The following is a 144,179-nucleotide window of genomic DNA, read 5'->3' as shown; positions in this document are numbered from 1 at the left end:
CAGACCAGCATTTTTTTGCCCTGCATGGGTGAAATGCGTGCTGTACCTTTGATGGACATTTAGTTTAAGCGAGGAACAAAGATTCTGCCAAGAGTATGGGCAATCCCACTTCATTAAATGTTGTGGTATGTATACACTTGGAATTATACACTTGAAAAAAAGGCTATCTTAATAGAAAAGCTTGACCAAATACAGCTGTTGAATCAAAATGCACATTTTTAATTATTGGTACTTGACCATAAAATGCCAGGTCTTTTAAACTTCAAAGGACCCTTGACTCATTCTTTAACAGTGTAATTAACTGTTCTCCCTTCCCATCAAGGAATTCAATTCATGTGAAGGACATCAACGTTTTGTCAGCCTTTGTCTTGTTTCCAATTAATTTAAGTCATATTCCACTACAATTTACAACAAGTTGGCATTGTGTTCCTGCTTTTCCCTTGTCACATGTAAAAACTGTAATCTTTTTTCAGGAATGAGTAATAGCATGTCAAAATGCACTTTCTCCCTCTGCTTTCTTATCTCTGCAACTAACACTGTACTAGCCACATAATCAGTTGACCTTTGACTTCTGGGTTCAAGTACCATACAGAGGATGATAACTAACTGCTTTATTTAAGACAGGTAGATATCACCCTCTCACTTGGTTATAAAAGCCAGAGATTTTCAGTGCAGCAGGACTTCCAACAGACCAAAAGAAAATGAGAAGCTGGAGGCTGGGCAATACCCATGTGTCACAAAGTAGGTCTATTTAGCCTATCTTGTTGCTTATTTAGTCAAACAAAACAAAATAATACATGACCAATTTGCTGTCTTATTTCCATGGTGTGATCTTGGGGTGGGGGTAGGGACTGTGGGAATTACAAAAATGGGGCCTCGTGCAACTTATTACTGATGTGGTGCTTGCTCCTGACTTAAGAAAGCAGCACTCATTTACTGTGCTGAAACTCAGTACAGTGGGGATAATATTTCTAGATTGCTACATGTAAGCCATCATGCCTTTAGAACTCTACAACACCTAATGAGAAGCATTAGGGAGAAGAAAAACACAGGCAATTTAGAACATTATAAGATTAAAACACCCTGGAATTCTCTTTTAATGCTACTTTGGAAATACAACTTAAAAGTCTATTTTCAAACAAACATGCAAATAACAGTCAGCACGATTACCGTTGTTATCACTGAAATCAAAACAGTGGAGAATTGAATAGTCAGGCATATTCACGTTTATGCATCTAGGGCAGTGTTTCTCAACCTTAGCAGTGGTAAGCTGTGTGGGCTTCAACCCCCCAGAATCCCCCCCCCCCCCATGCTGGCTGGGAAATTCTGGGCGTTGAAGTTCACACAGCTTAAAGTTGCCCAGGTTGAGAAACACTGATCTAGGCTACCATATGTGAACTGCAAAAATCTGGATAAGCCCTAGGTGGTAGCAAAGGTATATAGAACACTCTAATCAATCTATGTGGTGGAAATCAGGGATCTTTGCACAATATTTAACTGCCAATTTCAGAGTACAAATTTAATTTTCTCTTTTCCTCCCTTTTTAAATTTTTCTTTATTTTTCTCACTTTGGGGGACAGGACTATATTTTAAATGTTGCCACTTGAATATAGTTGGATACAGCATGCACATTTTTCTCTTGCTCACTCTGTCTAATAAATATTGCAGTCAATGGCACTTTACTCTGTAATGTGGAACGTTAGAGGGGTTTTTTAAAGTGCTTTTTTTCATTTCATATTCCAAAAGATAAATATATTTTGGTGGGAGGCGTCTATTTAAATGGCAATTCTAAACATGTAAGAGATGTTGTAATTTTGATTATTAGATTTTCTAAGCTGACTACTGCAGAAATATTAAAAGACTACTTTTTAATACTTAATATTAAATTGGTTGAATATCAACGAGTCCCAAATCCATATAGCCTGGCTATAGATTGTCCAGAACAAATGAATAGTTATTTTAAATATAAATCATATAATAGTTGGAGGCATTCTGAATCAACTTTGGCTTCCTTTTTAGACCCCATCACCCAAATTAGATTCTTGGATATGTATTTTCAAAATTGCATTTCTGAATTTAGTAGATATATGGCATTTCATTACTCCCTTCCAACATTAATATACTTTCTTTTTTCTGTACACAGAAATTGTTTTCATCTAGATTATTTCTTGATATCTCATTTCTTGGTCCTAAGTTAACAGAAGCTATTACAATTTCACATCATGCTTCAGTGAAGTTTATAGTTTTATTTCACAAAAATTTAAATACCTTTTAAGTGGACCTTGAACGTACCTTTCCTGAAAAATAAAGATTTTATTAACCAGATGGTTAATAGAGGAGAGGGAAGAGTTTTTTCATGCTAAGAGGAACTTGGTGGCAACACTCTCTTTAGTATGAGACACAGCCAAAGCATTTATTCAAGGTCAATTTATAGCACATGCATCTGACGCAAAGAAAAAGCAATTAGTTACTGTAAATCTCTAAAGGAGACATTTAATTTTGTAAACTCTTTATGCATTCTAACCATATCCTAATCAATAGAGATCCTGTTTCTGTTAATTATGAACTAAACAAGCTTCATGTTTCCAAAATCTTTTTTTTTTTTATTTCAACCTACAAGACAACAATACTGGAAATGGAGAGAAGTATCTATTGTATTAAGCTACTGCTGTCACACTTAACAAACTACGCAGTATAATACTGTACTATCAATTTTGATGGATACATCATCCCCATCCACAAAATTGTTTCTTTTATGGTGCAGAATAGAGGAGGGATCACCTGGTGTTCTACTTTCCATCACTATTCTGCTACCGTTATGTACACAAAAGGGTTAAAACTAGGATAACCAAAGTCTACTTCCTATGGGAATCAATTAGCCTTCATGGCAGTGTGATTGCCTCCAAAGGCCATCTACTGGATGACGAGTGGGCTGCCTTGTGCAGTTGGTTGGCCACTGTGAGAACAGCCTGTTGGATTAGATGGGTCAAGGCTCTGCTTATGTTATGTTTTTATGATAGACAATCCAGCAGCTATTATGTCTTTAGACTATAAGAAAACTTTTGATATAGTTTCTTGGAAGCTTTCAAGGTAGGTTTTGACTTATTTCAGGTTTCTTGAAGTTTTATATTCTTTGGATTGATATGAGCTAGCTAAATCACAAGTGATTAATCAAGTTGAGTTCTCTCCTTGGTTAACAATATCAGTGCACACTTAAAAAATGCCCTTTTCCCCTTTGTTTTCAGCTAATAGTGCCTTTATAAAAATGTTTCTTGCCTGCCTTATTCTGCTGAAAATATTAGATTATAAGATGGACAGCATTAAATCTACTATCTGCATTTTCTGTGTTTTATAGATAAACTAGACTTTTCCATTCCTAATCATTTTGTTAATATATAAATCTGGCATCCTGCCTGGTTGACCTATAAATTAGAGTAATCAAACCTGATGATACATGCTCATAGCAATAATGCTGACAAACATAAGGGTTAGGATATAGGGCTGCCTGACTGGAATCACTTATGGCCTGCCTCTCACACAGCTGGCACGACTGGCTTGTCCTGCATGTATACCAAGCCTGGTGCAAGGCAGAACTTGCCAGCTTTAAAAGAAGCTGGTTGGCTGGACATAGTTGCTGGTTAGCAAGAGAATGTTGCAGAAAATAGATCCAGCTATAGTGCCAATGTGTTGCATGGTCTCAGGAGAAAAGACAGCTGGCAGAACAAGTTCATGGAGAGCAGCTGCAGGATGAATCTCATCTGGCAGGTCAGCTAGTAGAAGGGAGTCTAGGAAAGACTTCAAAAGTGATCTTTAGGCCAGAAGAGTCAACTGTGAGGAACAGTCTGGAAAAAGTAGTGAGAAACTGGTTTAGCAAGTTGGCTAGTGGAGTTGAAGGGGCAGTGGTAATGAAACATGCAGGGAAAGCAAGCAACTTCTGGAGGCAGTGCAAGCACCCCTAAATTCCAAGTCAGGGATGAAGAAAACACCCCAAGTGGAACACCCAAAACCTCCCAGCTGGAGCAGCCAAACCACCCCAGTCATGGAGATCCAGGCAGCAAAAGTCCCAGTGAGGAGCTAGCTGGGAGTCCAGACTCAATCCAGCCAGCCAGCAGCAGAGCTAGCCTAATCCCAGCTCCAGCTAACAGGGGAGTGTCTGTGACTGCAGGTGTGGGCTTGGAGGGAGGTGGGGGAAGCAATCCAGTGCCAGCTGCCCAGTGGCAAGAAAGGCCACCAGCAAGGAAAAGTGTTTGGGAGAGAGAAGAGAGTGAGGGGAGACAAAAGGCTTCCTTTCCTATACTCAGTCATCTTGAAAGACAGCCAAAGAAAACCAACTCTGTGGCAGATTAGCAGGGGTGGGTCTGAGAGTTCATTAGGAATTAGATTTACAGTAGCTATAGGAAGAGTGAAACAGTAGGCAGTTGACAAACAGAAGGGTGAAAGGGGAAACTCCAATTTCAATTCATTCCTGTTATAAATAATGGTTCATGATTAAATATCCAGAAACAGAATTTTACTTTTTGTAATAATGGGGGGAGGGGGAGAGAAATCCCAGAAGAAGTCCATGTGTTGCCTAAGTTTGTGCCATCCCCCAAAAGTTCCTCACAGATCCTTGAGCTAGGAGTTAAGCAGAGTGATAGCTCTGCTTAACGAAGGCCACTTGCAAATAGTCCCCACTTAAATGGGAGTAGAAAGACTTTCTCTAGAATATGGCATGAGCAGGCAGAAGTGGTGTCCATGAAATTAGCTGAAGCCCCAGAATCCAAGAACGCTAAGACAAAGATCTAAGGCAAAGATCGAAGATACAGATCGAAGATCTGCATCATGCAATCAATGCATACTGGAACAATAAAAAGCTGTGAAGACACTTGGGGACTTTTCCCTCAGACTAACAACCCCTAATGAGCTGGGCAGGTCTAAACATCTTGGGCATTTGCTGGGCATTTGTTTGCAAAATGTCCCACATGCCCACAGTATAAGTATAGCCCTTCCTTGCATCTAGGGGATGTTTCCTCCTGAGAGAGATGGCCCGGGCCCTCCCTATTGCATGGTATTCAAGGATTGTTTTAATGGCTTGGTAAATATAGGGGCAAATTTCATTCCACCCTTTATTGCCAGAGCTTCAAGGTGCTCTCAGTGATATTGAGCACATCTGGATTCAAGTAAGCCTATTCTAAGGCTCAGCTGAAGCAACCCTTGTAAGATAAGGTCTCTCCACTCTTTCATGCTTGTCCAAATTCTCCTCCCTTGATGCATTATGCAAACACTCAGGGTCTTTTCTTTAGAAAATACTAAATTGTCTTCCAAAGTCATCAGCCAGAGATGCTCTGCACCAGGGATTAATATGATTTTTTGTTGTTCAGATTCTCTTTTATGACCTTTGTGGTAAAAGGCTATGCTTCATTGCAAAGGTTTCGGTTCCAGCACACTTAATAAGGAAATTTTAAAAAAAAAGTAATAGTAACAGAACTTTCCTCTTAAAAGCAGCAAGTGGTAGCAATGCCATTCTTCTCCAGCCATGATTCATAATCACCCCAAAAAGAAGAAATGATTAAATCCACACATTATAATTTGAACACTCCATGACTATCTGGGCAGTGAACTGTTTCATTCCGGGCAGGCTGATGATAAAGTTGTTGCCTCTGGCAATTGTTTTCTAATGGATGCTATTTCTCAATATCCCTTCCCCTTCTTTTTAGTATATATTCTGGAGTCACTTTGCATACTAGATCTCAAGCACCATGTTGAGAAACAAATTTCCTTCTAAGTCTCTGATTCAAAACATCTAGATAAATGTGAAATGACTAGAGACCATAGTATTAAATATTATTAAATATTTTAAATAGTATTCCTATTAACTCTCTATCAGATGTGGTCTTGGCCCAAACCCTAGCTTATGAAATAGGTGCAATGCTGATATTCTTAACAAGATACATACACAAGCATAAATGAAGAATGCATCTTTCTTTCTTTCTTTCTTTCTTTCTTTCTTTCTTTCTTTCTTTCTTTCTTTCTTCCTTCCTTCCTTCCTTCCTTCCTTCCTTCCTTCCTTCCTCCCTCCCTCCCTCCCTCCCTCCCTCCCTCCCTCCCTCCCTCTTTCTTTCTTTCTTTCTTTCTTTCTTTCTTTCTTTCTTTCTTTCTTTCTTTCTTTCTTTCTTTCTTTCTTTCTTTCTTTCTTGATTTTTAGCCCATCTTTATTTTTGGTCGACTCAAAGTGACATACATCCCTAATACTGCCATCTCCTATATTTCCCACAAGAACAACCCTGTGATGTAGGTTGGGCAGAAAGTGACTGACCCAAAGTTACCCAGCCAGCTTTCTAAGGGAGGGCAGTAACTTATGGTCTTCTGGTTTCTAGCCCATCACCTTAGTCATTAGACCTAACTGGCTCTCACTTATTAAACTTATTCTCTCTTATTAAAACTATACTGATTAATAATATTGAAAAACTGATTCCAAGATCAATGTCCTTTTTAGGATGATTCTTACCTTCTGTTGTCACAATTACATAGAGAAAACATGTAGACAATATGCATTATGACAATTCCTCAAGCCACAACCAGACAAGTTATTATGATTTGAGCCCCAAAGGGGTGCTTATGTACCTACAATAATCAGCAATCACTTCTCCAAAATATTTCCTTCCAACAGTGTATGTCCATTGAACATGTATTGATAGGGACATATCTGAGTTATAGCTTCCCACTCCTCTGTTATATCTGATTAGGATGTGGTGGTGTTCCCACATTACACACAATTTAAAAGTAATAATGGATATGATTAACCTGGAACAAACACAGGAAAAATTATTTCTCTTCTGGACAAACCAAATGTGTTGACCTTAAGGTCTACCTGGATGAGTGCCAGTATGTTACAGGAAAGAAGAAACACAGAAGCATGGGAATATTCTAAAGGTGAAAGTCAGTAGAATGATTTAGTAAAGAATGAAAAGAGATACAGAATAAAATCCCAACTTTCCCTTTAGCTGGACAGAATGTAGAACAAGCAAACAGAGCTAGAAACCAAAGCTTAACATGCAACTGTAGACAGGAAGGAGCCTGGGAAGAATCGCATGGCTTCCAAGCATAACTGCACCAGGCTCAGCAGAAGAACCTTCAGCACAAGAAATTATGGACAGTGACCACAAAACCTGTGTCCTGTATTTGTTTAGTCAGTGGGCTACCTGCCAGAATCAGTAAAGGGAAACAAAATATGCACAGATTCCTAATTCAAAATCAAAATAGCCCAAAAGGAATCAGAAAGTGGGCAGAAAAAACAAAATCACAAAGACCTAAAGATTGTAACCTTCTACAGGTAGTCCTCGCTTAACAACCATTCATTTAACAATGGTTCAAAGTTACATCAGCCTTGGAAAAAGTGCTTTATGATCTGCACTCGCACTTACAACTGTCATCCCCCTGCAGTCACATGATTGCAATTTGTGACCTTTTTTAGAACAGTCATTAAGCAAATCATGTGGTCATTAAGCAAATCACATGGTCATTAAGTGAATTCCAGCAAAAAAATCCATTAATGACCACATGATTCACTTAACAACCATGTGATTCACTTAATGATATCATGATTCACTTAATGACCATCATGCTTTGCTTAACAACCATTGTAAAAAAGTTGTAAAACCAGATCTGGTCATGTGGTGACTCACTTAACAACCACCCCACTTAACGACCAATTTTCTGGTCTCTATTGTGGTCATTAAGCAAGGACTACCTGTATAGAGGCAAACCAACACCACTGAACAAAAGTGGAACTAAGGCACTTTGTAAAGATGGAAAGCTTTAAGCTAAGCTAAGGAATAAAACAATGCAAGATACCAAGCTGACTAGCAACAGGGTCACTGAGAGATTAAGTATTGTCTTATAAGGCATGCCAACAAAGACCGTTGTATTCATCAAAAAGTGGATGAACCTAAGGCCAGGAGTTTCCAAGAAGAGGATGGCCTGCCCTGTGCTCTAAGTGCCTCTTTTTCTTTCTCTGCCCTCCCCATCTTGCCCCAATCTGAAAGTCTAATAGATGTTCATTCCTGAAATTTCAGGGCAAGGGAAAGCAGGAGGGCCAGAAAAAGATGATCATTTCCCGACAATGTTTTTATCGGCTCCATTGAACATCCCACCAGGTCACTGCCAGGAAAAGGCTTGGTGAGGTTCATCAGGCAATACATCTCCTCCAGTTAATTCAGACCTGACAACGTGGACAAGTTTAGGAGAAAAAGGAGAGGAGGAAAACACCTGTGCATGCACACACAGACGCACCAAGACTCAGACGGATAACAAGGGGATCATGAAAGTGGTTCTGTGTTTTTTATTTGCACTGGATTTCAAGCTGGAGCCCTCATCCACAGAGCCAGAACAGCTAACAAAAGGGGCTTGTAAAACTGACGGAAAGAGGATTTTGTGCCACGGCAGTGACAAGAAGCTGTTTATGAAGAGAATAAAAACATTCCACGGAATCACTTTGGGAATGATCTCATTACTATGTTTGTTTTGTGGAGCTGCATTAATTTATTTCAGGTTTGTGGCTTATTTGAAACCAAGCAAAGCTGTTATGTTCATTTGAACAGCTGTGGCTCTAGAGATCTTGCGTGAATCCATTTTCCTGTTCGTAGGAAGTCTTGCCTTGTTTGGTGTCCTGGAGTTTTGTTCCTGGAGATGGTCTGTTTCTGTATGTACTGGTTGGAACTTATTTTCCGTCCTGCAATCAGCCTGCCACAGCAAAATACCACCATGCTTGCAGTTACTGGAAAAAGTGACTCAACTCAGAATGGTTGCCCTTCTATCATTTCATCATCACGCCTCACAGGGGTTTTTAAAAGCAAGAGAGGAATGATGGCAGAAAAGCTGGGATGCTCTGGAGGCTTTCAAAGATTGTGTGTGTGTGTGTGTGTGTATTACAATCAACCTTCCCTCTCAGAGTTTCTCATCAGAGCAATTTTTTTTCCCATCAGATTTTTTTTTTCAGACCACAAGCCCAAGGCAAATAAAATATCTATAAATTTGGGGTGTAGGGGGAAGGGGACACTGAAGTTTGTTGGATTTCATGTAGGAGTGGGGCTCTATGACTTGTGGTTCATCATGGGATGGTACACTGATTAGATGATGTACGTTGCATTCTCCTATCAGCCAGCTTGAAAGAATGAAGATGAATCCTGATAGGTTCATGGTGTTTTCTGCATTTTGAAGTTGGCCATGGTAAAGACGATTGCTGGAAGCTTTGCTTTGAGGGATTGGGAGAAGGAAATGCTGGTATTGTGGCAATACCTCAAGATGCTCTTTTGTTTTCAGCCTGGATTAGTTGTTTTGGTCCTTGCTTAATGCCCCTGGATCTACCCAGCCTGTTCCATTTCCAGTTAATTCTGCATCAATTACCTAAGTGATGCTCTATGGCTTTCACCCATCACTCACAGCAAGCAATATTGTAGAAAGCTGGATGATACACTTGTATAACCAGACAGAGGTTCCCATTCCAAAGATACGATATTTTTAATTTTTATTTGCACAAATTCCGTTCATGCGGCGGGGGGAGGAAAATAGTGCTGGGCAGACAAATTCCCTGCATGTTTTCCTACCTGTTCTAATCAAGTAGAATGGAAGAAAATGTGCTAACTGGACTTTGGAAGAATCCTGCCCTTGACAAATTGCTGGAGAAATTGTCCATACAATTTTTTCTGCCAAAGATGTGATAGAAATTTTAAAATGTCATTTATGCCCGGGTGTAGAGGAAAAGCCTTTTTCCTTGGATACAAATGGCCTTTCAGTTCTATTCCACCATCCGCTCTCCCAGCATCCATACATTCAGTGCTCAGCAGAAAGAGCCTTATGAGTATACAGCTGTTAAATGTCTTTGGAAATCTGGGTTGTTCTGGTTGGTCCATAGGTAACCATCCACAGGAAGAGTGCTTTATCATTAACTAAAAAGGAAACTTTCCTTCAGGTCAGTCTTTACTTCTGGTGACTTCATGGACACAGCCATGTAGTTTTCTTAGTAGTAATTCGGAAATGATTTCCCATAATATCTAGAAGTATATCACCAGGGGGTTGATTAGTTAGATAAACAATTATTTTAGCATTTAGGGGATTTTAATAGTTTCAGATGTGGTTACGCTCTTCTTTTGGCAGAAAGACACTGAAATAATAACTAAATTATATAAAGTCACAGGTTGTATGCAAGGATATGTGTCTGATTTGAGAATGCTCCCCATTCTTGCTTCCAGTGCATGTATGTAAGGGGTTATAACTTCAACCCCACTGAGAGCTTAAACAGGTTTGTACCTTGGCTTGGAGTCAGCCAAGTTGAATGTAAGAAAAAAAAAAATAGCCTTGAAGTTCAGGATTTCTCATGATGTGAATTAAATAGAAGAAGAGAATGATACAAGAGGTTCAAATGCAAAAAAAATGTAGCTATAGTTAATTCTTTTAGTGTGCAATATCAAAGGAAATAACTTTGCAGAAACGTAACAAGAGCATAGACACAAGAAGATGAAATAGTCAGCCTGTATGTATGCTAGTCACAAAATGAAAAGGAAAAAGGATAAAATGTAAAAGGATATTTTCCCCATTTATTTTAAGGAATGGTATTACATATTTTAATGTCAGGGCGTCCCCTAAGATTTTATATTTTGGTCACATAGTTAGCCAGTTAAAATGAAACTCAGTGTGCTATCCTTAGGCGAGGGGACAGCTGCCAGCTGCAAAGTTTTATAAAGTCTTTAATCTTGTCCATAAATATTTAACAAGAACTGGTTGGTACACAAGCCAACAAGAAGTAAGAAATCAAAACCAGTTGTTCACTGCTAATCTTGTTCCTTTGTTTTGGATAAAATATACATTCCTTGCAATAATATTCTTTCTAAAAAGTAAAATTATTATTTCCCAGACTCTTGCCCTGAGCAATTTTTGAGCAGCACTGATTAGGTGACTTAAAGTAATATCTACTTTCTTAAATCAAAAAGATCACAAAGTTAGGTCTTCACAGTAAGCGCTAAAGTTATCACATCATAGAGTGAATACTATCTCTCTGCCTTTTTCTCTCTGTGCAAGTAATTGTGATTGGGGTGACCAATGGTGGACTGAGCATAAAGCTCATGCTGCTTTGAAGTTATACCTGTCAGTCACTGAATGCAGGATTCTCCCTTCCCAGCATACTATATCATTGTAATTGAGCTCACATGTCGCTATTTGGCAAAAACCTTGCAGGATTTTTTTGTCTTAGGACACAGAGGGAAGAATGTTGAGGCTGTATTACATTTAAGGGGACAGGGTAAAATAAGTAACTGTTTTTAAATATATCAGAAAACAGCCTTAATGTAAATATTTACCTAGATTATATTTTGCTTAAACTCCTTTGAACTATTAATCAATGATTTTTTTTTTATCATAGTGTCCTGCTATATACCTGCCCTTTGCCCAGAATAAAGGTAATGAACTGATTAACATCCATACGTGCAATGAAAAAGAATGTCCTCTGGAAATTTAACTGTATCGAGGATGGAATTCTTAGAAAACTGCAAGAGAGATTGCCCATCATTTTTCAGGACACTGTTCCAATTCCAATAGTCTGAGCCTATCTGTCCAGAAAGTCATTATTATTGTAAAAATAGAAAAGTCATATTGCTGCGCTACAGTGTCCAATCTCACAATACATCAAAAAACATATGTTCCAGTGATGTGTACTTAGAAGGCAAGACATTATGAAATGTAATTTTAGAGTTTAATTTAAAAGCTAACAGACAAGCTTTTATTATAGTGGCCTGCTTCAGACTTATCAGTAGAGATTAAAAGTTCACATTGGTTCATTATGGAAAATAGCAAAGTCGGATTCTATCAAATAAAGCCCAGAAAATGATCAGATTACCGGAGCTGATTTGCTGAACTTTTGCACAAACTTTTATGTCTCACTGAAGGGACTAGCAGGACAGACTTCAGCTTTCCCTCTTTGCGCAATCTTAGGAAAGTCACTGTATTTTTTTGTTTTCATTCTTTTAAACTTTTGCAGAAAAGTTTGGATATTTCCCCAAAGCCTATTAAGCCCCAGGAGGTTCCCCAGTTCAAGTTGCCAAGATTGCAGTGCATTCTGCCAATATCAAGGAGCTGATATAAGCTGTCCAATGCTCATTGGGGTGATGCTACAAGAGGAATTTGGATTGTCTTCAGTTGGAAAATGGCAATATTATTTATTTAAAATATCTCTTGTTTTCAGCATTCAGTCAGAATGCTTTAGCAATGTCTGAAACTCCCAAACCACTATCAGTACTGGAATATGGTTTGGGTTATGTCTATAGTTTTTTTTTTTTTAAAATTAAACAAAGTGTAATGCTAACATGGATATTAGTTATTTGCAAGAACTTTGCAATAAAAGGATATATGTATGTATGTATGTGTGTATATATATATATATATATATATATATATATATATATATATATATAAATATTCCATATTAATAAATCAATGGCTAAGGTTCTTAAACAATATTAAGTATGCTTCTTACAATCATAAAATGAGATTAATTCAGTATCTTTTAAAAGGTTTGGCTGTTAACTTTGTTATTTTGGAGTTATAAAATGGGTGAGCAGACACTAACTCATATAAAATGGGTTTGTCCTATTATTGATCTTTTTCCTTTAATATTAATAAGTTTGTTAATATGGTATTATGAAGATAAGTACAGTTTCAAAGTCAATGTATTTCTGTATTACAGTAAAAAGAAATTGGAGTCTTATCACCATATGGAGAATTATGGTGATTATCAGATTATAATCTTTGATTTCTCTTTGCTTTCTATTTATAAAAGGGATAGCTATATATATAATGGGAATACTGATCAATATTATTTTTCATGATCAAGATTTAATTATTAGTTTAAATTAGGCTGAATGGTTTCTTATATGTGGCATAATTTGTGTTGGGTTTTTTTCTGTTTTTGTAAATTTTCTCTTTTTCTTCTTCTTTTCTATATAATAAAGCAACACAAATATTTTTTTAAAAAACAAATCTGGTCTGAAAACCACCAGAAAATCACCAGAAGTATATTGTCTGTACAGTATCTCTTCACTACCATCTCATGGTCATATTGATTTTTGCCGCCTAGATATAGTATCTTAGGACATCATTAACTTTAAGGGGCTTAATCATTTGTTTCATATGTAATCAAAGTACACTGCATTGCCACTCTCTTTTAAGACAGCTCTGCATTACTGCCAAATGGAAGGATTTGGATTGAAGATACAAGAGGCTAACAATAAGCAGATCTGAGTGTAAGATGGGAGACTCTCTGGACACCACTGAATTGTATTTTGAATACCATAAAAGAAACCCAAGATGTAAATATACCAAATTGATGTTACAATCAGAGACAGGAAGCTTTTTTGAGAGATTGGCCACGCTGGTCTTTAGGTGGTCCTTGCAGTAAATGAACGGGGCCAGGACAAAAATTACATCAAATTAAGTATTAATTTAATCACATTCAATTAACTGGTTTTCTCCCTTGCCCAACCATTTAATCAAATTGAATAAATTCATTTAAATTAAGTATAAATGCATGTTGCCTCACTCGGTCACAGACACGCTGACATTCTCTCACATTCTTGCTCTCACTCTTGCTCGCTCTCTCTCTTTCTCACACACACACACACACACACACATACACTTTCATGCTAAACTATGAAAATAGGCTTCCTATTCCTTCAGCAAACTGAAGTTCTCTGCTTTCCATGAATTGAAAATGAGAGATTTACAGTGGAGAGTTGCTGAGAAGAGGACTGAACTAATAATAGATGGAATTGTTCAGTACACAACTGATTGTGTTGGAGGAGACTTCAACAAGATAGCCAAGAAAACAAACAAATGGATCACAGATGAATCCTGAACTCTCACTCAAAGCTCAAATTATATGACACATTTTGCAAAGACCTTGAGAAATCTGTAATGATGGGAAAGATGGAAGCAAGGTGGATGGACTCAGTTACAGCAGTGATGGGCTCACCATTGGAAGACCTGAAAGGTCACGTTGGGGACAGATCATCCTGGATAAAGCCTATCTATGTGGTCACTAAGAGCTGATAACAATTTGATGGCACATAATCAAATTAAACCTGATATTATGTCAGAAACTATTAGACACCAGACATTTATATTGCCAAAGGGCTTCTTTTTTTTCCAAAAAGACATGTGCTTTTTATATTCTTTTCCTCTTTTTGGTGCAACAAATAAAATGTGTGGTGTATAGGAAAGCATCTGGCTGATGTTTTATAAACAGCTGGAAGGGAATAGCTAATTTAATTAACAATATTAAGCAAGGAGAAATGGAAAGAGCAGAAAAATTAGTCATGATTTGCCATCAAGGCTTCCTTTAGATTTTCAGAAATGAGATTACATTTAGAATAAACAGCTGTGAAGCTGATCATTATTCCCAATGTTCAAAATTAGAAGCCTTTTAGATTCTCCTTTCTTAAGTCTGACAATAGAATTCAATAAGGGCTATATATCAAGCAGGCACATTCAGAACTGCAGTTGTGAATAAATTTCAGCTGCTTGAAAGATTGGAAGGCAAGAAAAAACAACTTGTAATCACTGCTCAGAACCAAAATATTGCAGATCAGAAGCCACCAGTAACTTGAGATGCCAGGAAATATAGTTGGCTAACTGAGTTTATATCTGGTCCTTTTCTTGGAACGCTCAGGGCAGGTAATAGATTATTGTAAATTAAAATAACGTAATCAAAACTGAATAAACCATATATACAAGTGCCAGGCAAGTAAACAGACAAAATGTTTTCTATCATATTTAAAGTAGGATTACACCCAGAGCTATAGCAAATCATAAGGGAAGGCTATTCATTTAATGGGAAGCCTTTTTGGAAACTCTAACTTCCTTTAACCTTGGAAAGAGTTTGAAGGACCAAAGAAAAGGAGTGATTGACAGTTGCTCTCCAGCAAAGGTCTTTTCATATCACGGGCTACCTGATCCCTTTCCTCTGGAGATGTCAGAAAAATCTCTTGCATTCCAATCATGTGCTCTACCACTGGTCCATTTGCTGAACTATCATCCATCAAGGTAATGCAAAGAGAAGGTAAGTCAAAGGGGAAAGGCTTCTGCACTCATTGCTTCCTCTTTTCATAGCGAAGGAAGACATTTCCATATTTAAATACCACTATGTTCAGCTAGAGCATCTCTAGCATCCAGCTGGGTCAGGAGGAGAAATTGTATAATCCCTAATCTTACCTTTAGAAATGCACATTGCGTTTTGCAGAGCTGGGTAGTTCAGAACAGACGTTCCTTTTTCACTTCTATTCAACAACTACATTTGTAAATATAGGCCAATACTACAAAAGAAACTTTCAAAGCATTCTTCAAAAGGGAATGAAAGCTAGGTTAATGATGGTCCGTTTTACTGTCTGCATTAGCAGAGCAGTATTCCAGTCTGGCAGATATATTTATAGATTTAAGGAGGGAGGTGGGGAATTGAAAAATTCAGGCATTTACTTTTGTTATGTCACATAATATGAAGAGTCTTTGTATGCCTCTTGTCCTAATTTATCTAGTTGTTAAAGTAAATTACACAGAAACTATTTTCAATGCAAATTATTCTGCTTTTGTTCTTTGACGCGCAGGCCCCAATGCAGTCTTCTTTAAAAACTTTTTTTTCCAATATAAACTTTTTTTAGTTCAATGATCATACTCTGAATGCAACTTTCAGTAGAATACCTTCCTTTCTGCATTTTTTTAAAAAATAAGGATTCCATTCGATGTTAGCACCTTATTTGATGCAAGCATTTTTTGCCTCTATGAAGTCTGGTTGGAACAGAATGGAAGAACAGTGGTGCAGGTGGCGAGAAATACTACATTAATTTCTTTTCTTATTTCATACACACACAAACACACACACATACATATACATATACATATAGACATACATACACACGGATGATCTGATGAATATTGTTCTCATGTGGCTGTTCCAGAAATCTAGAATTTGGCAATTTTAATATTAGTTTAAGCTAAGCTTGACCTTTAAATATTAGCATTTAAGAATTAATGAAATAGTGGAAGGAAGTCAGATTGACAGGTGTAGTACAAGTTAGACAAAATTGCAGACTAAAATTATACGCTGCTTTGAATTTCTCATTAGATGTAACAAGGTACAGTATGTAGGTAGACTGTAAGAATTCAGTTGTGGAATTGTGTTCATTGGCTCTAAGTAGGGAACAATATTTTGATAAAGATAGGTTAGACTGAGACTGACACAAAATAAATTTGTCAGCAATGCCATTTTCCCCTGAACAACAATATCAAACCTTATTATGATCATTGATCAGAAGCACAACGAACACAAAAAACAAAATATGTAGTATCTGTTTTCTAGAATTGGTTTCAACCCTCTGAGAAAGTTGGTTCCTCTGCTTGCCTATGTGCCTTGAATAACTGCTTCAGAGTACCCCTGTACTAAACCTTCAGTTCAACCTCTTTATGATAACTTGGAAAGGCTATACTTCAAAATCCAACATCCAAGTACGAAGAGAAGGTCACTTCAAGCTTTATATTTATGAACTGAAATGTTCTGGCTGAATCAACTATTACTTGTAGTTGTGTATCTTCACATATGAGGGCAGAACACACAATCAAAATGTTCAAAGCTTCATGTGGCCCTTAAAAATCTTAGATGAGACTTCTCAGAGTCCCTCCAAAAGTTGTCACCAAATTGTAAATTTTAATATAGAAGAACATGGGGTTTATTAAATAAACTTGGTGTCCTGATCTGCATTTCTCAATTAACACCTGGAAGAGAGGCTTAGACAAGCTAGCTCTTCCTATTTACTCTTTTAAGTTGTGAGATAACAAACATTTTGCTGTAACAGCAATCAGATAATCATTTCCTTCTTTTGTCGTAGCAGGTGCTTGCTAGACACTTAATCCTCATAAGATCTAACCTTCCTTTTCTGATGCCTAAACTAAACAACTCTGGGGGTGGAGAGGAAAAGAGAGATTGCAGGTCTATAAAACTTGCCCAACAAAAGTAACCTCTTTGTGAGTCAAACTCCAGAGACCATCCTCAGGCTCACCTTGGCACATCAAGGAAGGGCCCCTGATGCTGTAAGTAATTAATGGAGACAATTTAAATAATTAATTAATTAAATGCTGGGAACGGTGGAAGGAAAGAGAAGAAGAGGATGACTAGTAGCAAGGTGGATAAACTCAATTACAGAGGTAATGAGTGCACCGTTGGAAGATTTGAAAGACCAGATTAGGGATAGATCATCATGAAGATCTATCTATGTGGTCTCTAGCAGTTAAAAACAACTTAATGGCACATAATCAGTCAATGAAAATATGTGTTCATATTGTTTGTGCACTGCCAGAACTATTAGATTGAGACTGTATACAAATTTTATTAATAAATAAATGCAAAAATTTGGAAATTTTGCATTATTGGCTCATCGGTTCCTAGCATTTTATTTTATGGGAACCACTACATCATCACTCTGCATTATGAGGACCACCATATAAGTCATGAATTGGCATGCACCTTGCACACATAAACTTACCCTGATTGAAATCACAGACATCATGTGAGACCATTTATTTATGTATTTAATCAAATTTATATGGCCACCCACCTCACACAAACTGACTTGTCAAAGATCTTGGGTAAGAAAATGAAAAACATTCAAGATTTAGTTATCCTGATATTTAGGATATTATACACTTATTTTTATTTTGGTGATTGCACCAAGGATTAACTTCAATATTTTCTTGGATGATCAGTAGTCCTAGATGACTACTTGCAAAGAATTGGATTAGATATCTTCTACAAACTTTCTACAAGTTAATATTTACAGTCCTAGTAAGATCCTTTCAGTACTGTTGACATTTTCTATAAAATTGAGCCTCCACAGGAGTTCTTTCCTGAAGTAATATTTTTCTTTAAGGATGACAGAAAACTCGGTTTTAAAGTCCAATGGAGTTAGTCTTAAAGATCACTAGGTGATCTTAGGCCAGCAATCAGAAATCTGTGTTTCTCCAGATGTTCCTGCATTATAATTCCCCACAATCCCTAAAAGCATGGTCGATGGTTACAGATGCTGAGAGTTGTAATTCAGCAACATTTGGAGGGCTCCAATTTCCCTATCTTCTTCTACACATCTGTAGGTCTAGTTCATCTCGCAGAATTGTGATGAGCACAAAATAGTGTGTGCTGCCCTGAACCCTTGGAATAAAAATGGAGAGCTATGTAAGTAATAACAATTTTTCCATTTAATGGAGAATGGGAAATAATTGGTTTATTATTTTTTACCAATAATGTGTTTTTTACCATAAGGTGTCTTTGCTCCTCTCTCCTTGCACAAAGGAGGGGGGGGGGAACAGTGCTGTTGATGTTAAAGAAATGTAACCCTGTATCTTGATGCTTACTTTTTTTTTTTTCTTCAAACTGGACTTATCATGTTATGTGCTATAGTTCCAGCATCAGGAACAACAATCCTTCAAAGCCTGGGTGGGGAGCAGGAAGGCATTTCAACTCTCTGTGACAATAAGAGCTAATGTAATACTGGGACTGTGGGGAATTACAAATGTCTTCACTCATTGCTGGAACTCCTGGGGTTGCTTTAGGTCAGGCACTCAGCCAGCCTATCTCAAAGAATTGTGATATAGTGTGGTTGAAGTTAGAATTAGGAGATACTTCCCAGTGTGCATTATAGCAATTTTAAAGAAGATATGGGACACCCATGGCCTTCTAGATGTTGTTTGTCAATGGTGAGTGACAATGAAAACTGTGCTATTATGGCCAATGGATGGCTGTAAGTTGTTTATCGGTATCTTACAGCAATACTTCTTAAATTCCTGATTCTTCAGGGAATCTCTGAACATGAACTCACACAATGAGAAATCCAATGGCTAGGTCATCCTTATATTCTGAGTTTTGCTAAGCCATAAACCAGAATCGTTTTTTTTTTTCAGGCCATGAATCATATTTTGCCTAAAGTGGCTAGGCCAAGAATTACCACTGGAATTAATTTATATTTTAAATTCATTTAAATTAAACCAATTTAGTCAAATGCAGTTAATATAATTTCTCTCAGTGCCATGTTCTTCCTCTCCTCTAGAATGATGGAAGGCCCAAACCAAACAAGCCACAGTCTGGCTTAGCTTGATGGGTGAATTTACAGAGAGTGTGGAGCCATGTTCTTGAGCAAATGTTCTCTTCATGCCAATTGGATCCTCATCATAATATAGCATTCACCAGCAATAGATCCCATTATTCTCTAGAGCAGTGTTTCTCAACCTTGGCCCCTTGAAGATGCGTGGACTTCAGCTGGCTGGGGAATTCTGGAAGTTGAAGTCCACGCATCTTCAAGGGGCCAAGGTTGAGAAACACTGCTCTAGAAGCATGGAAAGTAAGGGAATGTTCAAGGGGCTTCCTGTTTGGAATAGCATGTTCTGTTCCTATAGTTTCTGATGGACAGATTGCCCCATTTGCTGTCATTAACTGGCCCACAGTGGTCCATGCAATGTTCATGGCTGACTCTCCATGTTAAAGAAAAGTCTTCAGTTTACCAGGGGCTGTTTCCTGTGCTGCAATAGATATACAATGGTTTCACCACTCAAATTTCTTCCAATTAGAGCAGTCATATACATTCACTTTAAAGCTTTCTGTATACTGAAATCATACTAGTAAAGTAAGTGATCAGTAAGAAGGGTACCCTTTTCGGTAGCATGAACATGAGCTTCCTTCCAAGATAGTATTTGTATTATTTAATTTCTGGCTAGCTGACTGTCTTGTGCATCTTTTGCTATGTCAGTTATTCCTTCAAATTTATTCACCAGAGCAGGAATTACTGAAAAAGTAAAGCTTCAGATCATATTCCCAGACCTGCTGCCTCCTAGTCCCAATTTCTTTACAATTTTATTTTTTAAAAATAAACCCTCTCTTCTGTTAAAAAGCACTGCCATCTTCTGGCTTGCCACAGAACTGGAACCATTGATGTCAGAAAAAAGTGCCACTCCATTTAATGAATGTGCCTGATCATAAAAGCCTACTTTGCTTTGAATTTGTATGGAAAATGCCAGTGATAATAAATGAGATTCCAGCTGAAAATGCTAATATAGACTTACACAACATGGGTTAAATTTTAAAGAACATTATTAAAGTCAGAGCTCGGTGCAGTTTAAGAGAGAGACGCTCTTCTGCAAGAGTCAAGCAAGCTATTATACAGCAGCAATATCCAACATAAGAGACAAAAAATTAATTTAGAGAGCAGGGAACTTAACAGAAAGGACACAGAAACATAAACTAAACAGATTACAAAGGAAACATTACGCATTGCCAACACAGTAAAGGCATCATCGTTATTATACACAGTTATGCATTTGCATTGCCTTTGTTTATTTTAAGTGAATATGACTAATGTATGACTAGACTTTGCCTAGAATGCCTCTTCCTTTGCCAGTTGAGTGAGCCTTGATAGTTCTAGCCTTAGGAAGTCGACATCTGTTTAGCGAAGATGGGCAGTGAAAAAGCATTGGAGCCAATAGACTAAGATAATCAGTGGATAAATGACAACTGATCCAAGACAGCATAATGTACTATTTGTGGTTCTTTTTATGTCTTTCTGGCTCTATCTATCCTGTTTAACTACTTTGAACATTGGGGAGGTACTGCTGGGGATGAAAGTGTTTTAGTTTTTCCTCCCACATCATGAGCTGAGTTGTGTTTATGAAATAATGCTGCTACACACAGATACTCATTATGGGATCATAGGAAGGGAAAAGGTCTCAAGGATCTAGTATAGCTTGACGTGTCTGCAGATAGGGATGATAACCCAAATAGACAAAACATAGTTATGATGTCAGTAAGTTCTGCCCATTACATACTGGTGTGCAATGTTGCTATGCAAGTACAAAAGGGGCAGGTTTTGCATGGTGACATTGTGATGCACATTTTATCACTTATCTCCCCCCACTTAGACACTTTCTGTGGATGCAGCATTCATCACAAGTACCTTCTAGATATGTTGGATTATTTCAAGATGGGCAGCCCATGGCTCATGAGCCGCATGTGGCCTCTCCATTCCATTTACACACATATACATCCCATTCCCCAGAGTGGACAAGGATGAAGGTTTTGAATGTTCTGTTTGGGCAAGAGATTTAAGACACACGGATGCCTTAAGATCTGACAACTTGCAAAGGCTTAATTCTTCTTTAGCTCCTTTTAAAACTCCCAACACTCTGAGCTGATTTTTTTTTTCCATTTTTGTGGAGTTTTAAACCAAGAGCAAAGTCCCCCCTTTTGTCCCTTTGTTGTTGTTCAGTCGTTAAGTCGTGTCCGACTCTTCGTGACCCCATGAACCATATCGCGCCAGGCCTTCCTGTCCTTCACTGCCTCCCTGAGTTTGCTCAGTTTCATGCTCATTGCTTCAGTGATGCTATCTAACCATTTCATCCTCTGCCGTCCTCTTCTCCTTTTGCCTTCAATCTTTCCCAGCATCAGGGTCTTTTCCAAAGAGTCCTCTCTTCGCATTAGGTGACCCTTTTGTCCCTTACACCCCATCCAAAGTGAAGCAAACAATAAAAAAAAGGCCCTGAAAAGTTGAGCCCCACTCTCTCTGATCATGGCAGAAAAGAAAATGTGTTTTGGGTTACACAGTCAACCAAATGTGATGATGGAAAATGCTACTGTAGTCCAACTTCCTGCTATTCCATCCCCCCACCCCACGCCATGAGCACCACCAAATTTTACTTGAACATCCATGATATGCAACGTCTGCTTAAATCCTCTAATACAGTTTAGAAGCTGAGGTCAAACAGAGGGGAGAACAGGCCAGATCACAGCAATATTTCCTTTTATCACACAAATATTAACTAACAATTAAGCAAGAAATGGCATCTCATCAGTTTAATAAGAACCACAAAGTAGTGTGTCCATCACATAGAAGATAACAACAACAGCCCACCCAATCATGTACAAGACTGGTAGAACAGGCAACTATATATTCCAAAACTACCAACAAACTTCACTTTTCCAAGATCATAGCAATGAAGATGCTACCTAGGTAGTAATGAAACATCTGCAGATGGAAAACAAACCTCAGAAAACCCCTACAACCCAACTTCATTATGATTAAGACAAAACATTTTCCCTGTATTCACCCTGTGCATAGCAAGCAATAACTAATGAACTAGAAGACAATAAAACTAAACTAAACTAAACTAAACTAAACTAAACTAAACTAAACTAAACTAAACTAAACTAAACTAAACTAAACTAAACTAAAATCTAATAACAGGTCTAAGGCCCAAATCACTATGGTTAGTAGGGCTGAGCATACTCTGAAAATGATTCCAAAAAAATGATTCAGACATCATGCAAGCTCAGACACAACACCTTTCTGCTATTCATGAATATAGCCCATCTTTTTTCAGTCTTCTGTGCAAACAAGAAAAAAATTGCTGCTGCAAAAGACAATACAGAAATCTTCATCTACCAGACTACAGTGCAACAGACTTTGTATGGAACAGACCAATTTTCTGCACCAGTGTAGTGTTATTTGCATAATGACATTGTTATGCAAATGACATAAATTGCTCCAGGTGAGTACTTTCCAGTTTAACAGACATTTGTCAACAATGAACCTCATCTCTTAAGACAGAGTTTCACTATATTGTCACAATTCAAGCAAGGAGAAAAGCTATGGCATAGATCCAACCTACATTGGGTCTAGCTTTTCGATTAACACTAGATATTTTTTCTTCCACAGATGAATAAATACTTACTATAAACTGGCCAAACCAGTTCTGTTTTGTTGGAATAAAATACAGTAATTCTTTAATTAGGATATTTAAAGATTAGTACAGGCAAGGCACTCTAGGAGAGCTTTTTTATCCCAAATACAATTGTAGTGTTAAGGATGGCATACCTGCCAAGTGTGTGAATTATGTGCTGGCTGCTGATTCTGCAGCTTCTGATTAATACACTCATTATTCACTTGACCCAGCTGCAGCACAGTTTGCAAAATAGGCATTAGACACATTATCCAAATATGAAGTTATTTAGGTTGTTAAATGAAAGAACGCCAAGCTTTCAGGATACTATTTAAACATTCACTGCATGTGAAACCTGGTTTGATTAATCTATACTTTGGATGAGGTCAAGTCACAGCCTTTCCTAATCTAGAGTCCTCCAGATGGCCATGATAGCTGGAAGCTAATGGGAGTCCAATTCATCTGGAAAGTATCAGGTTGAAGAAGGCTAATCTAAAGGATGGAACACTTCCAACTCTCTCTTTTGTGGAGCAAGATGGAGCTGCCTTCAAAAACGTATACAATTAAAAATCAACATTTTTTTTCCAAATGTAGAAATATGGAGTGAGAATAATGTAGGATGTAAGCAAGGCTTTCCTTTGATTTTAGTTTGAAACATTAATGCTTATTAGGAATATGCCAAGTAAATGGGTTTAAACCTTAATACCTGCACTGAATGATAATCCCAAGACCTGTAATAAAACTAGAAAACTATTTACCACTTTCACATCTACAGAACTATATCATTTTCACATTGTCACCATCAAATTTCCTTTAAGCTCATAAAAATAAGATTTGTCTTCCTAATCTTTCTTTACTTTCAGCTAAGAAAGTAGTGTCCTCTGCATTGTTCAAAAGGTTAGTACTTTGACCTTCAATTTTGATTCCTTCTGTCACATCCTCCAGTCTGGCACCCTTAGAATATATTTCCTACATGAGTTAAACCAGTATGGTGATAATAAGCATTCTTGCGTCAATCCCTTCCCTTTTGTGAACCACCCGTTTCTCCCAACTGCTGCAGTACAATGTCAGAGATGTTTATCATTCCAGATAAATGGGTCACTGAGCTAACTGGATGGTGGACCTGCTATGGTTATGCAGGACACCTTCTTTTAATTTATATTCCAGATGAAGGAATGAACTGAGGGGAGAGGGAGACAGGAAATGTGGGTGAAAAGACAGGCCTGAGGAATGTTCAGATCCTAGCCTAGGAAACCTTCATCTGTCAGAGAGACAGGGTTATGAAAATACTGAGTGTCATAGAAGGCAAACATTGACCCTCTATAGTTAATATACAAACTGTATATTAAGTGCATGTGTCTATAGCCCATGTTATGTTATTTAACAAATGGTGTTTGTTTAAATGTTACATAAGTGACTGTGCCATCCTATAACTCCCCCCATGCTCTACCTAGTCACATTATGTCAGAGATGTAAAGAAATAAAAGAGAAAAACAAAGTGATTTCCAAACAAGGGTTGGTGGAAAAGTTATGTGCTATCTTTTGATATGTAGCACTAAGAGTCATTTATCTGAAAGCACCCACCCAAACTCGATCAAATCTTCTTATGTTAGCTGGCCAGATTGAGTGTAAGAGGTCTTTACACCACTCCACATCATCTCCAGCTCTCCAGGATAACACAATACATTGATGCGCAAGAAATAGGCCAATTTATTGTGTCTTTAATGTGATGTCTTTGTAAATGCAGTAATACTATTTTTTAAAAAAACAAGAACAACACTGCAGTGCTGTAGAGTTTGTGTACAAGTCATTTTCTTATTTACATGAACTCCTGCCTCATCACCATTACCCCAGGTTCCTGGAATTCAGCCTTTTAAGGAGAAAAATGACTTAAAGCATACTACAATATTAACAGTGCTTCTTCCCAGGAAGTGCTGTGATTTTTTTTCTTTTTTCCATAAAATTAGAGAAATGCATATAACATGCAACAAGAATGTAGACATGGGGAAGGCAGTGTCCATGCATGCAAGTAATCTATTTCATTTCCCTTTGTGTGGAGTAGGTGTTCGGGGATTTTTGTTACTTCAAGGTTTGCAAAAACATGAGGCAGTGATTCCTACTTCTTGTTCTCAGCCTTTCAAGATGGACAGATTTATAGATGACCACAGCTCATCTGCTTTTGTGTGATTGAAGAATGAAAGAGGGAAGTATGTAAGTGCCTTCATCATAGCAATCCCACTTAGAGTCCTTTCAAACTGGCTTTAGCAACCCAGGATCTACAAAATGAGATGAATTCAAGTGTGTAGATTTGTATGAGGTTTTGCATGTGTTTTGAAGAAACATTTAAGGGTCAGACGCTGCAGAAGATCAATTACTTCAAGCCATCTAGATTGACCGATGGGCTTACAAAACCCTCCAAAAATACAGAGTGAGTCACTGCTAGAAGACAGGCAAGGTTAAATTAGTTGACATCCTCCTGTGCTCCTCAGGGAATGGATGCTTCAGCAAACTGTCAAGATTTAGAATCACAAATTGTGACAAGTGGTGCTCGAAATGTCTCTCTAAGCCAGATAGAATGAAGCCTGCGTGAAGAATTCACAACTCCAATTAGAGGCTTTTTAGCTTCAGTGACAACTTGAAATGCATTCCCAAGGTTCCCTTACAAAATTGTAATCTGGTAAGCCCATACACATCCGTATCATTCCAAACTTTTCTAAAGTTTGTCCAAGAGGAAACGTTGAATGTGGCTGTTTATAAAAGTCATTTCCTAAAGTCAAACTCATTCAAATATAAATCAGATTTCAGATATCTTCCAAGCATCTCATAAGTGCCCTGCCAAACAGTGAAAGGAGAGAAAAACGAAATAAATTTGAACATGAGTATCTCCTCCTCCCTCCCATACACATATTAAATCCACCCACTTGTGACACAGAAAAGTATCTTATACGAAGATCCTAATCTTAAAGGGTAATCAAATATTATTCCAATTTCATTGCTATTGTGGAAAATGAAACTGTTTTGTTTGCACCATCTACCGCCCGAAGGAGGATGTGAACATGTTTGCTAGCAAATCTTAGGGCTGTGGGCTTTGCAGTGGGACTGAAATAAAGCAAGTTCATTTTGCCCACAGCTGAAATAAAAGGGCTGCTGAAAAATTCAGTTGCCTGAATTTGAGAAACTGCTCAACTAACCTTCCAGGAATTCAGCTAAACCTCCTGCCTTTGACAGTGCAAGGAAGTTTTCATTACGCTCACCAGGAGAGCAAACAACAAGACAAATAAATAGTTTATCATGCATTTCCATAAGACACTGTTCTGTCCCATACTGCTATAATTCCTGCCAGGGAATAATGAGACAATGGAAAAATCTAGACCGGTATTGTTTTATCAGGCTTCAGGCCAAAGCTTGATAATCATAAATCCAAAATAAAAGTGCAAAACTGCATCAGTCGAAAACATAAAAGCAAAATAAAAATAATAAATCAAATCACCGGCCAGATTTAAAATGTTTCAGCCAATAAACAGGCATGACCGTGAAAAGCCTATCATTTGTTGCCACTGCATTCGTTACTAGGAGACTTCCAGGCCCAGTTCAAAGTGCTGGTGATGACTAACAAAGCCCTATAGATACAGTGACCATATTTTCTTGGAAAAAATAAAGGACAAACCTGAAAAGGGCAAATCTCAAAGAGGTTCACAAGGATTAAAAAAAAAGTTTATGTTTATAACTTTGGTTTACAAAAGAAAATTCAGGAGCAAAACCAAGAAAATAAATAATTAAATTAAATAAATCTAAAGGATAGCTTTCTGAAATACAGATGGCCCTCTACTTACAAACTTTCAAGTTACGAACTTTAGCCGATACGAATAAACCTGTGTGCAGTTCCAACCTAGAAGGTCCTGGAAGTCGGGAAAAGGCAGGAAAGGGTTCATTTATGGCACACTGCAAACGTACACTTGGCAGCACCATCACACGTTGGGGGGGCATGTTTTTTATACTTGGTTGGACTTACAAACAAAATGGACTTACGAACAGCCTCTTGGAACGTAATCTGTTCGTAAGTACAGGACTGTCTGTAAAGGATTTATCATCACTGTACTACAGAGCATAGCGCTGAGTTAGGCACCGCCTTGCCAGAATTGAATCTGCATATCCAGTGAAAACATCTTGGGGAATCTCCCCTCTTTCTAAAGTATGGGGGATGTGGACAAGGCAATATGTCCCCATACTTTGGAACACTTTACCCCCAGAGCTCCATAAGGCTCCCTCCCTCATGATTTTTAGAAGATCTTTAAAGACAATTTTATTTCACTGAGCCTTCAACCCTAGCTATGTTTTACTGGCAGGGCTGATTTGTTATTGCTGTTTTTTATTCATTCATTCATTCATTCATTCATTCATTCATTCATTCATTCATTCCTAACATTGGTTTTATAATATTAATGTGCAACTTACCTAGAGTTGGGCAGACTATAAAATGGTTAAATAAATGCATGCCTTTGTCCTGGCAAGAGCAGCTGCTGAGAAGTCTGCCTTATATATTCTTCCTACCCTCTTCTTCCAAACCAGGCCACTTCAGATATTAGAGCAGAGTTTAAAGGCTTAGCCTCATGTCCTGCTATTCTCAGCAGAAAGACACTGCGCCAATTGTTTTTAAATGCCATGTCTTCCTGATGTTGCCTTTGTCTTATACCCAGTCCTCTATGAGTGGAAAGACAGTACATCATGCTTTTTGCAATTCCTCCATCACTCCAGTAACCTGTTAAAGTCCTTCTTAACATGGATCAGATGTTTCTTTTTTGTGTATGCGTATGTGTCTTCGAGTCACTGTTGACTCTTGGTAACCGCCTGGACAAGTCCCTGAAGTTTTCTTGGCAAGAATTCAGAAATGTTTTGCCATTGCCTTCTTCCTAGGGCTGAGAGAGAGTGCAGTGGGGTAGAGGACAGGTCTAAGGGGAAGCAGGATGGAGCTCTCTCTGTGCCTTATGTAACCTCTGTCCCACTTTAGCCAGCACCCCGCCACCACTGACCTGTCAGCTGGGCTTTGTTTAACTTGGGTCTTTGGTCCTCCAAAAAAGGGATTGACCCATTTTTGGAAATAACCCAAGTGACAGGTTATAGGTGCAGAGCACCTCTGCAGCAGCAACTGTCACTCAGGCAAGCTGGACATCCAAGGTGCATAAAGTCTCCATTCCAGGTAACCACCTAGAATAGCTCAGCTATGCCCTACCACACACTTTCAGGAGCATGATTATGATTACTGTTAGTTCTTCCTGCTGGGTGGGAGAGGAAATGAAGCCAATTTCTTGCCCTTACATTCTCCCATAATAAAGCTGTAAAGACAGGACCACTTGCAAGCCCCATAACTAAGGCAGATAAAAGCTCTTCTGTAAGGGCAACAAAATTATGCCAGTGTGTTTTTTTGCCAGCTCAAGCACATAAGGAAGTACATTAATATGGCCATGAGGAAGAGGCCTAAGAGCGTCTGAAAAGGGCCCCAGGATAGGAGTACTGGAGAGCTCTGAAGGCTGCAAGGAATGTGATCTATTACTCTGCTGCCCATCCCTTTTCAGTTAAAAAGCAAGCCAACATATTCTTTTCTATATGTCTGAAGCATATATTTGAAATGCCCAGAACTGCTAAATTACTTCTAGACATGCTATTACTTTTAATCCCTCCTCTGGTAAAGGGATTAATCTCTCCTCATCAATTTACCAGGGTGAACTGTGGATTATACAGTCAGTGGGAAGTTAAAAACAGAAAATTATATCTGTGGGACGTAGAAAAGTATATACCAAACAAAAAGAGAAATACTAGAAACAGAATTAGGACAAGCAAAAAGTAGTCTAAAATGTTACAGGATGGTGATCTGATGAAACCCTTTGGTTTCACTTCAATTTTTTAAATATTTATTCTAGAAATTAAACAAGACAGAATATATATTCATCTTTGCTTACAAAATCCAAATGATTTATGGAATTTCACACGCGGTGGTCGCGTCCCATGATCCCTTTTCCTATTTGGGAAGAGCAATCCAGTAGTGATTTAATATTTCCCCTCATCTTCTATGTAGCAATTCAAAAAAGTTCAGAATACTGTATATCCTACACATTAAGTAATCTTTACAATACTCTGCAGCTCAGGCCATCCTTTTTATTATTTTCATAATACCAATAAAGCAGAGACAATGGCATAGAATTTCAAAATTTCATTTAACCTAGGAGAAGTTTTTCTGCCCAACCTCATTTGGGCTCCATGGGTATGTCTGGAAAACAAAAATAGGGAGTGGCTGCAGTCCAAGGTCTTTCTTTCAAAGTGTGCCATCTGAACTGGATATTTTCTGACTGGACGCTTGAATCTATAATGTGCTCTCAAAAATCCCAATGCAGCCACCAGTGCAAAAAGATGGTATATACCCCCAGTGTAGCCATGACTGTAAACAAAACAATCATGTTCTATATACCAGATTTCTCAACCAGGTGCCCTCTAAGTATATTATGCTACAATATCCATCACTTCCAACCACTGTCAATTCTTTTTTTATAGTAATTTTATTAAGAATTGTAATTACAACAGTAAAAACTAATGCAAACTGGAAAAAAAAATAAAAAGTATTAGGTGCAGGAAAAAAAGGAAAAAAGAGGAAGAGAAAAAAAAAATAAGAATATAGTAAAGAAAAAGAAAAGTAATATATAAAGAAGTGACTTTATATCACAGTAAGTACTAAACAATTTTAGTAACTTACTATCTTCTCTTAAAATATAACAAATGATCTCTTCTTCCCATATCCATCTCTTATCTATAAACAAATCCATAAAGCATTGTTATTTCAGTCCTGATGTCAGCAAATCCATTAAGGATTACCAGAGATAACATATCTATTTTAGCCTTGATCAAATAAACCAACTTTATATAACTTCCCTTTACTTCTAAAAATCTGGATCTTTAGACCCTTCAAATAATGTTATAGAACTTGATTTCATTTTTTCTTCGTCCCTTCTCACAAAATTCTTCAAAACTTTAACAAGCCTCTTTTGTAAATCCAATATAGGAAAATTATCCAGGTCACTCTCTTGGTCTGTTGTTTGTATATTCTTTTTAATTATTAAAAGATCAGCCAGTTTCTTTTGTATGTCCAAGTGTAACATCTTTTTCCATGTCATTCTTGTAGCCTGTCATTTTTAAATCACTTTCAACTCAGTCTTGATCTTGTCAGGTAGAATTTGTTCCTCTTCCATAACATATTTTAGACATAGTCAATCTATAGAGACAGACACTTTTAAAATTAACTTCTGAGTCCACTGTTCAAAAATATCCTTCAATATGTCCAATGTTAAAATATTTTGCCTCATTCTGTAGTTGTAAGTCAAGTTTGAGTGTTCTTCTCCTTTAATTGTAATCTTTAGTTCCTCCTAGTTCCCTCTAGTGTCCAATTTTTAAAGTCTTTTAAAGTCTTATCTTATTATGTTCTAAAAAAATTCAAAACAAAAGCATTTTCCCATAGGAAGGATACTTTATAATTAATTCCAAACTCTTATTTCAAATTTATCTGGCCCCTTAGTCCATTGTAGCTTTTTAAAATCAAAGTTTTAATCACCCTTTTGCTGTTTATTCAAAAAAAAAAATCTTTTTAAAGTTCTTAAACTTGTAGCTAAAACTTCTTTCACTAAGGATTGAAGGAAACTCACCTGGTGCTGTAAAACTTGTCAATCCAAAGGTTCCTAATAGCTGAAAAGCAGTTAACAAGCATTTTCCAAAAGTGATTAGAAAAGGAGGTATGCAAACCCAGTACCTTTTCAAAGACGCCAACCATGATTTGAGCAAGATGGCTATTCCCTCATCTCCCAGAGCTCTAAGCCCACTGGAGACTGCTGTCTTGCAGTCTTCTCACAAGAAGCAACTGTCTGGAGCACTTGTGGGTGATCTCAACTCCTCCCCTTGTCCGGAGAGTAATTATTGAAGAGCTGGTCTATTCACTGACTCTTCATTCCACCCGGGTTGTTGGCTCCACCCTGTTCGGTCCACCATTTCTTCCCTGGAAGTCCCACCAACCACTGCTCATTCTGTCTATGGCCCAATGGAAATTGTAGTCCATCATAATTGGAAGGTGCTAGGTTTGGGAAAGGTGCTGTACATACTTACTTGGGAATAAAATTTAATGAATGTAATGGTCTCATTACTGAGTTCAACATGCATGGATGTTGATTACAATGAATGTAATGGTCTCATTACTGAGTTCAACATGCATGGATGGACTCTATAAAACACACTGTAATTATATACATACATACACATACACATTGGAAAAGATTATTATTTGATATTTTGTATCTCATCTTCCCAGTTTTTTCAGAGCAGTTTACAATAATTTAATCTGCAAATACAATATACACATATCTAGGATATGTATCTCATAGAAGGAAATCCCATCACAAGCATGCATAGGATTGTACTGCTAGAATGGTATTAAAACAGAATGCAGCAAAAACATAAAAGCAAGAAGTTGAACAGGTTCTGTTCTCAAAACCACAACAATAAAAAATATAAAAGCATCTGACAATTACAAAACAAATACCATATATGTCATTCCATGATATCAGAAAGACGGGGATACTTTGTTTCAGAGTATATCTACACACACCCATGCAAATTTTCATGTACTGTTTAAGTTAAAATAAAGATTCAAAAGTGTGTTTACCTCATTGTGGAACAAACCACATCAAAGAATAAATCATATGAAATGGTCTTTGGAGAGTTTTAGCACCATAGTGATCGATATAGAGTATGTCACCCAATTCTAATATTGCATGCAAATGAGCCAACTCATGGAAATATAACAGGTCTTACCCAAGTATATTGGGCCTTACACCTGTTCTATACCACACAGTTAGTTTAAAGATCCCACTCTGACCATCACTAAGATTTTGTTCTGTCTCCAATTAATCTTTTTTAAATTAATTGCATTTTTTAAAACAATACCTGAATTTGTGTTTTCCATTATTTTAAACAATACAGGAAGCATTTCTTGGAATAATAGTAGCCCAGGTTCATTGTCCATTCTTTTTGGTGTGGCTCTCTGGACTCAAGGAGAGTCAATACCAAAGCAGAGATCACGTTTTTACAGATGTTTTACCTTGCATTCCTCGTACAGGTAGTCCCCAGTTTAAGAACGAGCTCTATTCCCAAGGTCTATCCTTAAGTCAAATTTGTATGTAAGCCAGAGCAGTATTACTGTATAATATTGTATAAGTAGTATTGTGTAATGAACTCGAACCATTGTATGTTAAACCTGAATCATTGTGTATTTAACTCAAATTTTGCTACAATAGGCTCTGTTCTTAACTATGGGTTGTCATAGTCCTTAAACCAGCCATTCTTAACCTGGGGACTGCCTGTATTGATCTCCCTAAGCCTAAGTAGTCCTTTAATAGTGACCCAAAACAGAAATACTGAAATTCCTTCTTTTGCCTGCTACTAATGAAATACAGTATACCTCCACCAGTGTCATGCGCTAGCTTTGCCCATATAGATCAAAACACTTCCTTGTACCAATAAGGCTGCAACTCTAAAATGGCTACCAAGGACTGCAATGATCTTAATGAGACTAATTTCTGAATTCTAGTTTCTAAGTTCTTCTATAGATGTTAGAGTGCAAGTCCATTTTAGATGCAGTCTTTATCTGCATCACATCTGGGGTAAGTAGGAGAGGATTTGGCACACTGATGCCATCTCATACATGAATTGTGAACATGCAAATGGCAGGAAGGAAACACTGGAATTCTGTAAAGTATTAGCTGGCGAATATATTTTGCCAATCCGAGCAGATTAGACTCTACCTACACTTGAGAGAAAAGTGTCAACTTGCTTGGTTGGTTCTGCAGAAATACGTATTTATTTAGAGAAAATTTAAGGAGGAAAATCCTCGAGTCTGGCAACAGAGCCCTCCAAATCAAGCTGGACTCTTGGTGAGTTTTTTACACATCCATGGGGTGGCTTTTGACAACAATACAGAAGTCTGCCACTACCTTCTTCCGTGGCTTTTTTTTTTCTTTTACTTCCTAATTTCATCCACGACTTTGAGATTTTATGGTGGTTTCCCGTCTGAATACTAACCAGAGATCTGGTATCTCAGTTAGAGTACAAAAATTGAGAGAGAGAAAGAGGCATCATGGATGGAGACATAACTTGTTTGCACAAACGCCCCTAAACAAGACCATTGTACTTTGCATCATACTGATATTTTCCACTTGATTTAACGATAGCCCGTTTCGAAATATTCTTTAGAAATACGTGTAGAATGCAAGACACGCATTTTCCTTTCCCTGAAAGTATTTAATCCGAGCAAGCTTGGGGGAATCAACCACAAGCATCCACCATCTCTTTTCCTTTGTAAAAGCCAAACGAAGGAAGAAGTCGATAAAACCAAATCCTCCCGGGGCGCCCGCCCTACCTGTCCTTATTAAGACTAACGTTACTTCCTCCCAGCCTCTAGAGGTCGCTGAAGGGCGCCGTTGGCCGCGGGGATCAACATCTGAGGCGGTGCTGGATCATCTCCTGCTGTCATTTCCGGTTACGTCCTCTCCTTCCTTCCTTCCTTCCTTTGGCGCACGTGTGGTGCGTCGCCGAACCCTCCGGTCATTGCCGTTGCGGAAGGTCTGGATGGCGGCGAATACCGGGAAGCTTCCGATGCGGCTTCTCCGCAAGAAGCTGGAGAAGCGCAACCGCAAGATCCGCCAGCGCAATTTGGCACGGCAAGGAGCCGCCGACCAAGGTCTGGCCGTGGGGGCATCGCTTGCGGGAGAAACGCTGGGTGAGGACATCATCTGTCTATCCGAGTGCCGATTCATCCCAGTGCCCCCAGGGTATGGGGGAGCCGGTGGCATGATTGAAGTGGAATGGTTGCAGGGCAAATTCGATGCCTCTTGCCCACAATGGGAGTCTCAGAATGCGGCTTCGTTATAATGCCAGGATAGCTAGCCTGGGTGCAGTGTGCTTGTGAACGATGTCTGACACAAAACCATATTGGTGTATATGCACCATCCTATCAATCATTTGCAAAGCAGGTGTCGATATAGGGTGAAGGGTAGTAAGTTGCATGAGATAAAGAATCCTCCTGGATAATTTTACTTCAGAGAGGAAGGCCAGCTCATGGATGATGGGGTTTTGAGTTGCATTGAGCCTATCAAGGGGCTGGAGCAGCTCCCCTGTGAGGAGAGGTTGCAACATTTGGGACTTTTTAGTCTACAAAGGAGGCGAATGAGAGGGGACAAAATTATGCATGGTGTGGATAAAGTGGACAAGGAGAAGTTATTTTCTTCTTCCCAAAATGCTAAAACCAGAGGTCACCCAATGAAATGGGAATCCTGGAAGAATCAGGACAGACAAAATGTGTTTTTTTGTTGTTGTTGTTTTTTGCACACAAGTAATTCAAGTTAAGAATTCGCTACCACAAGATGTGGTGCTGACTAGTCAGAGTAGTCATGGAATCAATGGTTATTAGCCTTGATGGCAGTGTGACTGCCTCAGAAGGCCATCTACTGGGAGACTAGTAGGCTTCCTTGAGCAGTTGGTTGGCCACTGTGAGAACAGCCTGCTGGACTAGATGAGCCTGGGGTGTGATCCAACAAGGCACTGGTTATGTTCTTATCTAGTGGCTCAAACAGTTGGTTAAAATAGTAATATTTAGATCCAATAAATGCTTTAGCAAGTATAGTAGAATACAGGGGCTTAATTGATATTCTTACATAAACTGTGTGGTATACTCATTGATGATCCTTGTTGCCTGAATGAGATTTCCAGATAAGCCTTTGGCACTTAACACTGCTTGTAGTAGCAATTGACCTTTTTGTTTGTGTCAGTAGAAAATGCAGCTGAGAATGTCACAGAAGAAGTTTCCAATATTTCAGCAGCAGCAATGAAAGACCACAAAATGACAGATGGGGAACTGCCTAATGTAACAAAAGCTGAGGAATCTGAGTGTGAACAACCTGGGATGAAGAAGAAGAAAAAGAAGAAAAGGAAAATTGGAAATTGTCCAGAAAATGGTATGATAGCTCTTATTTTTACTTGGTTTTAAATTAGTGTTATTATTACTTTATTTCTTTGGTTCTTTTTCTCCCCATGATAGCATTGTAGTATTCTTTTTTATTTATGTATTTTATTTTAAAGTTATACTACATGCACACATGCATACCATACACAAAAGCTACAGTGATTGAGGCACTTTAGCTTAGAAGATAAGGGAAGACATAATAGAAGTATGTACAATCATTCATCATATAAGTAACTTGAAGAGAGAAAAGTTTTTCTTCCTTTTTGACAATATTAGAATGGTGTCCAATGTCATCCACAGGAACTAAATGCAGGGAAATGTAAAGCCATTAGAAGGAAAGACTCTGCTTAGATAATGCAGAGTTAAACTGGAATTTGCAGCCAGAAGTTGTGGCTGGTTTTAAAAGGCAAATAGGTAGATTCATGGAGGATCATACTATTAATGGATCCTAATACTGATGCCTGCTGAATCATGAACAGCATCCCTTAAATATTGGTTACTAGGACGTGACAGTGGAAGGGGACTATTCCTTTCATTCCAGGTTTATCAGCATCCAGTTGCCGCTGTAGGTCACAGAATGCTGGACTAGATGGGCATATCTAGCAAAGCTCTTTTCCTATTATAGACAATGCATGCTGAGATGCTTCAGTAATAATGAAACAAGTGCTGTGTTGAGTATATACTCTTAATTGTCAGTTCTACAATAAAGGAAGTGGCTAATTCATGGAGAAAAGCTATATTAGCTGTCCTAATTAAAATTGAATCTCTGAACTAAGTGGAAGTATCTCTTTCATCTTCTTTCTTTTCCGTGCATTTTTAGCTGGCAAAGTGTTACATAAAATGGACATTTGATCTGATCAGATTCATCAACACACAACGTAGGTCCATTTGAAACTGCTATCACAATTTCCCCAGTTTTCAACTCCATTCTGTTCTGCTTTACGTTGTGCAGTATTTATCTGTTTATTTCATGGCCACTTAGATGGATATATGGCAATGGTGTAAGGAAACAAAAATTTATTTTTATTTATATCGTTAAGTTAAAAGTTTAAAGATCAGCATTTTGAGGGTGTTTAACTTTCAGTGGAGAGATTATTGCTTCATACCGAAATGATTATCGTTGATGGAAATTGGTTTCCTGGACTAGGTGGTAAAAAAGCAAAAATTGAGGAAGAAGATGCTGAAACAGAAGAGGCTTTACCTGAGAATCCCAAAGAAGAAAATTCTGATGGTTTGGCTGAAGAAGAAGAGGCCGATGATGCTGATGGGCCTGTCTTGCCTCTAGGTTTAACAGGTAAGTTTTCTCAATTCTGTTTCTCACATAGTGAGATTTTGTATATTGATGTATCCTCATTCAAATCATAAATGCATGGAATAAGTCTTATCAAACTCAGTGGAATTTATTTCCAAATAGAAATGCATAGAAATTGGTTGCAGGATTCTGAACTTGGACTCTTTATTTTTATTGATCTTGGAGATCAAGCCATCCTTCTTTGGTCTCAGTTAAAGATTTATTTGTTTTAATTATTTCGCTGGCTTGTGGGCAACATAAGACCTGCTGTCAATGTCTGCATTTAAAAAAATCCATTCCTAGTGATTAGAATGTTAAGTGATAGAAAAAAAATGTTAACAGCCTTGAGTACTTCCTTGAGATGGATGATGGGCTGTAAACCAAATGAATAAATATAAATAAAGTTAATGGATTTTAAGGGTGATTTATATCCTTTAGATATAGCTGCATGAGTATCTGTTGAAAAACTGGGATGGTTTTATTGAGGAATGTGATATATGTGGAAATGCATTAGTAAAGAGTCTAAGCATTGCAAATTATTCAAAACAGAGTGGCTAAATTTGGCTCAGCCTTAAATGGCTTGATCACCTAGCATTTCCTTCCATGTTTACTTTCCTGACCTTCCACTCAGTGCTCTTCTGATAAAATGCTTTCTTTGAACAGACTTGCTTGACATTAACATTGTCTTGTACATGCTGGGAGAACGAATACACACGCACACATGCACACACACACATACACAAACACATATTCCCCAGGTATTTTAGAAACGGTATTAATGCTTTGAGATCTTTGTAGTGTTTTTTTTTTCTTTTGCTGCTGTTTTGCTCTAGACTCATTTTTGTTTTTCCTGCATCTCATGGTTTGGATTGTTATGTAACCTCCAAGTTTAAAAATATAAAATTTACTAAATTATATCTTATGCATGTCTATACAAAAGTAAATCTTAGTGGGATTTGCTTTTAGTGAGCATATAGTTTTCAGCCTCATTAAACTAACCATCTGAGTCTTTCCCATTGAATTAGCACACTCAGTCTCATAAAACGTGGGTCCCAATGCTGCATAAATAAACGTTCTTAAAAACTGGCAACAGCCATGTTAGTTTCTCAGATATATGGCTGGCATAGCTGAACATATTAAACAAGCAGCGACTGCTGTTTTTTAGAAAAAAGTCTGTGAGGATATAATGCACAGAATAAAGTATCTGGCTGTTCCAGACTGTAACCTTTAAACAAAAAAAGCATCACATATGTAAAAAATATTTTTATTTTCTGTAGAAATTAAGTTTGATAGATTTGTATGTGTGCATGTGCCTTCAAATCAGTCTTGACTCCTGGTGACAGCTTGGACATGTCCCTGCAATTTTCTTAGTAAGGTTTTTTGGAAGTGGTTTGCCCTTGTCTCTTTTTTCCTAGGGTTGAGAGAGAGTGACCGGCCCAGGGTCACCCAGCTGCCTTTGTGCCTGCGGTGGGACTAGAACTTACCACCTCCCAGTTTCTAGCCTGATGCCTTAACTATTACACCAAACTGCCTCCCTTGATAGTTTTAGACTAGGCATAACTCTATCCAATTTTAATATAATTAAGTGCCTTTTGATATAGAGGTAGTCCCCAGTTTAAGAATGAGCTCTGTTTCCAAGGTCTGTCCTGAAGTCAAATTTGTATGTAAGCTGGAACAATGTTATTGTATAATACTGTGTAAGTAGTATTGTGTATTTAACTCAAATTTTGCTACAATAGGCTCTGTTCTTAACTATAGGTCGTCCTTAAACTGGGCATTCTTAACCTAGGGACTACCTATATAGCAATAGATTTGAAGCTATTAAACAAGACTGACATTCTTTGTCTCTTCAGGTGCTTTTGAGGATACTTCCTTTGTGTCTCTTAATGGCCTTGTCAGTGAGAACACATTGAAAGGGGTAGCTGACATGGGATTTACACACATGACAGAAATTCAGCATAAAAGTATTAAACCACTTTTGGAAGGCAGGTAAGAAATGACATTTTAAAAGAGAAGGGCAAAAGAAATGTGAATTTCTGTCAGAGATGACTGACAGGCAAGAGATAGTGATGACTGATGTTTAAAATGGTTGGCTTGGAGTTAGACTATTCAGTTAATTAGCCTTATCTTAATCATTATTTATTAAATTTATCAATAATAAATTAATTATTGATTTATAAGTAACATGATTTATATTGATGATGCTACTATTATTTTTTTATTAAAATGTTAGCTGTCCTAACTTGCAATATCACTCATAAATTCCTATTTTTTTTTTCTTTTTGTAATTATTCTACCTGCAGAGATATTTTAGCAGCTGCAAAAACTGGCAGTGGCAAAACTCTTGCATTTCTTATTCCAGCAATAGAACTTATCTACAAGTTAAAATTTATGCCTAGAAATGGTAAGATTTTCTTTCCTGAATTATCATTTGAAAGCTTGAAAATAAATTTGATGCGGAAGGGCCAGATAGGCATTTCCAGGGGAAGAGAGGCCTCCAATTTGGTGGCAATCACCTCTTCTAATTTGGCTATCCCATCCTGGGGATGTGGTGGTTAGATTGTCAGGGCACCTGGCCTCAAGTGTTGCTGGTTAGTGTCAGGTCTGTCTGGAATGAGAGCACATCCATCCAAAATGAGCAGGCAGATCTGATGTGTATTACTTTAGCTGAGTGAGGGCAGGGGTGTTGCCCACTTAGAAACCTGCCAAGGGCTGAGAGAGGGGAGATGGTGTTGATCTATTGTCACTGTCCCTGAGGTGGCATGAGTACTTATGTGTTAGGTTGAGCCATGGTTACAAGTTAGGGGTCCCTTTAGTGTATCAGCCCCCTTTGCTGATTGGGACTCATCCCTGGGCTCTCTAGTCACCAGCTTGATGGTGGAGACCCCTTGCCTATTGGTTTTGGGAGGGACCAGATCAAGAGTTTACAGCCTCCATGGCAGCCATAGGCTTGTCCCAGAAAATCTGAGCTCGAGACATGTAAGCAGTCCATGTTAGACCTTGTCTTTACCTCTGGGCAGTTAGCAATCAGGATGTTGAGAATACAGTATTACCATCTTTTCTGTGCATGGTCAGATCACTTCCTGATCCAAATGCAGTTGATTGCCACCTCTTCCCTCTGCAGGACTGGACCCATTCAGTTGGTCCACCTCAGGCACTTTATCGATCCAAATGCTTGGTGATTTCCTGACATGGGGAAGGGGTTAGTTGATTGAGGATCTGATCCATCACTGGCAAGAGCCAGTGTCTCAGGTCCCTGACAAAATTGCCTCTGAGCAGCTTCTCTCTATTGGCCAATCTGGGCGGCTCCTTGGTTTTCAGAGGACCTCCAGGAGATGAAATGGCAGAAGCAATGCCTGGAACACAGGTGGAGGACAGTGAAGACTGAATAGGAGAAAGTAGGCTTTAATTAAACCGTAGCAAGTCAGAGTTACTGTTTGTACATCAGGGCTCCTCTGCAGTCCCAGTGGTAGATTCTGGGTCAGTTGCACTATCCCTAAAGGAGCAGGTCCACAACTGGGTCCCCTGAACTCATGGCTTTTGCTGGATCAGTAGTTGGGAGCTGTGGCCAAGAGGGCCTTTACCCAGTTTTGGCTGGTATACATGTTGTAGCCTTATTGAGACATGAGGACCTTGCCACAATGGTCCAAGCCCTCATTACTACCTACTTAGACTATTGCAACACACACTACATTGTGCTGCTTTTAAAGTCTGCCCAAAAACTTCAATACGTGCCCAGGTGCTGACTGCCAGTTGTCATAGGATTATATTATATCTGTATTATGGGCCCTGCATTGGCTCCCTTTTAGCTTCCCAGTGCAATTCAGACTCCTGGTTTTAATTTGTAAAGCCCTTTATGGCTTGGTTCCAAGTTGCAGGACCACATCTTCCCAGTGGGGTCAGCCCAGCCAATTTGTGCCAGGAGAGGCAGCTGTTTGCTCCCCATTTTCAGGAGGTCAAACAGGCTGAATCCCAGAAGAGCTGTTTTTCTGTAGCAGGTCTAGAGCTCTGGAGTGGCCTCCCATTGGAGGTTCAGTTAGCTCTGACACTGTCCACTTTCCAGGAGAAGTGGACAACAGAACTCTTCTGAAGGACATTTGAAGTATGATGTCACCTATTGTCAGCAGGTTTTTAAAATATTTTGGTTTTATATTTTTCTTTGTGTTTTATTTTTTTGCTGCTGTTGTAAGCTGCCAAGAGTGAGTTTAGATTGCAGTGGGACGATAAGCAGGCAGGCAGATACGTTTGCTGTTATCAGTTAGAAACTCTCTAGACCTCTCACGTTCCCTTCTCCTTTTCAGGAACGGGTGTCCTCATACTTTCACCAACTCGAGAACTTGCCATGCAGACTTATGGTGTTCTCAAAGAACTGATGACTCATCATGTCCACACCTATGGCTTGATAATGGGGGGCAGTAATAGATCAGTTGAGGCACAAAAACTTGGAAATGGCATAAACATCATTGTCGCAACTCCAGGCAGGCTTCTGGACCATTTGCAGGTAAGACGGATAGTATTATATAGTACATGTCCTCTGTTTTGTCCACGTGTGTGGTTGATGACATTGTTGGATGTCTTTTAGAATACTCCAGGATTTATGTATAAGAACCTGCAGTGTCTGGTAATTGATGAAGCTGATAGAATTTTAGAAGTTGGGTTTGAAGAAGAAATGAAACAAATCATAAAGCTGCTACCAAGTAAGTCAGATATTCATACTATCTTTATTTTGTGATATTTAAAAATTAATGTGGTGGTCCTGAGTTTTCTCAGTAAATCCTATTCTTTTGTCCACTGTACTAATGCCTATAATTCACTTTAAGCACTCTACAAGCTACATAGATCTTGAATGTTTGGTTGATTAGTACTTTTACAGTGCTGTACTATGCATATTTACTGAAGGAAATCCTTCTCTGTTCAATGGACATTATTCCCAAGTACAGTTATTTAGGTTGGTTCTCTTGAAAAAACACATGTATAGTGATTTGGAGGAGTATATATGTATGTATAACACTACCACTGTGTTTCTGTTCTAAATCTGATTAGGATTAGTTTGATTTTTTTCTTATTGTAAAAGCTTGTGAGACACTAATTTCAGAAATGTATTCTAAATGGCTTGTATCAGCTGGATATTACTAGTTTGTTACTTTGTCAAAGTTGGAAAAAAACATGTATGCTTAATTTCATCCCTTTCCCTCCCAGGGCGTAGGCAAACCATGCTGTTCTCTGCTACACAAACCCGTAAAGTTGAAGATCTGGCAAAGATTTCTCTAAAAAAGGAGCCATTATATATTGGGGTTGATGACAATAAAGAGACAGCAACTGTAGAAGGACTTGAACAGGTAATTTAAGCACAAATATCTTGGCAAACAATCTATTTTATTTGTCTACCCTTGACACTAATTCTCTTCTTTCTTTGGGATTCTCTTTCTTGGCCATTCCTTTCCCATGTTGAGATTTGTATCCAAGTACAAGGATACTTCTTCCCTGTGTTTCTAATTCTAGCTCTTCACATTCTATTAATTTCTCTTTTAAAATGTTCATGAATTCTCTATCAGGCTTGATTGATAGCTGCTGACTACATAGGCATTTCTGGATTTTCACATTCCTTTGTCAATAAATTGTCTGTTTTACAGGTAGTCCTCAACCTATGACCATTCAGTCAGCAACCATTCCGAGTTACAATGGCCTTGAATGAATGATGGTTACAACTGGTTCTTAGAGTTCTGGCCATCCCAGCACCCCTGCGGTCATGTGATCACAATCTGGATGCTTAGCAACCCATTCGTACCGGTTGCCAAGTACCCAGTGATCACATGATCGCCATTTGCAACCTTCCTTGCTGGCTTCCCCAGACAGTCAGTGGGGAAGCCGGCAGAAGGTCACAAGTTGCTGGGGTAAGTATCCCCACTCACACTCCCTCCCCCAACCCCTCTGCACTTGCACCACACTGGCCACTCGCACACCTTCCCCAACCCATGCAGTGCCTCTCACGGCACAACCTGCATGGTGCCTCTCACATACCCTCCCCAATCCACGTGGCACCTCCCACATACCTTCCCCGACCTGCGCAGCACCTCTTGTGCATCCCCGCACACTCTCCCCAACCCACACAGTGCCTCTCATGCACCCTCACACACTCTCCCTGAGCCTCTCATGCACTCCCTCATTCCCTTCCCACCCAACAACAGCCACTTACCTGTCTGCGGAGCTGGGACTTGCAACCTCCGGGCAGCTTCCCACTGACTTTGGTTGTGGGAAGCCAGCAGGAAACTGCCCCTCCTAATGACCATGGGATTCCGTTAACGACAGCAAGCGGAACTGCAGGGATTGCCATCACTAAGCAATGCAGTTGCACTTTATGACTGCATCTCTTAGCAACGGAAATTCTCGTCCCAGTTGCCATTGTAATTTGAGGACTACCTGTACTAGCTTTATCCAGACTGTTTTCATGAAGAGCTCAAAAATTATGTCTACTAAAATTATATTAATTGGTTTCAACTTTATTTACAGCCCAGTGTGTTTTTTTTATAATTTAGCTTGTAATGCTCCCTGAAATTTTATTCAGAGAAATTAATTTTAATTTAGGGTCTTGCTGACTAGTACATACTATTGAGTCTAATTTTTCAAGAAATATAAGTAGGAAATGTAATGTTTTAGATAGAAATATTTGTGTCTTTCTTTTAGGTGGTCTTTAATTGACAAGATTAATCCATATCCCTTAAGGTCTAGTGGAAATTCTTTTGCCCAATTAAAATGATTACAAAAGGGATTGATTGATTGATTGATTGATTGATTATGTGCCATCAAGTCTGTATTGACTCTTAGTGAACAGATACAGTGGTGCTTAAAAGTTTGTGAAGTCTTTTGAATTTTCAGTATTTTTGCATAATGAATAAGTATAATTTTTTTACTGATTTGTTTCATTGGGTTCTCTTTATCTAGTTTTAGGACTTGTGTGGAGGACAGATCTTTTATGCAGAAATATGGAGAACATATTTTTATGCAGAAATATTGAAAATTCAAAAGGCTTCACAAACTTTTAAGCACCACTGTAGATAGTTTTTCTCCATGACAATCTGACCCTAACCTGATTTTTCAGGTCTTCCAGCAGTGCACCCATTGCCACTGTAACTGAATCCATCCACCTTACTGCTGATCATCCTCTTCTCTTTTCTTCCACCTTTCCCAGCGTTAAAGCCTTCTCTAGATAGCTAGATCTTTGCATAATGTGTCTGAGGTAGGATAATTTGAGCCTGATCATTTCTCAATCCCAATTTTATTTATGGCCAAAAGGTCTAGTTTGTATGTCAAGTGAAAACTCTGGTCAATGCTCTTCCTACCCTACTTCTTCAAAGTCCAGCTTCACTTCCATAGACTGCCACAGGGAATACCATGGTTTGCACTATTCTGATCTTTAGGAAAGGGTTTACAAAAGTCTATACTTTTGGTATATGGAATTAAAATGTAGATTTGCATCCTTCATTTTGAAGTTATTAGAAATAACAGTTGAGGAACTCATGTAAAAAAACTGTTTTTCAAATGATTACAGGGATATGTAATATGCCCTTCAGAAAAGAGGTTCCTCCTGCTGTTCACTTTCCTCAAGAAGAATCGGAAGAAGAAGTTAATGGTGTTTTTCTCTTCATGTATGTCTGTGAAATACCACTATGAACTTCTTAACTACATTGATCTTCCAGTTTTGGCCATTCATGTAAGTATTCATGATTTGGATGAATTGATGTATGTACACCTATATTACAGTAATCCAGCATCTCAGTTGTAATCTATAGTTTCTTAGTTCTAAGTTGCTGCCTTACATCGGGATGGATCCAGAGTTTTTAACACCACCAGAATACCTTTCGTTTGCTAATTTCCTATATGATACTTGGTGCTACTTTACCCCATCCTCCAGAGCAGATTTTCAGGCTGTTACATGGCTGAGGAGGATTACCAAAATAAGTCTCCTCCATTGAATCAAAAGCCCCATCTTCTGATGGAAGGGACCACTTCCTCTCCGGGAAGTCTTTCTGAACTCCAGCCCTCTGCATTGTAGTAACTGTTATAAGCACTTTAACCCTCTTTGGTCAGTTAATCTACCAATTATATTTTTGACCAGCTAAGTGCCAGTTTTAACTGATTTCTGTCCTTAGATTTATGAGAATTCTAGAGCATTATAAATCCAGACGCTTTTCTTCTGCTCTGTGTTGCAGTGAGAGCCACTTTTGTGCCTTAGTTGGGTGTCTCAAACTGTCTTTCAAGCCTGAATAATGCAGGCTGCTTTGAGGTTATTGCAAATAGCAAGTGGCCTTTATGAAGGCTGGGGTGCATAACAACAGTGTCAGAATCTCAGCAAGATTTCAGCAGCGGAGTCATAAATTAACCTTTAAATGCCATCCGGAGCATCTTTCTCTTAAAGCTGTCTTTAAAATGCTTATCTGAAAAACAGGGTTCTGTCAGCAAGGTTGAAGTTGTTTGTTAGAACAGTGTTTGCTGTCAGCAAACTATTTTAAGTAGCTCCAGTTGGTATACTGACATTTGTTTCTACTGTATAGTGTGTAGAAGAACTGAAACATCCGTTGATTCTATAGGTATTAACATGAAAACAAAAATTAGATTTTTGTTTGCACATTGTTAGTTCCGTAAATGGATTATATTCCAAGCCATTTTTATGGAAATCTGAGTATTGCTTCTGTGCAGAGGCTTACAAATACGATGAAAGAGATTCTGCCAATATACATTAGAGGTATGCAAAATGTGGTTTTCTCAGACAAGAACTTAGACTTTGGGCCGACTGCTGCTTTATGACTGGGTTACCTTTTTCATGATTTTTTTTCCCAGCTTTAAAAGAAACTAAAGCACAAAACTACTACAACAGAATGACAGTAAATGGGATATTGTCTTAGGCAACCAGTAAATCTCAAGTAGCAATCTATTCCTATTGCGATTGGTTGGTCATGGCAATCCTAGTCCTTTTTCTCCAGGAGCTGACCAGGGTCCAGAATGGCCTTCAGACCCAGAACCATGTCCTGATTCCTCTTCTACCCTTGTCCCCATAAATCTGTAGCATCCTTGAAAACCCATGCTACACCACCTGCACCATAAGCATGGGTCAGTAATCATAAGGACACTAAGCTTTTGTTATCAGGAATTCTTTTTTGGCACCTGCTTATGTATCATCCAGTGATCTTCACCATTGCAGTGAGCGTAGTAGCAATTGGTGAGCAAATGGTAGGGTGTTCTGTGCATCACATAGGATATTAGGTATCAGCAGATTATGCCTTTAGATAACCAGCCCTTCAGCATGATGGAAGATACAGACTTTGAACACCACTTCCAGTTGCTTTTATTTCCCAAAAATAGATTACTCTCAGGCACCAACAAATAGGTAAAACCTTCCAGGAAGGAAGTGTTAGGTTTGCTACAAGTTAACAGTTCCTCCCACAAGAGTACATTACCTTGGGCAATTTCCTGAGTTGCAATGGAGTCCAAATATCTTCCTCACTGTGCATTGAAGCAGCTATTACATCCAATCCTTTAAGCTTACATAATCATAACACAACATGGTAGATACCTGATTAAGCAGCCAACTCAAGTGCAGCTTTGTGGTCATGAAGAGTTGGGCCAGCATGGGGGGAAAAAAAACCTGTTAGGCACTCTTTGTAGGAATTTGCTTGTTTCCCCTGAACTGCACTTGGCTTGCAGGGCATAGACGAGCACAAAGGTTGCCGTCACTGCTATTATAGATAGTTGGTGATTACTTCTACTGAAATTTAGAGGGGAGGTAGATGACTGTCAAGCATCAAGTTAAATTCATTCATCCACCATAATATTTCGGGATATCCTGATTTGGTGGATGTCTACCTGCTGTTTCAGTGGCTACTTGAGCTTCAGGTAGCTGTCCGTTACATGGCAAAGAAATCAGAAGCTATTCTTCTTTATGACGAACAACGAACAAAGTTTTGTTCTTGAAGGACATTTCAAATTTTGTCCCTTCAGAACAGCCAACAACATTTTGAGGGGCTGTTTTGTTGTGAGCTCGAAACACATTTTCTGTTTCATGTAAGCCCAGACTTGTCATTCTTAGAGCTTTACAGCAGAAGTACATAATACTTTAGAAGTGCATTATGGTTTGCGATGGAGTCAATATCAGCTTATTAGCTTTGCTGACTGATTTAGTAATTTACTGCTAGGCTGCTTTACATTCAAACCACTCTTCACAGAATGCAGTAGTTGTTAATTCTCTTTATCTTGCATGTCTTTTTTTTCCTAGGGCAAGCAGAAACAAACTAAACGCACAACCACATTTTTCCAGTTCTGCAATGCTGATTCTGGAATACTGTTATGCACAGATGTAGCTGCTCGAGGGTTGGACATTCCAGAGGTTGATTGGATAGTTCAGTATGACCCACCCGATGATCCAAAGGTATAACATATTTTTGAAAATTATGTAGTTTAAATATGTGTTAATGTGAAGCTCTGTGAAAATCTGAAATTAGACTAGTCTGGGATAGTTTACTTTTAATTAACTCCAGCAAAGCTGAATTTCACAGTTTTCTATTTACATTTTATTTTTTACTTTTGTATCCCACTTTTCCTCTATGGAACTCAAGGTGTGTACATTTGCAGTGACCATATCCATAGTCTTCTAGTGTCAGCAGGTTTGCTGCATCACTGAGACTGGGCCACTTCAGAACTTATTCTCTAACAAGAGGTCCAAATATTAAGAAGAGATTCGTAATTCTACGCTAGAGAATTAAGAATTGATGACTTAATAATAATAGTTGATGCTGCAGTCTGAAGACTTAGGAGAATTTAATCATGTAGTTGCACACATTTTTAGAAAACAAAATAACACTTCTGTGTAGTTCGTACTGATTCTTATTTGCTTTGCAGAGTTCCTTTTTTCTCAACATCCATTACTCGATTTCTCCTCCTTTCCTCCACTGCCCACAAATTCCCATGCAGTGGCATAATGATGTAACAATTAGTGCCTTAATCATGCAGCATTCTATTTGCCTTGCAAGTTGAAACTCCATAATGTGTAGTTGCTGTTGTATCTTGGACACACTGTTTTAGCATTGTAAGTGGCTTCAGTGTTGGCCCAAAGGTTGAGCCATTGCAGTTGGGTGCCCGGATAGAGAAGACAGGTCTTATGCTCTGCCGATGTGGGCAAGTAGCACTGGCTTTGAGGAAAACCAAGAAAACGAATTCATGTTAGCGGTAGGTTCTCCTGAGATGCTAGAGTGCCTTAGTAACTGACTCCTGAATTTAGCTATTGTTGAATCAGATGCTGCCATTCAAAAATTAATATATTCAAAAAGAGTCTACTATCTTAAAACCTCCATGCTGTTTGCCTTATTAGTGTGCAATTTGTAAAGTAATTCAAGTAAGAATAGGGACTGTGGATATATTTGCATGACCTTCCATGCTATGATTTCATGTTTATCAGTTTCCAAACTTCCATCAGTGTGTTAATTTATCTTTTATTACTTCCCATTAATGAAAGGAATATATTCATCGTGTTGGGAGAACGGCCCGTGGAATAAATGGGAGGGGACATGCTCTGCTCATTTTACGGCCAGAAGAACTGGGATTCCTGCGTTACCTCAAGCAAGCCAGGGTAAGTTAGTATGGAGTGCCATAGCAGTGTAACACCATTGCTGGTGGCAGTAGTGATTAATCAATTTTTTTTCAGTACTATGGCTGTCCTAATGTTTAATATTTAATGGAATAAATTTACTAGAAATGCAGGGCAGCTGTCATAACAAAACTGTAATTAGAATATATTTTCAGTCCCTCAAATGTGAAGTTTAAAGGAATGGAGCAGTTTTAATCCAAATTACCTTAGAAGCAGTAGTTGTACTAATTGGATGCTGTGGTTAGGAATTCAGGTTTCATATGGTTGCTAGTACTCAGAACGAAGAGGATTAATTATCCATAATGCCAGGAATGCCCATCTGCTGGGATTTTTTTTTTTTTTTTTTTATAAATAAAACCTTCTCCCTGTGTTTTCAGTACCGTAAATGGGACAACAGTACCAGGGAGAGGAATTACACTAATGCTTCATGTGTTGAGAATGACCTGTAGACATTCATATATATCCCATTCTAAGGCAGTTTACAGGGTTATTAAAATATGGAAATGACACATTGGTACAGGAAGAAATCATTATTTGTTATATAACTTCTTTATATACCCTAAATTGGCTAGAACGGGAGAGCAAAGCTCAAGGTTGCAGGGAAACTGATCTGGTTCATACCAACACAATATTGATCCAATTTGGGTTCACACATGGCACTAAAGCATGATTTTTTGCAAACATTATAGTATAGTTCATATACGAACCTATAGATCACACTGATTTGGTTCACACATATAATAGCACAGACAACAGATCATATTGTGGCTAAGTGCACTATGTAATTCCAAACATTGTGTAATTTATTTTTAAATTACCTGTTATTATTCAGTATCCTGTCTGAAGCAAGGCTTTAGCTTTTCAGCAGACTAGGAATTAAAAAATTCTAGCTTAGCAAGATGTGTAAACATGACCTAGGCTTAGGTGTGGTGAGATTTATTATATTCTTAATATCTTCTCTCTGTTTCCATTATGTAGAATTTTCTGTTAAGAACTTATCTTTATTATTTTTAGGTGCCATTAAATGAATTTGAATTTTCTTGGTCTAAAATTTCTGACATCCAATCTCAGGTAAAAACAGACTATACTATGAACATTTTAAAAGCTTGCTTAATTTTTTATTTTGCATTTTTAGTACTGCTAATAAAATGATCAAAAATAGCTTTTAATGATGCAAAGAACAGCAAATATAGCGGTCTTATTTTGATATTTATTTATTTACTTATTTGTTTGTTTGTTTGTTATTTATTTATTTATTTAACAAATTTATGCAGCCACCCAACTCACACACAGTGATTCCAGGCAGCTTATATTCTTGTGAGATGTATTAGTACAGATCCAGACAACTGATTAAATCTGATGCAGGACAAAATTTCTTACTGACTGCTCTTCTAATATAGTGTCACCTGTGCAGCTTCTGCACAAGGTACCCAGGTTATGTACTCTGGTGTTATAGAAACTTAGCCTTAGTCTGAACATGTATGGATGAATGTGTGTGTGACCATTTGGATTTGTGATTTTTAGAAAGTTCTTTGGAGCAGATTTCTGGGATGCAGATGGGGTGGGAGAGGTAGACGACAAAGCAAATGAGAGCAAGGTCAAACTGCAATTATATAAAAGGAAGCCCACTTCTAGGATGTTGCATGTAGCCATGGAGAAGAATCAAGTTGTGGCAATAACTATGTTTTAGTAAGTGGGGAAGATTGAGATGATGTTGTTTTAATGCAAGCAACATCTATAGTAGTTGCTTTATACAAAGAACATTGTTTAGAATTTTCTGTAGTGACTTAGAATGGTTCTCCAGAATTTTGGGCAGGAGTTTCTCCAGCCTTACCTGTCTGAAAGTTGCTCACATGCAAGTCAAGTACTTTACTGCTAGCAATGGTCCTTTCCTAACTATGATCTTAGTACAGCAGCTAATCTAATATTTGAACTAATAATAAAAAGCAAATACTTAATACTAATGTTCTATATCCATAAAGCCACAAGATACGTTTTAGTACTGTGAATTTTAGGATGGAGTGCAATACAAACAAATACATATTTCTCTGTTTGGGTAAATGTCAGCTAACTGTAAAATGTTCATGTTTATGAAGTAAAAAAGTAATTTATGCCTCTTTATTTTTAAATTTTCAGCTGGAAAAATTGATTGAGAAGAACTACTTCCTTCACAAGTCAGCCCAAGAAGCATACAAAGCCTATATAAGAGCTTATGATTCCCACTCTTTGAAGCAGATCTACAATGTCAATAACTTGGATTTGCTCAAGGTCGCTTTGTCCTTTGGCTTCAAGGTCCCACCTTTTGTAGATCTCAGTATCCTTTCACTGCAAGTTTATTTATTTTTATTTATTATTAAATTTATATGCCACCCATCTCCCCCAGACGAGTTATTCACTTCTCTTCCCTCTGTGCCTCCCAGCCTTTCTCCTCCTGCAATAATGAGCTTGCTTGAGCAGATTGGTGGCAATTGCTGATGTTAATAAACCATTCTGAAAGTTAGTGAGATACTAGTAAGCTATAAGATTTCTTCCTTCATGGTCAAATGTGAGGAAAAACCAGCTTTAGATGCACACTTGCTCATTCGTGTTGCAACATAATATCATTTGTTGTGATGTTTGTATGCCACCATTATGGTGACCTTACAGCTACTACATTTTAACAATAATTTGTGTACCTATTGTGGGGAAGGAGCTGCTTAGACTTATAACAACTTTTGATTATGCTGGCAGTGAGTGATGGGAACAGAAATCCAGTGCATCTGGAGAGTACTGTAGTTGAGGAAAGCTGGTTTAGGATCAGCTGTGCTTTCTTTGTTCTCTCTTGAGCTAGAAATGTATTGCCAGCAAACTGATTATGTGCTTAAGTGAAATACTTGTGTCAGCCTCTAGAAGTATAAGAACTCATTTCCACATTTAATTATGGTACCAAAAAAGAGGATTAATTGAACTAGCTGTCTGTAGGAAAACCAGTGGAAAAACTAAGACCAATAATAAATAGGCAAGTTTATCTATAGTTAGGAATAAATTGCAAGTTCATTGTGGAAATTAGGGCACATGCCACTTTTGGTGCCATGCTTTTTGAACTCTTAGCTATTATCCGATGCACTTTTTTTTGAGCCTACATTCCTTAACATAATTTTCAGATGTAAATAGCAGCCATGGAAAGAGACTACAAAAAAGAGGTGGTGGAGGTGGCTTTGGCTATCAGAAGTCAAAGAATGTTCAGAAATCCAAAATCTTCAAGCACATTAACAAGAAAAAATCTGACAGTAGACAGTTTTCCCGCTGAATTGCTTATTCTGTGTTGACTGAAATGACTGTATTACTTCCAACCAATGTACAATCAGGTTCATGTAGGGATAGAATTATATGTACAGATTTCAAATGAAAGCTCAATCCAGTCCATTCTGATCATTACCTTATTATGGAAGAATCCTGTATGTTGTCTCCCCAACTGTTCAATGAATAGATGTAGACAATGGGATCTGATCCTGTACTCCAGAAGGTATAAGTTAATTCATAGTTCCTTTGCAGTGCAGGTAACAGCGCAATCAGGGCTTGCTGACTGCCTAGAAATCTTCCAAGAACAGGTACCATGATCACAGTGTACAATATATTATGTAGTGTTGTTTGCTTTTCTTCCACAAACTGTTTGAAATGATTAGGCATATTCTGGAATTTGACCACAAGCTATGTATTGATTTTTTAAAAAGATAATTAACATGTTTTTTCTATTGTAAAAATTTTTATTGAGATGATCTTGTTGTAACACAAAGTTTGACTGGCTATTAGGATTATACTTACATTTGAATCTGTTTTGTCTTCTCAGATATTATAGTGGTGCCTTCAAAATGACTTTTTTTAACTAGCAAAGGTTGTTTGAAGAATAGAGGACCATTATTTTGTGATTATATAAAATGATACTTTGAAAGCTATAAAGAAATTGGGAAAGCTTGTACTTCATATGAGTTAAATGGTTAAACTCAGAAAGATAGGTAAATGCTGAATTAGTATGTTGGGCATGCATTCAGAGCTAATAATGTGCTAGCATTCATTTTGGGTGATTGGTTCTTTTTTTTTTTTTTTAAGAACTTCATTAAATTACAGCAAAAAGTAAAATATAGAAAAATCATGAAAAATCAAGAAAAGAAAAAAAAATCGAAAGAGAGAAAGTCAGAAAAGAAATACAAAAGAAAGAAGTAACTTCCAACTTTTTTTGGTACAGGTACAGTGGTACCTCTACTTACGAACTTAATCCGTTCCGTGACTCTGATCGCAAGTCGAGTTGGTCGCAAGTCGAGGTAAATTTTCCCATAAGGTTCAATGTAAATACGGTTAATCCGTTCCGCCCTCCGAATTTGGTCGCACCCCGAAGCAAATTTTCCCATAAGGTTCAGTGTAATTACCGTTAATCCGTTCTGGGGTCCGCGGACCACGTGGTGGGGCGGCAAAGTGCCCGCGTGCAGTGCGGCAGGGTGGCAAAGCGCCCGCGCGGCGGGGTGGCAAAACACCCGCGTGCCGCGCATCAGGGATGAAAAAGCGCCCACGCACCATGCGGCGGGGCGGCAAAACACCTGCGCGCCGCACATCAGGGACGGAAAAGTGCCCGTGCGCCGCACGTCAGGGGTGGAAAAGCGCCTGTGCGGTGGGGCGGAAAAGCGCCCAGGCACCACGCGGCAGGGCGGCAAAGCACCAGCGCGCCGCACGGCGGGATGGAAAAGCGCCCACGTGCTGCGCGTCAGGGGTGGAAAAGCGCCTGTGCGCCGCGCGGCGGGGCAGAAAAATGCCCACGGACCACGTGTCGGGCGGAAAAATGGCCACAGACCACGTGTCAGGACGGAAAAATGGCTGCAGACCATGTATAAGGGTGGAAAAATGGCTGTACCTCGAGGCGGAGTTCACACATCGAGGTAAATTTTTGGGGCCGGAGCTGGTCGTATCTCGAAAATTTTGTAAGTAGGGGCATTCGTAAGTAAAGGTACCACTGTATAGCTATAAAATACATTCACCTCCTACTCTAATATTTTAAAAACTGCAAAATAAATCTATATTAACAGAAAACATTTAAAAAGTTAATACAAAGTATTTCAGTAGTTATAAAATATATCAGTTATCAAACCCCAAAATTAAAGTTTCATTTTTTTGAGTCTCAAGTAAAAAGTCCAAGAGTGGTTTCCAAGTAGAAACAAAGCCAGACAATGTCTATTCTTTAATCAAAGTAGTCGGTTTTGCCATCTCTACCAATTCCATTAATTTCATTATCCTTTCTTCAGCTGTAGGTATTTGTAAATCTTTCCATTTTTGCACATATAAAAGTCTCTGAGGGATTGGTTCTGGCCAGCAGATGCTTTCTTATATCTTTTTTTTGTTTAGTATAAGCTTCCATCTCTGTTGCAAATGCAAATTATATTTGGTTTACATAGCTTATTTGGAAGAATTTCCCTTTTGACATTGCAGTAATAGCATAACACTGGAAAGCCAATTACAAGAATTGCTGCTTGCATGCCAATATGAGTTGCTGGGAGTTGGACATCAAAACAATTTAATACATTTTTGTTGATCGCACAGTCAGCCAGTTGTTTAGACTGGATCTGACAGTCTTCCTGGGACCTGGGATAGGCCAATACTGCTGTTGGTGTTAAAGGTATCGTCGCAGGATGTAAGCTGTTCCAAGTAAAGCTGCCTTTTCCAATTGTCTGATGGTGATTTTGTCAGTGCTGATGGTCTTCAAATGGTTCTCCAGATGTTTTGGGATCCCACCCAAAGTGCCTATAACTATTGGTACTATCTTTGCTTTCTTTTGCCACAGTCCTCCTTCTGTTTGCAGGTCTTTGTATTATTACTATTATTATTATTTAAGAACTGCATGTAAAACCTTCAGTGTTTTCCATTTTAATAAGGTAAGTTCCCCTAGATGCACTGATCCATGGATTTTTTTCCCCCGCATCTGATTACGTAGATGCAGTATGTATGGGTGGGTGAATATGGATTTGTCTTGTACTTATTGAACATCATTTTTCCCCTTGATGATAATGAGCTGTCTTTAAAATGGAGAGCTGATTTTCTACTATTGCACAAGGCATGGGCATGTGGTAAAATGTTTTCTTTGTTCCAAGAAAAGAAAAAGATCTACTGGATTAACGTGAACCTATGCAGGTCTCCGCATTCTATCTAATGTATACAGTAGTGTACAAATATGAGACTTGCTTGTCTTTTGTGCATTACTTTTAGCTTTATAGGAACCTGTAAACAACGATAAACTTTAACTGGAAATCTAAAGTTTCCTGTGCACTTTTCCTGTTATCAATCTTAGGGTTACTTAATAGACCTTACTATCACACACTCAAGGCTTGTCTCATAAAGATGAAAGATGCTTTGAACACTAACACTGTTTCTTGAGGAATTATCTCCCATTCAGAGAACCTTGACAAGGAAATTGGACTTTGTAAGCCAGTTAAAAACAGGTGATCAAAATATGATCACGTGGAAACTTTTAAAATGAGAACATAGTTGCCTTGCTGTGGCTCCTAATAGTGATAAATAATCTGGTACAGTCCAAGCCCATTCACCAGAAAAGTTACATGCAGGCATTAAAAAGCAATTGCAATCAAGATGGAATGATACAGATGGACCATATACTGACTACACAGTAATGGTTTCATAAATTAGGTACACTAGTTTCAAAATAGCAACTGGATAAAACATAACACCCAGTTAGAGTTGTTCTGATATATAAGCTGCCCTCACTTCCAGATGAGTAAATTGCACAACGAGAGACTTAATTAGGAAGATAATTTGCAATATCTTTTTTTTCACACACACACATATATGGGGACAATTTTGGCACTCTAATTAGTGAGTGAGTCTCGGAAATACATTTCTCTATAGTGTATGTGAGTAAATCAGCCATACGAGTAGTTACTTATAATGTGAAAGGGTGCTGGCTTAAGTGTTTCGTTTTTCAGCTTGTAGATGGAATTAGCCCTCCTCAGTAGGACATCCACTGTACCACATAGATCAGTGTTTCTCAACCGTGGCTGCTTTAAGCTGTGTGAACTTCAGTTCCCAGAATTCCACACAACTTAAAGCAGCCAAGGTTGAGAAACACTGATGTAGATGATCTGAATGTTTTCTTCAGGTGCTGTAAGAATAAGAAAATTTGCCATTGCTTTGCTCCTGTCACAATCTGCCTCTTTTAATATTTAGCAAAGAAGCTGTTGTGCAAAACGTTGACAAAATCTTTGATGGCCATAAATAGCACTGGAAATAGAACAAGACTCCTCTTCAGTCCCAGCCAACCCAGTATTGAAATAGGCTGTTTTCATCCTGTATCCTCCCAAAGATACTGCTATGTTAGCAGTATGTTGTCATGGAGCATACCGTTTTGAGATTCCGTCACACCGCAGTAGATCCATGTAGCTCTCCTCAGTATGGTAGTTGTTAGAGTTAAGTAAGCATCATGTTGCTAAAGCCCTGCAGTGTACTCAGGTTAATTAAAATAGCTTGTTGAATAAAGGATGAGCCATATCTACAGAAGATAAATTGTATGTAGCTTCCAGTAACAAAATAAACTTATTTTTTTAATGGTAATGTAGTAAGTCCAATCAGCACATAAATGAATGGACACAAAGATAACATCTTGGGAGACAAAGCTAATTTTATGGAATGGATATTCCACTGTTTGCACTATAATTAATTTTTTTACATTAGGTAAATTATCACTATTATAGTAAACAAGATTATGGAACAGAAATGGCTATTTGTGCAATGCCCAAAATTAAATAAGGCAATTGGAGGTTTAAGGTGGTGTGTGGGCCCATTCACAAAGTGCTGAAATTCTGCTCTTGTGATTGGTTCTTGAAAAAAAGGGGGGTCTTACTTCCCTTAATTTCAGGCCAGGTGTTGATGTGGGTAAATTTCTTCATGTAGCTGGTAGCTACAGATAATCAGTTTTGTGTTTATAGTATTCTACTAGAGAATACTGCTGTTGGTAAATGGTGATGTGTATCAGTGTAAGGAGATACATTTATATGTGAAGGCATAATATTATGGAACAACAACAGAAGAAAATCTATTGCCCTAGCACCCTACTGGAATCATTGTTGGCTGTGATTGAAAACAGAATGCTAGGCATGGCTCTTTTTATGTTGTTAGTGTTGCCTTTCTTCTCACATCTCTGGATCCTTCTCAGTGCTTTCAATTGGTATTAAAGGACCAAGATGACTTTTCTTTAATATCACTGTCCCCTGTGCAGAGAAGTCTTTGGTGTGGACTATTCAACCATAACCCCCTACTCCCATTGCAAAGGAAACAACCAGATAACAAATGAGTTACTGACTGCATTTAAATTTTGTAGTATTTGATCATCTCAGAGATCTGAGGTCAAAGAAAATTGGGGACCCATTTAAAACTATAAGTAGGCAACAGCTGAATTGGAGAGTATATCTATGTCAGCATCTTTCATTAGTGGCAAGAGATATGCCTCCTTTTATTATTTGGCCCCTCCAACTCATATTCTGCAAAAAAAAAATGTTTCTGCAGAAATTTGGTTAGCTGTCATAGCTACTACCAACTGATAGCTCAGACAAGGAGCAAGTGGCAGCTGTGGTTAGGGGGCCTTTGCAGAGCTTTGTGTTGTGCATCAATTGCACTATTTCCTGGGTCAGGAGGCACTGCACATGGTCACTCATGCTCTACTCACCTCCTGAGTGGATTACAGTCCTTGAAGAGCATCTGGAAGCTTCAATAGGTCCAGAATTTGGTGATGGGCAATTATGTCTCACTTTGCCATGGCTTCCTGTTTGCTTCTGGGTGCAATTCAAGGTGTTGGTTATTATCTATAAAGGCCTACATGGCATGGGGCCAGGGTATTTGACAGACCACTTTGCTCCCATTGTCTCTACCCATTCCATTGTGTCAGGCAAGAGGAACAAGCTCCAGGTCCCATCTATCAGGGATTGTCATCTAGCGGGGTCCAGGAAGCATGCCTTTTTCATAGCTGCACCTGCCCTCTGGAACACCATACCAAGATATGGTTGGCTTCAACTCTATTCACCTTTTTGAAAGCCTTGAGACCTGGCTGTTTTCACAAGCTTGGGGTCTAGGAGAGTAATTGAACCCACACTGTTGGTGAGTGGTGTGTTGGGAGCCACTCAGCTGGGGACACTGTGTTATTTCTTTTTCTAAATATATATTGTATTTATGTCATATTTAAAATCGTGTTAGCCACTCAGAATCCCCTTGGTGAGATAGGCAGCCATGTAACTCAATATAAATAAATAAATAAAATAGTTCATTTTCTGTATTTTTTTAAAGGCATCCTAGCCAGTGGCCTATCACTATATGACATTAAAGCTGCAATCCTACTCACATTTTCCTGGGAATAATCTTCAGTGAAGTCCGTAACACTTGCTTCTGAGCAGATATATATAGGACCACACTGTGATTTAGTTATATATTCATCAATGACTTTTATCAGTTTATTCTGAAGCTTCAACTAAAAAAATGAGATGTCATTTTTCCCTGCTGAGCCTCTTTTTCCATGTCATGCTTTGTTATATGGATCTCCATTGTGTCCCTGTGTACTCAGTTGGCTATATTTTGAAAGACCTACAATTCTTCAGACAAAGTCTCCTTGATCATTTTGCTTTTGCTTTTGAATCTCATCCAGTTCTATAGCACTTTTTCTGAAAGGGAAGCCAGGCATTTAGACCATGGTTCTGATCCACCTGAGCTCCTTTAATGTTCTGCTTTCTTTATTTTTCAGCCCTTAAACCAGTGTTCCTCAGTCTCAACAACTTAAGATGTGTGGACTTCAATTCTCAGAATTCCCCAACATACTGGCTGGGGAATTCTGGGAGTTGAAGTCCATAAATCTTAAAATCGCTGAGATTTGAGAAACACTGCCTTAAGCAATCCTTAAGGGATTTAGCATTCCAATCTGATCCATAATTGGGGGTCAAGGTGTCAAAGACTTCCTGCTTCTATATGAGCTTGCTTGCACTTGATCTACAGCCATGTTGCATGTTCCACCACCAGAGATGAAGTCAGGTTGTGGAAACAGAGGACTTCCCTCAACAGAATGTTTTTACGACTTTCAGAATAAGCTTATTATTGCTTTCCTTTTAAGCTATTGCAGTATATATTTTAATACATAAAATGAGCAAGTTGTAAAATATTACTTCAGTTTAGACTACATTGAACAACACAGAGGTCATAGTCACAGAGTTGCTGCCTGGTTCCCTTTCCATTGAAAATCACAGAACTAAAACACACCAGTTCTGCAGCATACTTTATCCCCAAGCTTTAGCTGTCAATGTTAACTGGTACATTGAATTCCAAACTACCATGCATAAAAGAAAATTAATCTTTTACACTTGCATGTAAGGAGGTGGCAAGTAACACCTCAACACTTAAGTTTCCATAACAAAATGGTTTTGACCAAAACAATGTTTAAACACTTCTCACCATTTCATTAAACAGCTGAATAACTGATTGTGGCATTTACTGCTTTTGGAGGTAAGATGAGTGCAAACCTGCCCCCACATGCTAATTATTTTCCAAACAGTATGTGAACTTATTTTCTACCACTGTAGCCTTCTTTGACATAGGCTTTACTCTCTCTCTCTCTCTCTCTCTCTCACACACACACACACACATATACACTTTTTAGTGATAAATTCACAAAAGCATTTGTAAGAAAATTCCCACTTTTAACATTTCTGTGCACTGATGCTATCTCCTTTATGCTTTCTCCCTTTATCTTAGCAAACACAGTTTCTGCAGAAGCTATGTTTGCGCTGTTCTGCATTCACAGATCATTTTTCCACTTCTAACTCAGAAACAAAAGAAACGATAAAAGGTAATTTAAGAGTTGATCATATCCGTTGCCAAGGCACTCTGTTTCTTGGGACAGACAGGAAATTGAAGTGGCGCCCTTCCACAGATTATAACTTATCATGAAGAAAAAAGGAATTGAAAAAAAATCTATTATGCATAACAATAATTGCAAACTTAAATGTGGATTTCAGTTGGCCTCCCCATGTCTTTTACATAAGATTTGCTAGGTAAGAAAAAAACCCGTGTCTCTGAATGCTTGTTGTACTCCCATTTAATGGGGCAATTACCTTTCCTTTTTATATATATTATGAAAATATAGAGAGAATTTAACTTAATCTAAACCTGTCTTCTTTTTCTCCAAAGTATAGCTTGCCCTTGAGAGACAGCAAGAGGTTATCATAGTAACCCACAGCATGATTATCTGTAAAACAAAAGCAGTCCCCCCCCCTCACAAAAAAAACATTGCAATAGTGGTTGAAAAGAATGGTAACTTATGGTGAAAAGGAACCCCATACTGAAAACCATCAATGGAGGAGGGAGGTGACTTCTTCACAGATGCAATTATTTCTGTCCATTCATGTGCATCCTCTGAAACTAACTATGCAAACATTTCCCCAGTAAGGCCAGCTCCCTGCACCTTACCTGCTCCACTATTGTAATTTTCTCACAGCACCTATTAAAGACAATCCTATCAAACCGTTATTGATTTTCAAATAGCAAATTCAGTGATTAGTTCTACATAAGCTGGAGTCAAAAGGGGAAGAATCAGTATGCTGTGTTGAACCTGGAAAGTCTGCAGATGTATTTTCAAGAGGGTGGAGATAGGCTCTTTGAAAAACAATCCAGTAGGAGCCATGAAGCATTGAGGGTCAACCTCTTATGGACTTTTTGTGTAAAAATCAAAAAAATGAACTTGTGATTTATGGCTTTGATTCTTAGATAGGATAGATAACAGAAAGAAGAGTATCATGATGTAATTTTAGAGAGGTTAAAATATAATTGTACTTATAACTGCTGTGAAGAATATCAGAAGCCACTGCTTAATAGAAAGGAAGAAAAAAGATACAAAGCAGTGGCTTCTGATTAATTTTTTCCTTTTCTTACACTTTTTCCTCTTTCTTTGATTCCTTTCTTTTTCTTTTTTCTTTATTTTATATTAGTTGTATTAGTTTTTATCTTTTTAAAAAAGCTTTTATATATATAAGATATATATATATATATATACACACACACACACACACACACATACACCTGTATGTATGTATGTATGTATGTATGTATGTGTGTGTATATATATATATATATATATATATATATATATATATATAAACTTTATATATGTATGTGTGCACACATGTGTGTGTGTTGAGTGTCAGCTTGAGGAGAACTCATTGACCATGAAGCTATGAAAGGAATTCTGGACTTATAATTGAACATATCTGGCAAGTATCAAGTTATTGGAAACTGGTAAAATTTTTATTGAGAAGAGCATTCCAAAGTGTGTCCAATACTTTTGAATGCTTTGTGTATGTTATGAAAAAGATGATAAGCTCTTGCTAGAGAAGTCTGCAGCTATATTTTCAATAATATTTCCTGCCATCTAAGCCTATTCACCAATATAGTAAGATTTGCCCATTCCATTTTTACCCATTAAAATAGTAACAGAATTGTAAAAGCTTCTTCCTGAAGAATTTGACAATTTCAAGATGTTTTGGGATATCCTAGTCTGGTATTTTGTAGAATCCTCAACTTTGTGTACCAGTGTGAGGATTTTTTCTTAAAATATAATTAGCTAATAAAGCAGCAATTACCTATCCTGATCTTCAGTCTTTCTTTGTTTCAGCTATCCTGAACAGAATGGTATAATTAGTCTACCTTCCCTTAAGCTGTCAGAGCAGAGTATGTAAATTTTAATGTTAATAAAGAGTAAATTTTAACCTTTTGCAGTTTTTAACTTGTATATTTTTCTAAGATTTTATAGGGTTTTTTTTTTACCTGTAACACCACCTAGAGTCATTTGTACAGTGAGATAGGCAGCATATATAAATTTGAAAATAAATACATAAATACATAAATAAATAAAAATAGAAGATACATTATGTCATGTATGGGGTTTTACATGACTTCTACTACCACTCATTTGGGGGGGGGGATTTTTCTATTTTACACAGTATATATCCTCTATCATGTTTTAAGTTACACTGACCGCCAACACCATGTGGTGTCTCCTGGTTGGAGTTAAAGTTTGTGAGAAGGCATGGCAATAACGCCACACTTTTTCAGAGAGAGACACATCTCTTCCTTTAGTGGAGAGGACTGGCCTTTTACAGCTGTCTGTATGGTCGTGGGGCACCTCCACACATCCCCTTAATTTTAGTTCAGGGTTACCTTACTAACTATTCTCATGATGCAGCATTCTTCTCATCCTCAGCCCGTAGCCAAGAACACCAGACTGGAGTTTTCTGATTCCATGTACAAGTAGTGTTTTCCATCCTCTGACAACATAAACATTCCTATATGCACAATGGCTTGGCAGTGGGGAATGTGATGATGGTGTGGCTGGGGCTGGGACTGGGACTTACGCAACTCCTCTTGACTGTTTTCAGCACATTGTACAGGAAGGACAATGCACACAGCCTACATCACACCATGCGACCTTCCCATCAAATGTAGCATTTTTTTTCTACACAGATCAATACACATAGGAAGAAAAAACCATATCAGGTAGCTTGGCAGGGTCCTTTTACTCTAAGATAGTAGTAAAAAAATATTTAAGTAAATAAATATAAAAAGTTGGAGGTAACAGAGTGGATCTGAGATATCAGATACTTAGTAGTAAATAATTCTTATAAATCACTTGTATTTGTGAAGGTGGCTGAAACAACATCCATGTGTTTTTACTATAGTATCTAAAATTATTTCTCATAAATTTCTCCATCTATTCAAAATTCTAAACCTGCAGTGAAGTAAGCAATTGAGGGCATCAGTACAATTATTTTCTTGTAATGTTTTCAATATAAGGGTGATATTATTAACGTTACTTTCCAATCCAATGAAGCAGAGAAATCAGCTGGCCCTTTTCACTTCCTTTGAGTGTGAACTCCAGAAATTTTTCAGCCTTGGCAGGATGAAGATTCATCACAGCTGGAAGGTTGTAGTTGGGGAATGCTGAGTAACAGTTGTGTTCAAATTTCCAGAACAGCAGAAATGTTATTCTTTTGCAGTAAAAATGTTAGTGGTTGTAGTGTGGAATCAAAATGCAGGACACAATGCAAAATAATCAAGGCTTCACTGCAGTGTTTATTAGGCAGTACATACTAGAGGGGCACCCCACCAAAGGCTAGTGGGAGATACTCCCCTATAGGCAAATTGGATCCCCTCATATTTATACAGTTCTACAAGAAAGGGGAAGGGAAAAGAATGCATACGTATACGTATTCATATGATGATGCAGGCATACCTAAATGAGCAATACTTCTCAAGTTACTTTCTGCCCCTGTTCTTCTCTGCTATCTACAAGGACAGAACAACTGCTATCTATAAGGAAAGCAATTGTGTCAGAGAGGAAGAAACAAATTGGTCCAAGGTGCCAACTGCCAGGAAGAAGGCACCATGTTGCTATGGGGATGTTTGTGATAAGGAGTTTACAATCAGTCTAGTTCACACCAGCTTCAAGGAACGTTCTCACCAGTTTCAAGGATGCTGCACATTCCTTTATGTTTCAATTTTATTAAGGTGATCCCATTCATCTGAGGCCTCTAAAAACTTGCTTCTTTCACCCAAAGATTCACCCAAAGATATATTTTCCTCACAATAGCCCATAGAAGGAAACAAGGATTATTGTGTTGCAGGCCTGAATTATTGAAACAGAGAAATTTTGTTCCAATTTACAAAAATGAAATTAACAGTACACAAGATGGGTCTAACTGAAGATGAACTATGTCACCAATCACAGGCGATAAAACCTGATCTGTGTTCATTATGAAAAATTATATTCACAACCAGAGTTTCAGAATTAGTACCAGTTAAATTAACAGTACAGCTGTTGCATTACTATCTCATTTGGGAACCTGCCTGGAGGACAGAGAACCTGAATCTCCCCTTCTTGTCCTCCACATATAGGTAGCAGCATATATATATATATATGTGAATGCAGTACTGTACCATTTATGGCTCATATGTGCCAATATATAAAAGCAGAAGTTTCCTTCAAGTTAAGTTGATGACTTCATAAGCTGCAGTGCAGAGGTAGTGTGCTGTTTCTTTCTGCTGGATATCTATCTATCTATCTATCTATCTATCTATCTATCTATCTATCTATCTATCTATCTATCTATCTATCTATCTATCTATCTCATCTTTCCCAGTCTAGGTTTCACTCTAGGAAATCCCATCACAATGTAACTCTGCCTAGCTTTTTGGAATCAATCAAACAATATATACCGAAGTGTATGTTTACTTCAGTTAGTACCAGTTTCAGTCAACCACGTTCATGGATCAAGAAAGGTAGAAAGTGAGACCAGATCTGAGATACAGAACTTTACAACTGTGCAAACAAAGAAATATTTTGTGTGTGAGATTTTGAAATGGCAGAAGAATTGGATACACTTTGAGAAAATTTATTGGTTCAAAGAGAATGGAGAGAAATGTAATAAGTATATGCAGGTGTTGTGAATTACTTAGATGTTAATATTTATTATGAAGTGCAAAGGGAAGAGCTACAGACCTCAAAAAAGGTGAAAGAGGCAAAGCTGCAGTGAACGAGTATTGTGAGAAAGGATGGTTTAAGGTGATCATGATAGAGGGAAAAGGCTTGTTTGCTCAGTTGCTCATAGCCTGAAAAATTCAGTTAGGGCAGTGGAACACTTCTTAAGTGCAGCTAGCCTTTTGATTAGTAAATATGATGTAGAAGGAACATTTAATACTACAAGAGGAACTACTGCTGGCTGTGCAGTTACACAGAATATGTATATTTACATGTTTTTCATTAATCATATATTGTGAAGTTTGTTGAACTAGAAAGTAAATGACTGTATTGGAGGAATACACACACACAAAATTGGATTTGGTCTTGTTTCCTCAATAGTGATTGACAGTGTCTTTTAGCATCATCCAGCCATCCTTGTGGCCATATAAAACCAGATCTCACTACTCTTATTTTGATGCAGTGAGGGTTAGATTACATTTTAAGTTGCTAAATTTAATAATTGTTGTGTTGTTAATGACGACTTATTCTGGACTATCTCCAGAGGTATCTCTACAGTGTCACAAGCATTTTTTCCTTATGTGAGGCAAGACACTTCTTAAAAAAAATAATTTCTGCCTACTCAATGCAGTTTCTTCTGCCTCTGTAAAGCTGAGAAGGGCCATGGAATATGTGTAAAAGTGTCAACAAGTATCTTTTTGCACACAGTGAGCATTTCCACTGGAGCAAAGGCATCATTGAACACAATATTCTAATTTTGAACCTAGTTCTCCCAGTCTCCTTCTATCTAGCAGCTTCTGAAACCTTTCTTGGTGAAGAAATGAATTATTCAGTACATCTTGGGACACCAATACATCTCTTTTATTTCAACAGAGTATTACAAACGATTTACCTATGGTTGAATTGTTTTATTGTCAGATTTTTTTTTATAAAGCCACTATTCTGAATTGCTAAATCTTGCTCCATTGATATCCTCTCATAGTAATGGGGAAAGAATAATGAATTCTGAGCCACATCGCTCTTAAAGAAATAAAACACTTTTTTACTTAAGATCTCTCCTAAAGCTGGATTATAAAGCTGAATCAAACTTTTGAGTTCCAACACTGGGTGATCAGGTACTTCAAGACAGAACATAAGCAAAAAAGGATTTCTTGTATGTTTCCATTGTTTCAATTTCAAAAGACATCCTCTATCTAAATAGGGAGGTTTCACTTAGCTGTTTGAGCTGTTGGTATGTCTGTCCTTGATTAATTTTCAACAAGCATTTTTCACACCGGCCATCAATCTAGTGTCACAAATCCAGTTGTTAGCAATGTTCTTTTACTCTGCACTGTTTGTTATTTAACATCAAACACAATCTGATTTGTTTTCAGTATAGTTTTCCTTCCTGTGACTAAATGTAAGAGATTAAAGTTTTAAATCATTGTAGAATGTTTTGTGTGGGATGTGTGTGTTTCAAATCAGTTTGTTTCTTCACATATTGAATAGTCTTCTCTGTTTCCTGTTATCACCTCTTAAAGTGTGTTTCTTAAGTGTCTTCTCAACACTCAATCTGTTCCAGAATAGGCTGATAGTATTAAATTCAGGCTACTTGCTTGAAAATCTGCAAGTTTGCTCTGTGAGTCAACTGCTTGGTCTGGTTGACTCATCCTGGAGTTATGAGAAGAACTGCTATTGTAGCACAAATGTTCATGATTCTGATTAGTGGGACCAGACACAGAAACATTTTAGAATAACAAACTTTTATAACTGAAAATGTTTTACAGTGATGCTTCAGAACTATTTCCTGTATGTAAATGCAGGAATACCCCTCAAAACATGGTAAGTGTTTTTAGATGAATTCTTCACAAAATGGAATTAACAGTTTAAAAAAAAAAACTTTCAAAAGCATCCCAATAAATCTTTTACTAGGGAGAATGCACGTTGATAGAGATGGAAAAATCCAAGCTACCTAGGTGCCCAGCAAACTAATATTTGCCTAGTAATTTGAAATACTGTTTTACTCTGCGTAAGTTGTATATGTTGTGCAGCACGAGTCATAATAGGTATTTTGCATGCTAATAGGTACTGGTACAAAAATTGTTTTACACTAATGTGATTTCCTTATGTTAATGAGTGACTTAAAGCAATGTTCAGAACTTTTAAATGAAAATTAAAGCCTCCATCAAAAACTAAAATCTCTATGGAGCTGAGCTCAAATCTTGGACACAACCATGACTTTTTCTCAGCAATAATATGGAAGTGGTTTGTCAGCCTTCTAGATTGTTTTTCAACTTCCTAACCTAGTCTTCAGCCTTGGGATGTCCTGAAGAATCTCTAACCCTAATCCTAACTGAATCCCACTCTGTTTAGTTTCCAAGCTTAGTCCAAAATCAACAAGTTGCTGCGCTGAGATGGAAGTATCCATCCAAGAAATTCATATAAGCTTTGCTGCATCCCTTTCTCTTCCCTTTAAATCAGGAAACCTTCTACACTTTCAGCCAAAAAGGTTTCCCATCCAGTTTCTGGTGCTTGAAGAATCAAGTATTTCTCCTTTTTTACTTTCAAGAAAAATGCAATTAATCTCTGCATGCAAGTTCTTATCCAGTTCAGAGATCTGTTAACACAACCATGTACTATAAACATTTTTCTATTTTCCTAACATTCCCCTCCCTTGGTTTAAGACATTAGATTTGTTTCTGAAAGAAATAAAGTTTACACTGTTTATTTACTTAATTAAAAGCATTTAGTTAGAAGCAAAGAGATTTGTTCCATTTTTCCCAGGATTTTCTGCAAAAACTTTACAGTGATTTAAAAATAATAATAAAAAAATGTTAGGCTACCTTCACAGTGAAATAATTTTATTACTCATCCTGATGATCTTGAATAGATTGTATTTTGTAGTTAGATGATTATTTGGTAGAACAGTGCTAATACATGGCCAGCAGGCTTGTGGCATTTCCTTTATCCATGTTTATTACAGTAGAGGCTGGAAAAAAGGTAATTAGATTTTTAGGCAGTATTCATACAAACTCACCTCCAGGTACAGGCATCTTCAGATTTACTGGGGAATTAAAAACTGAGCTAATAAGCAAGAAGGACTATTGTATGTATCCTAGGCAAAAAGTAATTAAGACTATTACATGTTAGGGGGATTAAATATTTAAAAAGCAACAGTGTGTCAGTGCTTTAATTGTTAGTTTGAAAAAGTTATTGGTTTGGCAAAGTGAAGGGTCTGATACTTCAGTGCATTTCATTTTCATTTACGTTCATTTTGAAAAGAAGCAAATCCATCAAAAGCCTGATGAGACTGCAGAAATAAATGATGAACTGTTGCCTTTGCCACCATTAAGCTTTACTCCTAGAAGGACTGCTGGAGGCTACTTTACATTTCATCTATGATGGGAAATGCAAAGCAAAGCTAACACCTATTCCTTTTGCATCTGAGTGACGTTTCAGGAATAAACGCGTAATGTACTGCTGCTTCAGCTATTGCAAATCAGTAGGGTTAGCCCTTGTGCCTTCTGCTGGAGCTATGGGACAGTTTCAATTGCATCCATGCAAAGGTAGAACAAACAAATGCCCCATTATTTTCCTTGTCAGAAAGTTAGGGTTGCAGGGATAGGAAATGCCTCTATGAGCAATTTCATTCAATCCAGATAATTTTTCCCATTCTAGAGGAACACAGCATTACCCATCCTGATATCGAATAGCTGCCTTTTATAGTCACTTAGCCTGCCCATGACTTCTCTCTCCTGATCATATTAAAGAGGTTTGTGAGGCATTTTGAAATTTTCAAAAGACACATCAATAAAGAAAGCATAGCTGGTTCCTGACAAAGTCATTGTTGAGATAATGTTTATTAAAGTTTCATTTCAGCTAAATTGCGGACAGTTCTGTTCACAAAGTGCTAACATAAAAAGAGGTGAGGAGAATAGTGGCATATGCACATACATGTAAGATGATCTGGCCCTTAAGATGATTTCGACAAAACGATTTTTCTTATTAGAGTCAATAAAGTCATCAGCTAGCTGATCATGACTAGACTGTCAATGATTTTCCAAAATTTTCAGGTTATGTTTTTTCCTATTCTTTTTTTAGATGAGGGGCTGAAATTTGGATCTTCTGCATGCACTTTTATCATTCAACTATTTATCACCCCACTTCACGTATCATCCTAAACTGCAACAGCAAAAGGAAGTAACAGGGAACACAATGATGAAAAGCGTAAGGACCCTCTCCCTTGTCACTTCTCCACTACTCTTCATAATACAGTGAAACCTCATTTTATTGAATCTCAGTGCAACAGACATTGCATTGGAGGGTGTGTGAGGGTGTGAAGGGAGGCGCGGCAAGGCTCAGGGAGGGTGCATGGGGGTGCACGAGTGGCCGGCACAGTGTGAGCGCAGAGGGGCAAGTATAGGGTGCATGGGTGGGGGAGACTTACCTCAGCAATTTGCAACCTTCCTTGCTGGCTTCCCCACTGACTTTCTGGGAAAGCCAGCAGGGAAGGTTGCAAATGGCAACCACATGATCGTGGGGCATTGCAACTAGTTGTAAGTGCGAGCCAGTTGCCAAGCGCCTGAATTTTGATCACATGACCACAAAGATGCTGGGCTGACCAGAACTCCAAGGACTGGTTGTAACCACCACATTCGTTCAGTGCTGTCATAACTTTGAATGGTCACTGAATGAATGGTTGTATGTTGAGGACTATCTGTACAGGTATATTAAATCTTAATTGCAGACTGAATACGTGTATGTATAGGTGTATGTGAAGCTGTGTGAATGATTCCCTTGCAGTTGGACATCGCCATTTCCCCAATATGACACCAGAAGTGCCCTCTACTAGCTTACTGGGCATTTCAGATTCAGGGCCTGAAGCAACTATATATTTGTTGTACATGGCAACTGAGTGAAAGTTGGATGCTACTATTTAGGCTCAGTAAAATTGTTCTTGCCTGAGACTCAGACTCAAAAAGGAATTTGTCACTTTATGAAGTAAACACATTTGCATATGGTAAAATATATTCTCTCTTCCACAGTTGTCTGGAGGGGCTAAACTTCAAATTCCTTTTTGATCATTACTTTATTTGGATTATTTCCAAAGTAAAGCATGATGCACATTTAGATTCTGATGCCAGCTATTCGGTTCTGCATCTTGCAGAAATATCTGAGTTTCTATATCAATTCTTTAAGGAAGTAGGAAAACTCAATTTTGGTGCTTAGTGCTTTTAAGACAGTAAGACTCATTTCTGTTATCTGAAGCATTCCTCTAATAAGTATGGTATGAATGAAATAAAGGGTTAGTTTTTCTCCTTATGCACAGGAGGACAAAACAACATTGTAAAAAATTTTTCAATATGGTTAAGTTGACCAAACAAGTTTGGGGCTTTTGTTTTACATGTTACTTATTTATTCTCTGCTTACAACATGATGCATGTATTGTTACTGAAATCTTAATTAGATTTCTATGCAAAGATAAATCAAATAGGAATATATTTTTGAATGATACTGAAAAGTGTGTGAGGAATAATGAACTTGATCATAGCAGCAAACTTCTGCCTGAAGTTCTTCAGGAACACCTGGCCTTCAGCTTTGACAAAAGCATTTCATTTTTGCGGCACTCCTGTTGATACAAAAGAAATAGGTAGATGCTTCAAAACTTAAACAGACATCCAGGATAAACAACAAGGGTAATCCTGCTAGGCACTGCTAGTAAGATGTAAATTGTACCACATTCAGTGGAAGCTCCTCCCCAAAAGTGATTGTGGGTTAGTACTGCAGCCTAGGATGGCTGTCTGCTTTAATGAAATTCCATAAACATGAGAAGCTAAAGCAAGTGAAATTGGCAGGTCAAAGGTAGAGGTAATGAAAGGTGATCAATTTGGCCTGTGTGAATCATGTTGGAAAATAAAAGACTATCTGAAAAATCACAGTAGCCTTAAACAACAGTGTTGTCTGGATTGGTTTTAAAAAGGTATAGGCAACCCATTAACTGCATGCAGCCCCCCCATCCCATTTGCTTGCATTTTTTCACTTTTCAGGGGGTGGGAATGAAACCATTTGCTTCCTAGAGGTCTCCTGCTCCCATTTCCTAAACATGAAAAACATGAAAAAATGGGCCAAAAAATTCTGGCCTTATCCTTTCCTGTGACATCATTATGGCCTCTACCCCAGTTTATGTGTGTGTGTGTCCCAAATATGCCCCCGAGACCTGCAAAGTTACCCACTTCTCTTCATGTTCTTCTCAAGAAGCCAAAATGAAAGAAGTCAACAACACACTAAACTATGAAGTACGATCTATAAGCCAGAATAGTTTGGGTTTAGACCATATGATAAGCAACAAAACCACCCAAAAATCAAAATTATGGCTTATCATAATGTATAAACCCAACAATCCCACACACTGCTTTCAGCTTTCAGCTACCAATATTAAATTCCATTAATTTCATAGCCTGATTTATTTGATATTAGGTGTTTAAAAAAATACATGGTAATATCAAAAATCCTGCTGAAAAGCAATCCAATTTTAAAGTATGTTATCAAGCCAGCATGTATCATATATACACCAACATCAAAAATAGTTTCTGTCACTACATATAGCATACCCATACTATATTACCCTAACCTTTCTTGGAAGGCCATTAAAACCTGGTTTAAGGGGGATGATTTGAATCTTTGTTCCCTCTGAACAAAAGTTTTGGTTGTGCATTGTCTGTTATGTATACAGCTGTCACATTTTGCTAGTTGTTTTTCCTTTCTAAACCTTGTTACAGTATCTGGAGTGGTAAGCTGTTCAGAACTCCAGTAAAGAAAATATAAATTCTACCAGTTCCATAACCACCACCCTCTTTTACCTCTTTAAATTCTTTGACTGTTTTGAAGTAAAGCCTCTGCTTCTCTAGTAATTCCAAGTATTCATCATTTAACTGGTCCCTTCTCATTTTGTTTTCTTGTTTTTTTCTCTCCAACTGTTGGTAAGGAAAAGAAAAGAGAGGGATGGCACTACGCAACGCTATTCAATACGCAGCAACTACATCACAGCAAGCAATAAGTGAAAACCCAAAATAAAACTTTCAGGGATATTTTTCTACCAAAGCAAAAACCAAAACTTGTTCCACAGCGCCTTTCACCTGCAAATCTTAAACAGGGAAATGGGGAAAACAGGCATACCCTGAAGGATTATATAACAAAGTTCTATAAACTCTTCAATGCTGCAACTCTGTTACCTCTATTGTAACTTTCCTTACTCTTTCTGCTTAAAAAACAGAAGTCAGAAAGACTCTGAGGCTCCACTTTCACGGTCAGTGTTCATATGAAAATCTAGATCAAAGGAGCTTTCATTCTTCTCTCACAGGGAGTTTCTGCCCTACCTGAGCCCACACTGGATCAAGTGTAGTTTAGCCATAACAGAGCAGAGCAGAGCAGAGCAGAGCAGAGCAGATTGTGCTTGGTTCATGCACTGGTTGCTTTGAACTATGGCAGTCACAACTGATTAAGTAAAAATAAATGTTATACAAGATCATCCGGTTTGTTAATCTACAGCAAGGGGTAATATACAGGGTAGGCAGTATATTAAACAGTCCGTATCTAATCCAAAAGAATCTACAGCAGCCTCACCAGAAAGAACACCTAGCAGTATCCTGGCTCAAAAACAGTCCCATTAGGAACCATCTCTCTTGGAATTCTCCAAAATGAACCAATAAAAAGTCCACCTACACAAAGAACCAATCAGAAGTCTGGCTCAAAGACAGATCAATGAGGCCCTGGTACTCTTGGAATTTCTTCAAAATGGACCAAGTGGATGAGGAACCAGTCAGGATCCGGCTTTCCTGAACTCCCATAACATGGACCAGAGATCAATTTGCCAGGTTCAAATACAAAAGCCCAGTCAGCCCATTTCAGATGTCTGTGAGCTGCCAAGAGGTGCACCACAAAGCAGCTTACTTGGCCTCTGAAAATGTCAGGCACAGCTTCTGGCAGAACATTAGAACAAAAGAAAACTAGGCCATGGCCATTCAGTATGAAAACTCATCACTACTTCATTGATCACATTCACGTATCATGTTCACATATTCGGTACTACTAAAATGTCTGTCCAGGAACCAGATAAGAGAGTACTGTCAATGCGAGGGTGTCTAGAAAAAGAGGAATATATCTTAATATCAATCATCTCTGCCCTGGATGATGATGATGATGATGATGATGATGATGATGATGATGATGATGATGATAAAAGGCAGTTTTACTTGGAACAGCTTATATCCTGCAACAGTACCACCATCAAACAACAGCATCTGCCTATCCCAGGCCCTTGGGAAGGACTAACAGGTGGATAAAAATGCCAAATCCAGTCTACACATCTGGCTGACTGTGTGACCAGCCATAACAACAACAACAACAACAACAATACACTTTATGTTCCATTTCAGCTATTCGTTCAAAAACATTTTTTAAACTTTGCGCCAGAAAAGTTTGTGTTTGGATAAAGGTGAAGGAACTGCCAGTATTCCAAATAAGAGTGATGCTCGCAATTCTTTGAGACAAGTTGTAACTTGTCTAGATATAACTAAGTAAAACATCAAGCTTTCTAGCACTGTGTAGCCTTCTATGTGTAGAAAGACAGTGAGTGAGATCAGGGTACAATGGAAGAGATAAAGCACTCTACAAAGTACTTCTTTTCAGGGGCCTGCAAAACAGACCTCAGAAGGAATTGTGTATTTACCCTAAGAATCTGCTTCTGTTTAATTGCAAGAAACTTAGAATCATGGAAGGGACCTGGAAAAAAAACTGGTTCAATTCCTTTGTCAAGGTAAGATGTTCTTACTCAGGGGTAGGGATTTTGACAGGCCCTATCTAGCCTCAGCTACCCCAAACAAAGCAATATTTTCTGCTGCTGAACAGCTCGTAACCCTTCAGCTGAAATTTGCTTCTCTGAAAATGTTGGCTGTAGTTCAATTCTCTGTAGCACACTGGAGTATGCTCATGTTTAGAGGAAATAAAAGGATACCAGCAAACAATTCTACTGATGTTTGAAAAAGAAAACACACACTCAGATCAAGTATCTGCAAAAGATTATTTAACCTTCATTCGGTTCTGTTTAATTCCTTCTACAATCTGTTCCATTTGTCGCAGAAACTGGTCTCGAGCACTAGAAGAAGCCATGGCTCTGAAAAGGAAAGAAAATGCTTTTAGATGGTGGACAGACCCCAAAACATAGAAGGCTGAGACTGGAAAGTGAAAAAAGAGATATTTGGCCAGCTTATTTTTCTACAGCAATGTACAGTTAAAGAAGGATAACACACACATACATACATATATTCATATTCTACTCTTTTTATCGTCTTATTTTATTTTTGTGCCTTTGAGTCAGTTTTGACTCCTGGCAACTGCCTGCACAAGTTCCTGCAGTTTTCTTGAGAAGGATTTTTGGAAGTGGTTGCCATTGCCTTTTTTGTGGAGCTGAGAGAGAGAGACTGGCCCAAGGTCACCCTGCTGGCTTCGTGCCTAAGGAGGGACTAGAACTCCCCGTCTCCTGCTTTCTGGCCTGGTGCCTGAACCACTACACCAAACTGGATCTTGTTTGTATAGTAAGTGGAGACAGTACGTTAAGAATTCTTGGCTGATAATAAATCAATATTCAGAATGAAAGGCAAGATGTAGGTTTTGTTCCATTAAAACATTACTTGGAAATAGTATTCTGCATCTATGAAAAGCAGTACTGAAAGTCAAACCTACAGTCCATGGCCATATGTAGCCCTCCAAATCATTTTCTGCAGCCCTCCAGAACATTTTGTTGGCACTGAGGACACTGCCCAGTAAGCAAAAGCACTGAACACCATGTAGATGTACAGGATGTGCCACAGGAAAAGGAGCGGACTGGTCTTCACAACTTGCTTCAGCCCCACCCAATGGATTTCCCAGCCCAAGAATGTCTTGTTAAGTGGTCTTGCAGTGATAACCTCAAAGCCGCTCATGCCAGTAGCCCTGCCCTCCAGGAACTCCCATTCTCAGGCTCTATGGCAGGCAGTGCCAGACTCTCCAGGCAGGGGCAATGGGGAAGTGAGACTTGGTCAGGGAGGACAGACAGGAAGCTGGGGCTGCCACAAGGAGAAGGTGGTGGAGGAGAAGGGCCCAGTTCAACTGCCCCTCATGCTGCTCCCTGTGCAATGCAAGGAGTGGAAAAGACCAAAAGCCAGCAAGATTCCTCTGCCTGGCAAGGAGAGGGAACAGAAGGGAAACAGAAAGGAGAAAAGTCCAAGGAACAAAGCTATCACTCCAGTCAGCAAGGAGAGACCAGAAAAAGAAAAAGCAGGGCTTGGGCAGTTCTATGGAGGATAGGTTTCCTACAAGATTTTTTTTTTTTTTTGGCCTTCAGGTCAGTGTTGACTCTTGGTGACTGCCTGGACAAATCCCTGCAGTTTTCTTTGCAACATTTTCGGAAGCGGTTTGCCATTGCCTCCTTCCTAGGGCTGAGAGAGAGAGACTGGCCTAAGGTCACCCAGATGGCAAGTTTCTGTTTCACAGAAAAGTTTTTTTTTTTTTTAATGGAATAATTATATGATTAACAGCATGCTGTGATACTTTTCATTTTCTTCATTTCTGACTCATCAAAATCCTTTGTATCAGTTCAGAAACATGACAAAGCTTCAGTGTGGCAGCCCTCCAGCTAATGGAAGAAGTTCTCATGTGGCACTCATGACAATTTAAGTTTCAGACCCCCCGTTTAATGAATGCTCCAAATCATGTTCAATGAGCACAAAGAGCTCTTACTAAAACAAGACAACCTGGCAGGCAAACACTCAGGAACCCCATGAAATCCTCCTGTTTGCAACCGAAGTCTGCGTGCCTTTGCAAACACAACCACTGCCAATTATGGTTTAGCTGCATGCATGCCTAGGGACTCCTTTCTTTAAGTGATGTGGTTGCAAACCAATCTTTCATGGTTTCTTGGATGATGTACAAACCTGACATCATTATTAATTCCAGCCATGCTTCATGAGGACAGGCAATTTTACTTATGTGCCTGAAGGAAATAACTTAGATTCAGAAGAATATTGCTAAAGCACAGCAAATACATGAGAACCAATTTGGTGTAGTGATTAAAGTACCAGGCTAGAAACTGGGAGATTGTGAATTCTAATCCTGCCTTAGGCACAAAGTCAGCTGGGTGACCTTGGGCCAGGCATTCTCTCTCAGCTCTAGGAAGAAGGCAAGGGCAAATCAATTCCAAAAATCTTGCCAAGAAAACTGTGGGGACTTGTCCAGGCAGTTGCCAGGAGTCAAGAATAAACACACACACACACACACACAAATATTTAAAGGACCATTTTCTGTTTTCCCTGGAAAACAACAAACAGCATATGACTTTAAAAATTCAGAGAAAAGTAACTAGGATAAATTTTGCATGGACAACAGTAAGTATTGGATAGAGTTTTATAATTCATAGTATGAGATGCTGACTTGTATATGTAAAGACTTTAACACTGTTTCTTAAATTGAAACTGATCATAAGAACTGATGAAACTATGCTTAGCCTAGAGGAAAAAAATATGGTTAGTCTACTTACTGCTGGAAGTTATCATGAACGGAATTAAGCAAATTAACCTGGAAAAGCCAAAATACAAAATTTCCCATGTAAAAAGTTTTGTAAAGTCATTCAAGCAACAAACTTGTTAAAAAAATATTTATACTGTATATTATACAATGGAGTACTAATAATTACTGGCATGTGAACGTGTGAACTGATCTTATGTTTGAGGCTATCCTGGATTGCAAAAAAAGAGATGTGATGGTTCATAGATTATTCATGCATACTTGCAATCATTATGGTAAGAATATTTATCTATGAACCAGGTTTGTGTTACCTTGGTATATTAAATGCAAATACTATATGCTATCACATTCTCAGCACGACACATCAAAGGTGTGCTGGCAGGAAATTTTGATTACCACCATCCAAAATATCCAAATATTTATTGTATTTACAAAAATAAATATATACTGCTGTGCAATCTAGCACCAATATTTAGATAAACATAACTATGGAACACTACATGCAGTTTCTCACTCATTTCCCCAAATAACCTGGAAGAAATTCAAAAAGCAAGTTAAAAGGTTCATAGATATGGGATTATAAATAGCTATATAGCCAGAGAGGAACAAGCTAAGAAGAAATAGAATGAATTCAGCTAATAAGGCCGCAGTCTTATCATTAGTAATCTTAGAATCAGAAAACACTAGACTCCCTGAGCCTTGCTTCTCAGTCGCATCCTCAGAACAGAATTGCACAGAAAGAGGATTAGGCTCCTAATAGGTTAGTGGAACAGGCTGAAGCAGACTGACTTGAATAAGTTCTTAGTAGAACAAATTATGTTTGGCAATATTCCATCTGTTTCCTCCCAAGACTGAAGTAAGAAAATTAAATTGTATCTATGAGGAAAGGGACTTAGGCAGAACTCTCAACCAGCACTAGAAATTATATAGTGATACTGCATGATCTAGACTGATCCTCTTATCCCTCCCAGTACCAGCTTATGGACATCAGTGATTCAGAATGCCTGCTATGAGAAAGATCCTCCTTCTTCAGGTACCACTAAATCTTTCATAAAACAATTAATTCTGTTGCATCAAAATAAAGTGTGTCCACTCTGCAGTTATAATTTCTCTCAGCAAGCCTTATATAATGAGCATAAGCACATTTTGAAAACAGAACATGTGTACAGTTGATTCTGTTTCTTTGCTAAGTACCATTTAGCTGTTTTAAACGTCAACACAAGGTTAGACCTTTATGCTGTGTGCCGGGGTGCACAACGCAGGATTGGGCAAGTGATCTCAGGTCACTGCAACAGTTGCTGGAAACTACAGGGCCTGTCTGCAAAGCAGAAACATTCAAACTACAGAAAATCTCTTATAATTGTGTAGCCTCTTGGCACTACTGCTGCAGAGTGGACATGTGTAATGCTGTGGAGTGATGAACAGTCAACAGAAATTTTGATGTGGATGGTTTTGAATTGAGGTTAGGTTAGAGATGTTGGTCTTACCTTATGTTTAAAAACCATGTCAGTTTATAGTGGGGGTTCAGGCTTTGCCAGAAGTCTGAACACAGAACAGAACTGACATAATCCCCTCAACCTCAAGCCTGTTAGGTATCCACAAGGGCAGGGAAAAGCAAAAAGCCAAGGTGGCAGGTATGGTCATGTGATCAGAGCCCTGCTCCTTTGAACATGCACAAGGGCTTCTAGTATGTGTTCACGCCCGCCATCTTGGCTTTTTGCCCCCACGCCTGGCTTACCTGGACGTCCATAGTTAGGAAATCTGCTCAGAGTTATCTCCTGAGATGTAACTGTGCTGAACCTTTCTTTATATCCATAACATTAACAGTATTTTTAAGCAAGGTTTTTTTTGATAAATTCCAAGTGCAGCCGAATATAATTTGTTAATAAACAAGTATCAACTCAGTGCAGTTGATCTAAGTTCTAAATAAACAGATATGGGATTTGCAGCCTTAGATGAGTATTTCATGATATTATCAAGCTCAAAAATATACTTTGTGTTTCCCCAAATTACTGCAAATTTGGCTTACCTCTTTTTCCAAATACACCTTTTTATCATCAAGTGTGTTGTAGAGGGTAAAGAACTGCTTTGTTTCTTTGTGTGTTGCCGATACTGCGAAAAATCAAGAATTCAGAAAAACAAAATCAAAATTTAGCAGAACACAATTGCTTATATATTTATTTAGTTTACAGCCCACCTTTCTACTCTAACAAATACTCAGAGTTGCTGAAACAAAAATTAAAACACAAACGAAATACCAAAACGTTAAAATACAGATTAAAATTAATACTAAAATAGGACCCAAATCATTTAAGACTTAAAAGTCTGGGGATGTAGTCTTTCTAACACTGAGGAAGTGAGGCACGAATGCAATTCCACAGGAGCGTGTTCACTATCATATTTTTCACATGAATGTGAAAGACTGGGCATTAAATGGTACCATTTATATGGTAAAAGTTAAATGACCAGAATGAAGGATAAAAGTGAGTTTTTGAAAAATAAATAAATCTAAAGGACAGCTTTCTGAACTAAAGGACTGTCCTTTATAATAAAAGGATATAAGGTCACGGTACCTTGCCCCAGTTAGGAGCCTGTCCCACTTCGGATTAATTGTAACTTCCATACACTTTTTAAGAATACTATTTACCAATTTAAGCAGGACGCCTATGTTTAGAAGTATATCCATTTTTGATGCAGTTGTTCCTGCACTAGTTCTATTTCCAAAACAACATCTTACTAAATGGTATCCTTAGCATACACCATGGTTTTTGCAATATCCCAATCTTAAAAAACTTGTTAAAAATGTTTGCATTTCAACTTTACCTATTTAAAATTCTAGGCAATTTACAATAAGTTCTTCATAAAATTACTAAAGAAACCCACTAGTAAAATCCCAAATACTCAATCATCTAAAAATGTTAAAAACTCCAATTATGATACTCTAATTTGGGATTAAGCATCAGAGTATTGCTGGAACCTTTTTCTGTTATCAAAACTATCCATGGTGGTTATAATGGCTTTGCATTATAGTCCTGATCTATCGCTAAAAAGGTCATTTTAACCATGGAGAGAAAAACGTACAGGGGTATAAGCAAATTTCCTACCTACTCTCATATTGCTCCTACACTCTCCTCCTTTGGGAAAATAATCCCCAAACCTTGGAGGAACCTCTGTATAGGCATTCTATGAGAAGAGAAAACCTGACAAATGCCATTCTGTTTGGGAAGGCATTTCAGAAATAGGGATCAGCCATTTTGGATCACCACCAAAAATTCAGAATTGATTTTTTGGGTCAAGTCTCTTTTGACTTTTCAAGAGGTTATCAAAAGATAAGAAAAGACTACAGGAAGCTCACAAGTACTCAGCCAGTCTAAAAAAGCCAGGCAATATATCTTAACATAAAATCAACATGCTGTGAATTGTAGCTCACATAAATTTATTGGAAGTGACAGAACTTCAGCTTGTAAAGCAAAAAGGGTTATTCTAAATGATTTGCAATGCTCGTTTAGCATCTATCAGGCAGGCAAAAGGTAGAATTCTCCTAAATCATCCATTCACTACATTAAGCACAGGAAAAGAACGCATCTGTTCTGAAGAGAGGTACGGCAGCTTCTGACACAAAACGCGCTTCACGCTATTAATGGTTCTGAAAAGTCTGAAAAGGGATAGTGGTAAAACTCATATATTATTTTGTTTTGCCTGCTGATCAATCATATGCACATGTGCCTATGCACACACAAATGCACCAACCTGATCAGTCTGCTGCATTATATTTTTGCTGCCTTTTACGGTTTGTTATATAAATACAATATAAATACCAAAAATACGCTATGCTATATAAATATGCTTGCCATATAAATACAATCAATCAATCAATCAATAAGATTGTATTTTATCACTTTAGTTCTATGCCTACATGTGTACACACACACACACGCGCACACACAAACACGAATCTTAACTCACTGCCCCAACACCTTTTGAGGAAGGCCGATTTATTTTTTATTTAAAATAGTTTTTAAAGATAAGCAATGAAAAATGCCCAACTACAATTGCAGACAAGCAAAAAATCAGGCTGGGAGTATAGCAGCAGTGATGGAAAGAACCCATTCAGTACAGAGATAATGGTATTTTCTACCAGGATAAACTTAGTATTTGTCACATTACATATACAGAGTAGATATTGCTTTCACAAAGCATACACACAAACACACACACACACACACACACACACACAGAGCCAACAGCTTCCCCAAACCAGATATGCAGGTTCTGTTTAAAAAATTGAACGGCACGGACAATTTTCAATTTTGGAATGCACTGGCCTCCATGGGGGACATTAGCTAATGTGTAACAGAGTTCTTAGAGCTTTTGGTTGTAAGCAAAGATCTCTGAATACCTACATTTCTCGAGGAAAAGAACTCAGAATATGATAGACAGTTGTGCTCCCCACTTAATTTCCCAGTTTTACAATTCATCTACTACCCGCAGCAAGAAATAGTACTGTCAAGAACTTTCTCATGCAAATATTCATGCTAGGAAGCTGATACCATTTGTTGTTGTGCTCCGAAAATTCTGTACTTATCTAAAGGACTTTTCAAATGTGTATAGGCTTTAAACAACTTCAGAACTCTAGCAAACCTACCCCGTCTAGCATTTATTTCCCAGCCTTTGTATATAGGGTTATAAATGCCACTTTCAGAGTTAATAAAGATTATTTATTCCCACTAAAATGAACTTCTGGACTAAGTGCTATAGGCAAATGAGGCTAACAACAGAACAGTTATTAAAGCCAAGAGGAACTTTATTCAAAATAATATATTGAGAGCTTCTAGGACCTAAGGGTTTCCCCACTCTAGTTAACTAGCATATGGATACCAGCATTCTTTTTTTTTAATAATAACTTTATTAAATTTTTAAAAAAACAGAAAGATAAAAACTAACAAGAACTAATAATCAAGAAAGAGAATAGGAAAAAAGAAAGAATAAAGAGAAAGAAAGAAAGCAATAGTGCAGAAAAAGAAAAAAGAAAGAAGCAGAAATACAACTTCAACTTCATTTTTTCTATAATTATTAATTTTACTAATCATCAAATCCATATATCATAATTTCATTTTTTTTCTGTTTCCTGCAAGAAGTCCAAAACGGGCTTCCAATTAGCATTAAAATTATCCAGTGTCTTTTCTCTAATCAAAGCTGTCAATTTCTCCATCTCAGCTAGTTCCATCAACTTTACAATCCATTCTTCCATTGTAGGTAATATCAAGTCTTTCCACCTTTGAGCATATAGAAGTCTTGCTGCAGTTATCATATATAAAAACAAAGGTCCGTGAGCTTTTTCCAATTGTTTATCCATCAGCCCCAAAATAAATGTCTCTGGTTTTGATTTTATACTAATCATCAAAATCTTCTGAATTAATATATGTATTTGAGTCCAAATTTTTTTAGCTTTATTACATGTCCACCAAAGACGATAAAAAGTCCTTTCTTGTTCATATTTCCAACATATATTTGAAGACCCTTTATACATTTTTAATAATCTTCCTGGTGACAGATACCATCGATACATCATTTTATAAGATAACAGCATTCTGTATGGTACTGCTAAGTGAACAGTGCTAAGTGATCTTGACATGGCTGTCTTCCACTTGTGTCCATCCACCCATCTGTATGACTCTGGCCCAGTTCTCTGCAGTTACAGTTCTTGTGCCCTCAAGGTAGAGGAGCTTGACGCAAATGAAAGGTATGAATGCTTCGGATTCCATGACTCTATCAAGGGAGGCAATCCTGCATTTATACAGTTTTCTTGGCAGTGTTACAGACATGGTTTGTTATTGTTTTCTGTTTTTTCAACCTCCTGATCTAGTGTACAGAGAACCAGTTTGGCGTACAGTAGTGGTTTAAGGAACCATGTTAGAGATTGTGAGTTCTAGTGCCACCTTAGGCACAAAGTCAGCTGGGTGATCTTGGGCCAATCACTCTCTCCCAGCCCAAGGAAGCAAGCAATGGTAAACCACTTCCAAAAATGTTGCCAAGAAAACTGCAGGGACTTGTCTCTGAAGATAACTGACTCGAAGGTAATCATCAACACCACCACCATCTAGTCTACAGCTCTGGAATTCCCAGGAAGTCCCCCATCCATGGATTAACAAAGGCCAAACCTGCATAGCTTCTGAGATCAGCCAAGGTCGATTAAATGCTGCCACCTGCTGAAGCACTAACAAAATACATGCTCATTAAAATTTACCACAAAGGATCACAGAAATATCAAATCTTCAACCTTCAGGTAATTTTTAAAGGCATTTTTAAGAGCAGAGTAGAATAGAGAGACATGAGGTGCCTATCAAAATGCAGTTAATAGAGCAAGTATTAGCAAGGTGCATCGTTGTGCTCTATAAGTTCATGCTGCTTAGCCATGAAGAATACACATACCTTGACCATACAGTTCAATAAATCTCTTCTGGTACTGTGTTAACTCAGCTCTGCTGGGCACCTCATCAATCTTACGTTGTAAAATGGCTATTTCCCTGTTTCGACGGGCCTGAAGGGAGTTAAAACAAAATATAAAAACTAGGTAGCTTTTAAAAATAGAGTGATATTCAAAAAGAACTTGATAAAAGAATCAATTGCTACAATGCAGCTGCTTCCCTGAGGCAGCTCTTTGTTGTAAAAGCTATTTTTTAAAATAATTGCTTGAAATGCTGTTTACATTTTGAAACATTCATTTTAAAAAGTTAATATTCATACGTTGAATGTTATGAAATTATGTTGAACATGATGGGAAGACATTTAGCAAATCCATTTTTCCCCAGCCAACTCACCAAAAGCAGCCTGATCTTCTGCAGTTTTTCTTTCTCAGTTTTGTATTGTTGGTCTATAATTTTAGCAGGTTCCTAATATTCAAAACATAAAAATATCCACATTCATGTGAACTGAACAAAGCTCCACTGAAACCAATCTGATGAGCAGAATTGTGTATAGCAATATTCACCATTTAGTCCTACACTAAATGAAAATCCTCAGTCCTGCTCCTTGTCAGAATGAGGTTATTGATTTCAGAAGATACAAATGGTTAATGATGTAGATTAAGGTTTAGGAGTTAACTGAGAGTTGAAGGCAATGAAAGAAAAAAGAAAATCTCATGGATTCTGGAGCTTCAACTCACACACATCCACACACGATACAGAGGTGTGTGTGTATAAATATAAATAAAAATTCCCCTCTCACCCCTATGGGTGGTATGTGTCTTCCTCAATCTCGGATCCTCTACCAGAGTCTGGGAGTTTGGGGGTTCTAAGCAGCATCTTAGCTGTTTCTAGCACTGCACTCTTCTGGGCAGAGAGCTCTGATGTTGTTCCTGGGATCTGTTGGAGCCACGCTCCCAGCTTAGGAGTCACACCCCCAAGTGCTCCTACCACCACTGGGACCACTTTGGAACTAGAGAGGATGTGTAACGTATATATCTCCTCCTCCTCCTCCCTGGCGTTTTTCCTGCAGGTGCAGGATCCACATTTCTGATCGATGAACGCCATTTCATGTGATTGAATGCAGCAACTAAGTCCAACTGGATGATTTTCATGTCCTCATTGTGTCCTGCTACCTTTTCTTTGGTCTTCCACACAGGCATTTGACACTGGTGTTAAAGTGATCAGCAGTGCAGGCAACAGTGTGGGGTGCTGCTCATAGAACATGGCCATACCACTATAGGTGCTTTTCCCACATTTTTTCTGTTATTGGTGCAACACCCATCTGCTGCCTGACTATATCATTGCTGACATGGTGGAGAAGGGAAATGCCTAATGACCAACCGAGTATGAGCATCTCCATGGCATGTAAAGGGTGCTCAGCACTTTTGGTGGTTGATCAGCACTCAGTGCCATACAGTGCTACTGGGTGGGCCATCATTCTATACACTTTTGATTTTAGGCGAATTGGCATGCGCCCATCGCAGAGCACTCCAGTATATATGTTGTGTGTGTGTGTGTGTGTATGTGTAAATATAAGTCCTAATTCATACCTAGCTTCGCCTTTGCCTAGAAGGCTAATACCTTCTGATTCTGCAACCCTTCTTCAGGTTGTGGCATTTTTCTTACTTGACAGGAGCCAGACTAGAAAGCCAGATGTTTCCCCATGATGGAAGGCATAAGAACAAAGGCACAATGAAACCCGTCACTCTTCCCCCTTTTAGAAGCTCACCTGAAAGAGAGGGAAACATCCCTGCTCCTGATTCATTGCTCAGAGTTTGAATTTTCCAGGCTTTGCTGCTCTCTGCCCACTATTTAGACCAGCTAGTATAGATTTGATTAATTCTTAGTATTTCAACTTCTTGAAATGTTTTCTCTCCATTCATTTCATCCTGGGATATCCATGAACGGACTGCAGTATTTCAGACTCAGCTTGCTTTAAAAGAGACTCTCTTTCAGAGTGACAACAGTTCATTCATTCTTTAAACTGTTGTTTTTAATTTGCTGATAATACGTTATTATTTTCTTGTACATTTATATATGCTGTTTGACTTTTAATACTTTTATTGATTTTTTAAAAATACTTTAATGTTAAGTACATTTTAATATTAATGTGATTTTGTAGTTCCAATAAATAATGGGGAGGAGGGAAGCAGACAATATTTATGAAATAATGTGTCCATAACTCCACTAAGTGGCATTCACTGACCAGCAAAGTAAATATAAATATAAATATAAATATAAATATACACACATATAATTTTTTGCACAATTAATTAAATTTTGATTTAATTTTACATACATTTTACATAATTTTAAAATCTTATTTTTGCAGAAATATGTATTTTGGTTCAGCCACATCGCATGAAATCACACAATCACCATCTAAAACATTTTGTGATCCCTTCAATAAAGCAATATTAGATACACAGTATTAAAAAGAAAACAACTATGTGCCATCTAAGCATTATCTACTATGTATTCTACTACCAAGTTTTGAATAAGAAACTGCTTTCAATATGGATGAGACAGGACAGGAATTAAAACAAGAAGTGTATTAATTTGAAAGTGACTATAGGTAAATGGTGTCATATATATCTAGGGCCTGCCAGCTAGAGAGTGGCAAGAAAAATACTGTCAGTTTCTAACCAGAACTAGCAGAAGATTTCAAGTGTTTTCTCATTCAAGCTCCTTAATCAAGGAAGAAAAGTACAGAAAGCCCCAATACTTGCTGTTTACCTTTTCCTCTCCATTTTCAGCTGCATCCACTCTCAAACTTTCAATGTTTTGTTGGAGGCGTGCCATCTCTTCCTTAAAGAATAAGAAAAATAGAAATAGTTCCTTCCCATTAGCAAACACTGCACTCTTTATGAAAAAAAAGCAGCCAAGAACTATATCTGCTACATATTATGTGTTCGAAGAAGGTGAAGACACACATGGACTGACAACAAAATAAAATTAGACCACTGTGATTTAAGATGAAACTTCTTTTTCTGATAAATAGCATGCTCTAGTGTCAACATTTGCAAGGTTTTTTGGGGGGCCAGGGGAGAGAAACGCGCACTCTCTCTCTCGTATTTCTTGTACTAGAAAAGGAAAATAAAAGAAGTATCCTAGTTTGAAAATGTCAGTATACCTACATGGATTAAAAATGCAACCACCATCAAGATTACAGGAAAAAATGGTTGAAAAATCTATCTGCATAATACAAAAAATCAAAGGAGATTTTGAAGACACCACATTTAGGATACCTGATGAGTTCAATAAAAACAATTCTACAGCAGTCTATAACTGTTATCCATACAGGTATGAAGATACTGGAGTTGAAAATTCATAGGAACATTTCATTTCTCTTCTCTTGCTTCCTACATTTATCCTGATACCTTTTCAGAATAAAATGCATGCCATCAGCACAGCAAAAAATACTGCTCAAAATTTCCCTTAGCAAAGTCCTGTTTCAGCCTCCACATAACATTAAAAACTCATGCAAACATCAATCACTCCCTAATTAATGAGTTCCTAGGCTGCCTGGAACTACAGATATGGTAACATAGGAAGCAATGTTATACCACGTTAAATTAATAGTCCATTTAGCCTAGTAATGCAACCAGAAGTTGTAAATCAACATTCCCCAACCTGGGTGGCCTCTCAAGTGTGGACTTCAGGTCCCAGAATTCTTAGCAATGGCCAGGCCAGTTGAGAATTCTGGGAGTTAGAAAATATATATCTGCTTAGGTACTCAAAACAATGTTATGATTTAGCACAAGTCAATCCAACGAAGTCTGTATTTATCAGATGTACCTGAAGATGTACAGAGGAACTGGACAGGGGACCCCTAGAACAGTAACTATGTGACATTCATACTGATATTTAACCAATGTTTATCTTGGCTAATCCAAAATTAGCAAGTGCCGAGGCAAGTTATTTAGCTCAACTTTGCTATTTATTGGAATCCTAAGACCCACAATCTACAATTTGATGGAAATAAGGCTGACCTAAAGAATATGGTACCCAAATAATTTCCAGTCCCAGAGCTGTCTTTTCAAACAAAAGGTCCACAACTTTCTTAATTCCAGTAGCTTAATTTAGGTAAGAAAAATCAGTTTGCTGCTATTACTGTGAAACAATCAGGATTCCAAACCCTTTGTCAATCTAGGCAAATTTACGATCTGCTCATTCCTGCCTATCCTACATATGCAGCATAGTTTGATCACATGTAAGCAATTATTTTGCTATCCACGACTGCAAAGTGAATATATGTGATGTATCTTGAAAGAGCTGCCCATATAGCATTACATAAACAATGACAAGAGAATATCTAGATCCTTGAAAGATGCTCTGTACAGACCCAGCTTGGAATAACTTTCTCACACTTACCCTGCAATGTGTTCTAAATTCTTGTTCTTGACTTTTAAGATTCTCATTCATTGCCACCAGTGCCCGAAGCTTCTGCAAGACACTATGATAGTAATATGTATGAATTATTCCTGAGGATTTAGAACATTTATTCTAAAGAAATATAAGCATTAGGTGAAAGGAAAATCTTTTTTTCCAATTATCTGAAAAAAATCTAGATGATGCCACAGAATGAGAGATGGCAAATGGGCTTAATAAAATGCAACTTCGTGAAAAACAACCATCTAAGTTACTAGTTACATTTCATCCTATATATAGTATTTCTAAAATGTTAATTTTGAAAAAAAAGGACATAGAACAGGAACTTCAATTTGAACATACAGTATTTATATAAGAGGATCTAATAGGTAAGGTTCAGACAGAAGTTCCTAAAATGGACCAGTTTCAAAGGAACATGCTTAACATTTCCATTGAAGTAAATGAAACTTAAATGTACTTGGATCATGTTGATGGTATTCTTTTAAAAAGTACACAGTAAAAATAGGAATCAAAAGTTTCAGCGGGAACATTTGTAAAACGTTTTGGTCCCTAATATGTTTTGACATGATTTGACCATTTTGGGAAAACTGAATTCAAATGACTGTTGGCCAAAGATCAAGATATCTAAGCTATAATTCTGCCCACATGTATCTGGGTGCTTGAACTCCATATGGACATCTCTACAGCAGAGGGAGAGAGAGACAAAGAGAGAGGAACTGCCTTTCCCTGGGTTCCACCAGCAAACTGACAGGTGGAAAAAGCTGCTGCTTTTCTTCTTTCCACTTTGTACCTGTGCACTGTGAATACATAGCTTCTCTTGGCACACTTGTAGCAAGTTTCCTTTTTATCTTCTTAGAGATCAAGAAAATGTGGCTGTGATCTTTCTGAAGCCACAGACTGGTAACATTAGATCACCCTTTTTAAGAGAAGACCTTTCTTTCTGAACACAGGGAGAGAGCTTCAAAAATATCCTGCAACCTTTGGAAGGCACCCTAAAATCATGCTGTAAGTCTTCCCATCAAGAATAAAAACACTAGTGACTATTATCTACCTTAAAAGGTTATTCTGATTAAGAAAGTGCAGCATTCCAAAGTTAAAGAGGAAGAAGGTGATTAGGAACATGCATGGGTGGACACAGTGCACCTGATGGTAATACCTTAAAGGAGCCACATCTTTTCCTAGGCTCACCATGCCAAGGTAGGAAGAGGTCCAACAAGGGCAACATGTAGGTGTGTGTGTATGTGTGTATATGTGTACACATAGATTCTCTAAATCAATTCACCAGTCTTAATATTTATGATTATTAAACCAAAATAATCTTCTGAACACTTACAAAATTACCAAATGTTACTCCCAAGTTCTTAAAAATACATATATAGAGCCCTACTTCAAAAAGATGTTTAAACTCATGTATGCTCTAGCAAAACTAATGCCATAACTCCTGGTAAATTAGAATTAGATTGTAATCCATTTAATTCCATAAAGAAAAACAAATGAGTGGTTTAAGGCAATAACGCTTTAAAAATAAATAAGTCATCAGTATTCTCTATCTAGCTATTGCAAAACATTCTGATTCTTTCTAAATGCTAACGCTTGCTGCACTTATCTTTGCTGATATTTAAAACTGCTCATCTACCCTTCCAAATATGCTGATCAATATACTAAATAATGAAGAACAGAGGCTGTGAACCAAGGCCTATAATTTTGGGAGGTAACATCTTGCTCTCTCATTCACTGTGTTTGCAAGCTGCTTTCAAAAATTGTATAGTATACATAGTTAAAACAAAACTTTGAGCCAAATAGAAAACAAATATTTTTAGTCTTCCTAGCTTTGCACACACACAAAAAAATCCATGGGTAAATGAATAATACTAAATGTTATACTTGCTGGATATAAGGTGGTATTTACAATAAAGTATTTTATCGAAAAATAAAAGATGTTTAAACAATAAGATATGCCATAAGAAAGGGATAAAGCAGAATGGGAATGGATGTAGCACGTACTTTGTATCTGCTTGGGATTCCACCACTTCCAAAGCTGCCAGTTCCTTGTCCAATTTTTCACTATACGATTTAACCTAAGGAATACAGTTAGTGGATCAAAAGATGGTTAAAAGAAATTAATCTAATCAGCGAGAAACATCCTCTAAGATTTTATCTGTCTCTGTTAAGAACTCTTGGCAACATCTGGCAACCCTTTCATTGTACAGCTGGCATGATTTCTAAAAGCATAATTGCTTTTCCCAAACAGGCGGTGGTAGCAGATCACAGGACTGAACGTATTATCTCAAACACATTCAGCATAATTTTCTTGTTGGACCACAATTGCTGTATTGCACTGTTTGGATACTTTGAAATCTAGAAAGTAAGAAACATGAAGCAGACAGAACACTTATTTCTGCAGAAAACGTTCTATATTTAAATATGAAGTGAAGTATGCTGACTGCACTAATCCATTCAACGTCCCCAACGGTGACTGAAGGCTTAGAACTTCTGCTACAATTTCTCCACTAGCTTCGACATAGCGCTGATCAGATGCACTAAGACATCCAATGCCAATCACAAAACATAACTTGAATTCATCCCCTGATTTGTTTTGTCCATAATTGGGCATATATGTACCCAATTATATGCAGGTAAAAGATTAGGTTACCATTCCTTAGAGTAAACCCAAAGTAATTACTTGGATGTCAGACCAAACATGGCTTGGAGTGACATGTTCTTAGAACTGAAGAAAGGCAAAAGTTCCCTATGAACTTCAACAGAGTTGCAGAGAGAAGGGCGGCATATAAATTTAAATTATTATTATTAATGTATTATCATTATTAGTACTATTATTATTATTAACAATGTGCTCATCAAGATTGTAAAACCAACAGTCTTGGTGGGGTGGAAGAATTGGCAACAATAGCATTTTAGGGAAGCAATGCAATGCATTTGGATAACTGGCATAGCTACCCAGCGGAAAGATTTTAGCATTTCGCTAAAAAGCAACAATAAAACCTGTACTGTTACAAGCTGTATCTTACTCCTTTGATTTGCTTATGTGCATGCACACAATTTTAAATGGCTCCATTCATTTTATTTATTTATTATGTATTAAATGAATTTATATAGTTGCCCATCTCACCGCAGGCAACTCTGGGCAGCGTACAACAAAGCTAAAAACAGTGAATGAATCTTCTGCCATTCTTAGGGGCAGATCTGAGAAAGGACAGCAGGAAGAAGAGATGGAGAGAAAAAAAAAGTTTACCTCATTTAGTGTCTTTTTAGCCTCATCACATTCTGCCTGTAAGTCAGCACTTTTAGCCTGCAACTATTATCAGAGAAGAAAAGACGGAAAGGAAATTAACTGATCACAAATTTGGTAAGTGAAGACTTAAGCCCAAAACAGTAATAGTTCAGGGAAGTGGTGTGTGTGTGATTATATGAGAACTGAGTTGCAATAATTTTTGACGTTTTCTCTTATCTTTGCACCCTACTAGGATTATTCAGTCAGAATCTTGTATTGACATACATAACCATTGATCATTCGTCATCCATGTGAGTCAGTCAATCTACATAAAAAGTAGATTAAAAACTCAAGCAGTCTATGGTAACAAAATTGTCAAGAGAATATAAAAAATCCAACCAGAATTTGCATAAAGTTCCAAGTCAGAGGATCCAATTTTTTTAAAAAGTGAGAGTTTTTATAATAGATAAAATGATTTTCCTCTCTTATTACTTGAATAACCATTCTGAAAAAAAGTACATCGGAAAAGATACTGTATGGAAACACTGGTTGGTCACAATAATAAAACATAATAACATCCTCCTGATTTATGCAAAGGCTTTAGGGCCCATTTCTCATATTCATTTCTCAAAATCCTTGAATGCTTCTGAATCAAGATTTAAAAATATGAGATTCTGTCTTCTTGCTTCTACAATGGCATCTTCCATCTTTTTCTTTTTACAATGCATTATTCTGCCTTCTTACTACTGCATTGTTTGAAATTCCACCTCTGCAGCGCAGCAGATGCTGTAGAATGGAGTAAAAATCAAGAAACAGAATCATACGAGGGAGATGGACCTGACTCAAGTCAATGGGTTCTCCTGTGCTATATGAAAGCAGAAGCCCCCCCCAAAAAAGGGGGGGCACTGGGACGGAACAGATGAATAGTAAAAGTGTAACATTACAAAATTATGGTATGACAATCTTTTTAGTATTGACCAAGTCAGTTTTATATTTTAAAGGAATGGTAGTGAGCTATCACAAGAGATCCTCCTTGCTCTGGAGGAAAAAAATAATAACTCCTTTGAGAGAATTTGCATAAACTAGCCAATTCCATGCACTGTTAAATCAACAATAATTTACATTCAAACTATCAGAAGCAGAATGCTGCTGCTATCTGAGAATCAACCCAACTTGGGGATGCTTTAATTCTCAGTTGCTGTCAGATAGTAAGGTAGTGCCTGTAGCAGTCATTAAATAAGGGTTTGCCCATGCTTATTTTGATTCGGATTTCTCCTCTCTTAACACACTGAAGTTAATTCCAACATTGTAAGTCAAATTCTGCCATAGGTCTAGATTCATGAAAGATATTTAAGAGCCTTGTCAAATACACCTCATCCAGCTGTTTGGTTTTCTGTAAGATCTGTTTTTTCAAGGAAGCCGTCTTCCTTTTATGCTGCTGGGCAGCTCCAAGTCTCTCTGGGCGTTCTTCTGAAGAAAGTTCCGATAGCTGGGGGTAAGGTAGAGAAGAGAGGTAAAAAAACAGAGACACAAGTTATCATTCAGGGTTTTGCTAGCTTCCCAAGTACAGTTTGCTGGCTGAATTTTACACAGGGCGGTTCTATAAAATGGCAGGTAGCCTCTAGCAAGAAGAGCTGCCCGTGCTCGTGTGGCAAACACGGAAGGGCCAGAAGAATTCCACCCAGGAGGAGGATGGAAATGGTCCAAGACAGGTTCCATAGACTCACTTTCTATACATTCCTTAAAGTTAAGAAGAAATATGGACACGGATGGGTATGGGGAGCCCACTAGCCTGAAACATGTAGTTATAAGTTACAAAATGAGTCTCCCTCAAAAGGAAAAGCCCTACAGCAATTTCTGTTAGGATAGTTTTGCATCATAAAATATAAATATTGTTTGATACAGTAGCTGTTCTAACAAGCATGTGTTGCATTATTTAATAATTGTAGTTGCAATCCTTATCTTGACCAGGTCTTGTTTCTCAGGAAACCTGCAGAAAGATAGGGCTATAGTCATAAATACCCTTCCTTAGGACTTAATTCCTACTAAAATCAAGAGGGTTGGCTGCCAGTAAGCATGGACAGGAATCAGGACCAGGACATGTGGTCCAATTTCACTAGAATTTTAATCCATTACTCTTGTTACTACTGCTTCGTTCTGTCTTTATTCTTTCCAACCCAACAAAACGTTGGCAATAAATTATGTAATTGGTTTTGGGACTCTACCTGTGAATCGGTGGTATAATTTTCTGAAAACAAAATAGAACGGGTTCAAATTTGGTGTGGGGCAGAAGCCAGCCAAAGAAACACTGACTTTAAAAATAGGCCAGATCTAGCCAAGGACGGCAGAAAAAAAAAATCCAGAAGATCAAATTTCCCCAATATATCCTTATGGGAGAGAGAGCTGGCCAGCAGTTCAGAATGCTGCTGCTACCTCCATTCTAAGTCCCTCCCTCCCACAGCCAGACTGGAACAGTCCCACTGTTCTCATTGCACAGTGCAAATGCACATAGACATACATGGGGAGACCAGAAAAACACAGAAACACAGAAGCATCTCATATGTATTTAACCCTGATTAGATCCTCACACACACACAGGCCATACATATGCAGAGACCCTGATTAGTCCTGGGGTGAAAAGGCAAGTACACACACAAAGACACAATGCCTTATTCCATTGCAACAGATAAAATACGGAGTGCCACTGCTGGTAAAGGAGCTGGGGGGAAAAAAAATGAAAAGCCATGCTTTGCATGCTCTCCCTGTCTTGATTATTTCTGCAGTTATAATAAATAGTCTATGGACCTGTTAGCTAACGTTGTTAAAATGAAGCAGAGCATGTAGAGATGCAGACAAATAAAGCACAGTGGCTCTTTGAATATGTTTATTTTCTCTAAATGTTCCCACTCTTCAAAAATGAGTCAAACATAGTTGGTCATTTTTATTCAAACCAATGAGTGTTCAAATCAACCTAGGAATTGGCCTGATCCAATCAAGCCTGTAATCAACAAAGGTGGCAATGAAAAGTGTACCTCTAAAATTATCAGGATGTTCTCTCAAGCGTCTCTCCAGCTGCTTCTCTTTATTTTGCAAGCTTCCTTTTATTTTATTTATTACAATTATTTACGTCTTGCATTTCAGGATAAAAAAAACCCCACTGACCTGGCTTCTAGGCAATGTGAAGAATTGCCAATACATTATTCATTCTGAGTTCATTTAAAACTGACAGCTGGAGCCTTCTCTGCTCAGGGATTGCACTCACATGGCAATTGACAATAACACTCCTGGTTTTGGCAAGGGTGTGGGGAGGAAGAGTGGTAGCGATGCCGCAGGTTCTTGAAGCTACTTTTGAGCTTTACTAACTAGCTCAGCTGTCACTTTTCTTCATTTGCTGAGACAGATTTATTGAAATTTTGGAGTGTTTGTGACATGAGTTTGCATTTTTGGAAATCTCTTTCTATGGTTATTAAACATGTTGTAATACATATTAAAAGGCACGACATATATATATATATATATATATATATATATATATATATATATGTATGTATAATATATGTAGTTATGCATATGCGTGTATAAGCCTGTGCAACTCTTGGAGGGGTACTTTGTTTCAAAGAAAGTTTGAGCAAAACAAATCCTTGTGGTTGCTTCATAAAGAAGCATGCCCCCCTTACTTCTAAAAGGAAAGAAAATTGCTTGGCAGCCTCTCCTCAGACTCCTTCAACCCATGCAAAAGCCAGAAGGCATTCATGAGTAGTCTTCTCTGGCTTTTGAGAGCTAAAAAGATGTTCCAAGGCTCTGCTCTTCTCTCCTTAACTTGCCACCATCCAAAGTGGCTTATATATATATGCATTTTTATAGATACTTCTTCTGGATTTCTAAGTGACAGAAGAGGCTATGAGGAGGCAGGAAGGCAAACAGGGAGATTTCAGGTCAATGAAAGTGCTTTGTCAAGGCAAATCTCATCATCTCTTTGCCTGACAAAAAGAACTGGGTCTCCTCTGAAGCACAAAGTTCTTCATCAAGAGGAAACGTAGGCTATACATACACACACACACACATGCTCTCGTACATGCACATATACATAAACACACACACAAACACACAGATATATAATATACAGGTAGTCCTTGTTATCTGCAGTTCCATTACTTAAGATTTCACGTTTTTAGCAATTTCTCCTAAAAGAGACCAGACCTTTGGATCTGGGTAATGGTTCACATACCTATCTATGGTCTTTGTTGTTGTTACTTTATGCATGTGCAAAATGGCAGTTTTTGCATATTGAAAAATACGTTTTTTTTCAAAGTCTTGTCTATAATTTTGTCACCCATGGTTGTAGGTTGGAATGGAACCCCCCATGAATAACAAGGTATCTGTTGGTTTTCACATTATGTATTATATTTCTCCTTTGTACAATTCCTTTAGCAAAAAGCTACCTTTCAAGCAAAACTCTAATTTAAAATTATCTTAATCTAGTCTAGCTCAGGATTTGCAACAAGATAAGTTCCTTTTCTAGAATGTCAAGTATACCTTTTACCTACTTATTACATAGATACACATTATGTCAGATCCAGACTGGAAAGTCACTTTCCCTAGTCCTATGGAAGAGGACAGTTAGTGTTTTGGGCTGCAGGGTGAAGGATAAATCCATAAAATTACCTTCCCATTACTCCTCCTGTGGATGGAAAAAATATTTATCTCTGCAAATGATGCAGTCTGGACCCAACCCAGAATCAAGAAGACACACTTCTTACCATCATTATTATTCTGATGGACAGAAGTTTATTTTTAAAAAACGTTGAAACATTGGAAGTTGGAAACAAAACAGCCCCAAATCAAGGTTTGTTTAAAAACAATATCCTACCTTTTCAGCATATTCTGATACAATCTGCTTGATCTCATCAGACTGAAGTCCAACTATCTGGCCTACGGTGCTTGCAGTTAATCTGCCCTGAAAACATAGCTCAAGTTTTTTTAAAGCATACAAATGCATACCTCCATGAAAATCAGTGACACAATGCAAATTGTTTCAAGAACTTAATTATTTCCACAGATGTCCCAGTTTGCTTTTTTCCCTCTTCCCTTCCCATCTCTTTTCTTCCTTTCTGAATCATATCTGTTCGATTGCAAGCTTACCACATGGGCAGTGACTGTCTCATTTTCATAACTGTGCATATGCTTCTTAAGGAGCCTTTTTGGCAAGTGAGCCAATAAAAATTAACAATAATATTGAAACCCTTGGATGACCAAGAGGACTTCTGGGTACTAATACTATCTTTGCTTTTATTTTTTTTAAATGAATACCACTGTGCCTTTACAAGCCATGCAAACAGCTGACAGAGAATAAACCTCTGATGAGAAAGACGATTCTTTGGGCTTGCTAGTTTTTTCCTTGTACTGTATCAATTTACATTAAGCTGAGCTTAATGGCTCAGCTTGTCCCACCCAGTTAACTCTATTCAAGTATTGTGATAGTTTTTCAATCAAACTGCAAATATAGTGGGAAACGGCAGGAATGCAAGTATGCTGTTTATGAACTGATGCCATCAAACTGGTTTATTAGATGCAAAATCCAACTAGAAAATGGTAAGCGCATATTATCTTTTTCTAAACAGTCACAGTTCTTTGCTTATTTCAACTCACCAAAGACAGAACCTTTCAAATAAGAAATTTGGTACATCTATTTTCAGAAATATTTTCACTTAAATTGCCAAATGTAACCAAATAACAAACATTAAAAGCAGATAATTAACTTCATTCTTAGACACTAAGTACAGAACTAATTTACCTCTTCTGTTCCCATGGCAGCCATCTCAGTCATCAATGCTTTGATACGAAGCTGATTTAAAAAAAGAGGGGGGCAACATTAGAAAGTTAGTTTCTGAACATGACCCCAAGGATTTTAGTCAAGGAATATCAATGATGGGCACCTCTTCAGCAGCTTGAAGGTCATCCTCAGTATAAACATCTGTTTTTCCTGATGATGCAAGCCCAGCTGGCAGTACAACCTTCTTGTCTTCAGGCTATTGCAAAGGAAAAGTCGCTTGTAAGATTAAGATTAAAAACTGATGGAATCGCAGGACGAATAAACTACAACCATGTCTAAATATATTAAAGATATAAGGCTGGATCTAACCAAGCACAGTTTGGTTCACACACAACGCTAATTCATGGTTTGCTGAGTCAACCACAACTGGATGGGTGTGAACACCCAAAGACATAGTTAACAAACCACAATGGCTGGCTTTACCTAGCACACCAAGAAGTAAGCGCACAATGTTATGGCTTTGTAGGATGTTTAAACCCAGCCTATTCTTTCCTGCACTATGTGCTATTCCTAAGTAAGGTATCTAGAACAATTAAAAGAATGAAGCACACGTTTGTCTTTCCCAATACCCCTAGCAATCCTAGATTGAATGGAAAAACCTGCAACAGGTTCTCCTTCCAAACATTTGACATCTACCTTAAGAGAAATCCAGAACAAGCAGGATTTTCATGGGCTCAGAGGCTTTTGCTCACTTATAAGTAAGGTTAAATGGAATTCTTCTGCCAACCTCCCTTCCAATCTGGGGAAGTTGGGATGCTGATGGGAGGCTTGCAAGCACACTAATTTCCTATCCACTTCAATGTATCCTGGGGTTAGCCAATCTTTTGGGGCTGCTGGATAGATTTGGAATGTTGAACGTGTATTACAAGCACTTCCGTACAATGGCTGCTAGGGGGAATCTGTTCATTCACAAAACGGCTACCCCTGAAACAATCAATTACAAAGTACTGTTTGAACAAAATACAACCTGCTGCCCTCAGTAGCACTCCCCCAGGATACTAATTAATTACTGCCCCTGCTTACCTTTGTTCTTCTTTTGGACAAGTGGACATACTTCCCGACAAACCATTTTACTTTCTAGAAACTTTGTGGGACCTCTTTGGAACATTTTTGGAAAGAAGCAGAATGCCTGAGATGGATGTAATGTTTTTTTTTTCCTGCAAGCCAGCTTCCTATTTTTAATGATTTTCTTTTGCAAAGGTTAAATGTGACATAGACCTTTATGGGAGCCAAGGAAAGTACACAGAGGAATACTAGGACCTATTCAGCATCCAGAGGAACTAGGGCCCCCAAGGCTTGATGTAGTAATAGTTTTGACAAACTTCTTAACAACCAGGGGGGAAGGTTCCATTTGGATATCCAGGGGAATGTTTTTCCATAGAAATGGGGCAATAATTGAGAAAACTCATCTCCACGATCTCTGAAAATGGCAATCCCTGAATGAAAGGACACAGGATGAAACCTACTGTAGCCTATTTAATCTTATTAGGTGGGCAGATACTTTTTGGGACAATGCAGTCCTGCAGATATTCAGATACTAAGCCATCCAAGGCTTTAAAGATGACAAACAGCACTTTAATTGCAACCAGAGGTTAACTAACAACTAGTGCAGCCCTTGTAGTGGCGTTGCATGAGCAAGTGGTGAAATCAAGGTGCTACATTTGGGACCAGTTGCAGTTTCTGAATGCTCTTTATGGAAAACCCCATGTAGAACACATTACAAAAGTCCAGTTGAGGAGTGCCCAAGGCATGTTTTTCAAGGAAGAAACAATCTTACCTTCTCCATTTTTCCTTGCTTGCTGAACCCATACCTCCTATAATATGTAAACAGAGAAAACAAAAAGATTTTCGTAGCTTCACTTTAGTTTAATGAAAGATGTCACTTTGACCATGCATAAGCAGCTCTCAGCACAGTGATGGCTCTAGGTTAGTTGTGAGTTCAAAATGAGGTAGTGAACAAGCATCTTCTCCATAATAATTGAACTTTCATCAACATTGGAAAGCTCTATAACAGTGCATCAACAAGCCAAGATGATGGTGTGATTCACTGTAAAACCGCAATGTAAAATGTTTGAGCAGCTGGGGAATACAATTCAGCCTCTTACCCTTTCAAAGGACTACAGGAGGTAATCTAGTGATGTGGCATCATCGCTGAAATAAGCAGGTTTTTTTCAGTTCTTTTTTGGCAGTTTGGGGGAGCTTTAACACAACCTTATTCATTTACTTAACCAAATTTATACACTGTCTATCTCACTGTACAAGTGATTCTAGGTGGCTTACAAGTAAAAAAGTGATAAAAAACAATAAAAATCTGTACAAAAACATGCAAAGTTAAAAGGCAGAGAGAATGTCTTTAAGCCACCAACCGCCTCCAGTGTTGTGAACCTCCATGAGATCCCCATGCTAGTTGGCAGAGCCAGGTCTTAACACTATTCTGGAAGGCCAAAAGAGCAGGAGCTAATCTCACCTCAGGGGGCAAGATTTCCACAGGGCGGGAGCAATGGCAGAAAAGGGTCTCCTCCTAGAACCCACCAGCTAAAGAATTTCAAAATTCGTAGCATGCCCTTCCTGCCGGACCAGGTGGGATGGGTCGAGGTAACTGGGATGAGATGGTTCCTCAGGTAACGTGGGCCCATGCCATGAAGGGTTTTAAAGGTCATAACCAACACCTTGAATTGGACCCGGAAACAAACCGGCACCCAATGCAGCTCACACAGCAGAAGTGTTACATGTGCAGCCCTAGAGGCACCATAACTGCACCAGCTACAGCTTCCAGATACTTTTCAAGGGCAACCCCATGTAGAGCGTGTTGCAATAGTCTATATGGGAGATGATCAGTGCATGAGTGACTGAGAGAAGGGCTTCCTGATCTAGGAAAGAACACAACTGGCGCACAACACAGAGCTGAGCAAAGTCCCTCCTAGGCACAACTGCCACCTGCTCCTCAAGCAGGAATTGTGAGTCCAGGAGATCCCCCAGATTATGCACTGGGTCTGTCTGGGCAGTGCAGCCCCATCCATGACCAAATATGGTAATGCCCCAGTTCAAAAGAGCCCCAAACCCCCAGCCACTCCGCCTTACCAGGGTTCAGTTGAAGTCTGTTGTCCCCATCCAGACCCCACAGCCTCCATGCACCATGAAAGAACATCCACAGCATCACTTAATTCACCCGGGATGGAGATATACAATTGAGTATCATCTGCATACTGATGATACTTCATCCTGTGGTATCTAGCACCTAGCAGCTTCACGTAGATGTTAAAAAGGAGCAGAGAGACCACTGAGTCTTGCAGCACCTCACAGAGCAGGGGCCATGGGCTGGACCCCTCGCTCCCTATCAACACCAACTGGGACCAGCCTCGGAGGAAGGAGGTGAACCAGCACAAAACTGTGCCCCCCACCCCCAACTCCCAAAAGGATACCACAGCTAATGGTACCGAAAGCCACCGAGAGGTCAAGAAGAGCCAAGATCCTGCTCCCGCCAAAGATCATCTAAAAGCATGACCAATGCCATTAGCATCCCATATCTGGGCCTGAAACCCGACTGGAAGGGGTCCAGATCATCTGTTTCATCTAGGATCCTCTGGAGCTGCAGCACTACCACTTCTCTACCACCTTTCCCAAAAAGGGGAGGTGAGAGTCTGGGTGAAAATTGTCCAGGACGGTGGGGTCCAGTGACGGCCCTAACAGCTATCAAAGCTTTAAAACACAGCAGACAAGAGAAGGGCCACAGCTTGGTGGTGCAACACATGCTTAGCATGCAAAGTCCAGTCCCTGACATCTCCAGTTTGCATGGAAAAGGTTTGAGGCTGAAACCCTGGATGGAGAACAAAGAGTCCTTGTTGTTTAAGAGATCCTTTAAGACTACCAGTTAAGGTATGATTTTTGCTGCAAAAGACGAAGATGAGTATTCCTCTGGAAGCTGAATACAAAAGCTCCAGAAAATAATAATCCAAAGGTCTGGGCAACCTTCATTTATGGAAAAAGAAGGGGACGTTTGATATTTAGGCTTAGCAATCCAATCTGTCATATTTTATTAACCGTTAGTGTTGGATAAAACACAAGCTAAGAGAAAGGGTGTGATACTGTCAGCCCAAATGTGAATCTGGAATAAAGCTGAGCAGGGCTGAATATTTGAGTTTGTATATCCTGGTTTGTTTTTGAATACATATTTTGGCATGAAGGAAACAGAGTGAAATCAATTAGAAATTACTATGACAGAGCTAAATAATGAAATCAGACTGCTTTGGCTTTGTAATAATACACCATTGAATATGTGATATAGCTGGGTTAAAGAGAGTTTTATTTTTATTATGTAACAGCCCCCCAAGTTTTACACTGAACATTCAAATAACTAAGAATGTTAATCCAATAGCACTACTAAATAATAAAAGTGCAGACATATTAATAAGAAAAGTGCAAACCCAGAACAAAACACACAAAGGAAAAATACTCACAAGAAATAGTCAGTGAAACTAAGGGGAGGGATAACAAAGAGAGATGATTTGAAAATATACCTAAGTCTGCAGTGGAAAAGCCATGAAGATAAAATTATCAAATGTTTCTCAATGAGACTGTAAAAACCATTAAATCTGACACTAAAATTGGCAAGAGACTTCAATAATGTTTCACAAATACATTTGCTAAGTAAATTTTACGGCTGTTTGTTACAATGTGCACATTCCTTTCATATAGAATGTACCAAGCTGGAATCCCTGAGGAAAGTTTTGATATACATCTTACATGTAAATGTTTTACTTTTCACCTTGGGTGCGGTATTAAGAGGCTTTTCACCACCTGCGTCTACTGCTAGTCTTCAGAGGTACCAAGTGTATTCACTATTTCATAGCAATCTAGTTCAATACAATTGTCACTGCGCTGCAACAGAAACTCCAGGATGTATTCCAGAGCAGGGTTCCTCAACCTTGGCGACTTGAAGATGGGTGGACTTCAACTCCCAGAATTCCCTAGCCAGCCATGCTGGGGAACCATGCTGGCTGGGGAATTCTGGGAGTTGAAGTCCACCCATCTTCAAGTCGCCAAGGTTGAGGAACCCTGTTCTAGAGGATACGTTACTTCATGCAAAGTAAAAGCCAAGCCTTGTAGGCTCACTACCATCCCACGTAAACTGATCCTCAAAACATCCAACTGCTATGAAGTCATTAGTATTGTACAGCTGGCTATCTTAATGATTTTGTCATAAAGAAATCCTTAATAAGTTTCCATGGAACCACCAAATTCTCTAGAACGGAGCTTAAGAGACATCACTCTTACCAAGATTAATTTACCTGCCATATTCCAGAAGCGTAGCATGAACTTTGGACTCCTCATCTAATAGCTTTTCTGCTCCTACTCGTCTTTGATATTTCCTCTGCGGCTTGTAAACCTCCTAGAATACAATAAATACCCATCACACGATTCCCTTTTGGAGTAAACAGAATTATGCAAAGCACAGAAAGGGAGTAAGAAATAGTAAGCCAAAGAAATTAAGGCATGAAGCAAGAAAAGGAAATAGAGCTAAATTTCAGTAATTTATAACATCAACACCATTCGCTCTACTTCTCCGTACTTTTTGTCCTTGCAAACTATCCTCATGTTCACCACATTGATATACCATTTCATGTACCCCTTTTTGTTTTTTTCTTGTCATTCTTTTTGAGGATCTCATTAATTCCAGGCCAGCCACAGTTTTCTCAGTCTTCCCCTTGACCTATTTCCTCTCTCTTCATATATTTGTTATGTGATTTGAACTCAATTCATTCCCTCTATATGGCTAAACTACATCAATATATTTCTTTCATACTGAATACATTTTTGTATTCAATCCATATTTATTCAGCACCCATTCATTTCTGACCCTCTCTCTTCATGTTTTATCATACGCACTTACCATTTCATATTTCTCCTGACACACTTAACTGTCACTTCTATAGAGCAATGTGGCCAGAAGCACACTCTTCTAAACAGCTGTTTTGGCTTATTTCAACAAATAATCATTCCTTGAAATAGACTACATACTATCCAATATTCTTCCACCAGCATTTGCATGTCTTAAAAGTTTCTCTATCCATTTTCTCATCTTCAGAAAACATTCTATGAAAATTTACAAATGCAAATGCTTTTTATTTTTTGCCATTTATGTATAACTTGACAACCATTCATTTTTCCGGGCACAACTGCCTTGGTCTTTGATACATTAATATTCAGATCCATACTCATCGATGCATCATATAAGTTAACATTTGTTGCAGATCATTTGGGTTCTCAGCCAACAAAATGGCATCACCTGCATACAAAAGTGTATGTACATTCCTGTCCTCAGCCAACATACCTCTACTGTGACCACAAGCATTCCTTATACATTTATCCTTAAATACATTAAATAACCAGGGAGATATGCTTATTAATCCTTGCTAAATGTGAGACAATTTCCTAAGCATTCTATTTATTTTCATGTATGTTTCACATCCATTATATATTGCTGTTATCTCATTCAGCAATCAATCTTCAACCTCATTCAGCAACCAATGCTTCTTGTGCAAAACATTCTATAATTAAAGTCTATTCATTTTATTATACACTTTCTCCATATCAGCAAAGGTACAATAAACGTTCTTTTTCATATTGACACAGTCTTCAATGACCTGCTGAAGAACAAGAAGTGAAATGACCATCATGTTTTAGAGTTTAAACGATCAATAATTATGCAAAGCCATCTAATCTCAACAATTTTTCATCATAGAAACCTTTCTTTCTTTTTTTATGGTTCATTATAGTAATTCCCAAGATTGCCTAACAGATTTGGATGAGATTCCTTAAACATTATAAACACCGAAGCTGGTAAATCTATTTTAGTATTATATAATTGGCTAGTGTCAATGAATTCCATATCACTCAAATTGTTTGGTTATGCCATCTCTTGCAGGTTGTTTTTTTTTAATTAACACACACACAGGCGCACAAATACCAACTTTAAAATCTACAACTTCCCTGAAAATAATAAGAGAAATGCTGGTCTTTTAAAAAAGAAATACCTTACATACTTAAATAAGACTTAATTTTGAATCACTGAAGATAAATGATCATTAATTCTACTTCTAGTCATGAATAATTATTCTTAATTACCAGACACTTTATTATGGCTGCTGTAGCTAGTTATATATAAGGATCATTTTGGCATAATTAAGATGGAAAATGAAAAGCATGCATTTCATCTATAATAAACTATTAAAAGCTATAAAGAAGGCAATGCACTTAAATTTAAGGTAAAACAAGTGAACTGAACAAAGAATGACCATTGTGTGACCCTGCAAATAATCCATTTAGATTCAGATTAAAGTAAAAAGCCTCAACTGTGACTCTATTCCTAGGAAATATTTAAGATACTTCTGAAAATTCTTTCTTGTCACTAATGTGTAACAAGAACAGGCTTTCTATGTGAAAATCTTATATATGAATAAGCAAACCTCACCTCACCTCCTCCATCTACATGGCTTTGCTAAATCAAATAGAAGAAGAAATGTCAACAAAACTAATAAAAGTCTTCCTTGAATCGAGTTCCATTCCTAGTAAGTACACGAAGATATCTATGAAATTTTGCTGGCAAAGCCATGTACTGTACATTTTTGTGTGCTAATTTGGTTCTTGGAATTATTGTAAGAAGGGAAACTTTTATACTTCACATTTCTCCATAAATTCTGACTAAAATATGGTGTCTGAGCTATCTAGCCCATTTTTATTACACATTTATTCAGGATTCCAGTATCTTTTTAGCCATCTACTGTTTATTTCACTGGATGCAAGGCTGCCATGAAAATATGATAGGGATCAGCATTAGTTTGAAATAATTGGTAAATATAACAGGCTATCATAGGAATCGCAGGGAGGGAGCAAAGAAGGAAGGAAGAGAAATATGCAACAAAAAAAGTTATATAAGCAAATTCAAGTGGATTCTCAAAACGTGCCCTTCAATGAAGCCCATTCTTGTTTAGTGCTACATTTTTCTTAAAAAAGGGAGAAAACAAAAGAAATGCCTTTCTAGGGAGATCTGCTTTAGAATAGCAGTGTCTGGATTCTCTTTGATGTCCTCACACCCTTTGTTCTGACACAGTGACAAAGGCAGTTTACTTTCTCTTAGGTACAATGACAAATAAGATCACTGTTTCCACAACTTGAGTTCTCTCCTCCGTTGACTCTGCCAGAGGAAGATACGCTAAGAGCTTTTTACCCTCTCTCTCTGATGCTTTGATCAATGTTGGCAGATACACAAGTGGGTAAATCTCTTTTAAACCACAGTACATCAGCTGAAATGCAGTGTAAGCCATACAAATTATGCATCTTTAAATTCACATTTATGTGGTATTTGAAACTGACACCACTTCCTTCAAGGACAAAAGGAAAACCCAAATGTATTGCTAATATTCAAAACTTACACTGGGATTTCAATATACCATGATTCTATATGCCACATAAAATTAATCCAACATTAACCTAGTAATGCTATCTGAAAAATAAAAGAGAACTCTCTTTTATTTTTATCGTCCCCGAGAACTCTCCGTATAAAGAAAAGCAATAAATTTGTAACACAAATTTGATAGCTGTATGCTGTAAAATACATGGATGGCTGAAGCTGGGACGCTATCTGCTAGGAATCCTACATCCCATCCTGTGTTGTGGCCCATGCTCAACCACAATAAACCACACTATGATTCACAATACACAAATCCAGTCAAATCCTCTGTAACTGTTAATGACACGGGAAAGAACATTTCTGTCATTATATTCTTTGCAAGGGGGGAAATCAATTTGTAACAAAATATAACATTAATAAGAAATATAATGTATGGATATCAGTACTGTAGTTATAATTCATCTGAAAAGGTTTCCTAAGTAAAAAGAAAAAAAAAATTATATACAGGGTCTATCTGTTTGAAAAAAGAAGAGAAAATAAAATAAAAAGATGGCACATTTAAATCAAACATTTGTAAAAAGAAGAGAAAATAAAATAAGATGGCACATTTAAATCAAACATTAAATTCTGAAAATTTTTGAAAAATCTTCCAAGTAAAGTGCACTGCAGTTTACACTTACACTGATCTCATTAACAGCTTTTATAGCCTTCTCTTTTCGTTGCATGAAATCATCATCCTGCAAGGCAATTAAGATAACTTTAAACAATAGCAGCACACTTTCAATTTCTACAGGGCTAGCAAAGATTGGAACCCCGTTGTATCTTAACTGTGATGCTCAAATACACAAAAATAGAAGCTATGTCATTTTGGTACTGTCACACTGAGAATACAATTGCATAAGTACTTATCTGGGTCATTAAATTCATTAGGACTTAGTTCTAAATAGCCACAGATACAACGGTGCCATTTATGCTTACATCCTATACTATATAATATACTACCCTATAACTTTAGGAAAGATACTTGTCCCATCAAAAGCAAAGGCTTTGGACTTTAGTTATCACATAGGAGGCAGAAAAAGATGCTTAGCAGCTTGCAAATAATAGACCCAGTTAACACAAGAAGATATACCTGTTCTGGCATTAAATGTTTCAATGATAGTTCAATGTCTTAATGATCCCTTCTAAAAACAAAGGTTTTAAGTCTGAAGCACCTTGTTCCAGCAGGCGAGTATGATGTGAATATTGAAAACCAAAGAGTTTTTAATGACAATGTGCAAAAGTTTTTGAATTCAAACTGTTCTGAATTAAAAATGTCTCGTTTCAGGTTTAGAGATCAGTTTGGAATGTTGCTGTTGCACCAGCCTCTCTACTGCATAGCAAACTCACTGCCTGAGTTCCTTGACTCCATCTCTGGGTTGATGGTGGAGTTCCCTAGACTTCAATTTGCCTTCCCTGAGAGTGGGGTCTGAGGCGGCTCAGGTGTTCATGGCGACCATGACGGCCATGGGCCTATCCCAGGTCATCCAGAGCCTGACACAGGACAGCAGTCACACACCAGACCTGGTGTTCCTGTCGGAGCAGTGGCTATGTGATCAGAAATTGGGGGGCTTTTGGTGTCCCTCGTCATGATCAGATCACACCCTGATTACCATGTCATTCTCTGGTGCTGCCATCCACTGCAGGGAGACTGGATCCATTAAATTGGTCCGCCCCCGGCAACTGATGGACACTGATGGGTTTCAGAGGGAGCTGGGGGTTGTTCCTGCTGGTCTGCTGCCCAGTCCATCTGAAGCCTTGATCACTGCTTGGAATAAGAGGGCGGCTGAGGCCTTGGATCGGACTGTGCCTATGCGACCTCTCCCCTCTCGTGGATCTCAGCACTCCCTGTGGTTTACAGAGGAGCTAAGGGAATTGAAACGAGAGAAGTCTAGTGTGTCACTGATGTTCTACAGGGGACAAACATGACCGGACAGGGGTTAGAGCTGCTATTAAGGCCTATATTGTGGCAGTAAGGCAGCAGTAAGGCAGTAAGGGACGCGGTGGCGCAGCGGCTTAATGACGCGAAAGTTGCCGGCCAGAAATGGCTGACGCTTCGGCGGTTCGAGTCCAGCCTTCGCGTTAAACAGGGTGAGCTCCTGTTTCCTCCCCCCAGTTCCTGTCAACCCAACAGTTCGAAAACTTACGTGAGTAGATAAATGGGGACTCTCACTCCGGTGGGAGGAAAAAATGCTGGCGCGGTGCCTTGCAAAAAAAGGAGTGGGGAGTAGTTGCCAGTAAGCGCGAAAAACCGTGTGCGCCCGAAAAGGGCGCTAAGCAACGGAAACCCCGCCTCCTGCGCTCGCCAGCTGGGCTCTGCCCTAGGAAGGAGGCTCTGGCAAACCACTTCCGAAAACAGTTGCCTTGAAAACTGCAAAGGACTTGTCCAAAAAGCAGTCACTGCAGGGTCAGCCATGACTGAGCGCAGACAAAAAAAAAAAAAAAAAAGGCAGCAAAGCATCAGTACTTCTCTGCCCTTACTGCATCTGCGGATAGCCATCCTGCAGCCCTGTTCTGGGTCACACGTGCCCTCTTGGATAGAGAGGGCCTGGATTATCCCCTGCAGGGGCATGCTGAAGAATCTGTTCAGCATTCATCAGACAAAGTCACTTGAATTCGCTCACAGTTAATCGTGCTTTTGGATGATCTCTGGTGTGGGCAGGATGGGGTTGTGCATCCATCCTTGCCCTACTTGATCTCTCGGCAGCTTTCAATACCATCAACCGTGGTTTCCTTCTGGATTGACTCAAAAGGTTGGGGGGTGGGCAGCACGATTGGGGGTTGTGTATCCATCCCTAACCTACTTGACCTCCTGGCGGCTTTCAATACCATCGACCATAGTATCCTTCTGGATTGACTCAGAGGACCAGGGGTAGGTGGTTGTGCTGGTTTTCCTCCTTTCTTAGGTGATGATTCCAGTCAGTGGTGATCAGGGGGAAGAGATCCTGCCCTCGGCCCCTACTGTGTGGGATGCCACAGGGTTCAGGGCTCTCTCCGCTCCTATTTAACATCTACATGAGGCCACTGGGTGAGCTCATCTTTCGCCATGGGGTGAAGTATCACCAGTATGCTGATGATACTCAATTATACATGTTTGCCCCCTGTGAACCAAGTGGGCATCTTAGTGGGTGTCTTATCCTGGTGCCTGGAGGCTGTGAGGATTCGGATGGGGAACAACAGGCTTCAACCGAACCCTGGCAAGACTGAGTGGCTTTGGGTTTTGGGGCCCACCGGTTCTAGGACTATACCATCTTTGCTGCTGGGTGGGGTTGCACTGCCCCAAACAGACCCTGTGTGCGATCTGGGGATTCTCCTAGACTCACAACTCGTGTTCGAGGAGCAGGTGGTAGTCATGGCTAGGAGCGCTTTTGCTCAATTTCATGTTATACGTCAGTTGTGCCTGTTCCTAGATTGAGGGGCTCTACTCACAGTCACTCATGCTCTAGTCACCTTCCAGTTGGACTATTGCAATGTGCTCTATATGGGGCTCCCCTTGAAGAGTATCCGGAAGCTTTAGCTGGTGCAGAATGAAGCGGTGCAAGCAGTTGTGTTTCCAGAAGAACCCATGTTACACCTCTGCTCCATGAGCTGCACTGGTTACCAGTCTGTTTCCAAGTCCAATTCAGTGTGCTGGTTTTGACCTTTAAAGCTGTACATGGCATGGGACCGGGTTATTTGAGGGATTACCTCTCCCTGATTACATCTGCCTGTCCCACCAGATCCAGCAGAGAGGGCGTGCTGAGGGTCCTGTCAACTAGAGAGCTTCATTTGGTGGGTCCTAGGTGGTGGGCCTTTTCTGCTGTGGCCCCCACTTTATGGAACGTCCTTCCCTCCAAAGTGAGGCTGGCCTCATCCCTTTTAGCTTTCCGAAGATCCCCCAAGACCTGATTGGGTCAGCAGACCTGGAGACCATAGGGGACTGACGAAATATTGAGATGGCTCCTGTGTAATTAACACCTCCTCTTCGCATAATCTCTTTTTTATTCTGTTTTTAGTTTTGTGCCTTTTATAATTTTATAATTTTTAATATTAATAATGTTAATATTAATTTGTATATTTTGTTTTTAACTTTGTTGCATGCTGCCTAGAATTATGATTGTGAGATGGGCAGCTATATAAATAAGATGAATAAATAAATAATAAATTTTAAAAGGTTATTGTTTTTGACTTAGCTATTTCAGATTTAAAATGGTCTGCTTTAATTATCCTGAAGATGTTCTAGCTTAAAAAAAATGTTTGGGCTATGAAACACAATTTTGAGGTAAAATACTTCCAAAATTATTCAGATGGCAAGTTTTGAACAGAAAACAAAGGTTTCAAATATTTCACACAACAGTTTCAAATCAGAAGCAGGATGTTTCAAATGCAAAACGGTTCAAATTCAAAACATTTTGCACACCCCTATATTTTAATCATAAAAAAGCTTTACAGTTAGACTTTTTTCCATAGATAGATGGGAGACAAATCACTGGAACATATTCTGAGTTTTCTAGCATAGAAAAATTGAACAAGAGATGTTCCTAAGAGACAAACCTACCACATAGCACTGTAAAGTAGTATCTCGTAAATATGGAACATTAAACATCAAATCCCAATGTCTCTATAGAAAATAATCTTGTAATAAAAAAAAATTATATGTCAGTCAGTGCTGGACAAGCACATTGCTTTAAAGTACTGTTGATAACAACTTTCCAGATTACTCTTGAAATGCTCCCAAATGACTGGCAATACAACTGGATATTTAACACTAAAGAAGCAGTACTGAAATATTCCACTCATATTTGTTTTGCTCCAGTATCAGCTCCTGATGTTTGATTCATCAGTTTCTGTCCTGTCCTAAAACCTATGAGCTGAAACAGCTGTGCAAGTTTGCTTCAATCCCTTACAACTGAAAGATGCTGAAGAGAATCACTCTTATTGCTGGTTCTCAAATGATAGAAGATAGCAATCAAATGTTTACCTCTGGTAGTCTGTGTATCTTTTGAAACTGAGATATGGAATATGACCGGATGTAATCTCCCATTTCTTCCCGGGTTTCTATTGCACGTTTTACAAGCCACTAAGAGCAACAAAGGAAAAGAATGAAAAAGTGTGTGCGGGGGGCGGGGGGAATAAAAGAAAAATTAATGGCATTAAAGTAGCAACTTGCATGCTTACATAGGATCTGGATATGTTACATCTATCAAAAAGGCAATTAAGAAAATGAACCTCTTCTTTTAATCGGCAGAGCTCTTTGCTCAAGAAAGTAATCTTTAAAAATCAAGAAGCGTGTACCTGTACGACAGGAAAGATGTGAATGAAATCCAACCCCTGTATTTGATGTGGCTCCAAGCGGTGAGGGCACTTCATTCTAGGCAAAACTGATACAATTTTCTCTGTTAAGGCACTGGAAAAAGGCAAATATGAGACGATTTAGAAGTGTGCAAGTGCACATACAACATCCTGAAAGAGCCCTCTAGTGGATAAAATTGAACTGCCAGTGAACACCACATCCCACTGGTAATTTCTTTAGGAATCTCAACCTAATACAAAGAGCCTTATTTTTCATGTAAGTGGATACAGGATAAAAGACTAAAGTGATACAAATGCTGCACACAAGAACTTAACAATATTAAGACAGGTCTGATCATTTCCATGACAAATCATTTGAACCATAGCCTCAGGTCTTATCTTCTAGAAAAAAAAGCTCTGAGACAAACTTTTAAATATTTAAGATTGTCTATCATAATATGTCACCTTTAAGTTGCTTCTTGCTAAGATACATATAGTAGACAGACTGGGGGCTTTCCATAAAGCACTCCTCATAGCAGGGTGCAACAGTACCCCATTCCCACTTGCACGGATCAATGAAAACAGCATTCAGTTGTGATGATTTTGGCGTTACCTAAAAAACTGATTTGAGAATGATGTATAGAAATTAAGTGTCTGTTTTTCAAGGGTACTATGAAACTCAAGATAATTGGGAACTCTTGCACAACTTTCCCAGATAAATAAAATTTGTGCTGAAAACATCATGCAAGCCAAAAAGTTACTTTCCAAGTGCTTCCCCACCAACTTACATTTTTTGACCAATTGTTGAGTTTTCCTGAAATAATAAATCAACATCAATGTCAAAGTTGCACGTTGTGATACACCAAGTCATGCCACCAACCACCTAGAACAAGATAAACGTATTCTTTAAATTGTCTGGAGTGGAAAATCCAGTTAATGCCATATTACCACCTGTTAGACTTAACAGCAAAAATGTAATTCATATTTCTTTAACTTAGTAGCAGTTCCAGAATTTACTATCGATTGCAAGATATCTCCTTTTAACTCTTACTAGAGCAGCCATATTTATTTCCTTTTAATACAAAACTGAAGAGAATTAAAAAACCAAAACAGTTGTTCTTTTAATCTGTATTTCAGTTAAAACGTGTAACGTTTTGGTTAAAATCAGCAAAATGATGAAATTTAATTAATCTGCTGATTAGACCATGCAGCCTACACACAGTATCATAGTAATGATACATGAATATAGTCTTACCTTATCAAAAGGAGACAGACCTTTAATTCTTGCCCTGAAGTATCCAGCTGCCACCAAGAGCTCTAAAATTTCACTTAACTTGATATTTTGTTCTTCATCCTCTCGTGTTTCAACCTAAAAAGATAATTAGAGGGTTCCATATTAATAAAAATTATCGCTTTGGAGTGGGGTGGCACACTAATCAAATCAATTAGTAAGTTAAAATAAAATTTATTTTTTTCAATACACGTTATATTTATATCATAGTACATGTTCTATAGATTAGCTCATGATACACATCAATATTATCATAACCAGTTCTGCACATTCAAAGAAGTGTCCAAGGCTGGGTCTTCATTTCAAAGCATGATCCTCTCCCTGCCTCAGCAGAGAGTATAAGATGTGAGACATTGCTGTGAGTATAAGATTACAGCTTAAAAATTGTGCTATCATAGCCCCAAATTTTATTTTTATGTGGCCATGTATTTTAATACTACTTCTGCCAGAGCTTCTTGGATGAAGATAATTCATTATGTATTTATTAAATTAATATCTTGTCTTTTCACCTGACATAATGCTTAAGAGAGGAGTTTTTAATCCTACTGTAAAATAATTTGTGGAGAAAATTACTTAAATATAGCTTATTTATTTGATTGGATGCTGCATGACCAAACAACCTTGTAGACAATTCTGTGGATTTATCCAGATCAAAAATGCTGGTAGAATCTAAAGTATAATACAACTTCAAAGGTAGTATTACCAATGCATGCATCTAGTCATCAGTTATGGTTAACGATACATGCGAAGTACAAATATATATATATATTTTTAATTGTGCCTATATACTGCCAATTCAATAAAAATGACTACCAGTGGTTTTGCATTTATACCAATCCCAATTACGTTTCACAACATAGGAACGCATGTGAAGACAACAAACTCCAAGTTTAAAATCATGAGCATCTGCAAATGCACCACAAAAATAAACCTCTAAATCAAATCAGTGATTCTCAAACTGTGGACCATGGATCACTGGTGGAGATCCAGCACATGGTCTAACGCAGACTCTCTACATTCGCGGGCCAGTATCCAAGTGCTGCCTCAAACCAACAGCCAGCTGGTTTGCAAGAATGAATCGGTGGCTGAAAACTGCTTCACTGAAACTCACAAGTGGCAGTACAAGTAGCAATACGAGTACTAAAATTCAGAAGACTGAATTTCAGAACTGTTACCAAGTGTGGGTCCACATGAGCTATGAAACGATGATTTTGCATAAGCAATCCCAAGAGAAATGTGCAATTAGGAAATGCAGTGATGAATATCTAAGAGTGGGCTGGAGATCAACCTAATCCTAGCCCCTTAATAATCAGATTTTTGTTAAAGAACATTTGTGACCAGCAAGTTCCTATTAAGACCTGTTATGATTATGTCAGGGGTTCCATTAAAAAATTCAAAGGATAAATTAATATTTAATTTTGGATTTTTTTGGTACAATATTTAAAGTAAAGATGCTTTAAAAATGAACAGAGATTGGAAGGTATGTACAGATGCAACCATAACAATCATCTAATTCACCATAAAATGTGAACTTCCATGATCTTAAAAATGAAGACACAGGGAGTGGGTTAAAAAGGAAGACACTGCATTTTCTAAATGTTTATTTAGTGATCCAGCAAGGGCTTATCTGCACAGCTCAATGTGTTTTCCCCTTGTTCTCAGGAAGGATGGAAAATAAGTTGGCTTGAGAACCACAGCCCAAACAGTGTTCCTGTTACCATGCCTCAAGAACAAGAGTGGTAGAGTCACTGCCTCACACGCGGGTAACGATTTGGGCTGTGGCTGTTGGGAAATGATGAAACTGAGAATAGCAGCTAATGGGAAAGGGATTTTTCTCCTCTGCTGCAAAATGGGATCACCTTTCTTTTAATTTATAGGAAACTGTTATGCCACTGTTACGTGAATTGAATTATGCTCTTTCATACAACACATTATTTCTGGGTGTTAAGTTCTATAGGACAGACTTCCTTTAATTGGAAATATCAAGCTATTATAGACAGATAAACTAATCATTTAATATAATGGAAACTATAGAAATGGAGACAGCAGTGAAAACTGTAAACCACCAAGCATTTAATGAAGCATGTTGGGGATTTGCAAAAGAATGAGGCAGGAAACATAAAGAACAGCATGGTGGAAAGTACTGCAGGCTGCATGGTCCCAGTTAAGGCTGCAAGGAGGTTACCGGGGAAAATGTAAACTCATGAAAATCCATTTTTGGTCTTCCGCTAGAGCAGTGTTTCTCAACCTTGTCAACTTGAAAATGTGTGGACTTTAACTCCCAGAATTCCCTCGCCAACAAGCGGGGGGGGGGGGAATTCTCGGAGTTGAATTCCACACATCTTCAAGTTGCCAAGACTGAGAAACACTGCCTTAGAGAATTTCTTGACCATGCATCAGACCTGGAAAAGGTATGTCTCAAAGAACTTTGGTTAGCTGTATTTTTGCATGAGAATTTTCTATGAAACATCCATGTACTGTATGTATGAAAAAGATTAGGAAAGGAACTCAAATTTCTTTAGGTTTTTTTTTTTGCTTTATTTATACCCAGTAGTGGAACAAAGGGGGGGGGGGGAGAGAAAACAGTAACAAAGAGAAAGAGAAAGAGAGGGAGAGTGAAAAGAAAGCTATGCAAATTCCCTAATTGTGGAATCCCCTCCCTATTCTGTTAGGCTGGCCCTAAGGTATTCCAATGGCACAAGCCATTTTATCCACACAAAAATAGGACAATGTACAACCGTCTTTTTAAAATGTTGCAATCCCAAACCACAATCTCACACACGTTCAACATTGGTGCTTCCTGGCATCCAGGAAGCATTTTCGGTGCTGTGGTAACCTCGCGTTTGCAACAAGAGTCGGCTGGAATGGAAAGGCATAGCACTCTGTGTGTGTGTGTGTGTGTGTGTGTGTGTGTGTTAAAAAAGCCCTGATCATACATAGAATGGCTTCGGCTCACGGATTAGCAATGCTCCGACTACCCAATCCAATTTCAGGAAAAAAAAAAAAAACAGAGAAACTTGGGGCACCCTAAAGACTAATACACTTCTTAGGACATAACACTTCACAGACGCCCGTCCACTTCATCAGCTGTACAGAGCTTCATCCCCCGGTTGAGGAGAAAGAGTCAAAGAAAAAACTCGGAAGGAAACGGGTTTTTCCTTCCTCTGGAAAGAACGCGGCTCATTCTCGAGTTGTTTCTTCCTCCTCCTCCTCCTCCTCCTCCTCCTCCTCGCCTAGCGACGTGCGTTCTCCACTCCCGAGTGACATTTAGGAAAGAAGGCAATACACGCAAGGTTCGCTTGCAGCAACAGGGCGGGAGGCAGAAAGGGAAGCTAGATCCCAATAATCCCACGACTCTTTCCTTTACCTCCTGGGGAGGCTGATGTTCCTGCCCCTTAAGGGTACCCATATCCGCGCCTTCTCTCCAGCTGCGGCGGCACCGCTTCCTTCTCTTCTGTCACATCCGCTCGCGCCGGATTAAAGACTCGCCCACTTAAGTGGGGAAGGCGTGGGTGGCTCTTCCTCTCCTTCCGCAAAATCATGCTCTCCCTCTTTTTCCGTTGGTTTGGACCGCCCTCAGCTATGCGGCGCGCAGACCTAGTATGGACCGTACCACTCTATTAAAAACAAGGGGGAGTGCGAAAACAGAAGGCGCTCAGGTGGCTCTTTGGAGCAGAAGGTGCGCTGGCGGGGTGGATGTTCGGAGGAATAAGCCGAGCCCGAAATCAGATTTTTGTAGAGGAATGCCTGGCCCTTATTCCCATGTTAGTTTGTTGTTTCTTGTTCATTATGGAAATTAGTGACAACGCCCCATTTCTGAGAAGGTAAACTGTTGTCTGCCCGAAAGGTAAACACATCCTCGAGGTGAGCTGATTCTTAATGACTGTACCCATGCAAGTATTTTGGCAGAATTATAAAATTTATACCCCTGCAATTTCTGGGAGGTTCCCATTCACGTATTGACCATGTCTGTCCCAAGTTAGCTTTTCAAGAGGAGCTTTTTGAGGTGTCATCTAACTGAACCTGATCAATGGAGCAACCTGCTTTTCTGTTGTATATAACAAAGTGAATTACCAAAGGGCAAAACAATCCACTTACTTACAATCCTATTATGACAAGAGCTCACTTAGCCATCTTTTGTCTGTATTTAGTTAGAAGTGTATTTATTTATTTAAACTTACTTATTGAAATAAATTGATATGGCTGCCCACCTCACAAATGCAACTCTGGGGCGCTGACAAAGATGAAAAAATACAAGATAAACAATGTACAATATTTCACAACCAACTAAAATGCAAACCGGCTGCTGAAGACACCAACAGTGTGGGCGTAATAACTCTCCTGACCCCCATGCCTGTGAAACCAGCCAGGTCTTCAAGCTTTCTAAAAGGTGAGCAGAGTTGGGGCCAACCTAATCGCAGGTGACGTGGTGTTCCAGATGGCAGTTGCAGCTACGGACAGGGCATGCTGCTAGATTGGTGGGGCCTGGAGCATGCCCCTCCTACTTAATGATATGGGTAGAAACAATGGGAGTAAGGGGGTCCCTCAAATACCCTACCCCATGCCATGTAGAGCTTTATGGATAATAACCAATACCTTGAATTGCACCCAGAAGCAAATTGAAAGCCAGTGCAGCTAGCAGAGCAAAGGTGTAACATGAGCATAGCAGGGCACGCCCATAATAGGGTGCACTGCTGCAATCTCGATCAACTGAAGCCTCTAGATGTTCTTCAAGGGTAGCTACATGTAGAACATATTGCAGTATCCACTCAGGTGACCAAAGCATGAATGACTATGTGGAGTTCCTCCTGATCCCGGAAGGGGGACAATTGGTGCACAATACAAAGTTGTTCAAAGGCCCCCTAGCCCCAGCTGCCACCCGCTCTTTGAACAGGAGCCTTGAGTCCAAGAGGATCCCCAAATTGTCCACCAGTACTGTCTGGGATAGTGCAACTCCATCTAGAACTAAGGATGGGAAATCACCAGATCCATGAGGCCCTAATACCCAAAGCTAGGGTTGAGCTGAAGCCTGATTATCCCCATCCAAACCCCCACAGCCTCCTGGCACTGAGGCAGAACCTCCGCAGAGTCATTTGGCTAGCCAGTGGTGGAGATATATAGCTGAGTATCAGCAGCATATTGATGACACCTCAACCCAAGTAGTTGAATGACCTCTCCCAGCAATTTCATGTAGGAGTACGGAGAGAGTCGATCTCTGAATCCCCATGTAAGAATGTCTGTGGCGTAGGCCTCTCTCCCCATCCATACTGACTGGAACCAATCCTGGTGGAAGAAGAAGAACTAGCACAACATTATGCCCCCAACTCCTAACCACAGTCAAAGATTTTGAAGGCCACTGAGAGATCAAAGACAGCTAGGAAGGACATGCTACTCCATCCTAAAGATCATCCACAAGTGCAACCAATGCCATTTAGTCCCATACCCTGTCCTGAAACCCAACTGGAGAGGGTCTAGATAATGTGTTTCATCCAGCACCCTCCGAAGCTGCAAGGCAACCATATTCTCAACAACCTTCCCTACAAAAGGCCGGAGACAGGGCGAACATTGTCCAAAACAGTTGGGTCTAAGACTGGCTTCTTGAGGAGGGGCAGATCGCTGTCTCCTTAAGACATGTTTCAAGGATGCATTCACCACCACCCAGACCCAACTGCAGATTGGCTCCTGGGCAGTCTTGGCTAGCCAGAAAGGAGACCGAGATAGCTGAATTTACAGCCTAAGAAACCTGTCTACTTAATACTAACAGCATCAAACTCAGCCTAGATAACCAAGCTAAAATGCACTTCAGTCAACTCCACAGGACATATACCAAGGCCAGAGTCCAATTTGGAGCAAATCTGAGGGGCTTTATTCAGAAGAGGTCTAGCATATTCCTCATCAGTAAGTGGATCTCAAGCCCCAACTTCCCCAGAAGAGACTGGGTCACCCGAAACACAGCCACCATCTGTGGATGCATAAGGACAGAAAATGGATGAGGCTTTGCAGCTCCAATTCCCACAAGGTAGACCTTAATAGTGGTTTTTGATCATGTTCAGTGGGTTCACTGTGCGTTGTCCTCTAGTGGCACTCTGGGCATCTCCTTCCCCCATTTCATCTCCCGAAGCTCCTCTATAAACCAAAGGGATGCTGGGATCCACAGGAGGAGAGATGCTGCATAGGGATGATCCAGTTCAAAGCCCCAGTTACCCTCTCATTCCAAGTGGTGACTGAGCCTTCTGCTGGACCATGTGCCAAATCTTCAGGAACAACCCCAAGTTCCCTCTGGAACCCTATTCATTTGAGCCCTACTCATTTCAAAGAGACTTAAGTGTGAATGGAATTGCAACTTTAATTTTGGTCCACAGAGAATAAAATGCACTGGTATATGTACAATGTACTGTCGGGGAAAGGGAACTGTAGCATTCCAGGGTGACTCTACAATTTTAGGAAATAAATCCACCAACCAGAAATTCATAGTATAATATAGCTGTTAATAAATGAATTACAGCAGCACTTCTGTAGGCAAATTCCAAATGTGCGGACTTCTAATTTATTTGCTAGATTTATATCCTACCTTTGTATAGGAGTTCAAGGTGGCATACACTTCAGTCCTACTTTTTTCCCCCACAACTATAACCCAGGGAGGTAGTTTGGGCTGAAAGACTTCTTTGTGTTTCTTATCAACAATTGTTAAGTCTGGGTGTTGCGTGACAAGTGTTTGTCTGTTTGAATTCTAAAGTCTCAGAGCACTTTAGCTTCTTCATTTTCTATTACTTTTGTGGTCCCACCAGTTCTTGCTGGCAGGCAAATGGTATTTCTTGCAGATATTCCAATGCACCATTGTTGATATTTTGTCATGCTGTTGTTTGTAGTCAGTCTGTGCGATCTTCTTGCAGCAGGTGGAGGATAATGCCCACTATTGAACCAAATTGTAACCATAATGGTTTCATTGATTTTCCTTTTTTTATTCAGGCATGCATGCCTATGCACTGTGCATATACAAGGTGGCTTCAGATATTATTAATCTGCATTGTGATCTTGATTTCAGAATCCCAATATTTTGTGGAACTGGAATGAAAAATTCCTAATCTCCACCTAAATTCATACACGGTGCTAAGTCATGGTTTGTTCACCCATAGCACTGAATGAACCACAGTTAGGTGGATTCATACAAAATGCCATAAACTATGATTTGTATGATACACTGTCAAACTTAAGCAAACCATATTACAGCTTAGTGTGTCATCTAACTCCAATTTTTAAGTTGACCTCAAGATTGGTCAGTTAGGCTGTACTCTTATGCATATTTATTTGGGAATAAACTGTATTGATTCTGAGAAATACATACAAGATACACATTTAATATGGTATCAGCATATACATCACATAGTAGATGTTATGGAACAGCCTCCCCCCTGGAGATCAGTCTGGCTTCCTCTTTGCTGGCCTTTGAGAAACTCTTGAAAACTGAACTGCTTTCAGAGAGCTGCCCTCTGATATGAAAGTTGCCATCACAACTTTTTTTTAATCTTCTTTTTATGTTATATTGAACAGTTCTTATTCCTGAATTGTTTTAATACAGTAGTAGTTTTATTTTTACCATGGATATTTCAAATTGTATCCTTTCTATGTCAACTGCTGGGAGTCTTTTTTGACTACATAGAAATATGTTAAATAAATAAATAGTATTTCTCGATTCTAAAGAAAATCCAATCAAAATGCCCTTTTATATTCTGAGCTAATCTGCCAACTAACTTCCTTTAAAAAAAAACTACTGGAACAGCAGATGAATGCCATTTCAGCACAGTTAAGTTCTATATTCACATATGCTCATTTTATGAGATTATTTCTAACTACATCAGTAACAGAATTCAACCCAGTATCTGAAAATCAAGTCATGTTCTCACTGCTTCCAAGCTCAACACCTGTGATCAGCAGCACATTGTAATTCTGATTTGAAAATAAGGATGGCAATTTCCTTATTGCTGCATGGGAAAAGTGTGATAAAATATCTCGGTCTACAATGCTACTGAATTATGTGCCCTTCTGTAATAATAATTATTTGTTGGAAAGCCAAACGGGTTGTAGCAGCTGCTGTGCCAGGCCCATGGAGTATCTTTTATCTGGCAGTAGTTGATACTCGACATTTCAATGCAAAACAGACTAGCCAAGCAAAACAGATAGTAAAACGTTGGACTTACACGTGGTTTTGCCTCTGAGGGTTGGAACCTCAGTTATTAAAATTATGAAGAACAGCAACATCAGCTATTTTGATCACAGATTGAGTGTTCGTTGACATTAGTGCAAATGCTGATTTCCGGGACTACAGTACTTATCACACTGCAAGTGGTCTTAATTCAGAGAGAACTAATATGAGTTGAAATTATTGTCAAACTGTCTTGCTATAAATATTGTTGCTGTCAGCTGCAAAAGAATTAATCTGGTGATATTATTCCTTATTTTCTCTTTTAATAGAAAAGTGCATATACAAAACATTCATGGTATACCATATGGAGTCAACATCAGATGGGCATATATAACTGGCCGTGTTCAATAGAAAAGATTTGGAATTAGGTTATGAATGTTTACAAGATTCATGGATCCTTGATTTCCTATTCCATTAATAAAGTTAGTCATTTCCAAATTTTCTTTAACCAATCTTTTTCATTAGGTCTTTTTTTTTTTTGGTTTGGTTTGGTTGTCTTGCAAATGTTAAAAATACTACACTGAAACCATGCAAGATGTTTGATGTCTGTGCATTTTTGAAGAAATAATAAGTGAAAGCACATACCCTAATGTTGCAGAGTATTCTTATTTAAGAGAAGAATCCACCATATTCCAAAATGTAATCATTCTGTCAGTGATGGAAGAACTTTTCTTAGGTGTCTTTCAGAACAATATCACTTGTTTCCAACTGTATGCATTTTATGCATTTTTTACAATTGCTCACTTTGGCATCTCTGAGATTTACAACAGTTATGATTGTTGAGCTTAATATTAGATGTCCCCATTCAATTGCATTTTATGTCAAATAAATGATAATACACAAAAGATAAAATGTGTTTTTTTAACTATGAAAATTAGATTTTTAAAATTAGATTTAATTATATTCAGAAATATCTTCTTGTAGATGCAGATAGGACTATGTTTTCATTACTGCTGCTGACTAACCTAGTCAAAATACAGGGCATCATTATTTATATTATAATTTACATTAAAGAAATGCTAATCTCAGTCTTAAAAGAAAGCACCATTTATTACTGGTAGCAAAATAGAAAGAGCTAATGTGTTCATTTGCTTATTATTGTACAATGGATTCGGTATTTCACATGTTTGCCAAGTAAGTCCCACTGTATTCTGGATTATTTCACATTTAATATAATTACAAAGGTCTGTGACAAACCACTGGGACAGTTTTGCTGGAGAGGAAAGAACTCCTAGCTACAAAGTAGCAAAGTCATTTTAGGATAAAATAATCTCTTTTCTGATTTTTTGTGGGTTGGGTTTTGTTTTGTTTTTTTTGGTGCCTTCAAGTCAGTGTGGACTTCTGATAACTGCCTGGACATTGTTCCTGCAGTTTTCTTGGCAAGATTTCAGAAGTGGTTTGCCCTTGCCTCCTTCTTCCTAGGGCTGAAAGAGAGTGACTGGCCCAAGGTCACCCAGTTGGCTTTGTGCCTAAGGCAGGACTAAAACTCATGATCTCCTGGTTTCTAGTCTGGTGTCTTAACCACTACACCTCACTGGCTCTGTTTAGGAGGTTTGATTAGAAAGTGAGGGCATTGCTGAGACCTATGCTTAAGAACAAATATTTAGTATAATCTGGTTAAACATTCATTGTTATGGTACATGCTATGAAACATTCTCTTTCCAAAACTAGAGGAATTCATCCTGGGGCAGGAAGCCAAAAGGTTGATGCACTGTCTAGATGAGAGCTTGGGATTGGTTAACAACCTCCAAGACTTCCAATAGAAAAATGCAATAAATTATTGGCTTTGGACAATGTAGAAGGAAGATCTTACCTCTTAGCAAGCAAGTGGTTCAGGTTATAAATAGGCTTCTAGTAAAGTAAAACAGAGGGAATGCTACCTACGGATCAAATGAGTGAGCAGAGCCAAAAGACAGCAAGGCTGCAGTCAGAGGGAAGGGAGCAAGACATGTGTTGAACCTGACAGCCCAGCATAAAGAATAGCAGCTGCTGGGATGACAGTGGCTGGGTTCATCCATCACACCAAGTCATAATGTGGTTGGTTTGGTTCTGGCTTTGTGCCACTGTGGTCTGTAAGCTGGTTTATGGCATAGAATTGCATAGCGTTTGTTCAGCAGCCTATGATTAAAACAAACCCAGTCTCCATTTTCTTTGAGATACCGAGTCACCATGACAGAAATATGCTGGGCTAAATGGAAGAAAAGCTGTAATTGTAAGATAGACTGACTACAGTGGCATTCTTTAAATACATATTTTTTGCTGAGAGAGAAGGAACATATTGGTTAGATAGGCTCACAGATCCTTAGTTTTATTAGGTCATATGGCAAGAGCAGAAGAATAAGAGGAAAAGGTCATGTCACTAAAATTGGCACTTTTTTTTACTGGTTTGCTCATATATCTTTACTTTTGCAGGTCATAATACCCAAAATAATAAAATCATTATTTTATTGCCATGGCTGTGGAAGAGGTTCTTTTGCTGAAAAATGCTTATGGATCAGATTCCTACTACAAACACCAGCACAACCAATTTAATAAGGCAACAACTTTCATCATTTTAAAGTAGGTCCCTTTTTTGTACATATACTTCCCCCCCCCCTTTTCTTTCCATTTATTCTCATAGTGGAAAGTTAAAATTAATTTTTCATCCTCTTTTTTTACCTGGTTTTTTGTTCAACATTTACAGCTATTTTCTCTGAAATCACAACAGATGGCGCTGAAGTTAAGCAGATGAGTGAGCCTTTAAGAGCGAGCCTGTTTGGCACCAAGCTATTTGCAAAAGGAAAATCTCCTCTTGGTGCATATTAATAACACTTGTCCTTGTATTTGAAAGCCAAATTTTCCAGTGTCTAAACTGATCACACAGCTGGAATTAAGAAAGAACTTTTCTTGCTTGTTTCTATATTGTTCATTGTAACACATATCGCTTGAGATATACCTATTATTTACTGACCCTAAATACAGTATGGGCTACCCGCAGGCAGGCACATTCTTGTTTCCAGTTACATGCATAGAAGAAGTATACTAAATATTAGCTCTGGAATGCCTTGAGAATTGTCTTTCCATCTCTTACACACACTTGGACATTCCTACCCAGAACAAAACTGCTGGGAGCTGATTTACTGGATCAGACCACCTGTATCCCCTAGTTTACTCTTTCATCAATCTGGTCTTTTTTGAGACATTCCTAAACAGGGCATAATGGAAAAAGCTGTTCTGTTAAGATCCACCCTGTTTTGAAGTGTTGAGTTCCCCTTTTACTTATGATGTCCTCCCTGAATTTATCTGATTCCATTTGAAAGCTGTTAAAGCAAGAGACAATTGCCACATCTGGTTGTAATGATTCTTTGCCATGCCCAGAAACACAAAGGCACATAAATTCTATTTTTCACACAGAATCTAAATTCCTTTTTCTGCTATTACCCCTAGCATATATGGAACTTCTGTACTCTTGACTGTTGTATGCAGCTGGGAAAAAAATATGGTACAAGCATGGAAAATACCTTGAAAAAGGTGATTTTTCCCCCCTCCTGTAGGCATCATTGTATATTTATTTCCCTGAATCTGGACAGCATACAACAAACTAGCTGTCCAGAAATTCCCTCCCAATTGACCAAAGGTAACAGAAATTGAAGCAGCTGGGATGTATGCGTGGCTGAGATCAGAAATTGTTGGTTTACAGTTTTAGAAGATCACCAGGTTGAGGAAGGCTATAGCAAATGTTGATACTCCCCCATGTAAGCATTGGCATTTTCCCAGTTTGGGGATGATGAGCACAACAGAAAGAGCCTACTTCTTTTTTTATTTAACTGAAAGAATAGTGCTTCTCCTTTGATGATCAATGTGTGTTTTAGTTCCCCTGCAGATTACCCAGCATTTACTGAAACTTTCCTATTTCTGGCACTGCTGGTGTTTTCACAATGAAAAGGTTAGTTTTAGTTTTCCTTTAAAAGCATTTAGGAACCTGAAGTATTTACTGCATTATTTTAATTTCTTTAAAGAAATTAAATTGAATCCATAAATACTGTTTAACAAATTAAAATATTACTACAAAAGACATGATGACCCCAAAGAATTGTATGCCAGCATTAAGTGAAGCAGTCTTCTGCATATACAGCTATATGCTACCTCCTCCTAATACTATTGATTGGAGTTTCCTTCAGAACTGTGTAGGGTGCACAATAATATTTAAGGTTCATGAAGAGATACTAGAGAGGTAGCAGGGTCAGGGTTTACTCCCAACCTCTGAATAAGGGAGAAAAAATATTTTATGCAGCATAGGCATTGAAAAGATGCTTCTTAAAATTCCCATAACAAAGAACAGGGGGTCAGAATAAGTAATAGAAGAGGAATGGGACTGAAAAAGTGGGATTAATGTTGCATGAGCAGCTAGGGGGGAAAAAGAGATTATGCCACTGCAACAGCCACCAGCCCCCTCCCCCCCAAAAACCTTTCATACTAGGTGAGAAAGTAGCATTTTCATAGTCCACATTTGAAAACACTTTCCTGTTGCTGTGACAAATGCAATAACATCATTATAAGCCAGTGCCATAAAAAAGAGGATGGTCATTTTGATAAATCAAAATACCAGAACATGTTAGAACAAACATCTCAATCATTTGTTGGGAATGGCCCGACAAACATATTTAACCAGGTATTTGTTTCTGTAGGAAATTTCTACACCATAAAATCTGTCTTAGAATGATTCACAAAATAAGTTAGAAGAACAATCATAAAATAAGCATTAACATTAGGTCAATAAAACCCACTTATGCTCAACTATTAGCTAAAATAATGTAACAATTAGGTAGGTACACACAGTTTGCACAAGGATGGCTGGCTAAATGTTGCTTGATTCTCTTATAATTCATTGAAAGATTCAGAAGCAAGACCTGCTGGATTCATTATGTCAGTAAAAATATAACAGAAGTAAACTTGTGAAATGTTTTTCCCGGTTGGCTCAAAGCATCAAACAACAAAGGAGCTTACACATACAAAGCAAATATTTCAGGAAGTTCTGCAAATCAAAGAATATTTCTCCCTTTTCTCACTGTTTTATTTCTTAGCATAAAAATGGTGTCATGGACTAGATAGTTACCATCACTTCTAAAATGCAACACTGAGGGGAAAAAAGAAAATAGTAAAGGAGGAGAAGGGGGCAATTTTGGGGTTGCCAAGTGCTGCATGGAGGGTGGGGGAATTGCCAAGTGGGTGAGATCACATCATAGTGGGCTAGGCTGGATTTGAGGGGAGTTTTGAAAGGTTTCTCTTTTTTAAACTGGCATAAAACTACTTTACCATTTCAGTTTTCATATGCTGCTGTGGTTTATACTGTTTGCTGTATAAATAGCACCATAGGCATCTGCAGGAAACCAAGACTGCATCAAAATATGTGTGTGGAGACATCACAGTGAAAACTTTACCTCCATGTATTGGCTTCCTGATATCTAACACCAGTACGTAAGTTGCAGATTGCATCATGATGTCATAATGCATACTTCATCACTTCCACCCCCCCTACCCCAGTGGATGTCTATGGATAGCCCAGGACAGAGTTTAGTTTTATAGTAGACTTAATAGTTTTTACCTCTCCATCATTTAACACAGTAGTTACTTCTTACAGTTCTTATACATGGATGATTTGCGTTATACTTTAATAATTTTGAAAACTCCGTGTTCTTAGTATATGCTGGTTAAAGACTGAAAGAAAGGTATTGCATGATTTTCACATGAGTTTTCAACAATCTTGGTCAAATTCAGGGGCCAAAAGCAGCCATGGGGCTGCAGATTGTCCCCCTCCCCATTTTTTAGTTTAATTTTAAATACTAATATGGGAGTTTGCTTGATTTTAGTATAATGTCCATGTTAAATAGAGCATCCTAAAATATATGCCTTAGAAACATAGTATGTATCATTTCAGATGAAGTTAATCGTCATCCATATATTGGCTGGATTTACACACTGTGTTAAGCCATAAATACTGCTTTACAATCTAATATGCTAAGCCAAAACCAAAAAGAAAAATCACATTATCGCTTAGTGCAATGTATGAACCTAATCTCAGTGTTACTAATTACAATATGGCTGGTACATGAGCCTTAAAAAGAAATTACATCCTTTCTCCTTTCTATCTGCAATGCATTTAATCAATGATGCACAGTTATACCAGAGATATTTACCAGATATTCTAGAAATGTGTTTCCTAAATAATAGGGATAGGGATTTCTCACTGAGCCCAACATGCTTTGCTCAGGCTCTCACAAATGTAGCAGGAAGAATGGCATATTTTATAGTAATCGTTCCTCATTATGCACTTCTAATCATTTCTGACATGAATGGAAGGTATTCAGTAGGATAGTGTGTTGCTCTAACTAGGATTAAAGCTCCAGCATTAGTTCATGATTTCATTATCTGTCTTACAAATACGCCAAATTATATATTTTCTTTTCAGATACTCTATCTGTCTATCTAGATATTTTTAAATACCCTTTTGGGCCCAGTGGGCACCATTTAAATTTTGAGAGTCTCTTGGGTGCTGTCACAAAATGATCACAAAATGGCTGCCAGTGAAGCTTGTTTGTTCACAAAATGGCTGTTGTCATCAAACAAAACAGCCATTTTCTACAAGACCAATAGAACTTGCCTAAAACAGAAGTGCAGGACAGAGATAATGCTTCTGGCATCCCAAAAATAAAAGCATTTTTTTGAAACCCCAGTTGTCTCTTCCAATATCTATTTAATAGAATGCAACATCATAAGACTGAAAGGTAAACAACTTGGCCAAGAAATTGGGTGCACAATGGAGTTGAAGTTTGAGCCCCAAATGCCAAATTACAAATCTACTCTCGTGAGGTAGAACAAAATATCCATCTCCCAGAAGGCAAACTTGCATACGCAAGTAAAAAAAAAAAACAGCTCATGCATTTTTAAATGCTTGGGATGGAGCTGAATTTGGGCATGCTGTGTTAGCAAGAGGAAGAGAAAATGACTACTGCTTTGCCAGTCCAAAAGTCTAATCCAATATATGGTTAGTGGAAGAGGGACCGACAAAATAACATAGCCAGAAAATGCAAGAATGGCATAGAAACAACAGTGCCCCCAGTGTCCCTGCAAATACTGCTAATGATAACTTACTGACTGTGGCACAACGCACACATGCTACTAATGCATAAAGGCAATCAATGAATTCAGAATGGTACACACACACACACACACACACACACACAGTGCATTCTCTGCATCATCCTGTCTTCCTCAGTCCTGTGAGCCAGACAGCAAGGATCTCACTCATCCAAGTTCTCAAGGAGGAAGAATTCACTTACGTGCTCAGTAGAATTGTTTCTGAACAGCAACATGCAAAGAGAAAGAAACAGGACACCTGCGATAGCGCTAAGGCCCTCGTCACATGTTCTCTGAATCATGAGAACTACAATAGGGGCTAGCCTGGCTGCTCAGTTCCCTAGCCTTGTTACACTGAACGTCACACATATTTATCTGAATATGAAATAATAATGTCCTGGGATGGTACACAGGGCTGAGTTTAGAAATGGGCAAGCTGTGGGTTTGATGGGGCCGGACAGATGGCTCTACAGCTTGGTGTTGGTTGAACGTCCACTGAGCTTGTGTTCAAAAGCTGTAAGCATACAATCCTGTGTTGGGTAGGTCATTTTCCTACGTAAATGCACATGGAATTGCAACCAAAGCAGTTTAAACCTTCAGAATTGAATGGCCCCACTGCCAAGCTGAACTTAGAACTTACAAGCAAGATGAGATCCATTTTAAAATGATTTGTTTTTAAATGCTCTTTCTTTCCAAGGCAAAAATATGGATGATTGAAATACCACTACCATCATTTTCTTTATCGATAGAAGATGGACTGTCTATATTATATTTGCTCATCACTTCTCCCAAATTCATACTCTCATGGCACTGAGAACCTACTGTTCCAACGTGCTCAGTGCTATGTTCACAACTGCTCACTGTTGCAGTTCTGTAATATTAGACTATGGATAATATCATGGTATTAATAAGTGCTTGTTGCATAGCAATGCATGTTACTTCAGTTACCTCAAAATGTGGTCTGCCAGATCTGCTGCTTTAAGAGAGGGGGTATCATCACTTGGCTGAGCAGTGCCCAGACTCTTTCCCCAAGCCTTATCCTGAAAGCATAATTGTTGATGCCACGTTAAGCATGTCCTATTCTGAAGCTCAGTTAGCTTTTTAAAAGGGCATGTTCACAAATTGTTAATTAAATCCCTAAGCAGCCACATAAACATAATATATGTGATTCACACAGCATATCATAGAATAGTAGAGAGACTGGCCTTAGACTGTTGGCAACTGTGAGGTGAAGACACTGAAAAAGAGAAGTAATAGGAACATATATTTAGAGCCTAACAAGAGAAAATCAACATACAGTCTGCAAAGGATAAGTTTTCTTATTGGTGAACACTGCTAATTTCCAGCAGTAATTAGATTGTTGGGCTTACCCTAACACTGGATCTTGTAACAGCTGTTCCTTCCTCAACCTTTTCTGAAAAACAAAGTGCTTTTTTACTTTGGGGGGGGGGAAGAACTATGCCGGGAAAAGCCAAATATCTGGAGAGAGGATGGGAAACTGGAAACGCCTTGAGATTTCACTGAAATCCAGGATCTAGTACTGAGAGCAAATTATTGAGGTAGTTCTGGGTTTCTTTTGTGCTGAGGTCTAGCAGCAAACAAGCTGGTCACATCACTAGTGTCTGCAAAACTCACAAATACCAAAGGTAGTTTTTGCCTAGGGATCTACAGTATTTGCTCTATGCTTGGCTTTGATTGCAGACCCTCTATTATCTGCAGGCATAAGGATTTATTAGGAAAAGACCGTGCATCTTGAATCTGAGCCTTTCTAGTTCAGATGAATGCCTGAAGGCTAGAATGCACAGAGTATAGAACCAGAGAGACACAGCCCATGCTACATGCCTAGTCATCTGAGATATGTGATATTTGTTGGATGCTGGATTGTACCAAATTATGTGCCAGAGTAGGCATTCTTTGGGGCCAGTGGGCATGTTTGGTGAGTTTGTAATGGAACATTCTTACAAAAGGGCTACCATGGGCAGGAGACTGATCATAAAATGCCCATTTTGCCAGAAGACAGACTAAATCAAAGATGCTTTCTACCTCATTTTACCATTATGTTTTTCCTGGTCAGGTTGATACACTTCCAAACAAATCCTAAACTGTGATTCTTCCCTATTTTCATTTACTAAGAATGGCTAGGGAGCTTATGTTTTATTGAGGCTGTCTTCTTCTTTAATTAAAATTAATACTTTTATTAACTTTAATTAAAAGATTTTAAAAAGTTGGTTGAATAAGAGCTTAACAAGCTCCAAATGAGATCTCCAAGGGTGAGATCTTTCTATACTTTTCTATGTGACAGCAATATGGCTGAGACAGTCATCAATAAAGAGGCAACTATTAGTCAAAATTTCCCTTTCCCATTGAAATCAAAGTATGTTGACAATATTTGGGACCAACATGTAATTGTACTTTTGATAGGAATGTTTGAGCATGAAGTAAAGAAGTATAAGATATGGCTAAGTGAGCTCTACTACCCTGAAGCCCTACTTATGCTTCTGCCTCAGTTTGGCTGCTACATAAGCAGGGTTTTTCACTAGTGACTATCTTGGGCTAGCGGCATATCTCAAATTCTACTGTAATAAGCAAGGCTTCTGACAAATATTTATCCCCGCTTCTATTTACCAAACTTAAAATATAGCATTATGCCTTAATCTGTCAGTCAGTGTATGTTCAAACTATGCTTCTTAGATTATTTACTGTGACTTGTCAATAAATCTGCCAATAAATCTCAAGGACAGATCAAAGAATATGTAGCTAATGTCAATTCATAAATGTCAATGAAAAGCTTCACTGACTATCTCAGATTTACAAAAGATAAGACAATTTTTATATTCTGTGTGTGGAATATCACAGTCTAAAGAGTCTGGCCACCAAGCATGTCTCCTCTCAGGAAATTTTTAAAACACCAGTTGTAAAGTGTGGCTTCTTTGCTGCTACTTATTTATTTATATCCATTTTTAGCCAGCTTTCCATGAAAAATTATATCAAAATAGAAATAGTGATGGTGGTGATATATGATATTTTGTAGATCTCCAAACTTAAAAATTTGTTGAGTAAAATCCTGCTTTACATGGTTTATCTCACTAACACAGAACTTAGTTAATGAACATAGGTAACAATCTTGTACCAAGTCAGATCATTGACCTAGATAATACAATATTGGTAATTCTGATGGGCATATCCAGGGATTTAGACTAGAGGTTTTCTTAGTCCTCAAGCCTACCTGGAAGTGCTAGGAAATTGAGCCTAGAATCCATTCCAAACAAAGCTTTTCCCCAGAGATGTGGCTTTTCCTCTTTTGAATTATTTGGTCTAAAGAAAAGGCCAAGATGATATGTGTTTCACTCCTCACTCATGTACAGCAATTGATTATTCCAACAGTTGAGTCTTTCATCAATTTTGTCAGTGGGGAGCTCCCCTGCTCCTGTGGACAGAAGGACAGCTCTATCTTCACATATCTTATTGTCATTCCATGCCACCACCAGCAGCTTTTGTCATTCTGGTGTACTACCATAATTGCAGGCCTTGGCCCTAGAAGGCAGGCCATGTGCTATGTGTGAAAGTCAAGGGATATATTCAGCTTGTGAAAAGGGATACATCTTTTAGATATGTAGACAAAGTAATGTTGCTGAACTCCAGTGCACCAATGTATGGAACAATAACTGACAAAACATAAATACTGAGTTTTATCAAGGGCAAAATCCCAAAAGTGGGATTTTCACTGGGGCAGCTGGAGTATATGAATCTTTCATCATCTGTACCCATTCAGTCCCCAAGAAGATTCCAGTCAGTATTTTAGATGCTAAAACAGATAAAGAAAATGCATATAAACAATCAGCCCATGGGGTGGGTTGAGTTGATTAAGACGGGAACTATCCTAACTTTTGAGCTTTGGGGCTGAGAGAGTATTTCATCCTAGTTCCCTGTTGCCCTTGTTCACACAGTTATCCCCAGATCACTCTGGCTGTCCTCTTGTTGTGGTAGCACTATAACTACTCTGCATTTATGTAGCACTAACACTGGATAGATGTTGCAAATTACAGTAGGAGATTTACAAGTATCAGACCCATAGTGCAGATCTAGCAGAATTCTTTCTTAGAGGGTCAGAAAGAAGAGACTGTGCGTGGAAATAGGGGCAAGTTCTCCCCAGAAGTTCCTTGTAATGTTTATGGACCCTTCCTTTCCCTTCTACTGCTGATAGCTTTCTAAATTTAGGCCTATGAATCCCATAAATAAAGTGTTTGACATCCCTCACTCCAGGATATCTCTTATATTGCTCTAATTTCCCTCTAATTGTCAGATCATGTATTCCCCACTCAGACTAATGGGATGACTCTGGAGTACGCATATGTCAGGGCACAGACCTGGGCTATGTTCCACATCATAGTTCTACAGCAAAGGATTGGGGCCTTAGATTTTTGAACCAATTGCAGGGTCTCCCCCACTCCAAAAAAAGGTTTTTTTAAAAAATATATTGTGCCTGTACAGAAACTAAAAAAGAAAAAAGTGAACATTCAGCAGAGAACTTTATATAAAATACCACTGAATTAACTTACAGTACATTTGTTAAACATGAATAGCTCTAATAATGACATTTCATTTAACAATGCCCTTTGTCTTTTCAGTTCATCAGTTACCTATTTCAGTAATGAACTGCAGTCATACCATTCTGATTTTCTCCTAATGTAAAGGCTGAGATCACTTCGCTGCTAGTGGAGCATGGTGCTATTATTCAGTTTGTGGCTTAAGAAAAAAAAAAAGCTATAGAATAGAGCACTATTCTAATTGGCCCACGGATGCTGAAATCTGGGATTGCTAAGGGCAGCTAATAATTCTGTTTAGCTTCTGTTGGGAAGAAATAAAGTAAGCAAGGTATCTCCACCAGCCCCAACGATGGTATATATGTAGTTGTAAATAGCAGATCTAGAGAGCCAGTTTGGTGTAGAGGTTGAGGCATCAGGCTTGAAACTGGGAGACGGTGAGTTCTAGCTCCGCCTTCGGCACAAAGCCAGCTGGGTGACCTTGGGCCAGTCCCTCTCTCTCAGCCCTAGGAAGCAGGCAAAGGAAAACCACTTCTGAAAAACCTTGCCGAGAAAACTGCAGGGACTAGTCCAGGCAGTCACCGGGAGCCAAGACTGACTCAAAGGCACAAAAAAAAAAAAAAAAAAAAAAGCAGATCTAGCCTTCATAGGTGTTGGGATAGGAGGGAGACTGGAAGGCCAGAAGCTGTTTATTAAATGTCATTTTCACTGTTCTTTGTTTGGTGGTATTGGTGCAGATCTTTAGCCAGAGTCAAGAATCTATAATATGCATTATTAACAGACTCCAAAACAGACTTCCTGGACTCAGGATAGAATTATCAGGATACTAAAGTGACTATATGAGGTCCTACTCTAACCCAGATTAAACAAAAGCCATCATGACATGATCCATAAGGCTTTAATTAAGAAATGAAACCCAATTTGGTGACTTCCATGACTCTTACCTATTCAAGGTATCTGTAAATAAAAGAGAGAGAGCACTTTCCAAAGCACAAACTCCTTTTGCTTTTCTGCCACCAAAAGAATACGGAACAAGAGCTCTTTCAAAACGTAGTCAGTGCAAAAAAAGTGGTCTATAAATTTTTGCTTTCTATTAAATACATATACACACAGACAAACACATATTCCCCGATGTATATTTTAGGGGCAAAGCATACCAAAAGGACTCCCCCTCCATGCTAAGAGCTGCTGCATCTTTAGATCTCTCTCAATTACTACCCACGGTATATTTAGGCATTGTGCAAGAGCAAATTTTACAGTCCATGAAGAAATGAAGTGAAATCTAGATGAAATTCATTGTGACAGGTTTTCTGTTAGTGCCCCGATGTGTCTGTATTACAGAAGATAGACATTCTATTAGCATGGAAGCTCCCATAATGGACTGTGAATCATTTCAGGTAATAGAGATGCCAAATGGAATGACTGAAAAAAGCACTATTGAATTCCATTAGAGATCTTTGTTTTGGAATCAGTCATTTCTTTGTGAATAACCAACTATATACTTCTTGACCCTATCATCAAGCAATAATTGCAAACTAATATCACAAAACATTAATCTGAGTTACTGTTCAATTAAAGCTGCTTTCTCTGGGATTATTTCTGTACTACAAAATGTGTATTAGATGCAATAAGGATTACCAATACAATTTTGGATTTCTGCTACAGAATAATGCATTTTTTCCATTCTAATTTTCCAATTTTTGCTTTTCATAATTAGGTTTAAAGAACCTTCTACATTCATTTATATGTATACCTATGTATATATGTATGCAAATATATATACTGTACATACACAGAGGCACATATACACAAGCATATTTGCCAAATCAAAATAACTGCAACCAACAAATAATGTGAATAGTCCTTGTACAGTCTTAGTTAATATTAGTTAAATCAATAAATAATCCTCCATCTTACAAGCCAAACAGTTCCACCTTATCCATCTATCACATATGATTTATCCAGCTTCATAATTGCTTGGATAATTAGTACAGGATTTAGGTTCATTTGGTATGCCAAACCCTTTGGGAATCTTTGAATAATTACTATTTGTGGAGATGATCAAGTTATGAATTATTCTTCCCCATACAGAAAGGTGGCTTGGGAATGTAGCAGTATGTCTTTTTTCATTCATTGCCCTTAATATAAATAGAAGTTTCCATATCATTCTGTGCTGAACATACTTTAGATTAAATATATTTTTAAAAAATGCATGTCTGTGAGCTGCTTATTTGCTGTCAAATACGTTTTTGAGGTGGTATGTGTATAATTCAGCAGAGAGGAGCGGCAGCAGAAGACAACATTGGTGTATGTATGCTGTGCCTCTGCTATCGGTGTCACATACTGTAAAGCCATCTATGCTAACCAATCTTAACCCTGAATGGAATGATTCAAAGAAGTGCCTCTTCTGTTCTCTGAAAGGAAATGCTTTTGAGTATCTCTAACCAGTATGTACATGGGGTGTTTTCTTGCCAATACAAGTGAATGGATGAGATCTTGTGTGTGCATATTTCACTGAAACAGAGCTCTGTTCTTTAATAGTATTCTTTCATGAATGGGATTACACTGATAAATGCTGTATTAGGTGGTACAGCCTATATTATAAACATTATAGAATTGAGCTGATCACATTTCGTTTATCAAGAAAGCATCTACTTATTTTGAGGGGCAGAGAAGAGGATTTGCTCTTTATAAAACATATCTGAACACTGATTTATTTTTCTTGACAAAAATCCAATGAGATATTTGTAGTAAAAAGAAACTTCTACATTTCCTAAAGAAAATAGTCTGTTTTTAAATCCAAGAGATCAAGGTTATATCTCTATGCTGGCATTATCTCTGCTCACAGGCTGAGAATGAGACTTTTCTTACTGTTGTAATGACAGGTGTAAGATTAACTTTGTTAGGTGTTGAACCATTCATGCAAACTAAATTAAATTAATGGAACAAATTTCTATCATAATTAAGATAAAAATTCATGTCAGCTGTAACCTTGCTGTACACTAATTATGTACAAATGATTTATCATCTGTTTCGCCCAGAATATTAATCCTCACCTCATTGATAACTCCAGCCAGTGTTAAGAGATGAGAGTTGATTAACAATGACAGATTGGGCAACCACACTGCAGAGTGCCTATACAACCAGGGAAGCCAATAAAACTTAAATGGCACCTCTTATTTAGAAATCCATTCCCATGGAAACAGATGCATGCTTAATGAGGGGAATGGAGATGATTTCAGTAATGATGGATATTGGAACAGTGGGCAGAGCCAATCAATAACAATTAACTACTTAGTCTACTAAAGCTATGGTTCTATAAAGCAGGTTATATACACATTAAACAAAACTTAGTTCAGGATGGGCTTTATATAATGTCTTTATGTTTTGCTGTTAATGTTATTTGCTTTAATAATTATGGAAAGCACCACGTAGATTATTTATGCTAAGAAGTTATTTTTTCTGGTTTTAAAAAGAGTAATAATTTTTTTTTTTTAAGTCATTTGGAAATCCTTAAAATGTCCAGATGGGGTACCAAAAAGTAATTACATTGTGAAAATCCATGTATGTACAGGTTGTCTACAAATCTTTATTGCTATTTGAGTATATCTATGAAACCTGATATTGTCAGTCCATGTTCCTTATCAGTAACAGGGTTTATATCTATACATAAAGGACTTTGAAATTTCTATTTCAGCATATATCTTGGATTCCCTTTGGTTTCTAGGTTTATATATATACTAGAATGTTGATGTAACATTTGATCTGGTTATAGGTCTTCCAAAGGAACTCCACGAGTCACACCTTTCTAGCAACTTATTCTATTACCTATTTATTTGGTTCCTCAAACAATAGGAAGCAGCAGCAAATAAAAAAACTTGGTTTGTACATAACACTAACCCATAATGTAGTTGATTTGTTTTTAACTTAGCATCATATATAAACTCATCCTAAGAAAGAAACCACAGGGTTTGACTTTATACTAGGCAGAAAAAACAGATCACTTCAGATGTCAGATTGAAACATATAGTAAATCGGGGCCAACTTCCCTATATGGCTCTTCTGATCTTGGAGATCCTAGCTACCTCAATGCCTTGATTTAAGAGCCCTTCAGAGTGAAACATCAGCTTAATAACATGATTGTCCAGAGACATTTGCTACTCCAGTGCTTTGCTCTGAGGAACCCCCACGGGGGTTGGGTTAACATATCATGCTAAGCATGCCATCTAAAACCACGTTATCACATATGTGAATTATGATCTCTATTTATGGTAATAGACTTTTATTTTTTATATGTATATATACACACATACATACATACACATACACATACACAGCAGAGCACACATTTTAGAGGCACTGGCCAAAAAAAAAAAAAGTTCTGCACCAAAATTTGGATTGAACAACCATAAAATCTTTGTACAGTATTCAGGATGGGACAAACTGGCTTGTCCCCAGAGGTTTACTAGGTAGACAGTCCAAGGTTAGTGTTAGAAAAGGCATCATTACGTAAGGATACAGTCTTAGCTAAGCCTGGGACAGAAGGCACACAAAGTTTTATACCAGCTATCAAAATCCAGAGGGTGGGCAGTAAGATCCTGTCAGATCTAGGTAAAGGCCAGAGTTTCCAAATAGTCAGGCAAAGCTTGGAATCAAAACACAGAAGTTACACAGTCAGTCTGCATGGAGGTTCTAGTATTTAAGCAGAAGCTCCTAGACCCCGTTCAGGTGCAGCTGGTACTGATCTTAGCTAGTTGCAAGAACTGAGGTATTTGAGAGTAAAACCAATTCCTCAGTAAATTGCTACTTACTAGTCCCAGGGTGCTCATACAAATAATCTACCACTTCCCTACCTTTATGCCTTTTCTGTCTCGATGTGATGGCTGGGTTTCTCTCATAGTCTGGGTATTGGGGTCAGAAGTCATGGTACAGGCTGAGGCTGTGCAGTTGGCTTCTGCCAGGATTCTGGTGTTACAACCTGGCTTCCCAGAATCAAAGCTGCCCCTTGCTTCATTGAGCCCCTACTCTTCTTTTTTGGTTGAAGATCCATCTGATGGATCTTTGGATGGAAGGGACAATGGCTTGTTCTATCTTTGTGTAGTTTCAGTCCTGTATATAAATTCATTTTATCAATGTTAGGAACAGGAGAATATGTAACATATTTCACCAACTATATCACTCAGCTATAAACTTGCTCCTTCTTTCCTTCCTTATTATATTTATTTATTCATTCAATTTATATAGCCACCCATCTCACATACATGATTCTCCTTCCTTCCTTCCTTCCTTCCTTCCTTCCTTCCTTCCTTCCTTCCTTCCTTCCTTCCTTCCTTCCTTCCTTCCTTCCTTCCTTCCTTCCTTCTGCAATATTTCAGTCTACAGTTTGCATTTTATTCCAACCGGCAAAATGTGTTTCGAATGCTTAAAAGTTTGGACTACTAATGAATGAATGCATAGTCCTTGATAAATGTTGAAAGTTGATGATGGCCCATTGGCCTCAAAATTTGTAAACCCTAATGTGTAAATGCCAGGCTAGAGTGAAGCTATGGATTTGTTTTATTCAGACTATCAAAACAAACTTTGGAGCTGAACAGCCAGCTGAGGCTGTTATAACCCCAAATCAGTGGTGCAATTAGGTTAATTGAACTTTGGTCTAAGATTAGACTTTTGCAGACAGCAGCATTCTTTATCTGATAATGTGCATTACTTCACTTACTTCAAAGTATGGAAGAGAAGAAAGAACAGGTGATATAGTGGTTAGAATGCTAATGTGCAACTGGAGAGATGAAGGTTCAAAACATCACTAGGCTATAAAGCCCCCCTAGATGTCAATGGGTCAGACACTCAGTCTAACCTGCTCTAAAGATAGATTGTTCTGAGGACAAAATAGAAGATGAAAACTCTTCTGAGCTCCTAGACCAACAATGAGCAACCAATGAATTGAGGCTATATGCAACCCTGAAAACATTAGTTGATGCTGCGATGCAATATTCTGCCAAGTTTCAATGGGAAGCCATCCAAAAGCAAAGCAAAATAAAGTGGGCATACTGAGCTCTGGTTAGGCTTACATTGTTAAATTAAACCAAATTGTCCATCACCTGCCTCCTTCTTTGCCTTTAAAGCAAGGCATAGAATCTAGTACACACGTATGGCAGAACGCTATGATGACAAATCAGTGGTATTTTCCTCTGAAATACAAACCAACGCTAAAAAAAGTATTTTTCAAATAATCATGATCATGATATAGAAAAAATCTCTCAAAACCCTGAGTACACATTTTCATACCCACAAAAGTAAAATCCACAGACTGCCACTGAAAAGGCTGAGGTTCATACATACCATTCTTTAGCAAGATCCCTGGGAAACATCTCATGTTATATGTCCCTACTCTTTAAAAGAAATAACAAACATACATTTTATCACCAGAGCTCCCAGATAACTAAAGGTCTACTCAGACACATTTTATTTAGTATTCACCATTGTTGATTAAATTCCAGTTAAGCCAAGGAAGAAGCACGCTTCTCGCATTTCCTGGAGAAAAGCATTTCTTTCTCCATACTTTTAGCAATTTCAGGGCTAATTGCCTTTGAATTTGTAAATGCAGATAATTAGAAGAATTGTATGTAGAAAGGATTAGCCAGAGCGTATGCAGAGCAAGTCAAGTATTTGATTCTCCCATTTAATTTTGAACCTAATATCAACTTTAAATAACAGAGAGAGCCATAAGATTTATCATCTTCTCCTCTCCAGGGGAAACACAGCTGCTCTGAACCTAATCAGCCACATTCTATCTCCAGTGCTCTACACAAATGCTAATGGGGGGAACACTGATGTGGCAGAACAAAAATGGATCATAAACACTTCCAGTCAGATGTGGCAACTAAAAATTGCCCTGCATATTCTCAGGCAGATTCAGTGCTTGAGCTGTGCAATGTCTATTAGTCCTCCTCCCTCCTTCTCATGAATAAAAATTAGGAAGGTAGGAGATCCCAAAGGGAAGTACATTAAAAAAGAAAACCACATAAGTATGTGCGTGCACCTATAAACCATACTCAAAATCAGTATGCACGGCAACCTCTCTTATAGCAAGTTAATATTCTTTACATGCCACATCTACTGTTTAGTAATTCTGCAACAATCTATTCTGAAAGACCCAGTGAACACATAAAGGTGCTTTGTATTGGTCTGATTGCAGCTCAGGACTATCACCTTTGACAGGCAAAATTTCTCCATGTAAGGGAATGAATGTGGACAATACTTATGAAGGACACGGAGGATCAAAGAATGATCAGTAGAAGCACATTATGCCAGTGGAATCCTTATGCACATCAGGGGTCCCAAGACAGCCTTCAAACTGGAGTATCCAACAACCTGCTAGTGTCTAAAAGAAAAGAAAGTACTGACATTTTTTAGCCTTCTAGTATTGATTACTGGTCTTTTTGAAAATGGAGCAGTGCTCCACATGAAACTAAGACAGATCTAGTCACTCCTTGAATGTTTAGATTCAAGAATCTTGCTCTAGCAGCACTGCAAAGTTCCATCCAGAATAGATCTCCCATGGCAAGCCATGGTGAACCTTGAGAGTTATACAAATACCTACAATTCTTCTGAAAATAAGACCCTGCATGGGATATCCCATGCAGATCTATTATACATTCATTGCCAAAGAGTTTCCCAAAGCACATGCTGAAAGATCATACCTTCTTGGCTACTTATAGCATCATCTGGCATAAGGCAGAGGATGGAATAACATGGAAGAGAAGGTGGACACAATAAGATATGCCAGTAAGATATGTTCAGTGGGTAGAAATCTGAGGCTCAGTGCAGATTCAATTTGAAACCTGATTTGGCAGGAACTGGGAGAGCTAGAGGCTCCAACTAATAGTCAGACCAGAAGGGAGACAATTATTAGCACAGCCACATTAGCTGGGTCCACACTGAGCCATTATTTGAATAGTGACTTGGTTTGTGTAAGTCATAAGCCACGGATGATGTCTTACAAACCTCAGTGGCTGGGTTCTCATCACCTAAGCCCAGACCAAGCAAACTGCATCATGGCTTAGGGCAAGGGCAGTCAATCTGTGCAAGGTGGAGAGGCCACAACTCAGACTTCAAATATTCTAGCAAGTGCAGAAGGCCATCTGTTAGTGGGGTGATGTGAGTAGAATGGGCATGGCTGAATATCTGTGGCACATCTAAGAGATTTTTTTTTTTAGGAGATTTAAAGGTGAGAATGAGAATGGGAGGTCACTGGGAGATGAACAACTCCCATTCCTACCCTTAAAACCACCATCACCTCAAAACAGCCCAAGATCATGACACAGAAATTCAACCATTTTTTGGAAGCTGGTGGCTCCTTGTATACTGCTTACCCCTTCCCCTGTTTCAGTGTAATAGCTGAATTGAGAAATAATTCTTCATTCTCTGGATTTTGTTTTTTCATTATACAATATATTCTATATCAAGCTTAATAATGCTTAGTAAGCAAATTTCAGGATGATAGAGATATAATTGTGGCTAAATTCCTGATTAAATGTTTTCTGTTGCCTCCTACTACTTGGCCAGTTGAATTTGAGAGTCTTCTTGCAACTAGTGAGAAGGAAAAATTAATGTCCACTATGACTGTGAGCTGAAGTAAGCATTGACTATATGCTCAGATGCTGATATGACTAAAGTAATTCAACCAGTCTGTGCTGGGGTTGAACAGATTTCAATGGCTTCTGTAGCTGTATCTTGATGTATACATGAATGAGTAAACATTTACAGATAATGGCAATCATTTTCATGCTAAATTTAAAGACATAAGAGCAACTATGGTGTTATTTTCTGGTCATTTTGCAAATCTAGCATCTCTGCGGAACAAATATCCACCTCTATCCAGCCAACACTAGGATAACAACTTGTTATTGCCAATATCTAATTCTGTTTCATTCTGGAAAAAGAAATAAGACTGCATATTGTCCTGTGTTCTCTTTATCTGTTTGCCACAAATAAGTAGATATTAGAAATATAAGCAAACAACATCATTTTGGAATGCAAGAAACATAGGGGGCTTTTGCACTGTGAAAACTATTCAGTTCAAGGCATCTCTGGTAAACAGGCATTTTTATGCAAACATCTTTAAAAGAGAAAACTGGCTTGCTGCACTGCTAGATTTTAATGAGGATTTGAAGCCAGGGTCAGAGGTATATTTCTTCTTGTTTCTGTCTCTCCACTCCCACCCCCACCCCACCCCCCACCCCCACTCCCCCAGTAGACTAATGAGGAAAGTGGCAGACACTGAAACACTTCACAGCTGAGTAATTTCCAAGGCGTCAAGAACGGCACAATTCATAGAAGCACACACTGGCGATACACACATACCCTGCTGAAAACTATACAATAAACATAGACTGGGTGTGCTGGCCAGAATAAGTTATCACCACTAGGACAGAGATCTTGGGGTAAGCTCCCATAGGAAATTTAAACCAAAAGAGTCAATTTAAGGCATCCCTAGCAGTGCATTCAATTAAAATTAAATCTTAAAAAAAAAAAAAATGGAAGTCGGGGGGGAGAGAGATCAGCTGCTTCTTCACTAGACCAGCTGCCCAAAGGAAAAAGGGGGAACTAACTGGCTATGACCCTGAACCATTGGTGTCTGTGAACTGTTTGCAGATTGCTAAATAATACCTACTTTCAGTTACCAAAGAAATAAAGGAAGGAGTTAATTTCAATTCATTCTACAGGAAGGGAAATTGATTTAATATTTAATTATCTGTAGTTCATTCCCCAGCCTGGTTCAAATATCATGCTAAATGAGAATTTTGGGAGTCGCAGCCCCAATAGATCTGGAGAATGGAAGTTAGGGGAAGCTGCTGGACATTATCAGCATACAGCTTCTTCAGGTTTCTGGAGTTAAAGAAATAACATTCTAAAACTACTGTTATTTATAATCTATTGAGTTCTTGGCAAAATAGTTTCCGCACTATTAAACTTAAACTATACTGTTTGATGTTCCCCTTTCTCATTCTTAAAATACTGGAAATAGTCATAAATGATGGTGAATCTGGAGAGGAATGATATTTAACTTGTGACTGCAGAGAGAAAAAGAGAACAATATATATGTTAAAAATACTGAAATTCATAGGAAAAAAAATGCTTATGTAGAATTAGTATAATAAAAAATCATTAAATTTAGATGCCACCCAACTCCCAGCAATGCTGGGATTTTGGTTTTGCCATGCCATCTTGAGATACTTTGCTGCACTTAAAGTCTTGTTGCACTGTCCAGATGTCAGTTCCTTCTTCATACATCCAACACTTCCTCCATGATGTTTCTTGAAACACATTAGTTCACTTGCTGCTTGAAAAGACATGCTCAGTGCAACATAATGAAAGCCTGAATTATAAAGAGTTTCACCGGCCCATTAGGAGGGCAAAAATCCTAGGCTAACAATATAATAGTAATAATAGGCCTAGCGAAAGGACCACAGTAGAGTGAGGAAGTCTTCCAAGTTCTCTAAAAATAAAATAGGTAGAATGTGAGGTTGGGGTCACAAGTTCCAGATTTCAAATATACATTAAGACAAGACTTTCATAAAGTGATCTTGGATAGCGAACTTTCCTTTAGCCAAATGTACTTCATAGGATTATTGTAAAGATAAAATGGAAGGCCCTTTCATTTTATTATACTATGACCTCCTTGAAGAAAGGGTTAGATATAAATATGACAGACATACACAGACAGCCACTAAAGCAAGATCAGCCTTATGATTAGGAATCACAAAATTGTGCAGTTGGGAGGGACCACAAGTAGTCCAACTCTAAGAAGACTGAAGAAGCTGCTTGAGAAGTTGATGCTGGGAGCAGGAAGTATTCAAGGAACTCTTTTGGTCACCTGGCCTGTCTTTAAAATTAGCTTACCTATACTCAATCAAAAAAGATTTATATGATCTGAAGAGAAACCAGAATATTGTGGGAAAGGACATTTTTTCCATGCTCATTTTGTGAGAAGATATTTAGATTATACTATAGGTAACTGAATATTCCTGGTCTGTTTCTACTGCTACACTATTATGTGGAATACTATCTTTAGGATAATCTACTTGAGAGCAAAAAGTCTTGCTTACTTGTTCCTACAGTTAATAAAAATTACTGCCTTAGTCAAGATATAATATTAAATTGTCCTGTTCATAGCACTGAAATAAAATTCATCTGTCAATCACTTGGCTTCTATATCTGGAAAGTAGTGAGAGGTAGGGATATGCAGCTCAGTAAAAGTTCACTCCATTTTAACTGACTCCATTAGCACAATAACGGTAACTTTTTAATGGATTAAAAAAAAAACTATAGAAAATGTTATCACTGTCTCCAAACAGATGGTGCCTTTATAAGCATTCTCTCCTTTATTTGCGTTGCTGTTGATTTAAATTGTCAGATGACCATTTCTTAAAATGTAACTTCTTGTTTTATTTTCTTTGACACATATATTTTCTCAATGCAAGTTTCCTTGATGTAAGCCCTTAAAATGTAATAACCACTATTGGTATGCAAATTTCAGCGCTTACTTTTTTTCTAGACATCTTTTTGGGAGGAGTTTTAATCTGAAAAAGACAAATGGTAACAGATTTCAATTGATGCTAGTGTCTGTGCCCTTGTAAAGTGTGATTGGAGCAGGATACCCAAATTTATCTCCAACAGACTTCATGACATTATTTTTCAGACCTAGTATGGCATAATCTTGTACTTTGCTTCAGACAGCAAAATAGCTTGGATCAGCCCATACATTATTTAGCAAATGCATAGATATGCAGTGAGTCCCAGAGTAAGATAAACTAAGCTGAATCTGGTAAAAAAGCTCTAAAAATATCAGTATGATTGCGCTCCTATTACCCTCATTCTCTTCTATTAGTTCCCTTGTCTTTGTCATGTGTAGCTACCCAATGCATAGTTCTTAAACCTGGAAAAGAATATGAAGTTTATTATCCAATGATATTTCGAGAATATGATATATTATCCAATGATAGAGATAGAGAGAATAATTTCATATTTTTTTTAGTAAAGTCTGATAATAATATACTTGGTGATATGATATTTGAATGGTATGGTTTGCCTGGTGGTATAATTTTCCAGGCAAAATCTCACCTTTATTGATGTAGAGCAATACTAATTAGCTGTTAAATTAGCTAAAAGCTAAAATGTTAATCGGCTACCAAACTTTATAGCTAGTAACGTTGGGTGGATGTTAGGAATCAGAAGCCAAAGATCACAAACTAGGAGTCTCAACTGAGGGTTAAAAACAATAATGCTATTATTGCCTAAGATCCCAATTTAACCTAACGGACCATCGTTCTTTCAGGCCAAGGGAAGCGATGGCCAGTGAACATTTTATAACACAGGTAATTCCCCAGTTAGTAGCTGGTTGGCAGTGTTGTATTACCCTGGACAACGGGCTTTTAGATCTTTGGATTTCCAGTTCTAGGCCCAGCAGCCCCTCAAATGATTAAGTCCTGGGTCTTCTCCATACAAGGGCCGTGCTACAGTTTGTTTGAAAGTCTTAGCCTAATTTCAAAGTTCCCTATGGGTAATCAGTTCTAGTAGGTGACCTATCCCATTTGAGGTAGTCTACTGCATGAAGAAAGACAGAAAGAAAAGGCTGAGAGAAAGGTAATGTAAACAAGTTGCCAGAATAGCTTGGCGGGGCGGGGGGGGGCAAAAAGAGAATAAATGACTTGCTTACTTTGAACCCTGACTCCACCAACTATTTTGCTTACCTGCCATAGATTACATGTCCTTAACAGAAAAAAATTGCTCACCTCTGCAGTAAATTAAATCCACAACAAAGTGCAAAGCACCAAACTATGCAGCAAATAAACTGAACATCTGTGTCTTAATAGTATTTCTGTCTGCCACAAATATTACAAATGAAATCTATAGGTTTCTATTCTATTGTTCATAAGACGCATTACATACAGTCCTTTAAACAAGCTAAACCTTTTTACATATATCAAAAACTTACTTGATACTTGACTTTAAACACTTCCTCAAACAGACCACATATGGTAGACAGTAGGGAAACTCTTGATTTTTTGGACTTTGTTTTGTATTTACTTTGTGGGATATAACCCTCTCCTTTTGTGTCTGGATTGTACATCTCTGCAGTAAAACATGACTGGAGGTAATAAAAAAAATCTGCTTTGTCCTCAGTGCATTAAAAAAGGAAGAATGCATGTGACATTATAGCTTTTTTCTCTTTTCCTTTCGATGTTTTCACATAGAGTGGGCACAATATCATTAGCTGGGTTCCCATTTGCTAAGCCATGGCTTGTTTAACCTTGGCTTGTTATATAAAACAGATTGTTGGGTTCAGATACCACACTTTGTAATCTAAATTATATTATACCTGAGCCTTAATACACTGGCCTTAATTTAACCTGCTTTAGTCTTTCTTAATTCCATGTCCTCCAGATAAGGTAGATTACAGCTCCAGGAATTTCTAGCCAGAACAGCCAATGATTATAATGGTTTGAAATTTTGGGAGTTGTAGACCAATTTATGCTGGTCTATGACTGTAATAAAAATTTGATTCGATTTGGAGTAGTCCAATACATTTGCAGAAAAAGAAGTTTCTCCATTTTAACTGTGACTGAATCCAACCCATAGCATTTTTATTTATTGGCTTTGTTAAACACGAACAGTGTATTTATGTACCTGCCTTGAGCTGGCAAGATAGAGATCCAATTCACTATATAAGTGAAAGAAGTAATATTTGTGTAACACAGATCATTTGCAGCACTGACGATTCTTAGTACTGAACCTATTCCTAGAAAACTGATAGGTCTTACTCACAAATGACACACTAGCAGTTTGATAAATACATAACAACTTGAAAAGGAGTTTCTCGGGACACACAGTGTTATTCATTGGGTCAAAAGGATTCCCTTTTCCCTAGTCCCATGGCCAGTCTCTTAATGTTTCATTAGTATTTATTGGACACTCTAAGATGATAGCTGATTTTTTCCTCTTCACCAACGTCCCCAAAGGATAAACAAAACCCGCATACTACAGTGCAATAAAAAATAAGCTTATATACTTTTACCATATTATCTCAGTGCCACTATCTGACAAATGAGGGTAAGGGAATACGGTAAAGTCATATTCTATGGCAGGCATAATGCTTATCAGTTTATTTTCCTTTGACCTTCTGCCGTAGAAAATTAATTCACTCAAGCTCTCCTCAACACTTCAAACATTAGGAGTGGGGGAAAAATAATGTTAGTGCTAGTGAATATAATCTCTGCAGGAAAGCTGTGCAATTATTCAGTGGTCTAATCTTATCTCTTGTTTCCTTTTTTTTTATGGCAAGTCTCCATTTCAGCGCATTAGATATATTGGGCTATTGCCCTGCATCTTCCAACCACAGTAAATAAATGCAGCTAAGTGCCACAAAGAGTGAAAGAGCTTATAATGGGAAGTGTGAAGAGACACCCATGCCATTCATCATTCTGCTCTGTCCAATATTGGGGCTCTTTTTATCAGTGGTATCCGTAGTCATGTCATCACCTCT

The 144,179-nt window shown here is 38.3% G+C and overlaps 2 protein-coding genes across 6 annotated transcripts; one reads left to right on the top strand and one right to left on the bottom strand.

Annotated features, from left to right (window-relative positions):
• The first annotated feature begins 649 nt into the window (after positions 1-649).
• Positions 650-53,451, top strand: DDX18 (DEAD-box helicase 18). Of its 2 annotated transcripts, none has more exons than XM_025170358.2 (15): positions 650-741; positions 33,259-33,583; positions 34,632-34,817; positions 35,973-36,119; positions 37,970-38,105; positions 38,420-38,520; positions 40,418-40,617; positions 40,699-40,813; positions 41,316-41,455; positions 43,666-43,827; positions 46,387-46,539; positions 47,623-47,736; positions 48,769-48,825; positions 49,891-50,068; positions 50,898-53,451. In XM_025170358.2, the coding sequence occupies exons 1-15, from the start codon at positions 730-732 to the stop codon at positions 51,041-51,043; spliced, it is 2,172 nt and encodes a 723-aa protein (XP_025026126.2). In that variant the 5' UTR covers positions 650-729; the 3' UTR covers positions 51,044-53,451. The 2 variants fall into 2 exon arrangements, with proteins under 2 accessions (XP_025026126.2, XP_025026127.2); XM_025170359.2 differs by having other exon boundaries at positions 651-741; positions 34,635-34,817.
• A 13,667-nt stretch (positions 53,452-67,118) lies between these two features.
• Positions 67,119-113,284, bottom strand: CCDC93 (CCC complex scaffolding subunit CCDC93). Of its 4 annotated transcripts, XM_025174957.2 has the most exons (24): positions 113,139-113,284; positions 109,736-109,849; positions 109,269-109,363; positions 108,484-108,595; positions 108,170-108,268; positions 103,851-103,907; positions 100,049-100,149; positions 99,218-99,235; positions 96,538-96,574; positions 94,864-94,956; positions 94,722-94,772; positions 93,798-93,884; positions 90,300-90,416; positions 88,949-89,011; positions 87,700-87,773; positions 85,678-85,759; positions 84,040-84,111; positions 81,658-81,729; positions 81,269-81,377; positions 76,866-76,948; positions 74,850-74,887; positions 72,365-72,449; positions 70,138-70,251; positions 67,119-68,906 (listed from the first exon to the last, which is right to left on the bottom strand). In XM_025174957.2, exons 1-24 carry the CDS (start codon positions 113,178-113,180, stop codon positions 68,853-68,855), a joined length of 1,869 nt encoding a protein of 622 aa, XP_025030725.2. In that variant the 5' UTR covers positions 113,181-113,284; the 3' UTR covers positions 67,119-68,852. The 4 variants fall into 4 exon arrangements, with proteins under 4 accessions (XP_025030725.2, XP_088002608.1, XP_007421957.2 ...); XM_088146482.1 differs by lacking the exon at positions 70,138-70,251; XM_007421895.3 differs by lacking the exon at positions 99,218-99,235.
• Positions 113,285-144,179: the final 30,895 nt, after the last annotated feature.

The sequence above is a fragment of the Python bivittatus genome, unplaced genomic scaffold (assembly GCF_059951505.1).
Source record: "Python bivittatus isolate LINGU-HERP-01145 unplaced genomic scaffold, Pbiv_v1 ctg000480_np1212, whole genome shotgun sequence".
NCBI classification, from domain to species: domain Eukaryota; kingdom Metazoa; phylum Chordata; class Lepidosauria; order Squamata; family Pythonidae; genus Python; species Python bivittatus.
This window is presented reverse-complemented; position numbering and strand designations above follow the sequence as displayed.

Excerpts from the sequence above, each read along its gene's own strand:
- DDX18 (XM_025170358.2), top strand. Across the intron at positions 46,540-47,622 it reads ACCCACCCGATGATCCAAAG|GAATATATTCATCGTGTTGG; the intron begins GTATAACATATT and ends CATTAATGAAAG. Across the intron at positions 47,737-48,768 it reads GTTACCTCAAGCAAGCCAGG|GTGCCATTAAATGAATTTGA; the intron begins GTAAGTTAGTAT and ends TATTATTTTTAG.
- CCDC93 (XM_025174957.2), bottom strand. The coding sequence starts at position 113,180 with ATGGGTACCCTTAAGGGGCAGGAACATCAGCCTCCCCAGGAG. Across the intron at positions 93,885-94,721 it reads CTGCCATGGGAACAGAAGAG|GGCAGATTAACTGCAAGCAC; the intron begins GTAAATTAGTTC and ends CTATGTTTTCAG. Across the intron at positions 89,012-90,299 it reads AAACCAAACAGCTGGATGAG|TTGCAGGCTAAAAGTGCTGA; the intron begins GTGTATTTGACA and ends CTCTGATAATAG.